This window comes from Anser cygnoides, chromosome 5 (assembly GCF_040182565.1).
Source record: "Anser cygnoides isolate HZ-2024a breed goose chromosome 5, Taihu_goose_T2T_genome, whole genome shotgun sequence".
In the NCBI taxonomy this organism is placed as follows: domain Eukaryota; kingdom Metazoa; phylum Chordata; class Aves; order Anseriformes; family Anatidae; genus Anser; species Anser cygnoides.
The window spans coordinates 43,347,637-43,473,818 of NC_089877.1; the positions used below are offsets into that span (position 1 = coordinate 43,347,637).

Here is a 126,182-nt window from a genome sequence, read left to right on the forward strand (position 1 = left end):
CACAGAACGTTACAGGAAAAGTGGCATTTCACTCTGAAATCCTCTGGCAGTCTCCATAAAGGTTATACCCAGTTCTCAGGACTTCAGATCCCACAGCAACCATCCCCAGGATGTATTTCCCTCCTTCCCGATCCTGCTGCCAAACAACAGCCCTTTGTGTGGATTGCTAAACGCGAACATTTCAAGATGCCCTTTAGCAGGTTCCTCAACAGCTGACACATTACTGTGTATGTGCTTCTTTTACTTGGCGTTCAAGTTACAAAACATCTTTATGCTAGAGCTTCCATAAATGCATTAATGACATGTGGGACATTAACATGACATGGGTGGAGAGGAAACATGGCTAGCAGTCCTGCCCATGCCATGGCTGGGCTCTGCAAGAGGGGGACAGAGTGGTGCTGGCAGCACGTGGGACAAGGAGGGGCTCCCTCATCTCCTGCATTTTGCAGAGACCCCTCTGACCGATGTTTTGCCATGCCGCGGGAGGGCTGAAACAGAGAACCAGGTCGTGAAGTCAAGGCAAAGCACCTGTACATTTGCCTGCGGTGCTCCTCCAGACTGTATAAGGATGAATTTTGGCTCTTCACAGGCAGAAACATCCTACAGGGGCCTCCTTTGAGAGGGACGGGGTTCCCACAGCACGCCCGGAGGTGGGCTGTTGGGTCCCCACCAGGAGAGCCCTTCCCTCACTGCCTCTCCATCCCTCGGCCTGGGCTACCGTAAGCCAGAAGCACCCCAGCTCCCCTCTCCGCCACCCACAGGACCCTACCTGGCGGCCCCACCCCGACTGCCGCGTCCTCCAAGCCCACCTCCATGAGGAGATCCATGAGGAGACGCCTCCCCCTCACCCGCGCGAACCCCCCCCCCCCCCGCCCGCCGAGGGCCCCGCCGGCTCCATCCCCGCCGCTAACGGCCGGGGCCGCCCCTGCCGGCGACCGTTAAACGGCCGCTGCCCAGCGCCGCCCCCCCGCCGGCGCCGCCCCCAGCGGCTCCATCGCCGCCCGTTATCGCCCGGCCCAGCCGGGCCCGGCCTTATCGCCCCCGGGCAGCGGCGGCAGCAGCCCGGCCGGCCCCGAGAGCTGCTGCCGGGGGCGGAGCGGGGCTGGGCGGAGCGGGGCCGGTCCCTGCCCGGCCCCGGCGGGGCGCGGCGGCTTTGTTACCCCGCATGCAGCGGCAGCACCGGCCGGGGGGGCGGCCGCTGTCTCCGCCCGCCCCGCGGCGCGCTCGGGAGGCGGCGCGGCGGGGGCGCCCCGGCGGCAGGCCCGGCCCCCTCCGCCCCCAGCCCCGCCGCGGCCCGATGCGAGCGGGCGGCCGGCAGCGGCTCCCGGCGCCGCCCCGCCGAGCCCCCGCGTTGTGATCCGCCCGGCGGCGAGGCAGCGCCGGGGGAGGTGCCGGCCCCGGCCCCCCGGCCGGGCCATGCGGGGCGCGGCCCCCGGCGGGCCGGCGGCGGGCGGCGGGCGCTGAGAGCGGGCGGCGGCGATGCCGATGCCGATGCCGGGGGGCGGCGGGGCCGCGGCCGCCGCCAGGCGCCCCCCGGCCGGCGAAGCGGCGGCGGCGGCGGCGCGGGAGGAGGAGCAGGAGGAGGAGGGCGAGGAGGATCTGCGCGACGGCGGCGTGCCGTTCTTCGTGAACCGCGGCGGGCTGCCGGTGGACGAGCCCACCTGGGAGCGGATGTGGCGGCATGTGGCCAGGATCCACCCCGAAGGCGAGCGGGTGGCGCAGAGGATCCGGGGCGCCGCCGACCTGCCCAAGGTGAGAGCCCGCGGGGACCCCCAGGCGGCGGCCGGCCCGGCCCGGGCCCCGCCGGGCGCACGAAGGGAGCAGAGGCTCGGGGCAGGGCCCCGGGGGGCTCCCGCGGGCGGTGACCGGGGCCCTGCGGGGCCGTGCCCTGCCCCACGGGGCTGTGTGCTAACGGAGCAGCCGCCTGTCGTGGGGCCTGGCCGTCAGGTAGCGCGGGGGGCCGGCTAGGTGATGAGGGAGTGAGGCTCGAGTCCAGATCCTCGAGGTGAGAAGGGAGGTGAGGCGTTGAACCAGATGAACCCGGGTTTGGGAGCCGTTTGCAGGCGGAATTCTTGCACAGAACCGTGTCTGTGGGAAAAGGGACCCTTCACGGCCAGGAGTTGTAAGAGGAGTTATCTAACACTCACAGAGCCTGTTGCTGGTGTAGGGCCAGATGTGGTTTCCGAGCGTATCCCTGGCCCTGCTGCGGAGAACTCTATGAAAAGAGGAACCGATGGTCGTTTCTCCCACCCTTGTGCCGGACTGAATCATTTGCATGTGAATGCTTACGATAGCTGCTGTCTGCTGTTGCACCTCAGCTGGAGCAAAAGCTCCCCTTTCCATTGGCATCCTGTGAACAAAAGGCACTGCAAACACTTGGTGTGTCACTCCATTGACCAGCTAGGGGAGTATCCCCATCATGCTATTAGAGGAAATTCAAATACAAAAGGATGAAGGATTTTCTGCTCAGGCTTTTTATTGCAAGGACTTAAATCCCTGGGATGGAAAACTGAAGTAAGCAAAACCATGCTGTTATACAGCGCACAGGCAATCAGTACCGCTTTCCACGAGGAACTCTGGAGAAGTGTGTGATCCGAGTTCCTTTGTGCTGTGCAGTTATGTGGCAGCACCCAGAACAAATCTTGAACCCTGATTATGGTCCCTCTTCTAACCCCACAAGACTTTTCTTTCCCTTTCAGATTTCCTTCTCCTCAGACTGTACTGAACCTGGGTGAAGGCTGAAAGCATGTTTCTGAGCAGTCAGAACATGCAGTACTTAATTTCCTGACCAAAAGGGCTGGTTTGGTAGGGGAAAGGGAAGAAAGAAGCTCACAAACAAGCGAATGGTGCATGAGGGGAGGGAAGTACTGTGTTCAGTCTCTGCTTTGGGTCTTAATGTGAAGTACTTCTGCTTTTGTTCTCACTTAGCTGTCTTATACAGTCTTAGTGCCAGATAGTTACGGTTAGGGGACGTAAGCAGTATGAGCTCCTCTGGAATAATATGACATTAGTCTGTCCATTTTTGTGTGTGTGTATCTGCTAGCACCTCTGGGATCTAGATCTATGAACTCTAGTCGGTGCTCTGCAATCTGAGATGCCATGCCCGAGCTCACCAGGCGTACAGATGAGAGGATGCTGGGATGCAGGAAACAGCTAGGATGAATGAGCTGTTATCCTAGCTCCTTTCCCCCTCTAGGGGTGTATTTTTATCTTTGAGGTTTGCTTATATCACTATGCATCTCTGTGCCATTAAGTTTCTTTGCATGGCTGATGCAACAGATGAGAATTAGAGCAGTGAGTGTACTCTGCAGGGCCAGCTCCTCTGAAAGGCTGAACACTCTCCACATGCTAGAAGGCAAATACGTCTTTAGGTGTTGGAGTCAGACTGTGGTTTGCCTAGTTCCAAATTTTTGCCTTGAAGAGTGGCCAGTATTGGCTGTTGGGGAAAATAACTCTTTAAAGAGTTGTCCATAAATTAAACTTAATGCCATAAAATGATGATGGCACGAGGCTGTGATCAGACATAGAAGTGTTCACAGATCAGCTGCAGGGGTCGTGTCTTCCACTGAGTTGTTGAGAGCTCAGAGATCTCCTCAGGGGTCCAAGGTATCCTTCTGGTAGGTTTGGGGTACCCACCAAGCAAGCTGAGCCAGGTTGACAGGATGTAGTCGACTGGCCATGCATGCACAGCTTGAGAGTGCCAGCCTCTTGTAGGTTGTTTCCTTTCTAGCTATAAGGTGTGGTATTGCTTTGCTTGGAGCTGCACAAGGGAAACACAAAATGATGTGCACTTGCCTCATTAAGAAGGGCTGGATTTTAAATGCGGCAGTTAGGAGGGCAAAGACAGGAAGTATTGCATCTAACGGGTATAGATGGAGAAGCAAAAAATCCAATTTCTTTAGTCAGGCTAACAACTGGGATTGCTATTGTTCCCATGTGGCTTACAAAAGGGAAATTAGGGAGGAGTTCAGATACATAAAAGCACCATAACAGAAGCTGTTGCTAAACTAGGCCGGCCAAAAACATACCTCTGTGATATGGATAAGGGTGGAGCTTCTTTCCTCTGTCCTATCTGTCTTGTCTCATGTACAGTATGTCCCATTTGGTACGTGAAAATCTCTTGTTCTCTGGATCCCCTTTCTGAAATTAGAGTCCCAGTCTTATGCATACAGCCAGCCCGGCCGCGTGCATGAATCTAGGAGTGGGGTGATGCAGCCCCTCCACACAAGTGATGAGGGACCAAAGACATGTTCAAGCAGTCTGTTAAGCCTGGCAGAGGTATGTGCTCTGGGAAATCTGGGCTCTCTTCCTAACTCTCTCTCCAGCTTTCAGTGCAACTAAAGGGAAAGCAAAATAGATGTGATTTTCCCTCATTTCTCTTCCAAATTAATTCTTCTTTGATTTCTGGAGGATTGTGAGGACTGCCTAGTATTTATAGCCCTTCTGAGATATGCAGTGGATAGTGCTGGGCAAGAATAATGTGTTAGCGTGTCCAATCCCATCGGTGTGGGTTTGAGGGATGGAGACTTTATTCCTCTCTTCTCTTGCCCCAGTAAAATGCTGTAGACCTGATGCAAAAGAAACTGTAGCCCAGTCTGGGCTGCAGGCCCAGATCTGGGAGAGAGAGAGTGAGCACGCTGTACTTTCATCAGTTTAATTACTTGAGGTGAAGGCGGCTCTTCGGCATTAACTAGTCCCCTGCTGAACTGGTTGCCATTGCGCTGTGTCAGTGTTACGTGGTCCTTTAAGGAACAGGGGATCTGGGGGGTTGCAGCAGTAAAAGGAGGAGTACCTGACCAGAGTCATTAGTTGTGCTGTCAACATGAACTTCATCAGTCTGCTTCCACTCAAAAAGCATGAAAGTCTCCACCGTGAAGAAATGAAACAAAGTTAAATAGTCAGGCTGTCCTGCTTGATACCTCTCTCATTGTTTCTGCCTGGAAATGATTTCCTATGACTCAGTGTATCAGCTCACAGCATCCAAACTGACTCAGCTCGCACAGTTCCAGAGATGGCTCCATCCCTGCTCTGCTCTCTGGAGCCTTCCCTGCTCCTGCTGTGGTTGAACAAACCCAGTTTCATATCTGCTCCTGCTCTTGTGCCATTTTCTGCTAGTGCCTCCCCTTGCTCCAGGCAGGGTACAGAAATAAGGCACTGGAAATAACAGGTAAAGTGCTGGGAAAATGGGTACCAGTGGCCAAATGATGCTATCTTGTTTCCCCCAAAAAAGAAAAGAAGGATTAAAAACATGGGGGAGAGAAGATTGATAAGAGACTGAGCACTCAATGTTTACTTGCTGATGGTGTTTGGAGATAGCTTGAAAAAACAATTACAGGTTACATTTTCCAGAGGCAGGGCCAGTCCCTGGCCCCTGTGCTGTGCTGGCACGAGAAGCAGCAGCGTGTGGCCATGTGGCAAAGCAGGTCAGCGAACAGCTCAGACTGAAACCTAGCCATGCTCGCTGGCTCGGCTTTCAGCTGGTTCAGGCGGCCTGGTTCGCTGGCCACCTCTGCCAACCCAGGGCGGGGGAAGACAGTATGGAAATGAGTGGCCGCAGAAATGCATGTGGAAGGTGATGAGTGGCTAAGCAGCGCTGCTGGCTACAAGTCTGCAGCCAACAGTGCACAGCGGAGTGGAAGGCCCCAAGGGAAGAGCTGGCTCTGACTCACTCTTTCTTAGGTGGGGGATAACCCATCTCTGGGGGAAGTCTGAGCAGGAACTGAAATGCTAAAAAGCAAAGTGCTGTGGAAAGCTGCAGTCTGGTATCAGATGGGTGTGTGAAAGGCAGGAGCTATCCTTCAGAGGGAAGATGCCGGCTTCTGTCTCCAAGCCCCTCAGTAGCACCAAATTTGTGCCTTTTCCATTATATTTGTTGAATGAATGTGTTGTCAGGGCTGTCTGCCATCCAAGCTTGCCTGTCCACTGTAACTGAGCAGACAGGACTTTTCTCCTTCCTTAGACACATTTTCTCAGCTGCCGACAAAGCTGCAGTTATCCCATGTGGAGCAAATGGAGAGGAAAATTGGACTGGGCCCATAAGGCTGAGGCCTCAGAATAGGACAGCAGTCTGAATGGTGAACTTTCGGAAGTCATTCTCTGACTACGTAATTCAAGACAACAGACACTGAAGGTGGGGAGTCGTTATGCTGTCAAGCCTGTGTCTTAGTCAGTGCCAACTCACCCGAGGTGCCAGGAGGCAGTAAGGGACTTGTAAGCCCTTGCTTACAAGCCTGTTCCATGCTCCAGTGGCTTTGGGGAAATTCATTCTCAACTTTTGCCTCCTTCTGTCTCCTTCTTGTTTTTGTTTTGTGCCTTCTGGTTTGCATACTCAAATGAGCTCAAGCTCTCTTGGTTGATGGCATTGTTGTCTCACATTTTGCCTTGTCACTTAATTTATCTAATTCTTCCCTGGTGATGCTGCCGAAGAGCCGGACCCTTTCACGTGGTTTCTCTGACAGCTCAGTGGTGTTGCCAATTTCTGAATCCATGCCCAGTTATCAGTATGGGAACAGAAACCTACCTGGTGTGGCCACTTCTGGCAGCAAAAAGGGGCTGGTTTTAGAGGAACATGCTCTGTGTAACTACATGACACTGAGTTCAGCGAGAAGCAGGAGAGGTTTGGAAGCGGTGATTTATGTTCTGCTCCCCATTTCAGATTCCCATACCGAGTGTGCCTGCGTTCCAGCCGTCCACCCCCATCCCTGAGCGCCTGGAAGCTGTACAGCGCTACATCAGGGAGCTTCAGTATCCTTTACTGTTACCTTATTACATATCTGAGACACTGAGAGCCGGGTCTCAGACGGACTGCAGCGTGTCACCTCACTGTTAGGTGAGCTGTGGTGGAGAGAAAACTGCCTCTCGGGTCATCCTACTCAAGCATTTGTCTCTGTAGCTGTCTTAAAGAAGAGTTGGCAACCCTGCTTTTGTGCATCTTTGGCATCCAGCCCCTCTGTATGGGCTGTCACCATGGACTTCTGGGAAACGGAGTGGAAACATGTATACAGTGAGGAGGGAGAGAAAAATAGACAAGAAAGAAATACGGGAGTAAGGAAGGACTATAAATGGGAGAAATGCAGGATAGAGAGGAAGGAACTTTCTTGCTTCGGTGTTGTATTTGTAGCATCCCAACTCTGCTGTGAGAATAGTAAGTAAATAAAGTTCTTCAGAGAGCTTTTCTTCAAACTCTCCTTTCCAAGCTGTCGAGCCCTTAACGTCTTGCCTCCAGGTACAATCACACTGGGACACAATTCTTTGAGATTAAGAAGAGCAGACCTCTGACTGGGTAAGTGCTGGCAGCCTCTGCCACATTTAATCCTTGCTTTAAAACATTAGGGCCCTGCTGTACCCACTGGCCAAGGTTAGATGACAGTCAGTGCTTTCAGTGCTGCAGCTCCATCCTGCTTTAGCTGACTTCATTGTCTGTTGCCTGGGGTATGGCTGGACAGAGCTGCGTCTGGCCTGTCTCAAGGACAAGGGTAGGTTTTGTTGTCGTGGATCAGTAAATCCAGTAAAATAACAGAATTGTATTTCAAAGATGTACAGATTCTGCCTGCTTTTAATTGTAAAATAACTACATGAACTTGATGGATTCTGAAGCTAGGTCCTGCCCTAAATGAGCCTTATAAAAGCCAAGCATCTTTACAGGGCTAACTTGGTAGTACTTGTGAGTGCCTTTGCAGTATCTAGGCTTGCAAAACTCCTGCAGTATAAACTGAAGAGTTTATACGTGGAAGGAGGAGGGGAATTCTGACTGCAGACTTCGGAGAACTGCACCTGATAAGCTCCTGGAGATAAGCACCAGATGTTCACTGGTTTTATCAGCCAGCATATTGAGACTCTCTCAAGACTGGCTTCTTACTCTTGGTCTACTCCATAGGTTTATGTGACCCCAGATGTCTTGTGCTGTAGGCAGTGCATTGTCTCCTCCGCAGTACTTCCTGAATGGAGAGCAGGGTTGTGTGATGCCAGAGAAGAGGCCTTCACTGCCCTTGAGCTTTGTGAGGCAAATGTTGTTGGTCCTTGGTCCTTTGAGCTGCTTGTGGTCACATAGGTGTCCATCCACAACTTACTAAGCTGAGAGCTGTTGTCTCCCTGAGAACAAGGTTGGCCACATAGGCAGCTTTGTTGCAACTCACTGAAGGAGCAACTTGTAAGCAGTGACAGTAAGCGGTGGAGAGCAGGTTTGGATTTCATAGCTTCCTAAGGAAGATACACACCTGTTCCCTGTCCTCGATGGGCCTTTGCCTCTCCTGGAAACCCACCTTGCATATATACTGCAAAAGGGCTGAACTGGCCATACTTGCATAGTGCAAGCCTCCTAACTCTCCTTGTCCTTCCCTTGTCCCTTTCCACAGGCTGATGGATCTGGCCAAAGAAATGACCAAAGAGGCCCTGCCAATCAAATGCCTGGAAGCTGTGATCCTGGGAATGTATCCTTTCCTCTTGGAAATGTGCATGCCTGCCCATCCCTGCATTTTCTCCTCTGCTCTCTTATGATGCTTCAAGACTGCTGATAATATTGTCACCTAGCCCCACACCCCTGTTTTCCCTTCCCAGTTCTCCCTAAAACCCCTGCCAATAAAATCCAAATCCAAGCAATCCCCTGAAATAGCCAAACTAGTTCTTCAGAGTTGTTCTTCCCTCCCTAAGAAGGGTGGTGCTGCTCTGGAAAACTCTGGAAGCAAGTAAAAGAGAAAGGACCGATCTAAGGAACACGTAAAGGGAGCAAAAATACTAGCTAGGGTTAGGTCAGGAGGTCCTTTGTGGATAACATTGTTCCCTTACTGCAGTGTTGCCTGCACGTGTTCTACACTAAGATAAATTAGGGATCCTCCCCAACATCTAATTATGGTGTATGTCACTTCAGTATTATGTCTAACATGCAGATTTCTTGCCTGTCAGCTTAGGCAATACCTTTATTAATTCTTGGCTTGTGCCTTCTTAAAGAATACGTCTTTCCCAGCTACCTTCCAGGCATTACCTACGTCACTTGGGCTATAGTTTGTTGGTGCACAGTGGCAAAACCACCTGGAGGGGCATAGATGGCGAGTGGTTCAGAAGAGTGGTCTGATGAGTACTTTGTCCTGGAGGTTCCTCAGTTTCTAGTTGAAATTAACAGCTAGTAAAACAGATTAAAACAAGCTGATGAATAATGCTACAGTATTGCAGCTAGGTAACTACGGAATATAGCACACTAAACGTGTTAGTATTGCAACTTCTGCGTCACAAAATTGCCTGGAAATTAACTCCCCATTGTTGACTGCCTGATTTCCCCATGAAAGTAGGACAGCTTGCAATGAGCTGGACTGTTGATTTGGAGAACAAACCCTGTCAATGTGATGCCTGAATCAGTGGTGAGTGTGCTGAGCAGGCTGGCAGGGTTTGGAGCAGGCAGGAAGTATCTTGCCACACAAGTGGTATCACTGGTTGTTTCCTGAATAGTGGCTGCTGTCAGTTACCTCACCAACAACATGACCACGCTGGACCGTTTCCCCATCAGCTTCAAAACCCACTTCTCAGGGAACTACTTCCGACACATTGTGCTGGGGGTGAACTTTGGGGGCCGCTATGGGGCACTGGGCATCAGCCGACGTGAGGAGCTCATGTACAAAGCACCCGTCTTCCGCACACTAAGCGAACTCATCTTTGACTTCGAAGAGGCGTATCGCCGCTGCTGGCACACACTCAAAAAGGTGAAGCTGGGCCACTGTGTGTCCCACGACCCACACAGCGTGGAGCAGATCGAGTGGAAGCACTCCATCCTGGATCTAGACAAACTAAGCCGGGAAGACTTCCGCAAAGACCTTGAGAGGCATGCCCGTGACATGAGGCTGAAGGTGAGCAGCGAGGGTGGAGTAGTAACTCGCTGCAGCATCCGCTGTCTTGCCTGGCCTGTGGCATGCTGGTGGAGTGAATGGCAGGGGGCAGTGGCAGGTGGTGGAGTGGAGGGTGAATTGGAGGCTCTTCTGCTTTGTTGTCAGGCTGGTTAACTAATGGGCACGCACACAGTACTGCTGTTGTGATACCTTGCACTGTACACGCTCCTTGGAGCCGTAGCTGTGATTGTAGCTTGTTTTCTATTTTCTGGCTTTTGTATTTTCGATTCACTTGCCTTGCTTTTTTTTATCATTTATTCCCATACAATTAATAGCTGTTAGGCTTTGGTTTTCCAGTTACTACTAGTATTGTTTCTCTGCTCATGGTACTCTTTTTTCTTTGGTAGATTGGCAAAGGAACAGGGCCACCATCTCCTACCAAGGACAGAAAGAAAGATGTCTCCTCCCCACAAAGAGGTCAGGCCAGTCCGCATCGGCGCAACAGCCGTGGGGACCGACGGTGAGTGGGGCTGCTGGTCTTAAGACTTATCCAGAGCATCTGCTTTTTGGTGGCTTTCTTTTTGTTCTGTTTTTTTTTTTTTTTTGACAGACTGCCTTGCTGGGTTTTCTTGTTTGGTTTGGTTTTTTGGGATCTTTCTGATGACTTACTGGGGTTCTTTTTAACAGGGAAGACTTCTCAGACCTGCATTAGCATTTCTTTTGTAGTCTCTGTCTTTCTGAGTTTATCACTGCTTGGGTGGCCATTGTTTTTTGTTGTTGTTGTTTATTTCTGTTTGTATGTGTGTTTGGTGGTTGTTGTTTTGTTTAGGTGGGGAGGAGAAAGGCTGCTTAAATAGACAGTGATTGTGGTACCTGGTATTTATCCTTGCCTAGGGGTCTGAGTTTGGATGTCTCACAGACCTGTGCCCCAAAAAGATCCCACAAATTAGACTGTTTTCTTGAAAATGGTCTGGGGTACTGGTGTGTTCCTCCTAACCTGTGTCTTCTTCCTGTGAAGATTGCTGGTAAAGTTACTGAAGGTTAAAGAATAATCTTGCCTTCAGTAGCATAGGATAAATCTGAAGCTTTCCTGTATGCTTCTCCTGTGCTATTTATTAATAGTTCTTAACCTCTTTGCTCACAGGCCGTCTGGTGAGAAGAAACCTACTGATTCCAAAGCCATGCCAGACCTCAACGGGTACCAAATCCGTGTGTGAAGAGAGCTGTGCCTTGTGTGCCTGGCTCCACAGACTTCTTGCTGGCCACAATTGGGACCTGCACCTGCAGCAATTCTGACAAAGGGGATAGGGGAGCAGGAATGGAACAGAGTGCTGGTCTTCCCAGGTACTTCCGAGTGGGCCAGTCCCAGAGCTGGATCCCATGGGTCCCATAGGGTTCACCTGCCTGTTTCTGGGAGAGGTGTCCATCTTAATTCACTGAAACAAGTATTTTTTTAAAAAAGAAATAAAAAGATCTGTACATTTGTGGGAGTGTGCTGCAGGGAGAATAGGAAGTGAGTGGGATCAGCGGACTTGTTATCAAATTTTTTGGGTTGACAGCACATAGATGAAGCATCTCGTCAACAGTACTTCTTCCCTGTCTGCACAGAAGTCTTGAGCCCATGCAAGGCCCACAGGGCTGAGGGAGGAGTGATGCTGGAATGGGATGGCCCCTGCGTCTTGTGCAAAAATTCCTGGTTTTGTCATTCTGCACGCTTTGTTTAGCATTGCTCTTGTGAGAAGGCAGAATTTGCTCAGCCTGATGTATTGATCATGCAAGGGCCTCTCATCTGGGGTAATCATATCTTGTATGTTTGATCCTGCTTATTTCGATGCATTTCATTGACTCTGAGATGGTAGATGGTGGGATGACAATCCTCTTCACCCATTGGGATGCTGAGGAGCTGTTGCAATATGTCCTTTTGTGGTAAAGTGGGTCAGGATATGCCCATGCCATTGCCATGTGAAAACAGGCACAGAGACATCAATCAGCAGTGGAGGCAGAGGGAGGCACGGGATGGTTGGTAGCCTGAACTTTGAGTCATCCCTTCATCGGTCTTCTATTAATTTCTAGTGATTGCTACTGTGAAAGCTCGTGGAAGACATTTCAGTCACCAAGGTATAAGTTTTAAGAGTGAATAGCTAAAAAGGATTTAATGATCTGAACAGGTTTTACAAGCATTTTTCCTTTCCGCAAGGGTCTTTCTCCTCTCTCGCTGATGGTAGTGCTAGAGTTACAGGCACCTGTTGGTGGGAAGCCCTGCTCAAGGAGATTGCCTTCCTACCACTTCAGCCTGGAGCCTCCTGAAAGTTATTCCCCCTCCCAGTCCCAGAGCTGTGCTTGTGTTCTGGCTCTTCCAATTGCTGCAGTATTTAACAGCACGACTTACACTAGCCTTCCCCAAATGGCTGGGCAGGGCCTCTCCGCCTGGTTACAGCCTTGATTCTGCCTATCCTTCTTTTCACAGGAGTGTTGTACTACTGATTAAGCTGTGTAATGCTTGTCAGAAATCTGGAGTGTTGTCAGGCCTCTCTTTTGAGGCCTAGGGCTTGGACATTGGGGTTGCCAAAATCAGAACAGCGTGGCCTCAAAGTGATCTGGACACATGGATCCAGGGGATGCAAAAATTGAGCCTGGGAGTTCATGTCCTGGAAGGAAACTGTCTTGTTTTATAACAACACTGACAAGGAGCTGAGCTTTCTGAAATACTAAGTATTTAATTTTGTTAGAACTGGGCTTATGCTTTCTTGTGGACTTGTTAGAAACAAGATGGAGCTTAGCTCCGTCAGTACTTTTTGTTGTGGTATAGCTGTGCCATACTCATATAAGCAGTGCTATTTTGGTGGTGGAGAATGGGCTCCTATCCCCACACAAATCATCTCTTCTGTTGAGTTAAAGCAGTATTAATCACTGAAGCACCACCCACAAGCAATTTAAATGAGGCCTTACAAGTTCCTAATTGTAAATCCTTAATAGTCATATCCATGGAGTTATATCCATGCCATGCAGTCTATCCTTTCAAGCTCTCTTAGTTGTCATTAGTTTTCAGCTATGCTGCATGACTAGGAGGACAATCCAAAGGGAGATCAACAGCAAGTTAGGCTACCTAAGACAAGGTAATTGCAAAAGAAGCAGCCTATTTCCACAGTGCAGTACAACACCTGTCCCCTCCCTTGCACTCCAGCTACATGCAATAATTTGAAATTAGATGTCAGTAGCAAGCCAAGCAGCCATTTGAATGCATCCTCTGATCAATTTTGTGGCTGTAAATGAACATATTTAGTGTCTGGATACTAACAATGATGTTAGCTGTAAAGGTACCGCAGTTAACTTTAACTAATAGAGGTGACTTGGAAGCCAAAAACTGCCTTTGTGTACTGTTTGCTATGCAGCAGACTGAAAGTCCAGGTGCCACTGTGAATCATATAATAAATGCAAGCAGCAAAGGAGACTGCATGTCAGGCTTTATTAAAGTGGATGAAATCTAGGGGGGAAAAAAATGTAGTAGTCACTTATTTGAAACTGGGATGCATCCTCACCATGACTTTGGTTAGTTAAATCAGAGCAATTGGAAAACTCTTGAGAATAATTAGTAGCTTCATACAGAGCACATTCAATAACTGGACAGACCTAAGCCTTTTTAGCTGCAGCGGAGAAGTGTGTTGGGTGAGAGAAGACTTCAGAAAAGATGGGGTAACTGAGGGGTCAGTTGCATGCTAATGATGCTTTTTTAAGAGCAGGGCAAAAGGGATGTTGAACAGTGTTGGATCAGCAGAGCAGAATGGCTTAAAACAAAATGCTTTGTTTGACCTGGTAATTAAGCACTTTCCTGCAGGATGTAACTGAGGCCAATAGTTTAGAAAACCAAAGGAAGTGGATGTTTAAGGAATGAATGACAGGTAGAGTTCAAGGTTTCTTAATCCACATCCTCAGCAGTCACCACCTGTAGCCAGACAAGAATATCCTCTTTTGAGATTTAGTTGCACAACTGTGTACATTAGGAGGCATTTAATTCTTCTTATGCAGCTGGTATTGACTTCTTAAGATGGACACAGGAGCAGAGCCCTCTGCTAGGGTTACTATTTCAAGCCTTCTTCTATTTCTCTGTGTGGAAGAAGTTCTGCCCCTTACTGTCTCAGTATCCCCAGTTTAATAGATGGTGCAAAGAAATGGAAAATGACCAATTTTCTCCCCCCAGCTCTATAACGAGATGAATAGCGTCAATACAAAGCTTAGCTTCACTGCTAACAAACAAGACTATTCCCCTGTGATACAGAATTAGTGCAATCCAGTTTTATGCCCTAAGAAACTTGTGGGTACAATGAAAAATGAACCCTGCTTTTGCACTTCAGCTCCCTCATCCAGCCAGCCTGGCTTCTGGTCTGTCTGCCTTTAACTGTAAGAGGAAAGGCTGAAGGCATGTCTTTCTCACTTTTGCAGTCCTGACAGCTACAGAGAAGAAATGAAAATAAGTAGGGGGTATCTTGTACTCCATAGTGCCAGCAGGACAAAAAAGATGGCTCTTGAGGAGTCTTATTAATTATTTAATGTTAAATATTAACATGATTGCTCACGTAGCTCTGGCCTGTAAACTTCCACTATTCAGTACGTCTCATCTGATGTCTTTTTTGCAGTACACGTCCCTCTGAACCCCTTGCAAGGGAATAGTGACCATACACTGAGAACGAATAGACACTGCCTATGTTGTATGTGAAGTCTAGGTCAGCTTTGAAAGACTCGACTTCAACAAATGCTGGCCTACTACTAGCAAAACTATTTTAAATGTAACATAAACCTTGAAATAAATAATTTCTCTTTATATTTTATGTAGACAAGTCCCTTGATAGCTGGCCAATTGCAATTTTTTTGAATGGATAAAAGCATCAGTGAGCAAAACCAAGAACTTTCTGCTATGGTGTCACACTGGCATCAATATATACTGAGAAGTAGGATCAAGACTCCATCAGCCTGTGACACACTAGTTTGTTTGTTTTTTTTTAATTCTAATGTGATGAGCTAAATGAGTCTTTAGGAAGTTAAGGTATGTTAGCAAGTGTTTTAGCTGGGAGTGGAGTGCTTTTATTCAGTTAACTATGACTATTTCACCTGTGTGCCACTGCATGGGTCAGTACAGAGTATGCTTGGATGCCTACCAGAATAAATGACTCCAGAACTGTGGTTGAAACATAGTTTGTGTTCATACAGTAGCTGTGTTGCTGTTGCCTGTTTAACATGATTTTTTTTAATTATTTTTAAGTATTTCAGGTGAAAGCCTTAACCAGGTGCCTGCCCCTTAAGGTGGGCTCACGTGTGGTGTTGTATAGACTGAAACATGACTGTCCTTAAAATTGCAGATTTTAAGAAACCATAATGAACAGAAGAATCCTATTGTTGCCAAAGGGCAAGAGTCTGGATTAGATGGGCTTTACCGTGCTCCAGTGGTTCTGGCTAATTACTTTAGGTGGCTGCTTTAACCACTTGCTCCTTCTAAGTCAAGTGTTTAAAGCAGCCCCAATGATCAGGTGCCAGATACGAGCAGGGCATGCCCTGTGTCCCATGTGTACTGTGTGTGTAAGTAGGTGAAATAACACCGTGTATTCTAGTGGTCTTACACTGTTGTCCTGTCAACATTAAGATCTTCATTATGGAGTTTATAACTTAACCTAAGAAAGCAAGTGCTATTCTAGCTTGGTTTTCGCTCTGCCAGAGCAAGGTGGAGATGGTCCCTCTGCAACCAAGCTGAACTCCTTAGGGAATTTACTATTTTTGTCTGTTTTCTGAGCAGGTGTTTACCTGTATCACAACCACTCTCCTTCAGTGATGCCCTGGCCCTGTCTGCTCAAAAGCAACTCAATTTAGGCCCAGAAGGCTACTGAATCCCCTGTGATCTCTGCAGAGCAGAGTTTCCCTCCAGGTCAGGGTTGAGATGGTGCTAGTGGGACCAGAGTGGTCCCCTTCCATGCACATCAGTATTATACTCTAGCACTGATAGGGTGCTCCAAACCATTGACATCTTTATCACTGGTACAGCTCAGAACTAACTAAGAAATGGAAGGTTTCTTTCTTTTAAAATTATATCATGTGTGTCTTTTTGTAATTAATCAGTGTGGTTCTGTGTCTTTATGTAGCCAGCACAGAACCCCTATTTAGAGTTAGTTCTTATTGCACTCCCCATAGCCCTCATGTTGATACTTCTTCCTGCTTCCTTTGACACTTAGACAATAAAATTCCCTCTGTACTGCTCTCAGCTTGTGCAGAGAAAACAAGATGTCTGTACTGTCTTTCTTTCTGATTTAAGCTTTCCCTTTGTCAGTCAGTTTAGAAGACAAAAGCACAGCCTTGAGTGATGGTATCAGACAGATTAAGTATAGAGGTCCTGTACTTTTGCAACATTATGGAAAAAGGACACAGAAGAACCCTCATTCTCCATCAAGCATGTGACCAGGTAAGCATGTCTGTATGCAAAAAGGCAGTTGCCAGAGAGTAAGAAGCATGTATGTGGCTGTGCAGCAAAGGTTAAAACTCATCTTTTCCTCCTCAACAGCCATCTGCCAGGCTGTACGGAAAAAAGCCAGTGGATGAAACAACATAAATGTCTGTCTTGAGTTGATACTCCTAAGGGTTAACACAAGCCTCTCCTTCCACTATTCTGCTCTTCAGCATATGATCCAGCCTCCTTTCCTGGCCAGAAAAGCAATTCTGCTTAAGCACTGTAGTGACCTTCCAGACTAATGACCTCACCAGGACTCCTCAGACAAATGCTGGGTTAATAAAGGACAGTCAGCTGCAAGGTTCAGTGTATTCCCCCAGCAAGGGGGATCCAACTTTATTCAGGCTATCATCTTTCAGGCATAGCATACCCCCTCCCTCGAGGGAAGTGAGTAATAGCTGGGACTGGGGCCAGGACGTAGGCAAGCTTACAGCATATGCAACTGTAGAGGAAAGGAATAAACATCCCCTACCCTGTCACTCCAAAGAGTATGGCACATGCAGTATTCCCTCTTAGCCAAGTTAATTATACAAGCAATTTCTGTCTTGAGGGAAAGTAATTGCACAGTACCTAGTAGGCGGTATGAAGGGACAAAGAAAGTAACCACATCATAAGACTTTGAGGTCTGTGCTCAGGCCCAGAAGATGATAATACAGCAGCAGAAGGTGGCTTCTTGCTCCATGTTCTCCTGTTATTGATCTTTAAGCATTTAATAAAATGCTTAAAGACTGAAGTGCTGCAATTTCTATAAACCTATTTCAAATGCTTATTTGAAAATACCCTCTGCCCCATGTCTTACAGATTTCACTAGAAATTGGGTAACTCTTGAAGTCTCTGTAGACATACGGGTCAGGTTGCTTGCTAGACAAAGAGTGAAAGAGGCAGAACTTGCTACAGCTGAGATTAAAAAAAACTTTCTGCTCACTCTTAGGTCAGACATTCCCAATGATACTGACAGTTTCTGCAATTCTAGGTTTTTAAGAAAATTAGAGATTACACTATTGGGACCTCACTGGAAAACCTTTGTTGGGGAAAAAATATACAACTCAGTTAAGCAGTAATTAAAAAAAAAAAGTCAGCTACTAGGCTGAGAAGCCCAAGACTGCAAAACTTAAAGATCTCACATTCATAGAAGCATAGAGAAATCCATTTGTGAGAAAATGGGACTAAGCCTTAAAAGCACTATCCATGCAAGGACTGCAGGAGTATGGAAAGCAAAGGAACATGACATGCTAGTGTCATGACGGTGGCTAGTCCATTAGAGACTTAAATAGTTGAGTTGGCTTTCCTGACTTATATTTTTATTTTGGCAAAGACTGATTTCTACCCTAACTCTAACCACTTTTTTTTTTTTTTTGGGGGGGGGGGGGGGGGGGGGGGGGGGGGGGGGGGGGGACGGCAGGGGAAGAGAATAGCTTTAGGATAACAACTGCATTCGACTCCCAGTGCAGGAGCAACACCCGAAAGTGGACAGTAACTGAATAAATAAGCTTAGGACTGATGTGGAAAGCTTTTCATCCATGAAAAGAAAAGTCATTGCAGACTAAAAAAAACAAACAAAGTAACATTGCTAAGGCTTGATGTCAAGTCTTTTCTGTGTATAAAAGGAAAGATTGCATGGAACAAATGCATCTTTTGTTGTAGCACATGCCAGCTTCTAGCCCAGTCTTTTACCCATTTGTCACCTCAGCACCTTGAAAGTTGCTCTGTGTGTCTAACCAAAGTTAAGAAAAGTTTTCCAGCTCCACTATACAGCATTCCTATTCCCTTAGAGCACAAGAATGCGCAGGCTAGATCTGAAGTAAATAAATAAAAGGGAAAAGAGCTTCAAGACTAGAATGAATTTTCAGTGGAAGCTGGCAGATAACTTGCCATAACAGAAGCCAAACTTGCACAACTGACAAAAGCAAGGAGCTTGAGGCATAACGGGCATCTGTGTTAGCATTATAGCAGGCAAGTTCGCTACAGAAACTCAGTATCACGCTTTGAAACATGATGCAGTACCTCCGATGGCAACGATCGGCCAGCTTGTGCACCTCAATGTGACAGAGATACAAAAAGCACTACAACCCAGGCAGCTACAGTCTGGCAGGGAAGAGGTCACAGACAGCAATTCAATTAACTTGCACAACGGGAAGCCTACTGAAAGGAGATGGTATCCCACAAAGGCTTGTACGCTCCTTTAGATGAGCCACAAAAAGGCTTCATCTGCATTTGGATGAACCCTAGATGTTTGCAAAGTCCTAACTGTACATTCAGCAAACATTCATTAGTAAGGTGGTAACAATGGGAGGAAAAATTGCACTCTAACAGAGCCCTGACCTGCAGACTGTTTGCTAAGATAATCACTCTCAAAAATCATTAGGGGCAGGACAAGTACCTTGATCTGCTCTTAAAAGAGTATCTCCGAGATGCAGTTTTTCCTCAGAGCATTTAACAGACTCTAGAGAAGAGGAACTACGGTCCTTTGATCTGTGCTTCACAAAGCAGGTGGCACAAAGGGCACTAACAGTAAATCTTGATTTTTTTTTGTTTTGTTTTTATTTAACAAGAGTTATTCCTATCTAAGTGTTGATTTCAGAGCTCCCATCCCTCCCACTTAACTCTTCAGAGATGAGGGGAGGGGAACTCACTATCTTATGGCTTGACACTGTTAAAATGTTGAGTTTATAATACGACTTACCCCTAAAGAATTCACCCATAGCTTCTAAATGAAGAAATAAACATCATTAACTTAGAAAGATAAATGGATCTGGCAGTCATGGGAAAACAGCTGCCAGAAAGATACCTCATAAGGAAAAGGCATAGAGAAAAAAGACCTCAAGCAGCAGCCAAGGTTCATTTATTGACAAAAGGACAGAAATTAGAGCAATTACACTGTTTACCACTCCCCCATCCCATATATTTTGGAGAATTGATTATAAAGGGCGTCCTCCTGAAGTGATGAGCTCACGACTCTGAGAAAGTTAAAGAAGTTGGACTTCCATCTAAACAGTGTAATTAATTACAGCCTAGCAGCTGTGGTGCAATTTAAGCTGTTGTCTAGCAAAGATACTTTGTCAAATCTGTGTTTGCCTCTACAGCTGCATGTCCCTGCAGCTTAGGAGACTGATTACAGGGTAGGTTTGCATGCTGCCAGTGGTCTCTGGCATCCCTTTCCCTAAGTACCAATCTCCCTGAGTTCTCTCTACAACACTACTGAGAATGTGAGGTAGATGACCCTACCTCTGTAACACCTCTTTCTGATTGTAGATATTCCTGTTCGTAATCGTTTACAGGCCTCTCTGTAATTTATCAGAAAGCTATGTTAATTGCAAATACTAAGATTTAGGTCAAGAAGCAGTGTTAAGAGTCTGGAATCTCTTAATTCTGCTTCCCACCTCAAGGTGGTTGCTCATTACCACAGTCTGTTATTATATCACTATGTGATATTCTCAAAGCATCAAAGATGCATTATTTTCCCCCTACAACTATGTAATAGTTGCCATGTTGGTGGCAGGGACTATTTCCATCCATCCCACCCACAGACTCCCCCTGTAGTCTCCAACAGCCAGAGGCACTCACAGGTCTCCCAACTCTGAATTGCTCTAGAGCAGCTATTCCTCTTTCCTGAAACAGGGCAAGTCTGTAGGGTCTACAGCAGAGCTACAGGGACAGTAATCGAAACAACCACAGCAATCAACTGTAGCGGTCCTGCATTTCTGCAAGTTTCACCCGTGAATGCCCAAGGAAACATATGCGAGCCAAGGCTTTGGGAGCTGCAAGGCTCTGAGCTTTCTAACCCTCAGCAAGAAGAAATGGAAGATTTGCAGGCATTGTCCTGGGGTTTTTAAGCATATGGCTCTATACCCACAGTGTTCAGCAGCTTAACCATTCCAAGTCCATACCATAAAGTTTCATGTATTGAAAGTGTTAGGCTGACCTGTGGAACAGATTCTCCAGCAAAATATATCTGGAACCTTAAAGCCTCCCTGACAGATGCCTTCGTGCAAGATACACAGAAGAAAAGTCAAGTCTTTGGTCTAAATGAAATGGAAGAAGCACTTGTGATGCTCGAGCACAGCTCCTATGCCTCAGGTACGTCACAAAACTGGCAGGGTGCTTGGGCAACCAGCTCATCTGACAGCGTACGGTGCACATGGGGCAGAGGGTCAGTAGGCCTAACACACACACACACACACACCACCCCCTTCATTAACTGACCATCAGACCAGGCCAGCAGTTACAACCAAAGCAAAGGGTCAACATTTTAAGTGACAGCACTATGTGTCACAGTGTTTTTTTGTTTTGCTTTTGATTGGTTGTTTTTAAACCTTCAGGGTCTTCCCAGTTTCCCTTTCCAATGTTACCAGCTGGTGGGAGTTATCTGCTACCAGGCTGCTTTCTGGCAACCTGCAAACAGCCTGGCAGAAAAATAAAGCTCCTAGTTGCACAGATTTCCCTTTCCTCCCCTCCTTTCACAAATAAAACCAATTATAAAATCCAAGTTAAAATACCTACACAAATTAGTGCAACTCTCAAAATAAACCATCCCCAGAAATACACAGCTCTGCATCCCTCCCCAGGTACAAGCACACCAGTGTCAGACCAGAGCTGTTACCTGTCAAATGTAGGCCAAACAAAGCTGCAAACATACTCACCCCCAGGTGTCTGTTCACTTATACAGATTCCTACACGTTATCCCAGCTGGTACAGCCAAAGCCATCCACACATCACCAGGCAAATGCCACACCATGTGGCAGGGGCAAGGATATGCAGCTCGTATACAGTCATATGGGGACAGAACACAGCCCCCACCCCTTGTTCCTGTGGTTCACAGAAATCAGCTGTAAAGGATCAGCAGCATTTGCTTTTTTTGGAAGAAAGGGAAGGGTTCTGGAATGCAACCCATTTTGCAAGATAACCCGAGGCCAAATAGACCCCATCTGGGATCTGAGGATGCGATAGGAGAACCGCTTCTTCCCTCTCCTCACCCTTTGTTACTACTATCTTGTGTAGCTAATTCATGTTCTCCTCTTTCATATCCCAGCCAGAAAAGCCTTGTTGAGCAAGTCCTCAAAGAGTTTAGCTACCAGTAGCACAAGCTGCTGCAGTTACTTTGTGTTTTTTTTTCTTAAATTAGAAACATTTTATTTTTCAATAAAGAAAGTAACATTTAAAATACGAAACTCCCCCAATGTGACACAAAAAGAGGAAATGATATTTCAAGTCTTTTTGTATGCTCTCACAAAAATCCGACTGAGGCAGGACAAGATTTCCCGGCCCCATTTGTGAGCAGAATGTTAGAAATGTTTCTGTCAATATTGCTCCCATCTCTTACAGCAAAACCGAGCACCAGAAGTCATGCTGAACTAGGGAATCTGCCCTAGGAACAGGTACAGTTCTGTCGTATTTGTGCTGTCCAGGTCACTGCTGAGAAAACTACACTAACCGGACCTCAAAGGTACACTGGGATCCGAGTGACTAAATCTGCCTCGAAGAACAGAGCCTTCCCCTCCCTCCCAACGTCTGTCAAGAGACAGGAGTCAGTCCTGTGGGTTCTACCTAAGCATGGCTAGCTCAGAAAGCTGGGAGCCTGGCCCAGCGGGATGCCGCAGGTTGGCTATTTGTCCTGAGAGGCCGAACAAAATAGGGAGGACACAGAAAGTGAAGGGCAAGTGAGAATCTCTTCAGCTCTTCCATTTGATGGCTCTGCTTCCTCTGATACACATTCCATTTTCACCTCTCTTTTCGGAGCTACAGACTCCTGGGGTCGTTACGCCTTACAAGACAGTTTTCTTCATCTGACGTTCACTGGGATGATCTTCGCCCTACAAGTTTCCTAGGAACCATTCCAAGACTGCCAGAAAGGAAGGGAGTCTTTCCCAAGGCCTCTAGGCTTTTGGTAGATCTAGAGCTCCTGTGGGTGGCTCTGTAGAACCCCTGGCTCCATTCCTAGCAATCCCCTTCCCTGGACCACTAGACACAGTAGGGAGCTTCCTGATGAAAGGGCTCAACTATACATTTTTTTCTGCCAGCAATGCAGCCCTTATAATTACTAAGTAAAAGCAATTTCTAAGCAGTTAGCAGAACCACTGCTCCCAAAGGCAACACCACTAGTTCCCAAGGGACCACGCTTCATAACCTATCACCCAGAAATTAAAAGAAACATTGTTTTGGTGTGAAAGAATATTGGTGTATACATGCCCTGCTGCTTGGTAGCAATGAACCGAACAGAAGTGGACAGCATTGCCTATTTCCCCAGTCCCTGAAGATCTTATCACAGGACAAATAAACATGGGAGTGAGGTTGGTTCCTGCGGCACTAACACATCTGCTAAACGAAGCTGTGGAACAAGGATCCCTTTAAGAGGTGACAATGCCTGAACATTACCAGAAACCCACTGGAAAGAGTTCAGGTTTGCAGAGACCCACAAAATACCAACACAGGAAGGGCTCCAACTCTTTCATCCCTGTTTTTTATGAGGGTGTTAACGGGAGAAAAGGACTCTTAGGGCATGACAAAAATAAGAGTTTTCTTGCAAGCAGGTTGTGCATCCAGAGTCTCAAACTGCTGCATTCAAAACAGCTTTTCTTTAAGGAAAGGGGACGATCACTAACCCTCTCTGAGGCTGGAGACCTCCAAGCCAAAGCTAGCCAGCAGGCAGAGATGATCAGATGAACAAAAAGGATTTGGTAAGCCATTTGCCATCAACAAGACATCTTCAGAGAGAAGGGAAAGGCGGCCAAGTAGCTTCAGGACTCCATCCCGGTACAGCCTGCGACCTGACAAAGTGGAAAGAAACATCAGCTGAAGGCTGGTGCTGTATGTTAACTCTACAGACTTTCAGAGGGATGCTTGTCAATGGTTTCTGATCCTTTTCCCAATGAAGGAAGACATCCTGCACAAACTTTGCATGCACCTTTGGGTCTAGATGTGAAAGCAGTGAGCATCCTGTAATACTGCAATTCAATGGTTTCATATGCTTGCAGGTGCAGGAATCAAGAATATGTTAAATTCACCAGGCAGCTGCTTACAGTGGAATGAAAGGAGCTTCCTATAAATCCTAGAAATAGCTTCAGATTTTCCCCCGAGGAGGAATTCATCCCTTCACTCCACCTCCTTCTCAAAGTTGACTAACATAATGCAAACCATGTCAGAGGCAGTTCCTGGATGCACTTACATGTAGTCTTTCATCAGCTTAACTGCTGTGTCAGGAAGTAGACAGGTACTATCGTTGTAACAAGAGTCACCTCCTTCTAAGGACAGTGTGCGGTCTCAGTCAGACTGGGAGTCCAAGCCTTGAACTTAGGACTCAGCACTGTTTGTTACCAGGAGCACAAGTAGACAGATAGACAAAGGAAGCAGAATGCGTTCTCTTCTGGCTTCCTTAGAAGTCTACATGAACCTCATCTGAGCAGCCTCAGTTTTTCCACACCAAAGACAAATACTGTCTTCTTGTGATACCTGAACAAATGTTGCTTCCCCTTTGTGCATCACTTCCAAGTCACACCTTGTAGACCTACCCCAGACCAATGAAATGCTCTGTCCAGCACAGAGCTGCATTGTTATACCTCACAGCCCTCTCCCAGCACCACAGGGATAATCCCTGTATTGCCACACTCACCCCCTCTGCTCCCATTTTCCACAGGCTCTGCTGAGTAGAAGATATAATCAACGGTAGCACCAAGTCCCATGGGCATGGTTGTGACCTCTGGGCGTCCCCTCTGTGGCAGGAAGTGGCTGTAGACAGAGGTCAGGTTGAGGCCATGCTGGATAACACCTGAAGACCTGCACATGAACAGCCAGAATTTACCAAGAAAGGAAAGAGGACGATGCAGTGTTCAGTGTTGCAGTCACAGCTGAAGTTGGATGTTCCTTTGCTGTTGGAACTCTCCAAACTATTTGTGTGTTTGAGAACACATACAGAAAGACAACCTTTCTGAATTATTCATTCCCCTTGCACTGAAGACAAAGCAGACTACAAACTTACCTTGTCTCCAATACCCTGTCCTGTCTATGCCCTTCATTCTTGGCCTCACCAACCCGATGCTGACAGCACAGTGCCCAGAAGCTGGGAAAACCCTGGGTGGAGGTGGATCTGGCTGTTCCAGACAGCCCTCCTTATTCTCTTCCACCCTTACGTTTATTTCTGTCTTTACTTTAGTCAGATTTTCAGCACTGAGGAAAACGAGACAGGGTTTGAAGAGCAGGACCACTGAAGGTGCATTCAGTTACCTTGGAATGAGTGGCTGGAGATCTGGGTCATTCACTACGGCAGCGTGCTTGGGCCAGTATGCAGGGCGGTCTGCAAGAGAGCAGAGATTCCAGACAAACCTACGTAAATACTGGAAAAGGCTGCTCATCCCAAGTCTGAGAAGCTTCTCCTGAGACCAAACAAATTCTTTTGCCCAAGAAGAGCAATAGCTTGTAGTCAAAGGCACCTTAAAGAAAATTATTCAAAGGAAAGCCCAGCTCTAAGACTAACAGGAACATCCTGATAGCAGATCACTGCAAACAACTGAGAAGTCATATTCTGTCCTATTAAGGACATGTCCCTAAAGCATTTAATACTTTCAAAGCCCAGAGTAGTTTAACCTTTAATCTCAAGGTCATTTGCCTTAGCCTACAGCTTACACAAAGGACAACTAAGAAAGGCTGAACAGAAATGGAGAGCAGAAACAGCCATGCTGCAAAGCCCAGGGATGAGGCAGTGCCTACTGGGTACCAGCATCCAGAGACATCCATGTTGCAGCCATTGCGACATGATGGTCTTTTCTACTGCAACAAAAACCTTGAGGTGGTGAAAAAAATGCCTTTGTCAGCAACAGCATCAAAAAGAGCCTGAATCTCCATGCATCTCAAGGAACACTGTCAATACTGCAAGACTCACTACTATGCAAGGACAGTAAGACTGTCCTCTGAGTTCTTGTGGAATCCATTAGTAATCACACAGCCACAAAATGCTACCCTTCTATCTTGACCTTTTCTCACCAGGCATCAGTTTTTCATCAAAATCCAGCTAGGAGAGTCATGAGCTGAAAAATAACCCATTAATACCTGGTTTAGCATCTGTCACACCTTCCAAGAGGACTAGTTGTGGTGGTCGTTCACAGGCAACATCGCAAAAATGGAACTGGAGCAGGAAGTCCCGGCTGTACTTACGTCTGCCTGCAAACAGAAACACAATTTAAGGGAATAAAATGTCTCCAGCAAAGTCACATCTACAGGGGACATCTACATACTATTTAGACCTCTTTCGCCTGAGAGAGATTTTCGAGCCCAAGCACCCTTATGCCACGAGAATAGGAAATAATCTAAGCACAGAACAGAGCAGATACATCAGTGTAGAAAAACAGAGCATTTGGCTAATACATCCATCATGGTCAGCACCTTGATTAGACAAATTAAGAATGTCTTCTCTGAAACTCTACTAGTTCAAAGGACTTTTAGGCAGACTGGCTAGCTTGTAATTTGAGAAAACTCAAGTCTGATTAAAAAGAAAGAACAGTTCTGCAGATCAGGATGGATGCAAGTTTTACATTCAAGCTTCCAACAAAAGCTATTTAGCATGGGCTCATTTTTTTGATCCTCTCTAGAAATAGTCAGGGATACATTGTTTTAAAGCGAGCTCTTGGTGATTACTTAATAACAGTATGCAAACACTGCCCAAAACTGCTCATACAAACACATGCAGCTAAAAGCTGTGGCTGCTGAAGATCATTCCCAAATGCAGAAAAGCTAAAATGTGGGAATATAAAAGAGGTACGGAGGGCTTTGGTTACTTGCAAGGGACCATTCAGCTGTTGACTAGAGAAAGATGCCAATTGGGCTGCAGCGATAGACTCCAGAAAAATTAAATTTAATTCACATACCAAGAAAAAAGGATAGAAGAAGAGAATCATTGCTGACTGCCTCATATAACACACGCCTCAGCTACTCAGAGAGTCAGCAAGGCCCATAGACTCCCCAGCCTTAGCAAACATGTTCCCAGTTCACACCGGAGCTCACCCAGTTTCTTTGGCTGGCACCGAGTAACATATTGGCAGTTGTCTGTTACACCCAGTGAACATGGCCACAGCGGGGCCACCAGTTTCCGTGAATGCAACTGCTGGGAAAAGTCTTCCTGACCGGACACCTGCAAGGAGGCAAGAAACAGGAGGAGAAATATCAGTAACACATAGCAGAACTTTTGCAAGTTGCAAGCTATAGACAATACATGTATACACACTCACCAAGAGCAAAACAGGAGAATGCCCTCATAGAAAGACATGAAATAAGCCATTTAGAAGGTAGTGCAGATATTATAAACCTTCAGCTCTGCAGGATGGATACAATTACCTAGAAGTCTCATGACCAGATATATTTGGCGGACATCCATTACTGAGCTGATGAGTTAGCTCGAAAGCCAGTAATGAAATTGAGCACGGATACACATTAACAAGTACCCACTGGAGCAGTCTAGCATAGGTGCCCATTTCACGAGCAAAACTGTTTTCACATCAAACATCTACGCATAATTTCAGTGTGTCTTGGTGGAGTTGTACTCCCCTACACTTCTAGTCACCTAGGCACAAAAATCCCATAGCAAGGGAGAACCAGGACCTGAAATTAAGTGTCTGTTATCACTGGTTTGCCTCAAGAGAAATGACAAAAGGTGAATTGGAAACAACATGCACACATCTGTCTGCTCCTTTCCTCAGCAGTGCTTGAGGCATTGAGGATGAGTCCTGAATAACTCAATTTAATATCGAGACTACTTCCTCATGAGGGATAAAAATACAGCCATGCATTTCCCCAGCAGCACGCAGCAAAAAGCTATGCAATCCTAGCTCTGGCTGGCACCTACCTTCCAGGCTGGCATCCCGTGATAGGAAAGCTGACCATTCCGGATGAATTTGTAAAGTGGAGAATCAGGTACAGAGTTCAGGTCTCCACATAAGATGACAGGATAGTAGCTGCCTTCAGGAGTTTTTGCAATCTTGTCAATCTCTGCTAGGAGCAAGGCCATCTGGGCAAGTTTGATATCTCCCCGCCGGGGATTGAACAACACGTGAGTGTTGGCCACGCACAGAGGACTGACTGCCTTCAGATCGAGACCCTCTGGGAGCAGAGGCTGTAGCAGCAACACCAAGCCCACGTTATCCCGATTGAGGACGTCCAGGCCAGGGCGGAAATACTCTATGGGGCTGACGCTGATCAGCTGGAACCTGCTGTCCTTAAAGCACACTGCACAGCCATCGGTCTTTCTCCCAGTCCTCCGTTTATAGAAGCATGCAAAGCCTGAAAAGAAACCATCATGCATTAAAAGCTGATCTGGCCACAACCTTAGGCTCTCCCTCCATCACTGGAGAGTTCAGTAAGTCTGTGCAGTCCAAGAGGCTCCCACTACAATTTTGGGAGAATGAAATTCAATCTGGGAAACCTGTCCAGAAGGATGATTTCTCCAACCCCTATGCAATCCTATCTTGCTAATTTTCACACTGTTTTCTACAACAGAACTTGGGTGTAACTACAGAAATCATCCATCACTGGCCAACAAAGCAACCCTACTTGTGACAAACTGGTTGCTTAGTTACATAACATTTTACATTCCCCGTCAGCATTCCTTAAGGTCTCAGTTCCCACTAGCTATAAGCAATGTTGGGGCACATAACAGGATTCATTGCTTGGGAGGCATGGACTCCAACCTCTACTCCTTTGGGTACAACATTTTGTACAATACAATTGCTCCTTTCATGATGCCCTGGGTACAGCATTATACCCAATTCTGTCCCAGTAATCACAGTTTATCATTCATAATCGTGAGTCTTTTCTCTCTCTTTGTCCTTCTAGGACTCACTCGATTTTGTTACTCTGATCTGTCAAGTAGGAGAAAGACCAGTCAGAAAAGAAAGGGTGAAGCTCTAGGCAGACAGCTCAGAAGTAGGGCCAGCAGCTGCTCAGAGAAAAAGGAAGAAGAGTTCTATGAAGACTGAGTGCTTTGAAGACATTAGGCAGGAAGAACTGCTTGGCCAGTCCCACGAGTCGTAGGTACAGACACACAAACGCAGGACGTACCCATTTTCTTGAATGTTGGTTCCAGCTGCTCCCAGTAATGGTTCTCTTGCACCTCCTGGAGACACAGAACCTGGAAGGAAGGCAGAGACCTCACTCGCTCCACCAGTATTTGCCAGTTACCTTGTTTTGGGGAAGGAAGGAAGGAAGTGCAAAAGTGCACTCATACTAACCCTGCAAACAGAAAGGCCATCACTGCAACTCTGTCCTGTACTCCCCAGCTCGAGAATGACAACTTTCTGGGTCACATTAGCTTATCATTCAGTTATCCAGTGATGAGGTAAAAGATCCTTCATCACGCCAATAGAGAAAGTCACGAAGTCCTCTCCTATGCAGGCTTCACCTCCTGTGCTGCCCTGCAAGCCTGTCCCTTCCCTCCCAAAAATGCATTACCTCTTCTTCCACTTCTGCTGTTTACAAAGTTAACCCCTGCTATCAAAGTATTACTAGTTGCTAGAGAAACACAGTCAAAACAAAACAGGCACCCAAAAAATATATACTCGAGGCCTCAATTAGTCTCAGAGGAATCAGCACTGAGTTATCAAGTAGCATCTTCCTAGGACTTCCCCCACCCCTATTAAACAAACAAACAAACATGCTGTTAGATCAAACAAGAAATTAAAATGCTGGTGATAGGGATGTGGAAGAGGCTCAGTCATACTCACATCAGGATCCCAGTGCTGGATCTCCTGTAAGAGGTTTGGAAGGCGGTAGTCCCAGTTCAGGATGTCTGGAGGACAGTGTAGGTAAAGATCATGGCCCTGTTCCACCAGGTCCTGGGCCAGGATGTTGTAAGACATGACTCGAAATTCAAAGAGAGGAGTATTTTTTGAAGCCTGCTCTAGGTCACAAGGCTGGACAGAAAGATCCTCCCAGTCTCTCCATAAAATTTCTACAGGCAAGAGACAAAAAAGCCAAATTACAGCCATGTTGGGTACCCTCCTGATACTTTTGTTTCCCTGAGACCCAGAATACAGCCAATCTCATTCTCTTGGCTTGAGCAAACCCTCACCCACTTCGGGTTTTGGATGCTTTCTTTGGATTCCTTTGGATACCTGTCAATGAGGATGGGTTAACAGAAGACCAGACTGAGCATACTGAAAAATTCAACCAACTTTTGGGTGCTTTCTGTATTTTCCAGGCACAGTTCCTGGGAAATTAACATATCAATATCCAGACACTCTAAAAGCAGAGATGACCAGCTGAAACCAGCCCTGCCTCAGCAAAAACTTACTTTGTAGCTTTCACTAGCCGATCTTGTCAATTCTATCCAAACTGATACAATCACTGTGTTACAGACAGGAAGCCCAGACCCATTCACCTTACCCAGACACAACAACCTAACCAGGTTCCCTACAAATACAAATTCCCAACTAAACATTAGATTCAGAGCTGTTGCCACTGACCGTGGTAGGGTACCTCCTCCAGGAGAGGACAAAATTGTACTGCATCCTGAACGGGCCAGGCAGGGGGCTCCGTTGGCACCATCTCTGCACCACCTGCTAAGCTCCATGCCAGCACGGCTGGGTCTTCATGCTGTCCTCCTACACCGACAGGGGCACAGCCTGCTATCTGGTGATCCGTCTGTGGCACCACAGCTGCCCAAGGAGCGCTGCCTACTACAGCCACTGTCTCCTCCTCCGGTAATTTTTCCAGTTTAGTCACTGCGTGATCTTGTGGTTCTGAAGAAGCCAAGGCACATAGCTCCGTAAGCTGCTGACCGGCACACCACGTGACTTCTGGAGCCGAATTCAGGTCGCTGAGGCTACTCATCAATAGCTCTGAACCTTCTAACCAGTCACTAGTGAGTGTAGCTGATACTTTCCCCACTGCTGGAGGACTCTCACTGGCTGGCAGATTCCCTGCTCCTTCCTCCAGCCACTGCTGGAGTAGAGCTTCTTGCTCTTCCTGGACCAACTTTCCTCTGGTTGCAGCAAAGATGCCTTCTATCTGGGTGGACGTGCTCTTCGCCAGAAGCACATTCTTTCGACAGGTAAAGAAAGCATCTGCCATTAAAAAAAAATAAAATTAAATTAACATAATACAAATGAAAAGCCTTTTCCACTCACTTTTTTTCCCAACGCATTTGCATTGTAGCTCAGTGCAATCCAACCATTCAGCATGACAACCCAAACAAGTGACTCCCCTGAAGTAGTTACGGTCTAAATAACTTACCCTGCCTCTTAATGCTAGGCCACAGTCCAATTCTAGTTATATTAGTCAAAGTCACTGAAACTGTACAGCACAACAATGGCTTTACCAGCTCCACAGAATGCAGTTCTAACTTGTGCAGCACCACAGCCGAGTTAAAAGGTGCTGTGGAAATTGTACCTGCTCTCAACAACACGTGTGAAGGCACAGCCTGTAGAAGTTAGCTGACGGGGTGCATGGGTTACGAAGCCAAGTGCTTGTAGATGACCACTTGGAGGAAGTTTCTTTCCAGGGATTCAGTAAAAATGGTAAGGTAAGAGGCCTTAAGGTAAGAGGCCTTAAGGTAGTTACATAAAATAAGAACGTGCTACAAAAGAAAAACTGTTCTGTAATTAAGAGATGAAAAATAAAGAAGTAGAGGGACAGACATCAACAATTAAAAGCCTTATTAGAGAGAATATATGCACAGAAGGAGTCCTGGTAAGGATTTTAAAACACCTGATGATTGATATATGTGATTAAAAAAAAGATAATCTGCTGTTCACATAACACTCTTGGATGTATTAATATCAGTGGTGTACAACAGAAAAAGGCAGGGACTCTTTCCACCTGTACTGACATCGGAGATGACGCACTGACCCCTTGCTAGGAATTGCACACAAACACCGGTCCCTGCTGTTGACAAGCAATTCCCTTTGTCTACACATCGCTTTTTCTGCTGAGGTACCCCTGCAACAGCCGCCCCGCGCAGTAGCGCACGGGGGTCAGCAACACCTCTGTGCTCTCGCCGCCACCCCCTGCCAGGACAGGCCCAGCCGGGGGGCGGCTGCACGCCACCCAGGCAGCGGGGCCGGGAAGGCCCCCGAGGAGGCCGCCCGCAGCCCCCCGACACCCGCCCCGCGCCCCAGGGGAAGGCCCCGACGCCTCGGGGCGGCCGCAGGCCCCTCTGCCCCTCTCCCGCACCGGGGAAGCGGCCGCAGGGGGAGGCCGCCGGGGCCCCGCCGCCGCCCCCCGCAGCCCGGCGGCAGGGGAAGGGGCGGAGGGGGGGAGCCGGGCCCCGCCGCTGCCGCCCGCCCGGGGCCGCGTTACCTCGCAGGGCCCGGAGGAGCCGCGCGGCCGGCAGCAGCACGTAGCACAGCACGGTGCCGATCATAGCGCCCGTGCGCGGCCCGGCCTCCTCCGCCGCCGGCCCGGCCCCAGCGAGGCGACGCCGCGGCACGGCCCCGCCTCAGCCCCGGCCTCGCGGCACGGCCCCGACCCCGCGCCGGCACTCACCGTGCCCGGGCCGTCCCCTCGGCCCGCCGCACCGGGACGCGACGGGGCCTGTCCCGGGCCAGGGGTGGTGGCACCGGGGCCGGGTGACGGCGGCCGGCTGACCCCGCCGCCCCGGGGGCGTGTTCCCGAGCCAAAGGTTTCGCCCTCTGTTCTGCAGCAGCCCGGGAAGTCAGTAATAACCCCCTGGGAGGCACCCAGTGAAGTCCCCTTTGCCCCTGCAGGGTTAGGTACTACGCTACCTTACAGGATTTGCAAACCTGTACTCGGGATAGTCGGGGTTTTGCAGAGGGCAGTGTCTGCGTGGACAAACCCCCCGGGAAGGGATTAAATCCACAGCGCAGGAGCGTGTTCTCCTGCAGCGTTTTGCTCACGGCTTATCACAGGTCTGCAAAACCACACGGCCTCGTCTGTGAGCAGACAGGGAGCACCTGCCAAAGCTGAGGCCTGCCACATGTTGAAACTGGGCAATTTCAGGTGAAAGGAGAAGTCCTACTTGAAGTCCACCTTTTTAATATTTTGCTTCGTTCCACATTTTAGTCCGCACAACATCCAAAGGCAATCAGATCAAACTGAGCACCATTTCAGCTCTTTACACCACACGCACATATTTAATGCATTATAGTAATATACAAAATTGTAAAAGCTAACTCAGCTAAACTGCAATAACCTTTAAAATCACACTTGTCATCTGCTAGGGAGCATTTCAATCCTATACCCATAATGCTTATACCTCTCACTTGTTAGAGGTTGATTTCTACTTCAGGTTAATGCTTCTAAAATTTTCAGACAAAACCTTTGTGCCGCCTCTGGTGTTTCCCCTTCTGCTTGGGAAAGACACACAGCACACCTCTGGAGGGTGATCTCACCAGAGATGATCTTCCAAACTCTCTTATCAATGGGCTTTTGCAATAAATTCAACAAGACTCACATCATCCCTGCCTGCTGTGCCGACCAGTGCTGCCAAACTGTGCCCTTGATGGTCACCTGCTTTGTCTCTCCGGTTATTCTCAGACAAACCCTTTCTGAGGGGCGACCTGTCTCTTACACTATTTGTGTATTCTGATCAGTACAAAGGGCGTCCACAGCTAGGACCTGAGCTGATGTAACTAAGTACATAAATAATAATCCAGCCAATGTCATTCTAAAATCTGCAGTTATAAAACCCCACAGATCGTTGTTAGCAAGAAGCACACCGACTACTGCAATGCAGTGCTCTGCTCTGTGGGGTATTCTCAAAGCGATAAGGCAATAAGGTCTTTTTCAAATTGGCAAAGCAATATTTCCAATACCTGCATCTAGAGTTTTACATGGATCACCGTGCAGCGGCATCAGAGCACTTTCTTATTTCTGCTTCGAGTTAGGACCGGATGTGTCATTGAGAGGGAAATTGAGGCACAGAAGCAGTGACCTGTCCCAAAACCCACAGATGTCTCTGGCAAAGCACAGCACTGGACTGCGGCCTCCCATATCCTGCTGTGGGAAGCAAACCTCTGGAAACAATCATTGGTGTCTGCCTAAAGCAGAGGATGTTCTCCAGAGGAAAGATATGCGGCAGCAAGGGCTAGTGACCAGAGAATTTAAACCAAGGCTGTTCTGTGAGAGGAAAGATCAAAGAAAGCATCTGAAGGCCCAGCCCAGTCCACATCAGCCTAATTGGACTGGAATGGGAGAAGAACACTGGCCAGAACCACAGACAAGCATCTCAACAGCCACTGTTGGTTGGCCTATGCTAGAGAAAAATATTTACAAACTTTGGCAATAAAATCAAAGCTGACAGCGGTTATCTGCTTTGGGGTCAAACCTTCCACTGGTTTATGCAGCATGTTTTGTTCTATATATAAAATAACCCTATCATAGCCTCTAATGAGTGGACTAGTTGGAAGGTTTATGTAGAACCTAGGGAAACAAAAACACTAAAAATAACCCATCCCTATGGAAATGGACTAAATGTATGTACCATGTGTGCTTAACCTTTATCAGAAAGCCTCTTGCATTACGATTTTGGTTCTAGCCAAAAAGGAAACATTACAGAGTCCTCAGTATAAGTAATACAAAATAGTAAGTGTTAAGCCAATTTTGGCACCAACATCAGCTGGTGGGATGAATGAATACTTGATTTGAGGCTCCCTTAAGTGCTGACATGTTTACTAGCCACACTGTTACAAATTATATAGGGAAATTGTCAGTAGAGAAGTCCGAATCCATTCAAGACAAAGAGGCTGATACACTCGTTTTGCCCTAAGCTCCTTTAAGACTGCATGTGCTCCGGTCTGACTTTCTCATGGGAAGCTATACAAACCGCGGTGCTAACCCAGAAGGAGGGAGATCTCTCACCAGAAGCCTGGCACCACGCTCCGATATGCCTGGGGGTCTCACAGCCAAAACCTCATCTGCTCTCTTCTCCGTTACCGGGTGCTGATGCGATCCAAGCCCAAGCAGCGCTGGTTTCCCGGAACACCCAGAACCTGCGGTCAGGATGCGGACGTGAGGTCACAGAAGGGCCGAGGGCACCCAAGGGAGACGGGGTTCTCTTAACACCCAGCCAGCCCCTGCCAACACAAAACGTGCTCGTGAGCAGTATAAATCGAGAACGTCAACCTTACAACTAGCACCATTGCTCTTGGAGGCTTGTCAGTTGTAGCCGAGCAGCTGTGCTTCCTGTGCATACCTTAGAGGAAATGGCAGGGTCCTAGGAGGTGGCTGCAAACCCCTCACTGACAGAAGAGAAAAAGCAAATAAACCCTCAGATCACTGCTGCTGGCAAGGAAACGTACCCATGGAGAATGAGTCTGAGAAGGACACAGGTGTGGTGCTTACTTACCAGCTAAGTCATTTCAGAAATAGTCCAAAGTAGCCAAAGGCAGATCAGTAGGATCCGAGGGGGGAAAGGCAGCAGGAAAGCACCACTGCAGAGAAATGGGGTGAGCAGGGACCGAGAGTGCCGATGCCCAAAGTTGACGGCTGCCATCTGGGAGCAGGCTGGTAACAGCCAGTCTGGCACCTTGCTTGGAGAACAAAATGCACCCTAAGCGAGCTGGCCAGTACCAGCTTCCCAGCAATTATGCCCAGCTGCCCTTAATTTCCCTTAATTTCCACAGATGTCAGAGCTCAGCACCATGTGAGATGAGTTCCTATTTCAACCCTCCTTTGCCTAGAAGTATGGGCAAGTTTTGAAGGTAGCAAGATAATTCTGTGAATGTGCTAACTGGAGTTAGGGTCTAGGTTTGTAGCATTTTGGCCTGATTTTCTAGCTTAACTATTCCTATACTGCTCCCTCATGAAGTTTTATACTTGGCTGATTTAGTCACAGCGTGAGGGGAACTGGTTTTTTGCCCTGATAACTTTCAAGGTATAGTTAATTAATTGAAGTAAAGCAAAGAAATACTGAAAAGCAATTGAGATCTTCTTAATATGCACCAAGAGTTACTAATTATGTTAGTGCTAAGCATTTTCTTTATTAATAAATACAAACACTTCATAGAAATACCAGGAATTGTGTTAATAATTCTTCTGTCTTCTTTAATTGCATAGGTGCATATTTCTCAAATTTCAAAGCAAAACTTCTCAGTACCAGTATATGTGGGAATGCTCATCCATGGTACATGCTGGTTTGAGTGTTCATTGATAGTGGGGGACTTTTTTTTTAAATGAATATTACACATTTATTTTTGGTAATTACTGTGCTGCCAATGCTACCAGCAAGTTCTTCTCAAAATTCAAAGCCTTTTTTGTGTTGTCACTTAGTCCCTATAAGTTAATTTCTTATTTTCCTTTATAATACAACTACTTTAAAATAATCAAATCTATGGGACAACTCTCTTTGGTTCTTGTTTCTGTGTATTTAAATAGAGCATAAAACAATTTTTCAAGTGTTACGTAGTAATATTCCTTGATGATTGCTCTAATAGATGAGATCCTTTCTCAGGATGTCTTCCATTGTTTCAGAATGGCATTTGACTAAGTATCTGTTCTTTTTCTGTAAAGATAGATCTGTTTTTTTTTTTTTTTTTGATCCAGCAATAATAATTTACTGTATATGTGGGATTAGGCCCTTTTAGATAGCTTTTCTGCAAACCAGGCTTCTGTTCTTGGCTGTAAACTCCTGACATTTTTACTCTGTAAATGGGGTCTGACATAATCAGTTACCTGCTATCAAGCCCAAGTAATTATATTAAAGTTAATATTTCTTCTGGTTTTTTTGGACAGTATTAATTTCAAAAATATTATTATTAGGAAATATCTGGTCAATTAATAGTTGCCTGCTGTTTTTCCTTACATACGGGATTTCGTAATTCTGGGTAAAATGCTGGCTGAATCTGACTGATAGAAGCAGTGAAGAGATTGGTATAACTATTAATCCTGCCATATTCTAGAGGCAAAATGTTGTCAGAATTTCTGGTTGTTTTGCTTTGCATCTTTTGGTGGTGGTGGCCTAAATCATTCACACTAGGAAAAAATAAATCTATATTTTCTCACAAGTATCTAACATTTGTTTATAATTTATCTAGAAATCTTCTGGTATCCACATTGGCATGACCTAAAATAGGAGATAAAAATTGATAACCTTGACTAGATGACCAAGTTAGGACACATGCAGTTTTTTCCAAGCCTCATTTCTCATTTTTTCAATAGCTGACAACTTTTAGAATATTGGCTCCTAAATACTTTGCTTAAAATTTGCTTACATACAAAATCACATGTATCTCGTAGCAGTTTCTTCATAGATTCCTTCAACACTTTATATTCCTAATTTAGTGTATAGCCATGTAGTTTGACACAGCACTGAATTAACTCATTCTTAACGAACGTAAAAAGTTGCTTAAATCTAAGCATTTATATTCATATCATTTTGTCTGCATGCTGCAAAATGCTATGCTCCATTTTTCATTGCTCCTGCTGAGTTACTATTCTGATGTATTTCTCTGCCTGACGTTCAACAAAGAGCTTTACTACCACAGTATAAGCTGCCCCTGGGATTTATCATATATTTGTACAACACAAGAGGGAACAAAATAAAATAATGTCCCCAGAGAATAGGCATTGTTAACCCAGCAAAACAAAAGGGGTTTTGCAGGCATCTGGATGCATCCCATATAAGCCTTGCATTAAACCATGGAGTGATGTCCCCACCTATCTCCTGATTCATGACTGGCCAAAGCTGTGCCTGAAGAAAGCTGACCGGAAAGATGTGTCTGCAACCCCAATGCCTCAGAAAAGGAGAGGGTGATAAAGAATCTCCAGACCTGTCAATTTTCACTGCGTTGATTTTCTCAATGATGATTGAGAGTCAATGCTTTTTGAATATCTGCCTGAATAACCCCCTAACAGCATAAATATCTGAATCAGTGTTAATTCCTACAGCTCCACAAGGATTCAGGGACCACTTCTGGATTTACCTTGCAAGGCTCATTGTGGGGTTGGCTGACACTGGACACAGGACAGCCCCATTATCAGATGATAAAGTCTGGATGGGCTTTGCATAGCGTACAAACAGGCTGTCTGTTCCCCAGAGTAGGAAGTTTGTGGATGGCCAGCATTGTAGGGTCTTTGAGGAAAGGGGATCTGTGGGTACTATCGTAGTATTCCAAATCTGGGTGAGTTCTTTACATGGGATTTAGACCTATTTTTTACCTTTTTTTGGCCTTTCTCATGCTAAAGTAAACCCATCACTAGAACAAAGAAAGTCTGAAAGAAGGAAAAGGCCTTAATGAAGGAGCTGCAGGGCTGGCTGAAATGCTGTGATGTGGGTGCCAGCTGGCCAGTTTTTTTCCCTCAAGCAGGTCTGAGTGAACAGCCAAACTGCAAGCTCCACGTCACACATCAGTGCTAACTGACACCCAGAAGGGCACAAAATGACAGGTCAACCACCTGGAGCTCTAAAGGGGAGTAAGGAGTAAGGGAAGAAGGTGGTAAAAGCAGTGACAGGAAATCAAGTAAAGATTAAGAGTAGGGGGGAAAAAAAAAAGTAGTTATTCACCAGGAATGATTTTGGCAAAACCACTCTTGATTCTGGTATGCATTTATTCCTCGTAAAGAGGAATTTTCCGAATTCTCCTTCTCTCTCACTGTAAAATAAATTACGACCTGTAGGCAAGAGAAGCTGTACCACTTCCAGTGGGTCTGGTTACACTCAGTCCCAATGTACAATAGCATTCAAACACTTCTGCCCTGCTTGAAGAGTCCAACAAAGCATTCTCAGCCTGATAGCGCAGGCAGCCAACGGTGTCCTGCCAGTGCCTGGGGAAGTGTGAGTCAGTTCAGGAGAGCTGAAAGGAGCTGGCATGGCTTTGGCTTGTAGGTCTGTGGGAAAGTGGGATGGAGAGGGGAAATTTGCTGTTGCCTGACAGACTTCAAAACTGCGGAAGGGGAGAAAGGCAGCTCAACGGGGAGTGAAGATGTGAGCCTGTCCCCACGCCAGAGCCAGCACCACATGGGTACACGGCACGGGGAGCGGTGGGCACAAAGCGGTGCTGGGGAAGGAGCACGTTTGCAGCTTGTTGAAGAGGGGTGCAGACTTCAGTGGGAGCTGTGGGAAGTTCTGTCACCTACTGGAAGTCACAAATGTGCTGGCACTGACAAAATGAATCTGCTTGGTTTCATGGCAGACCAGAATGAAGAGATGTCAGACACCAGTGAGTCTCCAGAGCCTCTGTCGCTGCCTGACGCCTCAGCAGAGAAGGCCACACAAGGCTCTGACACTGACCTAGAAGTTAAAGGTGATTATCTTCCATTCATCTGCCCTCACTAGCTTTTCCCCTCACAGTCAGTGCTGTACCTACCAATGGGTATGTATCAGAAGTGGAGAACAGACACAAACAACCCTGGCAGAGCCCTGACATCCACACCTCATCTGGCGGTTGAGAAAGGCAGGGGGGATGAACCTCCCTCTAGGAGCTCCCCCCTTGACATCAAGCATCTTCCTTCAACTCCTGTATATAGGCCACGGCTGTTCCTTTGTGCCTTCCTCCCTCCTCTAGTCCTCAATAACCAGCATTACCAGACCAGCTAGCTGAAGCCAGGGCTGGGCCTCAGGCCCTGTTTGTGTGCTCCTGATGAAACACTGCATACCAGCTGTGGTCTGCATGCCACAGATTTGCCACGATTGTCCTAGACGGTTCTGGTTGCTCTTATCTCCTGCCCAGTGAAGTCAGTCCTCTGGCTAAACAAGTCTTGCACTCATTTTTGTCACAGTAGGACTTGCCTATAATTTAGGAGGAGTGCTTTTTGATTTGTTATAAATGGAAGGAAAATTTTAAAAAGAAAAAAAGAAACATAAGAATGCAAGGAAAAAACTTTTGTGAGAGGCCTCAGTTTGAACTGGAAAAATGGTTTTGACGAGAAGAGAATTTGTCTTGAGGTCAGACCATTGGAAGCATATAACAGCATGGAGAAATATGAGCTCTAAGTGTGGGGTTTGATGAAGGAATTCCAAATGACAGGTTTTTGTGGAAATGCAGCCGCCAGCTGCATTGATATGTCTCACTGCAGCTGTGTCAACAACACCCAGTGGCCAAGTTGCGAATGCTGGGATTCTTTCTGCTGTTCGCAAGCCAAGATGTTCTGAGCTGCCCTAGCTCTGCTGGCAATATCAGCTGTATGCTTCAATTAAAATTTAAAAGAAAAAAAAATGATGAAAATGTTTTTGCCTGATGTCAGAAATTCTCAATTACACCAAGAAAGGTTTAGTCATATTGCAGACTGATGAGAAGCTACAGATGCCAAATGGAGAAGCAAGGAGAATACATTAACTCACGGAGGTGTGGGATAAAGGGATGGGGAGAACCAGAGGGAGGGTAACTTTTAAAGAGTGAAACCCTTCTGTTGTTGCATAGTGTTACTTAATTTGGCTCCACAACGTAAAACTTTACCTAGGACCTGAACTGACCTGAGGACCTGAGTCTGGCATAGCTTGTTGATAGTTTGGTTTAAGTCATGAATCAAGACCAAAAAAATGAGGTTCTCATGAAGGCCAAGAGTGAGAGCTCGGCTGAGGTGGCTGCTTAGTTCTCTGCAGACCGCTGGCAGGCTATCCCCATCTCCCATGTTGTCGTGGATGCTGAGGCAAGAACACCTCTGCTCCTCATCTCAACTTTCCAGCATCAGGATGTGTTACAGATATTGGGGCAAGGCCTATGCTTAGCACAGAAATGCCAAGAAACCTGTGTGAGAGCGATTGCTTTGGGGAATTATTACCTCATACTTATCAGCTATTCCTTGTGCATGGGACCCTCTGAACCCACAGGGAGTCAAGTGCTTGGGAGAAACAGGCTCAGAATATGAAGGGCAAACACTGAATGCGCCACTCATCAATATATATTTTTTCTCTGTAGATCCTGGGAAAGCCTTTGCAGGTGTTACGGGTGCAGAGCTGTATCTGGAAGCATGCAGGCTGATGGAGGTGGTGCCTGTCTCACACTTTACTCAGAACTTGGCCAAGCCTTGTATAAACCTGAGCCATCATGGTCTAGGACCCAGAGGTGTCAAAGCCATTGCTATTGCTCTGGTGGTGAGTAGCTAGTAAGATTGGGACCACTGCTGCCAATGACAATAGGCATTTTAGGCCTCTCTCAGCCTTGGAAGCCACCACTGAATATACAGTGCGGGAGAAAAAGTCCTATCTTCCACAAAGGAACCCCAAGCCTCCCTTATATTTCCCTGCACAGGAAAGCCTTGTGTAGCAACTGCCACCATGTGCTGGAGTTACCCCAAGTTTTGCTCTTGCAAACTGATGTTCTTCCACGGGACACAGGTCCCCAGTGCTCCTAACCCCTACAGGGCTACAGGTAGGTCTGGAGGTACTGGCATCCCCTACTCAAGAGTCCTACACAAAGATGTGCTTCACTCACCAATGGACAGGCCCAGGATGCCTGTCTGGGGAATTTAGATCTGAACCTGGCTCTCCAGGCTGTCAAAAAGCAATGGAAGGTCCTATCTACTCAAAACCTTTCCAAAAAAAGGTCCCTCTTTTGTATGCCATCTTCCACTGCTACAGCTATGCCATGTCTCCTGACCACTGTCCTGCTCAGGACCTGCAACACCCTGAGGGGTTTGGAAGAATTGTCCAGTGTCCGTTGAACTGAGGAAACTACCTGCTTCATTAACTTTTCATGTGTCTTTTATGTGTCTCTGTTTACCTTTGTGTCTTCCCAGTCCAATGCAACTGTCACCCGCCTAGAGCTGGAAGATAACTGCATTCTGGCAGAAGGAGCCATATGCATAGCAGAGATGCTACGAGAGAATTGCTCCCTTCAGGAACTGGTACCCAACCTGACGTAGTGAGCCAAATGTATTGCTCACACAAGTTCAATCATCTGAGGAATTTCATGAAAGAAAACCAATTCATTCCATTCCAAGTTTTAACCAAATAACAGTTGCTTCCACACACAAATATTCACATTCTGAAAATCAAGATATTTTATGCTCATCTAGTTTTTAAATGTGCAAGCTTCTGAAAAGCGGAAGCGTGCATTTGATGAGCCTGGTGAGGATCCCAGAGCCTGGGAGCCTGCAACTGTTCTTTTCACTAGCAGATGTGACAATAATTACCAGAACTAGGTCTTTCTAGGTCATACTTAGCCAATGGAAAAAATGTTTCGGTCAGGAACTTTTATTCCCCAGCATGATATGGGGAAAGTTTTGTAAATAGATTAAGGGAGTAATGCAAAACTTTCAGATATAGATCCTTAGGAATGTTCCTTCACTCTGAATCTGGGGTATGCAAAATGCATTTTACTAGGCCATGGGATCTGTGTTGCATCAGAAAAAAAAGATTCTTGGCCAAATGCCTCTTGGTTCACTGAAGACAATGATCCATGTGAAACTGATGGCTCTAGGACTTTGTTCCTGCTACGAAGGAACAGGGATTAAACATACCTGTAACTTTCATTAATTACTGCCTGGCTGGCATTTCTTTTTTTGCTGGTCTTGCATTATTCCCTTAATATCTTGGGCATTAAGGACACAATAAAGCTAATTCATTCTCTGGGCTCATCCTCCTTATCCTTCCTTGTTTCCTCCCAGAACATCTCCAATAACCACCTAGGCACAGAAGGAGCTGAAGCCATTGCCAGTTTGCTTTTGGACAACGCATCCTATCTCTATGCTCTTCAGCTCTCAGGTGGGCTGCATGCACCCAGTGATAGCAGTGGAAGTGAAATACTGTGTGTTTCATTTCAGTCTCTCATCCCAAGAACATTAGTCAGACTCTCGATTATGTCTCTGACATAATCTCTGGGTTGTGCTAAATCCAGAGTGACAGTGTGGAAATCTAGATTTTTGTGATGTGATCAAAATAAATATTTGGCCTGCTAAACCTCCAGCACCTCTGAAAACCAGTCCTGTATGAGAAACTTAGACAATTGCTGTGTCTCTCTTACATCTTGGGATAATTTTCCTCTGGGGATTGGAGTAATGACTAACTTATCAAAGCCTGATACGGGCCATGATTAACTGGATGCTCCACCTAAAAGCTCAACCTCCTGCAGACCCCAACACAATGCCAAAGGAAAGATCAACACATTGTTAACACACATTTTCCTCCCCAGGAAACAACTTCGGAGAGGAGGCTGTATCATGCCTTGCTGAGGCATTGATGGTGAGTTACCTGCAATCCAAGGTCATTTGCAGCCCTGGCTGTGCAGCAGACTCCTTGTCCTGAAGCTGCTGTTCACTTGGCATGATTTCACGTGGCAATGCCCGTATGATTTCCTGGCATAATTCTGCTAAGTGCCTCTTGTTTAATTCAGAAATGAGGGAGGCTGGGAGGACACAGAGAAGGATAGACTGAATTAACATTTCCTCAGGACAGCTGTGTGAGTCTGGCTGAGAAAAAAACCTTCAGGGCTGTGTGACAACAACAGAAGAACATCTGGGTGATACCAAATTTTCGAGACACATAAGTAGCCCAATTTCATAGCATTTTGCAATTCTTCAGCAAAAAGAAGAAGCTTGACTTCTCTTCTTAGTTCCTGTCTCAAAGTCTCTGCAGCATTGGCACCACCAGAAGCTGCCATGAAGCAAGGCTTTGGACTGATAACATAAAGTGCTCTTGGTTAGGATGCAATGGTGAGAGTGAAACTGGGGGCAGGAACAGCTGCAGGATGTGCTGCAGACCAGACATGAGCTGTTTAAGGGAAGTATGCACAACACAAAGCCCCACTGCTTTTGCTGACTTGGAAAGATAATTGCTGTGATGTTACATGCTTGACAAAGCTCTGTCTTGGGGTACACAGTGCTGCCATCTCCATGCTGATGAACCCCCATGTGCTGGAGATTTCAGTGTGTTTGATATCCTTCTGTTTCATCCTCATGTGGGGGCCTCAGCATGGCAGCTGGCTGCAGCTGGCTGGAAGATCTCATTCTCCCTGCACATTTGTCTTTTTTCAGGGCAATTACCAAGTGAAGAAGCTGGATCTCAGCCACAATGAGTTCTCTGAGAAGGGAGGACGGCTCCTGGGACAGATGCTCGGTAACTTAATCTATTAGTCCCCCGGAGCCAGGAGGGCAAGCACGCTTACTGGGGGACACGATGGGGTCAGCACAGTGAACATGTATTTCCTTCTCCAGCAAAAATGTCCCATGCCATGACCTGGTGGGTAGTACAAAAGACTGGACTTAGAGCTTCCTGGCTGGTCCACCTGCTCACCCTCATCAGCACAGGTGACTAGCAACTACGTTTGACTGCTGTATCAGAACAGAAACGAAGGATGAGAAACCACAGTAACAGAGCAGTCTGTGTCAGAGAAAGGGGAGCTGAAAGAGAAGTCCCTCGGGGAGTTTAAAGCAAACGATTACATTTTACCGAAATCCAATAGGATCAGAACTGTTGTTTGTTTAAACTTTTGATCACAAATTTCAGGAATGATTTATTTTTTTTTTAAATAGCCCAAACCCTAATGGTTTGAGTCATTGTACAGCAAGCAGCAAGGGAAACAGATTATAAAGAAATAAAATAAAGTTGCCTTATTTAGCTGTTCAGACAAAGTAAGTTTCAGAGCGTGTAGTAGCCCTGGAGAGGGAAAGCAAAAATAACAGTAAAAATCTTTCAGTAATCTCAGGTGCTGTTAGCGCACTGTGAAAGCCTTGTATGAATACCTGATGGCATTTCTTCCCTCGGCATTTCCAACACACCTGCTGTTGTAACAGCCACAAGCCCATGACCAGAGCATCCTGTGTGCCTTAACCATTCCAGTAACACAAAGCTTTCAGTTTAATTAGCACTTTCCTTCTCCTGGTTCAGTGTTTCCACTGATATGAACCTGCTTCTAATTGCAATCAATGTCTTTCAAAGATGGATCAATTAAAGCTGCAGTGAGGGACACAAGGCACTGTGCCCTCCCTTGGACAAGCCTGCAGGGAACCCAAGCATCAGTGCTAAACCTCGTGACCTTCCCAGCCCAGAAAAATGCATCTCCAAACTAAAAGGCCTTACACCCCTTCTTTCATCCCCTCCAGCTTACTTGAGGCAGGAGCTGCGGAGATTATTGCAGAATCTGTTACTTTTCTGCATTCTTTTTTCTTTTAGAGGAATATTTTTAAGCCAGCTAAATTCACCATCTGCCTCCGTCCATCCTCCCATCCATGGAAAATCTGGAGGAGAAATTCTGTCTGAGAATGAGAAGCGTTGGCAGCAAGTCCTACCCCTCCCAGTGTCACAGCAGGCCCAAATGAATTCGCACATACCCTGCTCTAAGTAGAATTTACACTGTGAGGTGTGCTCTGCATGTGAATTGGCACTGGCACATATACAGCTGGGCACAGCTACTATAGGAAGCTGAATTCCTCTCCTCTGCTAATCAAACACAGGCAGAGCAAGTCTTGATATTTTAGATGTGGCAAGGAGAATCCAGACGTTTTTCACAGTGAGAAACACAGACAGTGTCTACTGGTATAAGAAATCCTTCCACTGTCTTCCTCCCTCCCTACTTCATAATCCACTCTGTGATTAAGTCAGAAAAAGCTGTCTTCCCTCTCTGCTTGTGATCAGCAGCCTGTTCTCTGTTCTGTGGATGGAGTGGAAGGGAAGACTCTGTAGGTACAGGTTCCCCTTACAGCAATTAGTGAAGGCCACTGCTGAATCCCCAGCAAACTTTCTCTTAGCCCCTAACTGTGGTCAGCGTTTGTGCCCAGACCACTCTTCATGAGCTAACACCCCCATTTCTCTCTCTTAGCCAGCAACACGGCACTGGAGATTCTGGACCTGAGCTGGAACCACCTGAAGAGAAAGGGGACAGCAGCACTTGGCACAGGTCTCAGGGTAGGAACACTCCTCTTTTGTGACACCCTGGTTGAAACACTGATGGGGAACGCACATCCCTGAGGTCTGAGCAGGCTTCAGTAGCTCTAGCAAGGCTCATCCTACTGACAATAGGAGTCAGGGCCAGGAGAAGAACTAAAGCAGTGCGTAGGTCTGGTGACTCACATGGATGGAGAGACCCTGGTGACACTGCAGAGCTGTTGTGTTCACTGGGGCTGGGCTGGGTGTGACTTAAGAGATGCTTCTGCCTCATCCAGGCAAGAAAGGGTAGAGTGGTACACGTGGTGGGCATGCAGCAGCTGAGATCTTTCTTCTCTTCCTGGAGGGCAACGGTGCACTGAAAATCCTCAACCTTTCTTGGAACAGCATTGGGAATGAGGGAGCACAGGCCCTAGGAGAAGCTCTCAAAGTCAATAGCACGCTGGTTCACCTGGACATCAGCAACAACCAGATCAACAACGAGGGAGCCAAGAAGCTCTGCAGGGGCCTTGAAGTCAATGGAAAACTCGAAGTCCTGAAGGTAAAATAAAGCCCAGGCAGGGCTGGAGGAATAAATGGGGGGAGTAGAAAGATCTGAGTCAGGAGGCACAGAAGACAGAGGTGAGCTGTCTGAGAACTGGGAGAAATGAGTATTGTTCTGGTTTGGAGGTGATCAAAGCAGAAGGAAATTCTATCCTGTGAATTTCTGCCAGGGCAAATGAGTTGTACTGTTCCCTCAAAAAATCCCCTGAAGTCAGGCCTTGGCAGAACCCCACACGCAATATTACCCCAAAGTGGCTGATTTCTGTCATATCTAGTCTCAGTCAAGTGGGAGCCTAAGCATTCAGCAGGTCTGCATACATAGATAAAATATAGTTGCAAATGTAGATTTATACGTAATACATATTTCAGTGTAAGGCAAAGGTTCAAACTTGTGCCACAGCACTACCTTGAGGTACTAGTAGTATTATCCCCAAGGAGTATTATCAAGTCCTGGAAGAAGAAAGCCAAAATTGCCTCCTAGTAAGCTAGGGATCAATAATCCTGAAAGGGGGCAAAGCTGAATGAACAGTCAAACTAGCTTCAGAGGTTAACCTTGAAAGCTAATATGTCTTCTCAATCCAAAATCATTCTGTAGGAATTCAGCTCAGAAAAGTCAGCTCGCTTATGAGCTGGATTCTCAGCCAAATTTAACGTCACCACCCTTGCAAATTCCCCATTCAGATGAATTCTAATAGCAGGCGCATCTTCAAATGCAGTCCATTGCCTCAGCCTCTCCCATCACATGGCTGAGCACAACCCACATCAATACGCCCCTGCAACAGATGTAAGGGACCTGACATGTCAAACTTCACACGTGGAGGCAGACGGAGGCTGAGACAGCAACGCCACTGGAAGGCTGCAGTGCAGAGTTTTGGATGACAGAGACAAGAGGTCATGAAATAAAGAACAAACCCATCGCAAGGGACCACAGTTATTCTACAGACCTACTGAAGGACGGGAAGAAAGGGTCACTGCTAAGGTTACAGCATGCCTCCTGCATGAAATCCTCACTCTTACTATGTCTGTCTACATCTCTTCTCACAGATGGCCAATAATCCCCTGACCGTGGAGGGTGCCACTGCGCTAGTCCTATCTGTCAGAAAGAACCCCAGTTCCATGATGGCAGAGATCAACATCTCAGTAAGAGCTTATGTGCTAGAAAGCCTCCAAGTCCACACACTATACATTTTTAGGAGCTGCATAGACCCCAGAGCTGCCCCCTTCCAAAACTGTTTTGAGACTTGCTGCCTGCTTCAATTACGCACAGTCACTAATAAAAATGGCAGCCCTTCTAGGAGCCAGATGGAAATTCTAGGACTCCAGCCTAGCTCTGGAGAGAGGTGCCTGTAGGATCACCATGTTTCACTCCCTTCCATTTTGCAGTAGCAGAACAAGAACAAGGAATGAATTCACAGCGGAGGATGAATTCTCTTCGTCCCATGAGCTGTCTCCCTGCAGGGTAACCTGAGATGCTAGATACCGTAAAGTGCTTTGATACTCTGTCAGGATGCAGAGGAGCAGAAATATACGGATGCACTGAAAGCAAAGTGCTTTCATTAAAAATAAATAAATAAATGAGCGCTAATGTGGAATGAAAAAAAAAATCAGAGAGGCCAAATCTTAGTATGCATTTCCCTCTGTAGCTGGATGGTGGTGTGACATATTGTCGTAACCTCATGTGCTACTTCTAAAATGACAGGCACAGAAATGCTTCTAAGCTCCTGAGTGAGGGCATGGGCTGCACCCTACAATGGGGAGAGACCTGAGCACGAACTGGTCTGCTCCCATTCCTCCCATCCATGCGGTGGTGCTTTACGGGAGCGAAATCAGGCTTCCAGGCCTGCAAGGACTTACAGAAAGTGTCAGTGGCCTTAGGGTCCTCCAGCCACCTTTGCGAGTGCCGTGATTAAAGGAAGGAACATTTTCCAAAAAAAAAATAGATTTGAGACTTGAAAGATAAATAATACGTTCACACTTGAAACAAGCTAAAAATATTTCATGGGCAGTTTTAGAGACTTAGGTAACAGGTGGTATCTTTGTCCTGTGGTTACTGTATTAAAAAAAGAAATGAAAACAAGACAGAATAAATAATATTCATCTGTGGTCTTTCCTGAGAGTATTGAGGACTTGCAACAGAGATCATGTGAAGAGTGGGTATTCCTCTAGGGCAGACATTTTTTTTCTGCATAAATTAACATCAAAGAGAATTATTTGCCAAGTCTGCAAGGAGTCAGGCCTCATTTTACGTAAGAAAACTAAAACAGGCTGTGTGTGGATAAAAGACTTCATTATAGCATACATGGTTCTATTAGTTCAATTACTAATAATCTAAACAATTCATAAACTTGGAAAGAGTAATATATTTTGGTTAAATTCTGAGCAATCAAATTACTGAAATTCATTTATTCAAAAGGAGCCACGTGAGAAATTTTGAGGCAAGGAGTTAACTAACATTAAGAGTCTTAAATACAACCAAAATCTCACAATGTATTTATGATTGTCAGGGTTAAGTGATGCTCTCTTCTCCTTACCCCCCGAAAAGTCTAAATTACCTGGCATTTCTTAAGATAAATAGTCAATGGCATAAATTACAGTGACAATGTAATTACAGTGACATTACAGGATCCTGATCAAAGGTTTGTAGGTAAATGCCTCATCTCTCTGGCAGACTTCCTTCCACCTGTGACATAGGAAGTCTTGCATTTCAGTTCAGAATATTTGCAAATACACATTTCCAAAGATCTGCTGCTGTCTTAAACCTTTAAGAAGTTAGCAAAGGTTTTAACAGGAAACTTAAGGGAAGACATAAACAAAAGCCTTTTCTGCCCCTTTTCCCAGTGATAAACGTTTATCTTGATTTTCAAAGAATGAATAATTAGTGTGTCTGTAGGAAGAATTTCAAATAAGGATCATATCTAGAAACTTCTGCATGGGTTTGACAGCACTAGCAAAGGCGAAGCGATAGAAAGGCACGTTTTTAATGATGCAGTTTATTGTTTCTGACAACATTTCTAAGCACAACTGTTCCCCACATTCCTTCCATAATCTGCTCTTTATAGAGCTTCAACTTGCAGTTACTGGCTATCAAGTATTTTATGGGAGGCATGAATCAAAGCAGCTAACATTCCCGTCTTCACCATCATGGTACAAAAGAAAATGCCATTACTTAGCAGCTGCCCATGTGTTGTTTTTTCCGAGCTGTTGGCTGACTGTGTCAAAGACGCAGAAATACACCACCCGGCTCCCTCCAGGTGACCCCAGCAAGGTTTGCCAGGCCAGGCATGCTGCTGTGATGTGCAGCTTCTGAGGTCACACTGGCGGTCTGCTGGCTTTCTGCTGGGGACGAGGCCAGGCTGGCAAGCCTCGGAGAGAGCCGGCTGCAGGCAGAGCCAGCTCGGGCTCTCCTGTGCGGGGCTCCCAGGACTGAGACGCTCTGCTAGCCTGCATTCTGCAGGGAGCTCATCAATGAGCCACTCTGCACCCATAAAAGAGTTGATTCTGAATGAAAGCTAGTAAGCCCAGCCAGACCCAGACTAGTCCAAGACTGTCCTCAAGCAATTGCAATCAAGACCTCACTGCAATGTAGAAATCTTCAGCTAAAAAGAAGCTGTAAGAATTCATTAGGATACTTTATAGACGCACTTTAGGGAAAAAAAATACTATGCTTGATGCCATGGGAACTTCCCACAACGACATAAAAGAGAAGCTTTCATGACTTTCCTGATACTGAACTGCCTTGAAATTTCCCACAATTAAATACGTAGCTAACATAATATATGAACATATATTTCCCTACCATCACAGATATGAACAAAATCAAAGCTATGTTTTCAAAATATCAGTAAAGATGAAAGTAAATTTGTTGCAACTTAAATTTGTAAGAATCAATTATAGCGACAAGAATATTTTCATTGATAGTTTACTTTCTAACATCACAAAACCCTACAACAAGACACTGTGCTGCTGCCCGTTCTATAAGTACTAAAACAGAAAACTGTGTCTGAGGTCTTATAGGCCTTGGCTGATTTTTTTTTCCTTTTTTACAGAACTCTAAGACACATTTTGGCCATTAACTAACAGTTAATGCCTTGCAGTCTGCATCTTAGCTGAATGGAGAGGAGACCCATGCAGAACTGTCTCAGGGGTGAACAAGAATCACCCAACATAAGAGGTCTTCAGTGGAGATATTTATCTAATGTACATCTACCTTGCATCAAATTAATTTCTACGTAAATTAATAGATCCTTTTCTAACTCAAACATGAGAAAAGAGAAGGGAGAATAACACTCATTTAGGGTCAGGCTTCTGTGGGATTCCTCAAAGTGAAGAGTAGAGACGGGAAATGGCAGCACCCTTAGGAGAGAATGCTTACTGTTGACTGCAGATGGATTTGTTAATGAAAGCAAGTCTTTGTCATTCTCTGGGCATGCACGCTGACTGCAGTCTCCTTCCTCCTATGAACCAGAATGTGTTGGTGAATGAAAATTTCATCAAGTTGCTGGATTTTGTATGTCAAACACGTCCTGAACTAGATGTCATCTATGGTGAAGTTGAAGGCCGTATCTCCAAGATCCCCAAGCAGCATCCAAATCCTATGAAACTGATTCAGGTGAGCTACTGAACTTCGTCCACAGCTGCCCTGTACATGGTACACAAGCCCCAAGCACCTGGAGGGAGGGAGGTTGGAAGGGGTAAGCTTTCTTCCAAGTGGGAAATTCAGTCAAATTCCTTCAGAAAAGTATATTCATAATCACTACTGCGCATTCACTTCTCTTATTACATGCAGATTGACAAAGCAAATCCTTTGATTTTCAGAAGATGAATGCCTTGGGATCTGAGGGAACTGGTCTAAAAAAAAAGTGTTTTTTGATTTGCATAGTTGTGATTTAGTAATATTAATCGCATACCTTTGTATGACATCATTCATCCACATAGTTCCCTTTAAAATGCGCATCCAAATTATTTCTTGTACAGCTGAGAATACTGACAAAGAGAAGCTGTACAGTTTGACAGTTTTCAAAAAGCAGTGGCAGAGATGACAATATAAGCAAACCCTAAGTGCTGTAATCACTGAACAGTGTTGTCTGCCATTTCCATCTGAATAGATGTTTGCTAGCTGCGGAAAACAAACTGATGGATTTCAGGTTTGATCCAAAGGAGCGTACATCCTGCTCACCCAGCCCACCACAACAGCTGACTCTCACAGAGCCCTTTCCTGACAGTTGTGATTTAGCATCAGAATGAATGCGCTTCATAAAAACAGGCTACGGTAATACAAACAAAAACTGTTCTAAATAGAAATGACTTAGCTTTTTAAGGCCTGTAATTTTTACGGAGAGCAGCAGATGGTGCTGTCCTCCTTGCTGGAAGGCACTGGAGCACCGCAGAGTTAGGAACACTTCTGCTTTACCAGCTTCATTGTGCTTTTCTAGCTGCTGTGCAGATTTTTAACCAATTGGGTGAGATGTTGCTGTAGACATGGCTTCGGATGAAATTAAGTAAAAGTTTGGGCTGTTAGTTCACATCAAACAGTGCCTCTGTCATTCACAGCTAGCAACACACTAGTATGCTTTGCAGTTTTTAACAATAGTTATGGCACTCAGATGTGTTCTCCTTCGGGCAGACAGGAATTCAGAGAAGAGCACTAAAGTGATCAGGAAAGGACTGTCCGCAGGCTGGACAGCCTAGCCAAGCGGTGCTGGTGGGATGAGTACCAAATAAGTATGCACAATTATCAAAAGAAACAGCTTGGATATAGGTTTACTACTGTGACCTGTTTCGAGGGAGAGGGTATAACTGAGAAGAATGGGACTAGCCTGAGTAAAAGTATTTTCTTCTGACAGTGGCTGCATAAGGAGTTAAGGACTCACATATATCAGAGATGGGCTGAGTAAAGGCAGGGTGACAGCTGGAGGAATAAGGGGAGAGCTCGTGGCAGCCGTCGGCAGCTGTTTCAGCTCACGGTTGTGCCTGTGTTTTCTCTCTGCTTCTCTTAGAAATATTTGAATGAGCACAACCTGCGACTCTGGGACTTTTTTCAGAAAATTGACAAGGATGGAAACATGAAGATCCCTGTGACAGCCTTCCGGAGAGCCATGCTGCAGGTGTGCCCCAGAAACCATGGCCAGGAGGCTCTCCTGACAGGGTACTGCTCTGGGAAAACCCCTCTGCTGTACCATAGCCACCGTCAGCCCTGCTGGTGATGTTGTTGCAATTAGAAGGCTAAATTCACTCACTGCAAAAGTAGAGCCCTCAGCAAGACCCAACAGAAATCCTGTGACATCCAGTAAATACTGCAGAGGGCATCAGTGATTATGGATCAACTCTAGAATATCACAAAAGCCTTGTAAATTAGAGGCCAGTTGTTTGTATAGGATATGCCTACAGGATCTTGAAAGATAATTATGTCTTACTGCTATGGGAAAGTGAACAAGAGACACTTAAATCCTTGCCCCTACACACTGAGTAGACAATTCTCTTCCTGCCAAAACCACCATGGTGCTTGGATCAGTATTACTGGTCAGCTTTCCATGATGCTATTTTACACCCTTACCAAAAAAAAAAAAAAAAAAAAAGAGGTATTTTTATTGTCTCCAACATCACTCCGGATTTTTACATCCCATTTTTTTCTATGGAGGAATCTATCTCCTCACCTATTAAAAGATGACCAGGCCCCAGTCCGATATGGAGGATTTTTCTGCTTTAAAATACCCAGGTTTGCTAGCATTTCTCTTCTTCTCTTAGCAATCAAGCATCCCACTGGATCGAGTCCAAATTAGGGAACTAGTGCACAAGCTAGACCGGAATCGGACAGGGATTGTGGACTACAGGTGAGTGGGTGACTCCACTTACTGTCCTGTCCTATGTTTCCTTTTTAATTTGGCACAATGCCAAGTAAACACATCCTTATTCACTTTAGGAGGTGAAGGGACATGTGTTTTTGGCCAGTCCTGCAACATGACCACACATCACTTACCTAAGAGGAAGGCAGATCACACAATACCTTGTACGCTTAGAAGCCCTACTGAGTCAAACTAGAAGTCAGTATTACTTTTCTGTTTTATAAACCTGCTGTGCAAGCGCACGGATCTCAGAGCTGAATGGCATTTTCATTCACGCTCATAAGCCTGTGTGAGAATCATCAGTTCAACATTGTTCTCCCCCTGAAGCTAGAGTACGATTTGCAAAGACAGCATATCTGTGCCTTCAGACCTTTTCCTCCATCCTCAGGGACTCTAATTTTTTTCTTCTCTCTGATCCTTCTTCTTAGGAGACCTAGTTTTCCCTGGAAACCCACCTTCAAACTACAGAACTTTTCAATCTCTTGAAAGTGCATCTTTCTTAGTGCCTGGAGCAATCATGTCCAAGTTCTGAGAGTCTGAGCAGTCAGCAGCAAACTCCTTGGAGGTTGTCAGTCGCTGCAGGCTAAGCCATTTGTCATTGGACCACAAATTTCCCCCTAGATTTGCAGTCAGCTCTGACATGTGACTCATCATCTGAAAGCCCTGTTAACCATGGCCAAATTTTCCCATCCCTCACTACATACTGATGGGTTTAAATGTGTGCTGTAGTCTAGTTCTAAGGCTAGAAGCAATGGGTCAGCTTTGCAAATCTTTTCACCTCTTAGCCTCCTAACGTCTTCAAAGAAGAGCTGAGAAGTGAATGACTTTGTTAGATCCAGTCTTTATTCCTTTGCGTCTGCTGGTGCTGTGCTAAAAGCATCTGTTCTCAGGCACTACATGGGCCTTAGCCTGGTTAAACTTGAAACGGAGGTTACATGGGGTTCCCAGCTACTTTAGGCACAAATTCCAGAACTGTGGCTGAGCAGCAAGCAAACCAGGAACTGTTGAAACCCAGTAGACAACAAAGACTTCATTTGGTGTCATTAATGCTGCTGAGTTGATATGTAGGGGAAAAAAAATAGGTATCTACTCCTTATGTGCATTTTAGCACTGTAGCATGTGTGTTAGTGGTAATATTCACAGTGCAGACAAGAGTCAGAAGAGTTGTGACCTTTGCTGTCCTTACTGTGCCCACTTCAGACTGGTTCCTCAGGGTCCTATCAGCAGCTTAAAGACATCTGACAGGCAAGATTCACTTTACTAGATTAATACTTTTTCATCTCTTTCTTTTGAATTAGTCACCTAAAAGAGCAGAAGCCAGCACAGAAGCCTGTGGAAGGGGAAATGAAGGAAGAAGAGAAGGAAGATATGTAAAAATGAAGCAAGGAGGTATCAGACAGTGAAAGGTAGTAGGAGAAACGCTGGAAGAAAGCTAAGAGTGGCCCTGGGCTTGGGGAGGTCTGATGCTGGAGAGCTCTGATAGTGTAAGTTATTGAATGTGGAAATAAAGTTGATGTTCCAGCGCACAGCAGGTCTGGTCCTTTTGGGTAAGGGCAGAACAGACTGGCTGGTTAGCAAATCTATCTCATTCTGCATGCTGACAATGCTGAACTTATTTTCAGAAACAGAGCCCAAAAGCTGGAATGGGAAAACCTAGAAAATTCATATATTGTTATTATCCCCTTTAGAGGGAAAGCACGTGGACAAAGACTGGAGCAAGTGCCCTGCAGACAGTCCCTACCAGACGTAGCTGCTTTGATGCAGGGACCTTTGCAAGAAGAATTAAATTAACGTGAAACTACAGCTAATGCTGCTTTAAAAAGTTACGGGTAATAGGAATTTTATTAAATAGCTCCATGGGAAAAGATATGCTAGAAGGGTGGAATTCATTACTGATTTTAAATGGCTCAGATACTGAACTGCTTTTTTTAAATCAACATAAAAAACAAAGAAAGATTTCACCAATCCTTAAGAAGTAATGAAAGCCTTGCATATACGACATTTATAAATAAACGATAAAAAATATCATCAGAGAATCATGGAATGTCTTGGATTGGAAGGGACCTTAAAGTTCCTCTAACTCCAACCCCCCTGCCATAGTCAGGGATGCCACCCACCAGATCAGGTTAGCCAATATTTACATGTGCAGATGAGCAGATCCACAGGAAGTACATTTTGCCATGTGAGCAACTTCCAACATAGGCTATACCACAAAGAAACTAGGAGAATTGAGACATGTTGACCAGCGAGAGGAGTGGAGAGAAAAAAGAAGGATTCCTTTCACTACCCATTCATTACGGCCTTTTCACTCTCCATCCATTCACTAGATGATCTTTAAGGTCCCTTCCAACCATTCTATGATTCATTTTATCAATTCCCAACTGGAAAAAAATCTTCCAGTTAGAGTTCAGGTGGCTCCAGTGTCTCCTGAGAAGTCAGCCTGACTGTTGACGTGAGGGTGCTGCTATGGCTGCTCAGTAGTCATCTTCAATACACGACTGAGTGCTAGGCTTTAACTCATTACCCCAGCAAGTCTCTGTCCTCTGACGTCTGTGACAATCCCCTAGCTACTCACAAGTCTATGGACATTTCTTGTACACACACACACACACACACACATTTGTCTTTCTTCCAAGCTGAAGAATGCCACCCACTCTATCATTCCTCATAGGACAGACTCTGATGGTCCTTGTTTCCCTTCTCTGAACGACTCCCAGATGGAATATATGGGAATCAGAATCAGAAATGCAAAAAGCATTCAAGACACTGGGGAGTCTGCACGGACATAGCACTGTGGGGTTTGTTGTTATTGTTCTCTTTTCCTTTCCCAATCATTACTAGCATTTTATTAGCTTTCCTCAGCTGTTACTAGGCACTGAGGCGTGTTTTCACAGAACCATACCCCAGACCTGCAGGATCTTACTCCTGAATACCAAGGCCCACCGTGGAGCCCACCCTTTTCTACGTGAAAAGCACGGAGAGGGGCGGCACGCCTGCCATTTTACAATCGAGAGCACTTACTTATTCCTAAGGAAGAGCTGCGAGGACACCACTCCTGCGGCAGGCACGGCCACTCCTGCTGCAGGGCTTTGCGCCTGCCCGCGCTGGCCACCAGATGTCCCCTCAGCACCAGCGCTGGAGCGGGGAGCGCGGCCCGGGGCCTCCCCTCCCTGCAGGCACCGGGCCCCGACACCCAGCGGCCGTGCCCGGAGTCCATTTTCAGCCCCCCTCCTTAAAACCGCTCCCTGGCTTCTTTCCTAAAAAAAACAATGCTAAATATCATGCCCTGGCATCTCTTGGTGCCCACATTTGGGGCGTGCACGGGGAGGCGTCCCTGCTGCAGGACGGTTTGGGGCCCTCTCGGCCCCACTGAGGTGCTGCAGGTGTCCACAGGCCCGAGGGCACTTGCCCATCAATTCTGGAAGGGCTGCTCTTTAAAACTCACAGGTCATTTTTGAGCCCTTCTCCAGCGGCACCAAGCTTGTTCACCAGGTAGTCACAATTCACTGTCAGCGTGAAATATCTATGTCGTTCTTTCCCCCCCCAGCCCCAAGAACTCCCATTTTGAGTCTCTTTTTCAGCCTCAGACGCATGCATTGCAAACATCAAAATGTGCAGGCTGAGAATTAAGGCTGGGGGCTATCAGCATGTTTGGGACCAGCCACCGATTTTGTATTTGTACAAAAATTAGTGGTTTTCTGGTTTTGTTTTTGTTTTTCATGACCGGCAACCACTGTTACCTCACAGAGAAGATGATTTACAAGATCCCAGATCTTCTTCCAAAATGAACCTCTTAGCTTATCAGCACGCAGATGCTCTATGAGTCAGTTAAGCTGGATCAGAGGTGAGAAGTTTCTCACCGTTTCTAGACTTGTGTGGAAAAAAAAAAGACTAAGATTGGCTTTCTGGGTACCTGACAGCAGAGAGAGAGGGCAGTGCTCCACTGTCCAGAGAGCACTGTGTTTGTTCTGCAGCTCAAGGGTGCACTTCTGGGGGGGGGGGGGGGGGGGGGGGGGGGTAGCACGTATACACTGGGAAATATCTTCATCTTTTATTCCTACAGCATCTTGGGTTTGTCTTGCATATGTTACACATGAATCTTTATCTCATGCACAGTGCTGTTGTGTATTAGTCATGCATTACTATTCTGCTTAGGTTTGCACAGAACTGGCTGCCCAACTAAACTGATTTGTCCAATTATCACCCTTAAGATTCTAGATTAGCAACAGGCATCAAAAACACGCTCTTCTGTAAGAAAACAGCATAATCAAATATAGATGGGTACTGGCCTGCGGCAGATGTGACTTTTATTTATTCAAGTGTCCACTTAAACTCCAGATTCAACAGTGATGTGACAGCTAGGTTGTACCTTTACACCACAGAAAACCTACAGGGAGATTGGATGGCTTCTTTCATGCAGAGAGAGGTGAAGAATTTGTGCCGAAATTTCTAGCTCCAGAAGGGTTTGATAAGTTAAAATTATCTACTTCACCAAATGCACAAAATCAAAAGAGAGTGAATCTCTGTGGAGGATCTAGGTGAAACCTTATGTCCTTTTGTGTGGCTTGATGCAACTAAAATAGCAAAAAAATGGAAGTGCCAGTGAAAATTTTAATTCTCCAAATTCACATGCAAGCAAGCAGTGCAGGGGAGGGATGTGGTTGCAGTTCATATTGTTGCAGAGTCTCTCTGAACACTCTTGGATCAATAAAGCTTTTTTAAGCTTGGTGGAAGCATTTGTCCCCATGCTGGCATTTCAGGGATGAACTGAGGTAGGTGCTGAGCAGGGATGGTCCAAGAGTGGAACATGAATTGCTCGGTTGATCCCACACCTGTGAAATGGTGCAGAAGGAAATGTTTTGGCTGCCATAAATTAAGGCAGCTTTGAGACTCATCTAACATACTTCAGGAATTCAGCCTGCCAGCACAAAATTGGGCAGTGTGGAAAGCTGGCAAAACAAAATCTCTGCATATTACATGGGCTGAGAGAGTGACACAGCTGAGTAACATTTTCAGATCTCTTTGATATTAGAAAGCAAATAACTACCATTAAGTAACGTTTTGAAAACACAGCATGCACACCACAGTATTTAATGTGCTAGCTAGTTTAGATGAACCTCTGGATCTCACAGGGAAAATCATATTTCTGTTACAGATCTCACCTAGCAGAATGAGGCCCAATTTGGATTGATTTCCTAGTGCCGCTGAAACACCTATGACAACACAGCATTGCATTAAAAAAGACACTGCTAATAAGAATCTCTAGAAATCTCAGAGTAACTATAAAATCTAATGCTATATGCAGTTATCTCAGCTTGTTCATGTTGAAGATCTTTGATCTGTCTAGCTGAACTGGCCAAAAGGGTTTTGGCTTTACTTTCAAAGAAGAAATCTCACAGGCTGCAGAAGTGTGTACACTGATATCAGTCTTCATCTTTAAGCTTGCATCAATAGTTCTTTGTTCCAAAGGCCTCCCATCCATATAATATCAAAAGATGTTCTGCATTTATCAGTGGACATAAGCCTTGTGCAAAGGTGTGTCCTGCAGCTGTGCACAAAATCCAGCATCACAGGACTGGAAGTATGCAGTGTACACTGCAATGGGCAGTGTGGCTGAGATGCTTAAGTTCCCTGTCTACTCAAAGAGTAAATCCTCATCTGGATATATCAGCAACTTTACAAATCTGAAGAGATGATGGAGGTGGTTACATCAGGTACACATGTGCCGAGAAATACAAGCAGGGTACTGGGATCAGCTGTTTAACATCTTTGTCAGTGACACGGACAGTGGGATTGAGTGCACCCTCAGCAAGTTTGCCGATGACCCCAAGCTGTGTGGTGCAGTCGACACGCTGGAGGGAAGGGATGCCATCCAGATGGACCTGGACAGGCTTGAGAGGTGGGCCTGTGCGAACCTCCTGAGGTTCAACAAGACAAGTGCAAGGTCCTGCTCTGAGCTGGGGCAATTCCAAGCACAAATACAAGCTGGGCAGAGAATGGATTGGGAGCAGCCCTGAGGAGAAGGACCTGGGGCTGTTGGTTGCCGAGAAGCTCGACATTAGCCGGCAACGTGCACTTGCAGCCCAGAAAGTCAACAGTATCCTGGGCTGCATGAAAAGCATGGCCTGCTGGGCAAGGGAGGTGATTCTCCCCCTCTGCTCTGCTCTTGTGAGACACCACCTGGAGCACTGCCTTCAGCTCTGGGGCCCTCAGAATAAGAAAGACATGGACCTGTTAGAATGGGATCAGAGGAGGGCCATGAGGATGATCAAGGGGCTAGAGCACTTCTCCTATGAAGACAGGCTGAGAGAGCTGGAGTTGTTCAGCCTGGAGAAGCAAAGGCTTTGGGGGCACCTCATTGTGGCCTTCCAGAACGTAAAGGTGGCCTACAGGAAAGCTGTGGAGGGACTCTTTGTCAGGGAATGGAGCGATAGGACAAGGAGTGAGGGTTTTGAACTAAAAAAGGGTAGATTTAGATTGGATGTTAGGACGAAATTCTTCACTCAGGGGGTGGTGAGGCACTGGCACAGGCTGCCCACAGAAGCTGTGGATGTCCCATCCCTGGAGGTGCTCAAGGCCAGGCTGGATGGGGCCTTGGGCAACCTGGTCTGGTGGGAGGTGGCGGCTGGAACTGGATGATCTTTAAGGTCCCTTCCAACCCAGACCACTCCACGACTTTACGATCAGAGCCTTACCGCTGCTGTGCAGCACACGGTGTAGCCCCCAGGCCTCCCCAGGCCTCGGGGCTCGGCCCCGGCGGTGCCGATGCTGTGGCAGTGCAGGCGCAGGCTGCGGCCCCGCGCCGCGGGCACCTCGCCGGCTCTTCCCCCGCTTCCACCGAGCAGAGGGCGCTGCGCCCTCAGCAGTGGCTGCCCAGCACGTTCCCGGGATGGAGCCCAGCCGCTGGAAGGAAAAAAGTCCCGCACACACACCCTGAGACAAAAATAAATAAATAAATAAAACGACGAAAACAAACTGTGCGCTGAGGAAAGCTGCTCTGAACCCCTCGGAAATGCCGCCAGGCAGCAGGCTGCTGAGGGTGCCTCAGGCCCGGGGGCGGCGGCCAGGCATGGCGCAGGCTTCGAAGGCCGCTGTCCCGACAGGGACCCGGTCCCGACTGGGCCCCGGTCCCGACAGGGCCCCCGCCCCGCCGTGGGGCCGCTGCCCGCCGCAGGCCCCCGCCGCCCCCGGCCCCCGCAGCGCGGCCCCAGCGGGGCGCAGCGCGGTGGAAAAGCCACAAGGCGAGCTGCTCTCTGGGGGGGTGGAGACAGACACAGGCGGAGTCAGATCGCAAATTCTTGAACCTTTAACATCCTTTCTGTAATTTGAAACATACTTGTTCCCATTCCAGAACCCTTTTTTTTTTTTTTTTTTTTAAATTCCTTCCTTGAGGCTGTGGAAATACGTTCAGGAAAAAAAAAAAAGGAGAGAGAGAGGGAGGGTGAGGGAGGGAAAGAAAAGAAAGGAAAGGAAAGAAAAAAAAAAAGCAAGCCCACTACTTATCGGAGGCTCCAAAACAAAACAGAAACGTGAGAGCTCAGCCCTCCCCAGCACAACTGCTGGCGGGCTCAGGTTTCCGTGGCAGGGTCACGGCTGCGGCAGCTGGTCCTGCCCGAAACAGGGCGACCAAATCCTGTCTGCTCTGCAAATGGCAGCTACCTCCTCCTGCTTCAGCAGATCTCGGTGCTGTGAGGAGAAGGAGCCATGAACTGGTGCCTGCTCACCTTCAGGGGGTGATCGCCTCCCCTGGCTTTCCTGCCCAGGCCAGCCCCTTCCAGCCACCCCCTGGTTTGCCCCAGGGAGAGGGCTCAGCACCCCTCTGCTGTGGGCTTCAAGGCCCCCAGCTACTGCGGCAGGGAGACGGTTCCCATGTTTAGGGTGGGGTGTGCACATATGGGAGAGGAAAGCTGGGCTGACGCACGCTGTGAAAGACTTTGGATGTCACTAATCTCCCCAAATGGCACGGAGCAGCGTGCGGCGCTCTTCTTGCATCAGCCGGGCCGTGGGACCCACTCCTTTCCCCCTGGGTAAACCACAGCAGGTGATCGTGCTGGTGCAGCAGGGCTTTGTGTTTGCTTTGTGTAAGGAAGCAACGATTACCAGGGACACCAAACACCACCCCAGGTCAGAAGTGTCCTGAAGCTGCTGCTGGCACGCCAGCAGTTGCAGTGCAGCTGCCGTGCCAGCGCTGGGCCGGGCGGTGCTGGAGCAGGGCCGCTAGGTGGGCAGCAGCAGCGCCTACCCCGCTCCCGTCCCACAGAAGGACCTGCATCCCTCCCTTTCAAACTAGAAAAACAAAGCAGAGGGGAGAAGCTTTCATGTTTCTTTGCCATTATCATAGGTCTTGACTGTGTTAATGCGGTATCATGTTGTTTACATGTGTATGTATATGGATGGGTGTGAGCAACCCTTAAAGAAGGCGTGAGGTTTTCCAGGAGAGAGTCAAGCGGGCACATGTGCATCACCGGAGGCAGCTGGATGGCTGCCGAGCCGGGAGTCACCTCTGTGCGTGGGGGAGAAGTCATCCAGAGGGAAGGGCAGGGACCCAGCACAGGACACAGCCCCAACCTGCTGTACTCCTCCCTGTCACAGCCACTGCTCTGCACAGCCCAGACATTTCTGTTTCCTCAGGTGTACAGCTGGAGGAGAAGGACCAGGACTCAGTGGAAGGTGGGGATGGGGCAGATACTTTTATCTTTTTGGAAGGGACAGAGAGACACTTCAGGGTTTCCCCGTAGCCAAATTGGGCCTTTTAGCCACATGCCCCTTGTAGGACGGCTGTAGGTTATGCAAGGAAGTCGTCTCCTTAACCCAGCTCCTTGCAGTACAAGTCACTGATACTCTGCAGATTGGCAGGAGACACCACAAAGCCCATGTGTGCTTAAATATTTCACGTCACACAGCACATGTTATTCTGGCTGCCTGCAACACTGCAGCATTTGGACTCCCTCCCTCTGAGGAGATAAAGCATCTTGATAGCTTAGCTGTGTTTATCCAGACACCCTCAGGACAGTCTTTGTCTCTGAAGCTGGAGAGTTGGAGCTCACTGCATCATCCCGTTTTTTGAACGTTGTCCCCAGAAAGGAGCCATCCTGCTCAGGGCACCCCCATTGTCTCTGTGTCCATCCTTTGCCCTCAGCCTGGATTGCTGCTTTTTTTAGCCAATACAATGTAACATGGTGTCCCCTTTATCACATCTCTATCACTTTTTGGAATATAAGCCCTTGATACAAATACAAAGGCTCTGACTTTTTCCTAGACATCTTGGATACAAACGGGGTTATTAGTGCTCTGTTCTCAGGCACCTGTTGGCAATTGCCCCCTTCTCTTTACTGTCATGCAAGCCTAGTTGGAGTTGCTGTTAATGTGAAACAAAACTTCAGTTAAACATGTATTATGCTAAGTTAATTACTTTGGGGTGACATTCTAGAGATACAGCATGTGACTCACTGAACTAGATGACAGACTAAGTAACGAGTTCTTTTTCCTGGTCAAGTTTTTAACAGCAGGTTTCTCCTGCCCTCTTTACAGTGAACCCTGTCTCACAGGCGGCACACGAGCCAAATGAAATCTGTCCCTATAAGGATTGCTCTCTCCTGCTAGTTTTTGCTCTATCCCAGTCCCACACAGTTCATTCATGACCAAATAGCTGAAACAAAACTGTTCAGTCCCCCCAGCTGAAAGATTTTGGAGGACGACACCTGGACTTCTTGTGGACATTGTTAATGGACGAACTCTGTAGACAAGGCTCCTATCCCAAGCCAGATAGTGTGTTAAGAGGTGATGGCGAAATATCAGCACTTGTCAGCTCACCAGAAAAGAAAATGTCCCAGCCCATGCCCTTCCTCCCCTGCTGCTTCCCTGTACTCGTCACAACTCCTGGGCACCATCTGTGGACCTCTGCAGGGCTCATGATCTAAAGCACGCGGCATGCCAAAGGTATGTGGGCCAGAGCCAGCCTGCAGCTTGTCGCCTTCGCAATGATAGGCATCTCTAAAGGGATATTAAGTGCTTCACAAAGGTAGCTGAAAATTCCCCTTACATAGGGAAATCTCTGTAAGATGCTAAGCTAAGGGAGGCATCCTACCCATCTGGCCATGCTGCAGGGACAGGTGGCATTTGGGCCACAGGCCAAGAGCTCCTTAGCTGTTCAAACCAGGGACCTTCATGTCTTCAGGAGTAAAGGATAGTAAGAGAAGCTTTTACCCATCTTTACCCCTGTATCAGGCCCCAGTCTCAGGGGATGTGGCTGGGAATATCAGCAGGCAGACAGAAACCTTCTGTTTTATAAATACCAGCTTGAATCCAGTTGCCCATTCCCTATTGGGCTGGTTATTCATTGCTGAGGTGAGTCTGAGGATGGGACAAAGACAGCAAGAGAAAACAGCCCACACACAGGGGCAGCGAAGAAGAAAGAACTAACAGGACTTGGAAGAAGAGAGCTGTGGCTGTCTCTGTTGACAGAATTTTGTAGGGGCTGAGAGGAGACTCTTTAAAACAGGCTGAATGGAGTCATAGCAGTGCTGGGAGATGGAGGGGTGCAAACGTGCAAACATATGCTCTCCATGACTTCAGTCTCTGTGAAAAGCTGTATGAGCTGCTTCACATGAGGTGAGCACGGAGGACTGCTTTAGTAGCCTCATCTTCTCTGCTAACCTCTAGCAACTGGATCCTGTTGAAGAGATAAGAGCACATAAGCAGACCTGAAATGAGGATGAGACTCCTGAACTCAGTATGACTTCTAACTGCTTGTCCCAAACACAGCCTGTGACTCTGTTCCAAGCTCTGGAAAGCCCAAAAATGAAGATTCAGCTGTACAGGAGGTATCTTCCTGTATCCCTGCACAAAATGGAAGCAGGGTGGTCTCTGGATGACGGCAGGGTGCAGGGAGGCAGGGATTTCTGAACAGCAGCCTCCCTCTTGACACTGATTCGCAAGGAAACGTTTTGTCTAGCAAGTCTGTTTCTCCCTCTTATTCTTTCCTTGCCTTCAGAAAACGGTGCAAATAAAGCTGAGCTGCCTCGTAGCTTGCGAATGCCTGTACTATACTGTACAGCACTCCCAGGAGAGGAGTAAAAAAGGGTAAAGGACTAATATGCGTCTTTGCAAGGACTTGTGTCCATGCCAGAAAAGGGTGTGATGCAGAGTCCTGCTCCAGGTCCATTCCCCAGCCTGTTCCCATAAGCTGTGACTTTTGCTAATTCCAGTCCTGGGGCTAGAAGAAAGTAAGACCAACAGTTCAGTTCACTCTGACAGGCCTGAGCCCTGCTTAAAAATACGAGGAAACCTCCTGAGTCAGCAGCTCACTTGCTCCTACTCTTGGAATAGCTGAGATTCCCGGACACAGTAACTTGACTCTGCTCCTGGCTCAGGGCAGCCACTAGCTGAAAGGCAAAATAAAATCCCCTCCTGGCCCATTAACGAGGCCTATTCTGGGTTCAGGAGAAACCAGTCTGACTGATGAACTCCCCTGGCTCAGGGGCTCTGGCTGGGGCTGGGAGAGTTCTTCTTTCCTTATTCAGCAGACAGGAGGATGTTAATGGAGAGCATATGGGAGGGGAGGGAGCACTGTGGATATTGCTGGAGAGCAGCCAGGCTGAATCAAAGCCCCAAGCAGCCTATTCTCCATCCGGGCAATGCTAAAACAGGCCATGGAGAGACAAGAAGTCCAGCTGTGATATGGGGGAGTTGGGAAAAAAGCTCTCTGCCTTCCCCAGCCTTTTTACTCCCACTCCAAACGGGACAATGGCGTGGCATTGTCACAGTCCCGTAGGCACAGTATTCACAGTGGAAGCCTTTCTGGGGAAGAGCGTGCCTCAGCCAGGCACCCCATCCTGAGAGTCCTGCTATAGATTTCGGGGAAGCAAGAATTGCCTCTGTGTTTGCAAAGTGCCACCTAATTTATGGTGCTATAGAAATGATGAATTACAGCAGTGCTACGGGCTGGAGATGGAAAAGCCCTGTTAACTCCTCCAGTCCATCTCCCGGAGCTGATGCAGGACTGCTGCCTCTCACACATTTCCTCAGTTTCTGTCTGGACATGTTTTGAACAAGCAAGCAACTGAGGTTCCCAATTTTTCCACTTCTTAATTCTGCTTTAAAAATAACGCCCGATGTGATTAATGTAGTATGGATTACCCAGCTGCTTGGATATGTCAAGCAGGATGGAACAGAGAGCATCAAAGGCAGCCCACATCTGCCTTACCTTAAAGACAAAATGGAGGACTAGCCAGTGAGGACTTGATCGCAGCTTGAACTAAGAAGCCTCGCATTAAGTAGGAGGGCAGTTAGAATCAGCTCCTGTAAAATTAGGCGTGTCCTTTTTGACTCCCGCCGATCTGTTAACACAGCCCTGACTGAGGCAGATTTTGGGCATCCATGATGCTTGGCCTTGCATCATTCACCAGAGCTTAATTAACGAAGGAGCCTGGCTTGTTTAGCCTAGCAAAGGGGGATATAATTGCCATCTATAAATAAATACTTCAGGGGGTGAACACATGGGGAGGAGGAAAGAGCTATTTAAAGATAAAGGACAATGATGGCATAAGAACAAATGGGTGTAAACTAGCCATGCATACATTTAGGCTGAGGATTGTCAGGTTTCTAGTGCTCAGAGCACTGAAGCTCTGTGAAGGCCTCCCAATGGGTTTAGGGAGGCCAAAAACCATGCTGACTTTAAGAAATATACACATTTACTGCAATGATTGTATGATATGGCTGCCTGGGCAAGCAAGGAGCTGGACCAGAAGCCCAGAAGGAATGCCCTGAGGTTCTGCGGGCTGCTCCAAGTACGGGAGGAGTTTTGGCTAACCAGCTGCACGGCCTGGTAGGAGCAAGGTGGGGAAGAACTGGAAGACTAATAAACCTGAGAAATTTAAACTGAATCTTCATCGTATTTTGGGCAGATTATCAATCCAGGTCAAGCTGGAACCTGAAACTAACCCCTCTCCAATGGCCGTGCTGGCTGGCTTCGCTTAGGGAGGGTTGTGGGGGCAGGAGGAGAGAGAGTATCAACAACAGTCAGGAAAAGAGTCTGTGATTAGTTTGCGTGAAGACATACACAAGGGAAAAGAAGAAAATAATTGATGATTGGTTTTGCTGCAAGCAGGTTGAGGCTGGGAAGCCCACAGTTCTCTTCTGCCATTCTCAGAGGCAAAAAGATTTCATGAGCCAGGGAAAGCAGCCATGGGAATGCCTTGTCGCGTTCTCTGGTGGAATAACAGCTCAGTCTGACCTCAGGCTGAGACCAATATGTGGTGCCCTGCACACAGGAATCCTTCCCTATAGAGCCAGTGTCACACAGACAGTGGGTGTTTTCCCTGTGGCTGTCCTGCAAAACAGCCAGAATAGGAGACCCTGACCCTTGACTAAGGCATGCCAGAGAGGCGGATGTCCAAATCCTACCTGCCTTCTCCAACTGGAAGCTATAACAATAAATCACATACTCCAGTTTACACCAGCAGCATAAACAAGGTAATGGACCTTATACCAGAGAAAGATGTGTTGTAATATAGCGCTTTGTTTCATCCTATTCCTGCTGGGAGACGAGGGATGAGGGACAGCCTGCAGAGACGACAGCTATACAAGTGGCGCATATCTCCCTTGTACTGGGGGAGTTTTCCTGTGGGAATCTCCTGCCTGTTTGAGTTCTCTCTATGCTCCATAAGCACTGCAAAGCAAATTTAGCAGAGACCAGAGAATCTATCTCAAAATGCCTTAGGGGGGACAGAGAATAGGGTATAAATGGAACCGCAGCGATGTCTCTTCTAATTCTTGTAATCTGTCACCCAGCTACGACAGTGATAGGTGCTTTAGAAATCCACAGACAGACTGAATATGATTTGATCACATTAGTGATGGCCCATGCATCAAGAGATTCAGAGGTTTTATTCAGAAAAGCATTAAAATAAAGGTGGTTGTACTTCCAAATCTCTTTTGTCTGGGAAGAGGATATCTCCTAAGGCTGGCTTTACTCCTGACATTTCTCATTCTTTGCTTTCCCTCACATATCAGAAATACAACACGAAATGCCATGTCTTGCTGTTTTCATAATACTGCAGTCAGCCTCAGCAGGAATCCGAGACAAAGAGGGTGGGAAGTGATGAGCTGAGTCAGGCCTGAAATATGGTTCTTTGCACTGGACGGACGTAGTCGTGGCTTCTATTTAAGTCATTGGTTCAGGTCTTCGTGACACACCGTGGCTCTTGACATCAGCTGCAGGGTTTCCATCCAGCTGCTAGCTAACTCCGGGTAGTAGCCTAGGAAGCTGAGAACTGCATGAATGAAAGCAACAACACACGGGCTGGGGAGCAGCGCACATGGGAAGCCTGTCCTGCCGCTACTTGCATTTTCCTGGCTGTGTGAAGCTTAGGCATTTTTCATCCTCCAGGTCTCAACTTCTTGGCCTGGTAAACTTCATCAAGTGAATCAACTTTAAAAAACAGGAGAGAAGATGAGGGGAAAAATGATTTTCCTTTGAGGGGGGCTTTTATTCTTCCTTCCTTCCTTCCTTCCTTCCTTCCTTCCTTCCTTCCTTCCTTCCTTCCTTCCTTCCTTCCTTCCTTCCTTCCTTCCTTCCTTCCTTCCTTCCTTCCTTCCTTCCTTCCTTCCTTCCTTCCTTCCTTCCTTCCTTCCTTCCTTCCTTCCTATCTTTTCTTTCTTTCTTCCTTTTTTTCTTTGAGATATAAACCAACAGGTTTTTTCCTTCGACCTCCCAAAACCAAAGAGAATTTATGGGTCATTTTCACATTTTTAACTGACATTCTAATTTTCTTCACAAAAGCACTTCAAACATTGAGAACCTCAATAAATCTCAAAAGCACATGGCTAAAAGTGTTCACACAGGCTGTAAAATTGTAACTCTGGATTTGTACAATTCATGCTTATGGTCAGTCATGTCAAGCTTTAAAGAATCTACCACTTCAGCCATCTCAAAAAGGCAGTAAATCTAGATTATGTATTGAAAGTGCTTAGGGAGTCTGGGTATTTGTACCAATGAAATGCCAAAATATTTTACTGACATGCTCCATTTTTTATATTCTTTTACTAGCGGTTATTTTTTTTTTTATGTGTATATATATATATATTAATGCTGACAGTTAAATTTTGGCAATTTTTAGTTTTCAGCTGGCTAAGCCTCCTCCAGTCAAAACAAGAGGCTGACCAGTTTCACAGACATGGCACCCTGGGCAGAAGACAGTGGAAAACGCAGATCTGTGCATGCCCAATATAGTTCAGGATACATCTTTTGAAGCTCTGCAAATGTCACACAAAATTTCTGGCTTTTTCCACAGGAATGATTCACTGGGGGGCTGTTGCTAAAGAGTCTGTGCTAGTCCCCAGTGTCCCCACGCAGGGCTCGAGGTTGTGGCACTCTGGAAGTGAAAGGGGTGACTCAGAAGGGAATATTTCTTCTGTGTCAGAAGCACTTTAAAGCACCCTGGGGGGGTATGCAGCTAGGAGAGTAAACTGAAGCCTCTGAGGGATGTCCACCATATCGTGCAGTTAAGAGACATCTAAATCTGCCTTAGTACCCAAAGCAATATAGCTGCATCCATGTAGCTCTCTCACTGGACTACTTACGCTCTCTTTTAAACGCACGCATCTAGCATTGGTACTTTTCTTTCCTGACCCAAATCAGCTCTCCTGTCTAATTTGAATATCTCTGGATGATATTGCTTGGTGCTACCCAGGCATCACCAGTGGATCTCTCCACTGGAAGGGTGCCAGGAGTATGTTTTATGGATGGATGGCAATCACTTAGAAGAGGCTAAATTCCTTCTGGATTTACACAGAAGTTACACAAAGCTGGTGCATAAAAGATTTAAATGTAATTAACTAACTCAGACCAAACTCACTCAGCATAAAGGAAGAGTGGGAGCATTCTCAGTGAACCCAGCTCCAGTCCCAGGCACTTGACATCCCCACACCAGGCAAGGGATCCTGATGCAGTTATAAACGGCTCATGATGCTTTAGTCCAAACAGTCGGGGCCCTGATCCCTCACCTGGGGCTCCCCCCACCCTGCGCATGGCCCAGGACCCCATTTCGTCCCCCAGGGCCATCAGTCCCTGCCCCAGCAATGCCATAGGATGCTGGTCTCCAGCTCCCACGGCCTTGCCCTGCCTGCCCACCCTCAACTCGTCACCGTCCCTATCCCCGTGGAGGTGCCCAGTGCCTGGGGTTGGGCTGCTCTGGCTGACCCCAGCTGCCGTCCTCCTGGCGGGGGTGCTGGGATGGGCTCTGGCTCTTTCCTCCCCATTTGCTCACTTCAGTCCAAGTTGCTGAAATGAATCATCAGATCAAACAGTAGGTCACAACTGAGGTGCTTTCACCAAGCAAGGTTGGTCCATGGCCAAGACTGCTAACCAGAGGCTGCGCTGGGCTGCAGGGGGGCTTCAGATTTGCCCTGTAGATCCTCCCATCCCATGCTGGGCTGAGGAAGATGATTTTAGCTTTGCCAGCCACATCTAGAGGGACATGCTGCTCACCTAATGTTACATATCAAAGCAGTGACACAGACAGAAGACAGTCAACCATATTCAAGGCCTCCAGTATCACAGAAATGGTTGAACAGCATCATGTGCTAGTGACCCTGAGAAATCTGCTCCAGGAGCAGGAGGAGTCTGCTCCAGGTCTCTCAGGTGCTGCAGTAACATCAACAGCAACAGACTTGGCCCGTGTAGAGGCAGCCTTCTGTGCTTCTCATGGCACTTCTGGGTACCATTAAAAATAAATCCCCAGTGTAACAGTGGTACAGAATGTAGGGTGCTTGTAAGGGATCTGTTTTTACTTTCTGGCCACAGCCATACAATCTGGGTCAGTATGGATGGCACTTATAGCCATGTGGAAGATTTCATTCCTTCCAGCTGCTCCTCATTACCATTTGCTTTCAGTAATTTCAAGGAATACTGCAGCTACCCTGTCCAAGTCTCTGTCAGGCTTTCTTCCAGACAGAGGGATTCAGGTGGCTTTAGTTGTTCCATTTTTTTTTTTCAAAGAAATCTGAGTTCTTCTAACACAGTGTAATAAGGGCACTGTGTCCCCAGGAGGGACTAATTCTCATTTCCTGGCCCAGTGCTTGAAGTAGGTAAGTTACCAAAACAATTCTGCAATCCGTGGCTACCGTTGCACACTGGAAATGGCATTCTTAGGAGCAGCTAAGCAATGAACCTCTGTTTACAAAGGAAGTTCAGTGAAGTCAGGACTGGTCTGCCCCACGTGAAGTACAGCGGGGCTCCAGCAGTCCCACTAACACAGCAGGAGTGGTGCCACGGGCTGCTACAGGAACCAGCCGCGGACATCCAGAAAAAGTGAGAGAGGCACCGGTGGTGTTGGATGCCCGGGAAGGCCAGGTGCCATCTCCTCCTGCCGACCGCTCGGGCCGCCGGCTGGGAGCGGTGCCCGGCCAGCCATCTTGCTCCAAGTCAGGCTCAGAACGCTACGTTTGCCAAGCAAGAAGGAACAAAAATGTGTTGAGCAAAAGATTTAATTTCCCAGTGTCTACAGGGAAATCAACAGACAATGGGAAGCAACATAAAAAACATATACATGAAAGACTGTTATTTAAAACCAGTTGACATAGTCATTTTCAATGGAATCTGGCCGGCTCTAGCCAGTATTTAATTCAAAAATTCCTCAGGAATGAAGGTCTTTTGCAGGCCAGCTTTATTTGGCTGAGGTTGGGCTTTGCTTTTTCCCACATCCCGCCTGCTGAAGTTAGAGGTTGATGGCATGCAGCCTGATCCCTCTGCCTCTTCCTGCGACGGACGCAGGCAGCCAGTATCACCTCTTTTTTAAATTGTCTGCTGAAATGGCTGTATGCAACAGCTGGAATGGGGCAGAGAGGAACAGCATAATCTGCTCTGCTTTCCGAGAACAGAGCCAAAAATTACCTGACAGAAGATGCCGTAAGGAAGCAAATAAGCTAAAGTAACCAAGTACAGCCCAGAATGTGTTATGTACAGCCCCATGGCAGAAACAGCTCTCCTACACAATACCTCATAAGCCCGAAGTGCTGCAACGAGAGGCTTTAGTGCTTAGTGCGCAACAGCAGCAAGGCACTTGCTGCTAGCACTAGACATTGAAAAATAAAACAGTGACGTACGTAAAGAACCTCTTCAAAGCACTGACCAGAAAAGATGAGGTGATCGCTCTGTACCCTCTCAGATGTGCAGTTGAGCTAGGGGCACATAGAAACTCTGGCTTTACAAATGAGGGATAGAAAAATTCGTCATTCAAATGTTCGCCAACGTATATAGCAGGCAGAGAAGATAGCAGGCTGATGAGGTTTAGGTATTCCCATTGTAAAACCCTTCATATGACAGTAGTAGGGCAGCCCACAGGTAAACAGCACACCCCGCAGCACTGCTCCTCTCTCCCGTGCATCCCTCCTGTCTCCTGGCCCTCAGCCTGCTGAAGCCAAGGCAGTGCCTCTTGCTGGCTCCAGCAGGCTGGGGGGGCAGTCGGATACCGCAGCTCCAGATGTGCTCTGCCTATTCTTTGCGACTGTTCACCAGAAAAACAAAAACCCTGTGTCGCTATGGAGACCGTATCTCCAGCTCTGATGGGCCCAGCGGGCGGCAGCAGCCTCTGGCTGTCGCAGTGCCGAGGCCTGGGCCTGTGCCGGCTCCTCGCTGCCGCGCAGGCCCTGAACCACGGGGCTCAGCGGGGCCAGGACGTGCCAGGACGGCCAAGGAACAAGGCAGTGGTGGACCCAAGGGTCTGGGTTCAAGATTTGGTTCCTGGAAAGGTACGGTAAAGGCAGACTGAGGTGAATTTGGAGGCGCGCAAAAGCTGCACCAAACGCCGAGAGTCTGCGTGAAGGAAGCTGGTAGCTGCTGCTGAGGTGAAAACATTTTCAGAGGAGTTAATGACTGTGGTTACAGAGCTAATACTAGGAATAGTGGAGAAACTAAGCAAGACCTTTATGCAGAAGGAGAAGTTTTTTTCCAGGAAAGCAGCGGAAATGCCATCTTTTGAATCATTTAGAACTTCTAGCTTACTTTGTAAAGGAAACAATCCGCTGCCGGTCCCCAGGAGACACATGAAATGAGACCAATTAGGGCTTCTCCAGCTCTGAATACTAGGACTGTGCAAAGACATACTTTATCCTTATTATCTTTGAAAGTGAAAATGAATAGGGTGTGTCCCAGCTGAATAAAAATCAGGGCTTGCATTATGTAAAAGCTAGAGAAGATGATCTACTCTGTCCTTAAAATTTCGGAAAACATGACCACAGGGTTACCAGATGAAGGGGAAATACCTGTCCGTGAAGTCCAGCCTTAACGGTGCCCACCTGATGAAGCCTCAGAGGCCAGGAGAATCCCAGGTAACCCACCTGGCAGGGCACACTGCAGGAATTTTCTTGAACCAGGGGAGTGACCCTAAAGCATGAAACTCCTACCTGTTTTAACTGTGCTTTGTATTCACCATATCTGACCGTCACTACTTTCCCAGGTAAATAACATTAGTGATCAGGGATCATCCAGACCATTTCACAGCTCAGACTTAATTATCAGATCCAGTTTCAATCCTGGTATAAAATGGTACATCCTAATCAAAACCACAGAAATCACCAGAATTGTAATGTTACTTCTGACTCTTTGGCTCTGCAGCAAGCGGCAGGACAGGGATTCAAAAAGTGCACACAGTAACCCCACTAATAAAGGTTAGATTGTGGGGTTTCCAGAAGAGCCATATGCTGGGTTATCCCATGGAGCAGACGTAGATGCGCAACCTTCTCCAGAGCCCTGGGAAAGGTCTGGACGGTTGCCCACTCTCCTCTACATTTTTTTCCCCAAAGCAGTTTTGCTTCATTACTGCTCAAGAAACTGAGAACGGCTGTTGACAGGAAGAAGCCCTATTAGCAGAGACACCCTCCTGGAGGTGGTGAGGAACAGACATTAGGCTGCTGTCTAACTCATGCACCAGTCCAGCTGGCCGGGGCTTATTCCTCGTGACATCTGCTTTCAGAGGTACTGCCATCCATATTAGATTCCGTCAAAAGCCATTTTGCCACCAAGCTGCATCACTTCCTGGGACGTGTGTCGCTGCAGGGGGACAGACCACCATGCCCCATTCAACGTCCTGAAGAGACAACGTCCACCCCAACAACAGAGACAGGGCAGTTACAGAGCCTTTGTTCAGAAACATGAGAGGTCTCCCCCGCCATGGAGATATGCTGCATTTGGCTGGTTAAAATGAAACAAACTCATAATTTGCTGTTACTGGTGACATTTGCTCTGAAGCTGTCTAACTCCAGACAGTGTTCCCATCAGAGCTCAGACTCAGAGCTGTCTGATGGGTGGTACCTGCTCAGAGGACGGCAAGGTAAGGAGATGTTACAGGATGGAGTACTGAGAGTTCAGCAGGTGGTGGGGCATGATCCCACAAGCCAGGGCTGTGTTGGGCACGTGGCTTAGCTAGAAGACTCGTCTTGTTTTAAAAATGGAAATTCCCTGCCTGGTCCTGAAAGAACGCGTGGCCCTGCTGGAGAACCGTGGTGTTAATTTATACTCCAATTTGAGCAATTTCATTTTGCTTCCTAAATTTTCCATATCATACATGGCTGGATGCAGCATCCCGCTACTTCAAATGTTGCACAGCGTTGCTATGCTCTGTTAAATAACTTCCTCCTTCCTTGCCAGAAATAGCTACTTCTCAATAGCAAGTGAAGAGATACTAGTATTTATAGTTCCTAGAGCTTGATCGCTGGGATGTATCAACATAAATCAATGGTTTGATTTTGCTGTCTGGAGAAGAAGCAGTTAATAGGGAGTAGCACCCAGAACGGCCAGTTTAGCCAGTCCACCAGTACCTACCAGGAAAAGGAGATTTCTGCCCAACCACTGTCTCCTCTGCCCTTTCTGCAGGTCTTTGCATTCAGACAGCCTGCGAGACAGAATTTTGGAGGCTGAAGAAGACAGGGTACTTCTTTAACACCGTTGTAAGCCATGTTTTAGACCCTGTGCCTGAGCACTGAGTTGTTTCAGACTTTCAGCTGGCTGCTGATGTCTCCCTTCACCTGGAGTCAACCTTCTGGACCATGAGGGAGGCGAGGAGAACAGTCAGAGCTGCTGGCAGGGCTATCGGGAGGGAATCGCTGCTGGCAGGGTGTCTGGGGAGGTGGATGCACGTGGCAAGGCGGTGAGCGTGCTCACTCGCCCTGGGGCTGATTTAGCTCAGAGGTGGTACGGGAGGCCTTGGCCCCTCTCCAGCCCCAGCCTTCCCGAATTGCATCACGGGTTAAAAGCAGGAGGACTGAGGAAAGCACAGCCTTGCTCAGCCACACATGGAAATAAAGAAACATCTACAGTAATGAGGGGAATCAAGGGAAAGGAGGTGAAAGGAAGGAGGGAGATAGGAAAAGAGGGAGGGAAGGCGAGGATGGCAGGGGATCCTTTCCAGCCCTGCTTACAAGGTGCTGGATAATTCATGGCTCTTGTTTACACTGCTCCAGACCACATCACAGACATTCCCGGCTAATGGCTTCCATCTGGAGCAGCCATGTGCTGCCCAGCCTCCCCCTCGCTGCGCTGGGGTCCCTGCCAGCAGAGGAGTGTCTCCCTCCAGACCTTCCCACCCTCCCGCCTTGCCTGCTGCTATCACTGGGAGGATTGGTGCATGCGTCCTCTCTCCCAGAGACGCTGCTGTCAAGTCTCCGTGACCCAAGAGAAGGGGGCTGGGATAGACCTCGGGGAGCGGAAAGCCCCGTTAACGTGGGGCCCGTGGGATGCACGGGGAACACGATGCAGGGACGCCCAGCCGTTCTGCACGAGCCCAGCCCGAGTCCAGCAAGGATTATTAGCTCTGGCGCAGCATCAGCCCTGCTGGACCCGGGCTGCTTCCCAACAGGACCACTCGAGTGTCTCCACATCGCGCGTCCCAGCACTCTGGGTTTGGGGAGGTTTATTAGCTTGGGCGCCGTGCCAGACGTGAGCTGCCTTTTGTGCACCTCGATAGTGCTGGGGCTAAGAGAGCCTCACAGCACTCACAGCACAGGGGGAAGACACCTGCTTGGCTCCAAAGGAGCCCCACCAGGTCTGGCCACGTCGGTGCTAAGCTGGGCTTAATGGGCCCTGCTGGATCCAGCAGGATGTGTGCGAAAACTCTCAGGTGTCTTTGCACCATGGAAGTGGACTAGCCAGAGACAGTAGCAAGGAGGGGCTGCTGCAGAGCTGGATAAATCGCATCCAGAAGATCCAGCCCTCAGCTGGCCCAGAGGTCAGCAAACGAGGCCTGAAACCTGAATTCAGACTGTCATGACTGTGCAGAAAATTCAGTGAAGCTGGATTCAGAGCCAGGCTTCCGAGCCAGTTACAGCTAATTTATTATTGTGAGTGTCCCGCTAGGTGTTGGAGGTGTGGTCGTGGGTTACAGGGAGAGACACCGGGAGATCAGCCCCTCGCCCTGCTCTCTTTGTTTCTGCCTCTCCCTCTCAGCGAAGCAATGCATCCCCAGCATCTGTCGCGTCTGATCTGCTCAGAGCTCCAACGAGAGGCAGGCGAGGAGCTGAGACGGGAACGAAACAGATTCCCGGGCCGTGACGAGGAGCTGAGATTCCTCACTGCGCCCCGTGCGGGTTGCCCTGTCATAAATCATCGTTTGTCAAATTCAATAAGCATCTTTAACACAAAAAATGACGCTATCTCCTGGGAGCCCCAAGTGCCTGAAATTCTGCACAGATGTGGAGAAACCAAAATATGAGGGAAGCGGGGAGGACAGGGGGGGAGGAGGAAGGGGGACAGGCTTTGTATGGCAGGAAGGGAATTTTTCCCCGTGCCCTGCTCCCTCCCTGTCCCTGCACACACAGCCGTGCTGTGTGCGCTGCAACAGAGCTGGCTCCGTCTATGCACGTACAGGTTGCGCTGCACTGTATCGGTGCCTAACACGCTGTGTATAAATAGGGATATATGCAAATACCCACGACAGCCATTTTGTGTTCCCCTCGGGACCACAGTGCCGATCTCCAAAATGTAAGATACGAGCCTCCAAAGCTGCTTGAGATGAAGGAGCACACAGAGGATTGAGCCCAGTGTGCAGAGCAGGCACCCCAAGGAGACAGCTCGTGCCACGCCGTCACATTTGCAGCGCTCTGCGCCCCAGGCTCTGCTCTGCTTGGGGGAGCTCCACCAACAGGGCCGGCACCTGGGGTGGGCAGGGATGAAGAGGGATGGCCTCCTGAGGATGCACAGCCGGGCGCTGGGGCTTCAGCAGGCTCGGTCTGGGGATGGCACAGCGCTCTGGGACCAGCAGGGTCCTGTGCGGGCTGAGCCTTTCCTTCTGCTGGCTGCACAGCCACTCACACCCCTGTTAATCACGCAGGCCACTGCAGACACCTCTCTAGCCACCTAGCACTGTTTGTCCCTTCCGTGATATGTATGCTACAGAGCAGCCATTTTAGAAATAGTGAGAAGCTTCCCAAGGCCTCTTACAGAGGCTGTTTTGAATCCCTCTACTTGCCAAACCAGGCGGATACCCTGGTGCCACAAACCTAATTGCTCAAGCTGCAGAGGGGCGGTATGAAAATACATTAAAATTCCAAATCAGTATTTAAAAGATCTTCAGTAGATAAATATGCCTTGACTTTGAAGGTCAGAGTATTGATCCATGTGGAGGCTAGAAGCACGTACTTTGAGCTGCACTTGTGATCTCCCCTTTGCTGTTATTATCATTATTGGCATTATTGTTGCAGTAGCGACACCTCAAGGACCTATTCGCGATCCAGCTGCCATTATGCTGGGGACGCGGAATTCAAATGGGGAGACGTGTGCTGAACACCACCTAATGTGCAACAAAACCACCCCGAAATGTGACAAAACAGGCACAGCAAATCCTTGTGAGGTGAGCTCTGTGCTGCTGCAGCCGGGCTGCTTGCACGGCCTCCTGTCCCTGGGACTGCAGCTGCAGGCGAGCACGTTCCTGCGTGGCAGAAATGCAGGAGCCCTGCCGGTAACCTCGCTCACGGGTTTCTGCCAGATGGGTTTCTGCAGGGGCAGCGTGAATTCCTGGGAACTGGGTGGTTGTTCGGGCAGCTACCTATGGATCGCGTTTCTCTAGCAGCCCTGATTAACCTGAATTCACCCAGGGAAAGCGAGCTTGGGTGTGCCCCCGTGTTCTGCAAATGCACTCCACAAATCCAGCTCGGATAGCATGCCTGGAGAAAACTGGGGAAAGGCACACTGTGGTATTACACAGGTCACTTACTTCAGACATGGAAGTGATTACCAGAAACTGGGGTGGGGGCAAGTAATCTTAAAGAAATAAATCAGCCCTCTCCCTCGCCGTAATTCCTTGGCGATAGCTTTCCAGTGGGATAAAGCTGTCGGTTTTTTACTCCGCAGGGAGATACCAGAGTCTAACACTGCATTGATTCAGGTCTGATTCTTGCCTCACTGCAGTCTTAGGCCAGGTAAATTCTGCTTGGTGAGAGATATTAATATTCTTTTCCAGACTGCTCTCCCAAGGAACGAAAGCTGAGGCGATTCTGCTACCTACACACCTCTCCCTTGACACCTTTTTAACCCTGTGATGAGTTGCAGTCCAATTTGCAGCATTCATGAAATCTCAGGCAAAATCTCAGGTAATACATTTCATGAAAAGGAATGGCCGGATAAACTGGTGCAACCCAAATTAGTGCCTGCACGGAGGGGCAGGAGGGCAGACATCCGCAGTGTTACAGGCTGGTTGCAGGCAGCTGACCAGCCCGCCTGCACTGGTGCCCAGTCAGCACACAGGCAGCTCACATACGTGCAGTTTCCTACCCAAATGGGGTGTTACAGAGGTGTACAGGTAACAGGGCTCCTGTCCAGTTTTGGGAGAAGTCTCTGGGAAATCAAGCACCACTTGCTTATGGAAGATCCTTTTGTCAGTGGCACCTTCCTGACAATTACTGCAGGAAGGGGAAGGAAAAGCTGTATGTAAATGTTTTGAGCACATGGCTCTACAGTTAATGAACACGATAGCAATATAATACACGTACCCATGTGTCTGCTCATACCTCACATTTCTGCTAACCCTCTAGGGTACCGGCAGCAGAAGTTCACAAAAACAAAGCAAAGGTCATGATGCTGACAGGGTATCTTTATTGCTAGACAACTCCCCAACCCACCCGTGATAAATTAAGGCCCTTATTCCTGCTTAACCCATAACCTTTGTAGTAGACCCTGAAGGTCATCCATTTCAAGTTTTCCAACCTGGGGCTGGGGGCAGGTAAGAGATCCTCATTCAAAGGTCCCTTTCCTTCCTGCCTGACGTACAAAGCAGTTCAGATGGCCTCAGCGGTGCATCCGTACCCCCCACGGCACAGGCACGCAGAATACTTGCACAAACGCAGGGCGGCGGAGCTAAAGCTGGTAGTTTACATGCGACACATGCCCAGACGTGTTCCCTCCCGGTGGCTCCCCCTCCCCCTTGCGCTTTACACATTATAGAAGAATTTTATTCTGTAGTATGCTCTGAGGAAGGCGGCATTTTGCCAGATTTCAAAATGGCCTCATTTATCACCTAAATCCCCTATGAAAGCTAGGGAATAAGGTTTGTAAAACAGCCCAGATTAATGAGGCTGCATCTACATCTTAATAGCTTTTGTGTGTGCACAGTACTTGTACATGCATTCGTGCGCAATGTGTATTTCTGTGCTTCATGGGCTCCACTTACTCCTCTTACCCGGTGTATCTGCATGTGCTCGTGTTTCTCTCTCCTTCTGTTTTCTGTGCGCAGCACATAAAACCTCCTTCTGTGTCTGTAACTGCTCATGCCACACACAAGTGAAATCCTCCCTGTGAGTATCTCTGGTTTTGCAAATGCATCCTGTGTACGGCATCTATGTACGCCTGAGTTTTGGTATCAGGGTCGGCTGGTACGCTTGTCTGTGAGTTAAAGCCACCACTTTGGTGCTGGCTCCTCAGGCAATGGAGGCCCATATTTCAGCCCTGTGCTGGGGGAATTTCATTTTGCTGCTATATATAAGAATTCTGGTGAAGTAATTAACAGGAGCCTCCAGAGGCCCGGTTATGAAAACAAGGCTCCACGTGCCTGCTTCAGAGGAGCCTTGTACTCCTTGCAAACTCCTCCAGGCAAGGAAGATATTGCAGCTGCAAAGGGAAACAACGTAGGGCAGGGAATGGCAAGCACCGAGGTCGGTTTCTCAGTCCTTGAAAACAGCTTTAGCAGAAAGCTGGAAAACGCAGCAAATTAGAAAACGAGGTTCCAGATGGGATCGCAAAAGAAAAGGGCATTGGCTCCATCTACAGTGATTAATTTTTAAATTACATGCCAAAAAACCCTCAAAAAGCATTTGACCTATATCAGTCTAGTGGCCCTGATCATCTCTTATGTGGGACACGGGGAATACTTGGAAATTCCCCTCACAGAGTTTCCCCTATGGTTCTTTCTTTGCAGCTTCTCCCTGGATTTCTTTTTTCCTTTCCGTACCGATTTCTCCTTCCATCCCTCTGACGAGGAACTGCTGCTGCTGCTCCTTCCCTCCCCTCTCCCTCCCCCTTGTCTGCTGTCAGCCATTTCACTTGGCTTTTTCTGCTCTTGCATTCACCAGAGCTGAATTCAGTGACAGCCCCTTGGCAATTTCCCTTTGCTGGTGACTCAGGTAATTGGATCTGGTGCCTTGGGGAGCTGCCAGGCATGATGTCACAGCTCTGCAGAAAAAAATACCCTATGTAATTGCTTGATACACTAGCTAATGTCTCATCCCGGTGGAGGGAGGAACTCGGAGTTTGGGGGTTGCCAAGATTTCTGAGACTCAGGGCTCTGTGGTCGAGGTGAATAAAGAATTATCTTCGTTTCTTGCTTACACAGGCTCTTGCTTGTTTACTACGTGCTCATTAACTGCCCCCTGAGCAGGGAGTCCGAGGGTTCATAACAAATACCGCAGTCCCTTTATGAAAAGGGAAGGACTGCGAACCCTTCATTAAACAAAAGAAAATGGGAGTGGAACATCAATATAGCACAAGAACTAACAGCTCCACATGCGATGGTGTAACCCTGCATCGGGGACTATTCTGACCTTTTAAGACATTTCCCCGCTAGCATTTGAATGTACTCGGATACCTCAGTTCTTCCAGGCCGGCAGGAAGACCTCTCTCTTATCCTAGTTGCAAGGAGCGGATGTGGAGGACAGGCATGGGATCAGAAGGGGTCAGAGTTAGTCTCAGGGTAGACATCAGAGTGTGTCTGAAATCCATTAAGTGAAGCAGCAAGATGAGAATGAGCTAATGGATGATTCTTGCTAATACACTAATAAAATGGAACTTAAGATTTCTGGCTCATCCCTGCACTGCCCCATCTTGCTTGGAAAAGAAACTCTCTGGAGTTTAGTATTCAGATGAAATTGACTGTTCCAAGTTCTGCTTTTCAGATGTTTTATGTTGATCTTCCTTCTTTTGTAGACTGAAGGGAGTCCAGCCAGGAAGGATCTGGCAGGGTGAGATGTTTGGGCCTCAGCTCTCTTCCCACAGTTCATCTGCAAAGCAAAAGGCTGAACCCGTCGCTAGAGGTACTGATTGCTTTGCCAAGAGGAGGGGATGGGACTATGAGAATTCAGAGAGGAAACCTTTGATTGTCTTCATTGCATGAAACATTTTCCCCAAGCAAAATTGGGACCTGGATGCGACAAAGTACTTGCAAATGTTTCAAAAGACCTCACAAGAAAATGGAAGCTTAGTGGCAGATCTGACCTGTTCTGGAACTCCAAGGCAAACAGATGGGTTTGCTGCAATAGCGCTTTTGTCCTCTCCACTGCTGCAGCTGAAGTGATGTTGAGTAACCTGGAAAACTCAGCAAATCCTCAGGAATAATCAATCATTTTTAGGTAGGTCACATGCTCCCGCTAGAAGAGATCAGTCCCGACTTTCCACCGTGCTCTGTCCAACTCCGCAGATGATAATAACCATACCACTGAGCTGGTTCTCACACAAGCACAAATATCACATTTCTGAGCTCTCTGTTGAAGCTGTTTGTTTAGGCAGGTCACCAAAAGCTGGGTTAGCTCTCCTGCTGTATTCTCCAACACCCTTGTGTTTCTAATCCTGTCTGCCCAGGCCATCCCCTGGCCTCCTGTGGCCTCAGTGAGGGGACGAAGTTTCCAACTTTGCTGCTTTAGTCCAACCCTCGCAGAGCGACTGTTTTAGTTTTCCCTTTAGATATTAGACCCATGCAGTACATAGGCTGTTCTGGGTGGCTTGGAAATGATTCTGACTGAGCCTGGAATAAGGGCCAGGGGGGTCAGTTCCCATTTTTTCAGTCTCTTACCTCCTCACAGTCTGCCTCCCAGCATCACTGTGGTGTAAGGGAATCTAAACAGTATCACAGCTGCAGAAATCTCCCAGGATGATGGTATCATTCTGCTTCTAGAGAAAGTGTTAGGGGTCTTGCTGGGGAGAAGAGGCCAGCTATGTCGAGCCTCTCTTTAGGACCTCAGATAACCACAGTGTCTTTAGCTGGCTTGTCCCAGTGACTCCTCTGAGCCCCCAGCAGCATGGCTGGTGTCAGCAGGACGCAGGTCAGCTACCTACCGGGTTTGTTAGGTAAGAGCCTTTTCAACAGCTGAGGGACCAGCCTTAGAATGACTTTGAAAAGGAAACGGGGGAAAAAAGGCAAATAATCTCATTCTCACTCATTCTCATTGCAGTTACTATTTTCATGACTTCTGCTGTTAGGGAAACAAGGCATAAATGGAGAAGCGATGTGCTCAGGTTCTGGGGAATCTCTCTGTCCCTCATGTCTGCACAAGGAGCTCATGCCATTTCTGTCAACGTTTCCAGGACTGATATACAACTTTTCCTGGTTGTGCATCCAAACCTAATACACTGACATGTATGATTTATGACACAGTACACGAACCCATTGTTTTATCCTCTCAGATTTCTTACTTGGCTGTCCTGAGATGCTCAGGTTAGTCATTCATATTTTAAAAGATCTCTTGCTTCTGATTTCTCTTCTTTAAATCTCCAATCAACCAACAGAAGCTGTGTATGGATATAAGGCCTTCGCAGCTAAAGTGACCCATGAAAAATCCATTTATTTATCACTGTAAAAAACACTGCTGTGTCATGACAGGGCAGCAGCATAGCAGAGAAATTTGGATGCCCTGTTGTGGAGTACTGAGAAGAGTGGAGCACTCAAGGGAATACAAGCTAGTTCCTATGGAAGGAGCGGATCCAAAGGCAGCCTTGCCAACTGCCCTCAGAATCATCTTAGGAGTCTCCAGTCTGCCAGTCTGAAGGCAGGGTCAGCATACAGGTGGGGGCACAGAGATCAAACCACCAGATAGCCAAAAAAACAACCTGGCTACATACTTAGCCCTAGGGCAAAGAACAATTGCAGCAGCGACTGCCTCGGCAAGCCCAAAGATCAAAGAACAAAGCATTACTAATTACTGCCATTATAATCATTAGCAAAGTACCCAGTAGTCCTGGTCATGGACCAGTACCCCACCATCTTAGCCAGTGTGCAAACACAGATGAAAAGAATGGGCCCTGCCCAGGGAATGCGGAGCTTAAATATTAAACATGAGATGGCAACAATGGGAATGGAAGGAACAAAGAAGCAAGAGTGTCACAGGCAAAGGAATCCAGACCAATTGCTGTGTATCACCAGGGCAGCTACTGAATTATCTGGCAACAGCCAGGGTTGCCTAAATATCTTTACTGAGGTGGTTCATACAAGTGCTACATATCCGCGGGCTGTCTTTTGAAGCATACCAGCCAAAGACACATTTAAGTTATTCAAAGAGAGTTCTCCACCTGGAAAAAGGGCTAGTTAATGTCTGGACAGTGCAGGCACCCTGCAATGCCCTTGCCACAGCTCCCAGCAAGTTTCCTGCTCTAATGCTGCCCAGGCCAGCAGAGGCTACACACAATTCCTCCCCGCTGACTGGGGTGAAACACGTTATTTGCTCTCAGAGTAGCCCCCATCGTTCCCATGTTCCAAAAGTCACACCATACCTGGCACTACTTGCTCTCCAAGGAGCGACTGAAGACTGAATAAACTAGAAATCAGACATTTGAAATTAAAATAATTCAGTTGGAAGGGACCTCCAAAGATCATCCACTCCAGCTGCCTGACCACTTCAGGGCTGACCAGAAGTTAAAGCAGATTACTGAGGGCATTCTCCAAATGAACACTGACGGGTGTGGAGCATCAACCACCTCTAGGCAGCCTGTCCCGGTGTTTGAACACCCTCATGGTAAATAAATGTTTCCCGATGTCCAGTCTGAAGCTCCTCTGGCACAGCTGGGTGCTTTTCTGTTTGTTCTGTTGGTGGCCAGGGAGAACTCTACAGCCTCCAATGGCCCCAGAACTGGTCTGAGGCTGTATCACCAGTGGAGAGGGTGATGCCTCAAACACAGTGAGACTTACCCCAAGCCACACAGCCAGCAGTGGCACTGGAACTTGAAATCAAAAACAACACGACCCAACAATGTTGGGTCTTCTGGCACTGGGCAGAGTTCTCCTGCTCTCATGTGATTCCCTTCTAACCACATCTGTGCAGAAGTCCTGCTTAAAGCTTCCTTTTAATCCTTCTGATCTCTCAATATTCTTATCTTGTATGGCAAATTTATATTTTGCTCACTTTCCCAGTGCTCTAACAACCTCCTCCCTCAGACAGTGATTTCTTTCGTCTTTAAGAAGAGGCTCCAGCCACTTCTTGGAAATCTCTTTATCTTATATATCTCTGTATCAGGTCATTGGAGAAAGTCTATTCCTCAGTATCTGAACACCTCATAATCTTTAAAGTACTTATGATGACGATACTCTGTGAAGTAGGCAAATTTTACACTCCCCATTTTACAGCCAGAAAGTGGAAACACAGAGGGACTGACCATAACGTTGCCTTAGCTGAGCATTCATGCTCCAAAAGTTAAGGATTGAAATAATGAGACATTTTTAAACACTAACATTGCTGTCGGTTTTTTCAGTTGGATTTCTGAAATTGTTCGGGGGTCAGTTTTTTTCCCCAGCTTTTATCTGCTGTCATGAGGATATAAGTGTGTTCATTTAATGAATCCTGAAAGTCTCACGACTCCAGGATCAATGGCTTGAAGACCCGCACAAAAAAAGAGACTATACTGTGCCTTCCAACATGACCGCAAGGAGATATCCCAACAGCAGTGAGGAATGCTACCGTCTTGGTAGCTCCCTCCACACAGTGGCCCAAAAGGAACCAGATTTATTTAATAAGAGAAATGCTGATTTGCATGATACTGCTTTTTTTTTTTTTTTTAATCAAATGCTCATGTGCTCTCCCTAAATACAATCTCCACTTGGCACTGCTAGAAGCAGAATAATTAAGTTAGCTAGACCATTGGTCTGACCCAGTAGGACACTGCCTATACTCTTATATAGTTTGGGAAAACAGTAAAATCCCTTATATGTATTAAATCCATTGCTACTGGATTTGTTTAACACAGGGAACTTCAAATCCAGATGAAAGGATACGTCATTTTTGGTCATAACACAGGCACTGCATGGTGTGTAATGAATACAGACCACAAGTCTGCAGCCAGTCTCCATCTGAATGGTCCCAAATGAAGGGCCATATGATTTCCCTCTCTTAGTCAAAGGCTGCAGACTCTGTCCCTAAGTGATTAACTGTCATGCCTGGACACCAAACTACCTCAGCAGTAGTGTGTAGATCTCTGTATCTGAGTCAGTTTATGGGATAAAAATCAAAGCTGGATGCCTAGATAAAGAAGTATTTAGAGCCCACATGGTCATATGAGTTCAAATGATTGTGCATCTCTGGGAACAAGACTATTAAAAAAAGGAATGAGGAACTTTCTGAGGCTGGCAAACACCTCAGCTGACTAACATCAAAAGATGAAATAAACTGCTCACCTAAAGCACTTCAGAGTCAAAGAAACAGAATGGCACCCCTAAGGACATTTCATCCCAAGGCATTTCACCCCACCTATCTCAGAAAGTAGCTTAGAAACAGGCAAACTGCCCTCAGCACAGACTACAGAAGATGCCTAGGTGACAAATTTACATAAGGTCCTAGGGTTAGGAAAGCTGATGCCAGGTGAGGTGTATGCCACTCTGAATTTTTAATTTTGATTTCTGTTTAATAAACTTCAAAATACCACAAAAGTCCAGCACACAGGAGAAAATAACCCTGTGTGGGCGAATGTTTACAAGGCTAGATGGCGTGCTATGTGGCTGCTTAGCCTCACGTTAGTTCTGGGCAAACTGGGAATCAGTCAGTGAAGTATGAAAAGATGGTGGCACGATTGATACCAAACAACACGACATTGTGGAATGTCTCATCTAAGAACCTTAACATTGTTCTTGATGAGCTTACAGCTATGGTTGATAAAGTAACTGGTACTGATATTACATACTTTGGTCTCTGTAAGGTAGCTGACTTTGTCCTTTCTGGCATAAGATAAAAAATAGCACTACACAAATCAATGTTGCCCTACCAAACAAATTCCCACTCAACTGATATAACATTAAAAAAGTAATGGTTAATACAGAATCAACATCTTATGTAAGTTATCCGACTGAGCACCTAAGAAATCTGTTTTGGGCATAAAACTACTCAATATCTCTATCAATTAACTAAAAGAAAAACAGAGAATCAATGTGTGTGACAGAAGAATCGGCAGAGAAGTAAATAACAATGGGACATGGTAGCTCCATCTGGAGAGCTTGGTAAGGTGGGCTTCTCTGAGTGGGTGCCTGGCTACAGTCATGTGCAAAGTCATCTATCTAGCACAAGAACTTCCAGAATGGGACAGTCTCCAGGAATGCAGGGACCTGGAAAAATATTTAGAGATTACGAGAGGTAACCAAATACACACATTTCAGGAAGGATGTTGATCAGCTGGAAAGATTTCTGAAGCATAACACAGGAATGACGTGAGAGCTGTAAAACACATTCCTCTAGGACAGATTGGGATGGTTAATGTATTTATTTGGGGTAACTTGATTGCAGTCTCTAAGGGGGCATATAGGAAAGTTTTGATGGTACTTGACTATATCATTTGTAAGAAAAAGGCATAACAATATTTGGAGTTTTGAATCAGGCACTAGGCAGGTTTAGATAAAAACACAAAAAGACTTTTAACAACAGTGAGATCAATTTTCTTGTCTAGGCTGCAGCAGATTTTCTGCCATCCTTTAACTCGAGAGAACTTAAAAATAAGCTTTCCCTCAACCCTGGATTATCTGTTGCATGACTGACCCAAGAACGCCTGGTGAGGATCAATGGTTTGTGATACACACAGCACAAAATGTCCTCTGAAATCTTCATTTTCTTCAGCTGGCCAGTAGTGGGACAGTAGTTAGTGCTACAGGACTTGGGGAACCAAGTGTCCTCATGCTGCCAACTCACTAAACTAGGAGTAATGGTCAGAAAACAGACTGATTTCCCCTTCCCTTCTTGGGCTTCACCACACAGCCTCTGCCAAGCCTGATGAAGCACTACCTATCTTGAACCACAACCCCAACCCAGCTGCCACGGACGTGATGGGCGTACACAGCAGAGCAACACCCAGCCCATTCCCTTCCCTGCGCTGGCTGGTCGGAGCTGGCAGTTATGTGCATCAGGAAAGTCACTCAGACCAACTCCGTGTTCAGAAGAGAGAAAAAAAATTAAGAATGTTTCTGCGTCTTTCAACCAGAGTTTCTGGGGTAAGCAAATAATGACCCATATCTTAGGGCTGAGCATTACCCTTTCATAGCCATGCCCCACACCAAAGGCACCTTACATCTTTGTCCAGAGGTGCAGACGTGCTTTAGGATCCTTTAGATCACAGATATTGACCATAGTCATCTGAGATATGGCGTTCTCCTACTTTAATACATCAACAGCTACTTTGGTAGCAAGAGGCACAGCTCCCATCTACCTCAAGCACCCGTGCCAGAAGCAGGCCCCGCATGCCCCTCACTGCCCCGTTTGGCCAGGGAGCAGGGTGCCAAAAGTGCAAAGGCTTGGGGCTTTCTCACAGCCACGACTTGTGCCCTTCCCTTACTTGTTGGGATGATAACACAGTGACAGCTGCCCCATGGAGTCACAGAGAAGCTATTTAGGAGGGAAAATAATAAAACTGCTATATAGGAATGCATCGAGCACTTGAAAGTAACTCTGTATGTTTGTGTGTCTACTTGCTTTTAAGGGTGTTAGCATTTCTTTCCTTGTGTCCAGGGGAAAATATTTGCATATACTTGTGTATCTCTCTTTTCTCTCTGCATACCCAATGAGCACATGACATGAAGTGTGTGCGTGTGTGTGTATGCAGGGATTTCTTCTGCTCCTTTTATATTTTATAGAAGCTGACTGTGACAGCTGTGACTGCTGATTTGAAATGACCCCAAGTCAGGCACCGAGCAGCCCTTTGAAATAAATTCATCGTTGCATTATTCTGATTCTGGGATTTGATATGGGTTGCTTTTTTTTAAGTTGTTATTGCTGTCGATGTCGCAAGCTCCAGCACACACACTTCAGTTTAGTCTCCGCTGTCAGTGTGACACATGCCACTCAAAATGATAAGTTTGTGGCTACACGTTTTGCCAACAAGAACTGGAACACACACCAAGGCAAGAATCAATCTTTCATCCCTAAGACTGGCTGCAGCAGAAAACCTGATAGCTGCTGCTTCAAGAGTGCTTAATCCCTTTTCCCCTGAAAACTTTCTTGACCCATCTTCCCTTCAGTTGCGCAGACTCCTGTCTTATCTTTGTGTCTCCTGATATGCACAAAGGTCAGATTAAAAATCTGGTGCCACAGACAACAATATATTTCCTCCTCCAGAAATATTATATTTGCATATCAGTTCCTACATATAATGTATTAAACATTTTCTTGAACATCTTTCTTTCCACAGTGTTGGAAAGGCAAAGCTTGATGCACAAATCTCAGCACAGTAGCTGCACAAAAGTGGGCAGCTCAGGAATTTAGAAGCCCAAGCAGGGCTCTGTCCTGACCCCATCCACATGAAAGTAGGAGAAAGTCACCTCTGGTCAGTGGAGGAGAGGGGCTACATCGTCTTGAGAGACAAATCAACTGCCCCAGCTTAACCTGTTCATGTATACCTGCACTAAGATAGTAAGAAATGTTATGTAGAGCTATTGAAAAGAAAACAGCCTTACAGAACTGCTGCTTAATAAGAACATCAAGCAGAAAAATCTCATCTCGGTCAAATAGTTAAGTAAATAGAAGGTAAAGATTGTAGGGCTGGAAGGACTCTAAGAAATTGCTCTTGTTCTAAAGCAGTATATCTTAACAAATATAGAGCTCTGTCTGATCTATGCTGAAAAAAAAAGAAAGAAAGAAAAGGATGCTGCTTGCCTTTACTGACTCAGTTTTTGGCCATTTCTCTGTTAATCAGAACCTTCCAAATTCTCGTCTTTGAATAGGACCAGCACAGACCTGCATGGAGGCTCCTTTTGAAATGCTAGCCACCCATCCGACGGCAAACTGCTTACTGAGAACTCCTCCTTAAAAATGTATTTTCCACAAATTATGCTCCTATTTCATAATGATTTAATTTACATTGCTTTCCTGCCATATGCCTAGACGAAGGTCAGATGAGACATTGTTGAAATCCTACAGAAATCCAGACATAAACACCTATTATTTTGCCATTCACTGTTAGGCAGTTACATTGTCATAAAAGGATTTAAATTGCTTTGACATTATTTGTTCTTAACAAATGAACTCAGGCTGTCCTAGATTACCTTGATAACCTCTAGGTGCTCATGAATTGATTATTTGATAATTTATTCTGGTATTCTTTCAGATACTCAAGCTCTCTGACTTGCTTACAATGTCAAAGGCAGCTTTTGCCCCTTTTTAAGACGGGTGCTTCCCTGCCCTCTATTAATTCTCTTTAACCTCTTCACGCATGTATATACCGAGCAAGTGATTAAGCACTTTGCTCAGCAGTGATGCTGCGATCAACCAGTATCTCATACTCCACTCTGAGGCATCCCTTGTCAATTCACTCCTGACGTAGAGGCCTTTTGTGTATTACTGAGTGCCGTGAATTGCCATGCCTTCTGAAACAGCTTTTGCTCATTTATTTCAGAACAATAGTTAAGATTTAGTTTCTTATTTCACTTCTTCAGAGCATACAGCTTACAGACTCGATTTCACTACTTCAAAGTGCTCTCTAAGTGTAGTGCAATATAGCCTGTGAAACTAGATCTTGCTAACATGAAAATTCACCAAAGCATTTTTTCAGTCGAATCCCTGACGAGGAATGGGGACGCACCACGATTTTGCAAATCTTCATCAGACTTCATGTACGGAACAGGGGAAGAAGTTTGAGGTGGATTCTAACACGGTATAGCAAAAATAAAAACAGGTGGTCCTACCATAGGTGAAACAAAATCCACTAATAGTTTATGCGAAGAAAATTTAGAGAAGTATTTTGTCCATTGATAAGTCTAAAGTGCTGCAAACGGCACTGCCTGGCTGGCACTGTGTTGGAAGAAAGCTGGGCAAGAAGGCTGAGCAGTCACTGAGCTACTGTTTAATGGCCTGCACTGTAAAATGCTGGTTGCAATGTATGCTTTATTTAGATTTTTATGTCTTAATTTTAATCTACAGTGTTTTCTAGTATCATGAACCAATTAATGATTAACTACCCTTTTAGAAACCTTTATGACACTGACACTAAAGCAGTGCCATGACACTTCCAAGAATTACAATCCTATTACAATCCTATTAAGCCTCTTGGACAAAAGGTTTGTGGGGCTTCAAAAGGTTGTGCAAGGGAGCGGAGATATTGCTCTCCTTGCCAGACCCCCTGCTCTGCCATTAAATATAGGCTCGCAGTGGACGTGGGATCTGCCTGGGATCTGCAGATACCGGCACTGTTCTTGCTGGTACCCTGTGAGCTGTGAGCCCTTGGAATGAGAACACCACTGCAGTGCACCAGAGAAAACATCCTTTTAAAGTTGCCAGATGGAAACATGAGAAAGGCTAAAGATTACATGACATAAAAGTCTCGTGATTTGGGGTGTGATGCCACATGGATCACTGCTGCCATCAAGTCAAATGCTCTTTTGAATGCCATTAGAAAACAGCTGTGAACCCTGCAGCACAGGGCTTTATTTTGCTTATATATTGGGTGGGAAGCCTGCACAGAGCTAGACGGGCTGAAGCTGTATAAGCAGGGACGTTGCCTATATAAGCATCTCTGGTTGTACTGCACTGCTATTCCTTTTTCCGTGCGCTCATAAACTCTCCCAGCAGAGTATCTGAGAGCAGAGTGATGTATCGCAGCCTGATTTTATTTCCCATGTCTCAGGAAAGGTAAATTTTTTTCTTCATAACAACTGATTTAATTGTCATTTTCAAGCTGTTTCTTTCCTCACTCCCTCTCTCTCACTGCTTTAGCTCTTTTCACTCGTGCTTTCTTTTTATCTTTTTTTTTTTTTTTTCTTTTCACCTTCTTGGTTTTTCTTTGCTGTTTTCAGATCTGTCTTCAGAAAAGCCGGAGAAAGGAGATTTGTATCTTCAAGCAGAGTGATCTGTAAAGCCATGACCCTGCAGCGGAGAATGCCTTGTCTTTCATTATCCCAGGGTTCAGAGGAACAGTGCTATCAACATGCAAAGAAAGAGGCTTTTCTAAGATATTCTTGGACAGTTTCACAGAAGGCCTTGAAAATAAATGTCAAGACCTAGAATTGATGTAGACAGTACTGGGGGGAAGGCTGAAGCCTTTTGGGCCTCTTCAGATGACTTCTTTGAAGGCTGAGGAAGCAGCAATCCTTGACCGTTTCATGTGAACAAACATTTTACCAACAGAAAAGATCCATTTCAAAGGCTCTCTGAATATCACTGGTGTCTGAGCTAAGAAAGTTACGCTGAGGCGAGTTGTAGCAAACACTGTAGACAGATCCAGAAGGATGAATACAGAAGTCCTCTCCCTGTCTGCGGGTTTGGAGGAGGCCATGTGTCTGTGCTGCCAGCACCTCCATCCAACAACCACGCCTGAGATCTCAGTGATGGGTAGGTGCAGGAGAAGCGGTTCTTTGTGGGCCACTCTGCTACCTTGTTTGTGTACGGGAGGTTTGACAGCAAGTAGCAGCTTGGAAGGTCTGGTCGCTCCAGAGGTGGTATCGGTCGGACTGGCTGAACAACAGCACTGCTCAGAGCAGAGCAGAGCCTGACCTCTTCAAACACACTGCTAACATCTCTGGTCAGCTGCAGCCGCTACCAGCCGCTACCTTACCAGCCAGCCCAGCCATAGCACACGTGGGCCTGACTTACAGGTGCTTTACAACATGTCTAAGGAGTCCCGTGATACCAAAATGCCTTAAATTGGAGAGTGGGGGGATGCTGCACAGCATCTTTAGTTCAGGGTGTACTTTCTTCAGTTTTATCAATGTTGAACTTTTGCAAGAAATACCCAATGCATTTCCACACAATATGAAGAACGACACACTCTAGGGGCATAAAAATACTCTTGATTAACCAAAAAGCATGATTCAGATGTTGTAACTCAGTATTTTTAAGGACAGCATGCCTGTAGCTGAAAGTAATGGATGGAATCATCCATCACCATACACGGCTTTCACCATCCATGCAGGCACACTGTCAGAGCACTATAATGCCTTGCTGCAAGCCAAACACAGCTTCCAAGTCTGCATATGCAAGTAATTAGGAAACTTCATGTGTGCAGTGCTTTTTTCCCTCTGTTTTCTACAGTACCTAAAACATTATAAATTAAAGTTAGAAAAATTTTACTTGATCCCACTTAAATCTGTCCCTTTACAGCCAGTACAGAGTGGCTTCTTGCAGCGAAGCCTCCAAGCACTTCTCCAGTAGCACGTTCGTTGTGTCCTTCAAGCTTTGCTTACACGTGGTGTAATGGAGAATAACCCCATCCACTCTGGGCAATTTAAAATTTACTTATTTCTCCATTGGTGCACATGGGGTTTCTTATCAGCTTTCTCAAAACACTTAACATGTGTTTATCCATATCTGTATTTGACTATACATCCGTTTGTCTACGCCTACATCTGTCTACATGAACGGACTTCATATGCTGAGAGAATGTTTCTGTGCTCACTTGGACAGAATCGGATTTAAATCTGCTACTGACCTTACACTGCTTATGACTCTGGGGAAATGGTCTCTCCCTGGAAAAGGTCTTACTGAGTTGAAAACTTTTTTTTTTGAGGATGTCAGAGAATCCCTCCTTCCTGACCTGAATCTGCCCTAAAAATTCCATGAGGTTGCTTGTTTGTGAAGACCACCTTCTGCCACGCTGGCCAAAACCACTTCACTGCCTGCTGGGCCTCTATCTCTGCCCATTGCTTGCCTCTTCTCTTAGAGTTAGACCATGAGCACTTTGGGTCAGAAACCCTTTTTCAGTACCACGGTATTCTGTGCTCCTAGTCCCTGGTTAGGACTCTGAGGTGCTACTAGGAAACAAGTCATGGTGATGCTCAAGTGCTCTGAAACCTCATTTGGCAATTTGTAACTCCAAGTTTTGCATCCCAGCAGACACCAAAGAAAGAGGAGTAGGGACACTGGACTCTGGACTTACTGATTTCATTACAAAATGCTATTATGACTAGTTATTCCTTTAAACTAGTTATTCCATTAAACACAGAGATGTGTTTAATGTAGGAGAGAGAAGAAGACAGGTCCCATACCCTAAGGCTCTAACAACCTAGATCTGAGCAGAGAGATCTGAAAGCCTGAGTACATCTAGTTTGTTAAGTGTCAAACAAGGAGCAGGAAACAAGGGTAACTGCAGCATCTGTGGGAGGCGAGTACCTAAGGCAGATAAAAGGCAGGAGAATAAAAAGATTTAAGAGATAAAAATTGGGCGAAGGAAAACACAGGATGCACACGAAGCAGCAGTCCCTCCCTCTGCAGTCTGGCAGGCTGCAGAACAGTCTCAGACGTGACGGGGCCTAATTAGAAATGTCCTTAATTTCAGGTAATCCTGGGCCTCAGAAATGGAAATTGCTCGAGAGTGCTGTTTGAGCACATTTATTTACTGTTTGAAGGGCACGATCCAAGACTAGCCCTGCAAGGAATGCAACAGATAGATTTCAAGCATGCTCCGACTTCCTAAAGTCTCTCTGATCAGAAAAAAAATGGGATGAAATGTGCAAGCACAACCAGAAAACCTTGTATGCAACCACCAGCGGGGCTCGCTGTAAGCAACACCTCCATGAGTGGGTGACGGAGCAGCTTCCCGGCAGCGAGGTGGCTTTAGCCCTGCAAACGCAGAGACGCGGAGAGCAGCTCCTGCTGGAGCTCGTCCCATGGGACCGGGCGCTTCGGCCGCCCCGTGCGCGGCACAGCCGAACAGTCTGGCTGCTCGCGGCCAGCAGGCTGTGTTCTTGGTCTGAGCTGGACCAGCCGCTGTTCCCCGCTCCTTTGACGTGTGCGTGTGTGTTACATGACTATAGAAGGAGCAATCAGTCAGCTCCCAGGAATCTTAGCAACAGCCGCGTCCCCAGAAAAGGCTTGCAGCAGCTGGAGCGCTGATGACTCAGCAGCATGGGCTCTCTGGCCTCTCGCTGATCCCTGGCAAGGACGGCAGCCCCGAGCCCTGGCTCCCTTGTTTGGGTCAGTGCTTTCTCGCTGGCACCAGCAGATGAATTCCTGGATCCTGCTGGCCTTGGCGTTAGAAAGCAACCAAAAATGAGCTGAGAGCTGCAGCCAAAAAAAAAAAAAAGTTTTTGTTCTCTTTTTTTTCTCTAACGACAAATTTAAAAAAAAAAAGAAAAAGTACAAACCCCACAGAATCCTGCTAGTAAGTTATAACGGAGGAGGCAAATGGCAGAGCTTAGCTGTGTAGGGGAAGATGGCCACAAGCCAGGAGACCCGCAACCCTGCCGCCCCTCACAGAACAACACGGAGGGGTGGGCTTGGGGCTGGGCTACAGACTGCCCCGAGCATCACTAGAAGGCTTGTTTTTTTATGTAACGAGAGTTTGGGAATGCGAGGTTGAGTAACTCCGCTGACATTTCACCTAGTTTCAGCCACTAGTGCGACGAATCCATTTGGCCTCGAGTTGTTTTTGCCTCCGAGGAAAATAGGTTTGCACGGCGCAGCCTCCCCACCCTCCTGCCGTAACTCCCCGGGGCGGACATGGAGGGAGATGGGGATTAAAGAGTCGTGGGTCGGGAACACAGCGTGTCTGTGAGCGGCGGGAGGAACATGGCGAGGGGACGGCGAGGGGACAGTGAGGGGACAGCGAGGGGACTGTGAGGGGACGGCGAGGGGCTGGCGAGGGGCTGTGGGCCGCGGTGCCGGCGGGCATGAGGCCCCTGCCCGAGTTCTGGGGGGAGAGGGCGGGCAAGGAGGGGCGGCGGGAGCAGGGGCTGCATGTCTGGGTTTTTTTGGCAAAGGGCTGCCGGGAAGCTTGCTGGTCCGCTGCCAGGCTCCGGCGAGCTCTGCTGGTCCCTCCCTTTCACGAGCACTAAAAATTCGCCCTGAAACAAAAACATGCATGTGTGTGTAACAATCTGCCTTCTCAGCAGCACCGCCACCACCCCGGCATCGCTGGCCTCATTACTCGGAGCAGGAAATGAGTAAAACATAAATGGCTTGGAAGGAGCCAGGAGGGGCCGCTTCTCTCCCCCGCTCCCTGGCAATGGCCGCCTATCGTTACAGTTTAATCTTGGAAATGCCAGACAGCTGTTGGGGTTGCTAGGAGACTGGCACACATTATGCAGATGTCGGGGACCTCAAATGTCTGCCGGAAATTACAGCTCATGTTGTGCGAGAGGAGACGTGCGTTTCCCTGTCTGGGGAGCCCAGCGGGAGCCCTGGGCCCCCCCCGCGCTCCCCACCCCTGAGCTGGGGCTGGCAGCCCGAGGCTTGACAAAACCCAGCGAGGACACCGGCTCCAGAGGGGGAACACAGATCACAGGCGCAGGAAAATACCTCAGGAGGGGAAAGACGGCCAGCGGGAGGGGGGCCACGAGCGGGCCTGGACGCAGCACGGCTCCCCGCGCAGGCCCCCACAGCTGTCCGGGCAAGGCCCTCTCCTTGCAGCAAATTGCCCCGAGTGTTTTTAAAATAAATGCCACACGGCACATTTATTGCACCAGGTGGGGGGCGAGGGAGGGTCCCGCCAAGCACCCGTGGAGGCTTGGAGCTGTCGCAGCAGCCTGCTCGTGGTGGTGGTGCAAAGTCGGTGTGGTCAGGGCCTCCTGCCGCCTAAAAATCCATGCTCTTCTGAGCAGGGAGCCTCAGCAAAATGCTGGGAATGTGGGAAAGCGATCCGGGTGCCCAGCAAAACAGGTTACAGGAGGGTATTTTAAGTGTAGGAGAGTGTACGAGCGTTCAGATGCCCTGGGGAATGTCTGCCTGAATATCCGAGCAGCACCTAAACCGCCTCGCGCAGCAAGGAGCGCCGTGCCACATGGTGCGATTCCAGCATTACTCACCCCCAGGACTCAGCCGCTTCCCCACCCTGTTACATATGACCAGGAAATTATAGCCTGTGCGGCTCTGAGCCTGGCTGAACGGCTGCCATATCATATGATACACAACAGTGGTGTGACTGATGAAACAACAGAGCAATGTGTTTTTACTGAAACTCTGATGCTTCACAGAATAGACGGGCTTGGCTGGGTCAGACTGTCATTTGGTGTCTTAAATGCATGCTCCCTCTTGCACTTCTTGCCATTAATTAAAAATTCTGGATAAAAGTGAAATCTTAATCTTCCTTTATGCTCGTTTCTCACTGCCCTCCTTTTTCTTACAGCAGACTCCGTGGCCAGCCTGTGTGTGGCTCAGACACTACAGTTCCTCAGTCTTTCTTACTCCATCCATCCCACCTGTGGACAGGTTTTAATTTTTCTTCACACTCAGCAGTCACAAGATCTTTCTCCTACAGCCACCCTATCCATGGCCTCTGCATCTCTCATCTCTAGTACTGTAACATTCACTTCCCAGGTCTGCTGCACACCACTCCTCCCTGCCAGGACACACAGCGCATGCAGCCGCAAAGGTCATCGCTGCAGCATACCATATCGTCTCATTCCTCTCTTGAATTTATCCACTACTTCCTTCTTAACTTTGAGCTTAAGGAACTCGTTATTTCAAAGGTCACCTGTGCAAGACTGCTCATCCATCTTTTCCAGTATGTTTCTGCCTGTCTCCTCCGCTAACAAGATAAGTCCTTGCCTGCCCTGTCAGTCTCCTCACACTCTTTCATGCCACCTCCCCACTACATACCTCCTTTTGCTCCTCTTTTTGCAGCAACATCTCTACCAGGGTCAGCTCTCTGCAACTACGGTAGTCCGATTTCCTACAGGTTTGTGCTTCACTGAATCTAAGCACCCCTGAAAGCCTTTTCTTCCTGCTGGGTATTTTTAAGAGATGCAGCCCATGCAAATTCTCTGAAGTCTGAGAATATATGAGCTTCTCCTACTGCAACCTTCTCCTGAGCTGAAGAAAAGGGTTTTCTTTTCATTTGGCTTCATATTTTAACAAAATTATTTCTGAGACAGCTTGAATTTGCTTGAAGTTGAAAATTACACATGCATCAGACAGACATATGTTATCATACACACATGCTCCCCCATACACAAAGATCTTGTAATCACATAAGCCTTCTTTCTTTCCAAAACCAGACATAAATTGTAGCTGCAAAGCCCTGTGCTTCTCATTACACCCCTTGTGCTCTGTGTTGTGTTTCTTCCACTGTTCCTCCATGTTTGCCTTTTTAGACCTTCTACTCCTAAGGGCAGGGACTGGTCTCTCCTCTGTGCCTGGAAAGTGTTAAGTGCCTTACGGGCATTACAACAATTTAATTAGTTAATAAGTACTAACAATTTGCATTAGTATCATGCTTCCTGCCATGTCACATCAGACTACTGCTCCAGCCAGTCAAACATTTCCCCCTTTCTCTTGGTGCCCTGACTTAATTGTCACTGCAGGGAGGCCAAGGCCTGGTGTCTGGTAGTGGTCAGCCCCACCGTCCCAGTCTCATTTCGCACAATCTGTCTAAGATTTTCTCCTTCTAAATTCATCCTCTACAGTATCTGAGCTCTTACTGTACTGGCTAATGCAGCCCAGTAACACATGCGATGAAGTGAGACTCAGCAAGGGATGAGGGCTCTGCAATACTCCCAGCATCGCACTATTCTGGGACAGGCAAAATAGAAGGATGAAGCAAGAACCCGCACTGACCCCAGTCCTCACGGGCCTCACAGCACATCACACAGGAAACTTTCCTGCAGTGGTTACAATTCCTAGTACCTTTATCTTTCTTACAGAATCTGTTTCTTCTTCAAAATATAATAGTTTCTTCAATAATACTGTGCAGTAGCAAATTCCACAATTTATCCTGCAGCTTGCTGCTTCAAGGAGAGAGAATCTGTAGTGGATAACATCAAGTGATCTTTCACATCCTGTATCAATCATATTGAATTGCAAGGAAAACTAGGAGCCTCCTGGAAGGGTTTGACGGCTTTGCTGTGGAAAGAATCAGGAATGTGAGACTTGGGTGAAGAATTTCAATTAAAAGGAAGCCAGGAAGACCTTTGAGACAAGGTGGACACCTGCATTATATTTTAAGAGATATCTTTTATTTATGTATCTTATACCCCATATCCCTGCACAAACCCTTTATGTCTTATATTTCAGCAGAGAATCCTACACTGAGAAGCTGCAGATGGATGATTTGGTACAACAAATGAACCATTCAGGAGGGAAGAGATGGGCTTCTCCTTAAACGTTGTTCATATATCTACTGCCTGGTCTTGGAAGCTCGCCTGTCATCCTGCTGAGGAACAGGAAGGCAATTTCAGACAATGGAAGCAGCACGAGGAAAGAGATGGGACATGAATGCATCGGCATGTGGGAGGGTTGCTGGGAAAATGGAAAGCTCGCCATAGCTGGGCGAAGCCAGGAACCGCTCAGGATATGCAGCTGGAGGCCGTGGTGAACATACTGCAAAGGCCTTCTACCGGGAGGTGGCACCGGGCCCGCCCCGCTGCTCCTGTCACAGCAGCTGGCCCCCCTTGGGCACCGCGACCCCAATAGAAGTTATGAGGGACTGAAGACCCCAGAGAAAGTCCAGTCCACAGTACGTGCTGCCTCAGGCGCTGTGTGAAATTAACAGCTGGGAAATGATGTCAGGGCTGCCATCGGTTCTATATCACCGCTCTAGGGCAATATATAAGAAGAACGTGGGTCTTGCTACAGGCACGCTTAGGCCATAGGCAGGAGACCTGTCTTTTGGGACGACGGGTCCTGCTGGAGCACGGCCCGGTCAGTGCCCGAGCTATCTGTTGTTTACAGGCACCGGCTCCTCGCAAACAAATCAACTAAGTGAGCCGAGTGGGTGATAAAGCAGAGCGGAGAACTGCATTGTCCTCCTCAGAGTCATAAAAACTCATCTCTTTTACAACTGCTGAGTGCTTTGCCAATATCATGCCAAGGTGAGAGCGGCGGGGGGAAGGGAAAGATATTGAAAAGGAAAATAAATGGGCCAGGTAAACAGCGCTGCCGCCGCCGCTGCAGCCGGGTTGTCATGGCGACCGGGGTGAAGAAGAGGAGGAGGAGGAGGAGGGATGCGGGCTGATCGATAGGCCTGCGCTGGCTCATCTGGCTTCCATCCACGTGCAGCTACAGAGGGGGAGAAAATCAAAGAGCCACACACGGGGCAGACAGGGCCGCGGATTCGATACCCGGCAGCAGCCCGATCGATAGCTTGTTGGAAGGCGGGTAATTGACTCCCGTTCTGCCGGCAGAAAGCGACGCGGAGACAGAGGTGTGTTCGTTAGCTACTGACTCGCAGCTCTACTTTATTGGCCGGTTTGTTCATTTAGTTGATTTGTTTGTTTGCTCGAGATCCCCTCTTCAGTCGGATTTCTCACTGTACCTGTCAAAGGCAAGCACAGCTGGACCGGAGCCAGCACCGCCCTCCAGTTTCTCAGTCACTTTCCCTCTCCCGTCCTTCCTTTGGTCCTGTTGGTTTTCTAATTGCACGCTGACAGAGATTTTGACGGGGAAAGCTGGAAACAAGGACAATCTTTTCTTTCAGGATTTCTAGAGCTTCCTTTTCTGCCTGGGTCTGGGAGCACGTAAGTACAGCTCCTCCAGGGATGGTCTACCTGAGCTCTAGAAGCACAGTAGCCCCCAAAGAAATTAAATCGTTCTATTTCTGCACTTCGCAGACCAGGTGAAGCACAGGCAGAGATATGCTACTGTCAGTCTTGTAAGTCTGCCATTGTCCAGAGGAGTTAGCTGCTGAGGGTGACCAGGTGATGCTATCAAAGACGAAAAAAAAAAGCAAACAACATCGGAGAGAGGTGTATCGGAGGAAGGGGAGGGAAATCAGGGCATGTTGCGAGGAAAAAATAACAAAAATTAAAATAATTTTTAAGAAACACATACAAAAAAAACAAACAGGAGGATGCAGAAAAAGAGATCTCCGAGAGAAAAGCATGTACTCGTGAAGCACTGAGATAACGTAGGCTGATTCTCCCCTTCTATCTAGACCTGGGCATGGAGCCCTGGCACAAAGCACCCGCCTGACCTTCAGGCAGGCAGTGCTGCATTTATAAACAAGCCCGTACAATAAACCAAGCTCACCCTCATGCTGATTAAGCTTCTGCAGGCATTTCCCAGCAAAACATAGTGGAATTTGGGTGGTAAAAACAGGACTTGTGTTTTCTATCTTCTATCAAAACAAGCAGCCCAAGACTCCCTGTCACCTCCCCGGGGCACTAGGAACCTAATTGACTTAAGCAGGAACAAAGCGCTGCCCCTCTGTGTGGTGCGACGCCCGTCGGCACAGAGCGCTCCATCTCCACTCCGAGATGCTCTGGGTGGCAGGGACCATCTGTTTGTTCTATGCTCGTCTATTGTCCAGCTTGCTGGAGTCCCCGTCTACAATGAGCATTCAGGCACTATGGTAATAATAAGAGTAGTAGCAGACATTGCTGGATAATTGGTACTGCTTTGTGGAGCAATGAGCCCCTTAGGGTACTGCTAAGAAGAGGCACACCAGAAGTATCACTTCCTTCAGTTCTCTAGATTTTTCTTGGAGCTATCCCATCCAAATGCTCTGCAAATGCAATTTTATTTAGCTTCTGAATTAAAAATGAAAACTCATTTGCTTGGAATTCGGCATCTCTTAAGCTAGCTGGCAGCAGTCCAGCTCTCAGGGCTTGTGCTTTTCGGGTCTGATCCAAATCCCAGAAAAGTCACTGAAAATCTCTCCACCGATTTTAGTGAGTCAAACTACTGCATGAGGAGTAAACTGCCATCTCTCGATGCTTTTCTTTTTATTATTATTTCCTTTTCATGCTTTGAAGCACTAGCAGGTGTACCTCACAGAAGCTGGATGTAAATCACAGTGGGAAGAGAGGGGCTGCGTGCGCACAACTGCTCCCCATTGCATAACCTGCAAGATGCAGGCTATGTCAGGCGATGCTAACAGGGTAGGGACTGCAGCTCTTTTCATTCCCCAGTACGTCTGCCACTGGAAATATTTACAAACCACCCAAAGATGCCTCTGTGCCCTGTAGAATATTTTCCTTCAGTTCCTTTGTGAGTGGGAAGATAAGAGCTTCCTAACCTCTGGGCATAATTTATGGCAGAAATAAATAGCAAGATGATAGAACAGCTCTAAAGTACATTATTGAAAACGTTCACCTCCAGAGAGAGCAGGCAGGTGGGTGAGCCAGAATCAAGTCAGACTAAAAGCCTTAGAGGAATAGTAGTATCTTCTAGTCATAAAGGAACAAAAAGTGTTTGCTGCACCTGCAGACTGTTTCCTCTCAAGAAGGAAGCCGGAAGGTTGCACAAAATATTAAACAAGCAATGAAACAGCCTGTCGTCAAATTTGTGCTCAGGCAAAATAAATAAAAGGACATATATTATTCTACGTTGCTATCAAGCTAAATGCCTGGGCTACCTGCCAACAAGAACAACTATTTGCTGAACCCCTCTGCACAACACGGATGAGCAAAGAAAGGGGGAAGACACGGGAAGAGCAGGATGGGTCTTTTACGCGTCGGTACGATCCCAGAGAGTCAGCGCGGCGAGTCTGGCTGGCTAGAGAGCAAATTCAAGGGCCTGACCACTGAAACACAGTCTACGTTCTGGCAAGAATGAGGTAATCCAAACATGCTGGAAGCATATATTCGTAAGGGGAATGATGCAATGCACAAACAGCCCATGTCTTTCTTGAAAGGGACCTTGAAGGTCTCTCGGGCTAGGTGGGAGCTGTAGGAGGGCATCTCACCTGCGTCTGCGCTGGTGCACTTTCACAGCTGTATACACAGGCCTCAGAAACAGGGTCCCTTTAAATTTCTGGTCGCCTACCAAAATGCCACTTTCTAGGAATTTGCCCAGAAGCATTCCTGGCAGGGAACTGACGCCTTCGGAAAGCAAGAGCAGTAGGGTTAACTCAATCTCTATCAATAGTAAAGCACAAGATTTTGATAAAACAAGGGCTCCTGAATCCTAAAAAGCAAGAAAAACAACTGCAGTCCTACACTAGGAATGGCATCGATGCTTCAGTTCTGCGCTGCATACCGTAATGCTTACCTAAGGCCTCAAAACAGGGGTCATGAAGCAAATCTGGGAGTGTTTAACTGAGTTGTCTGACGGGCAATCTGTGGGCTGGGACCACACTGACAATTTCCTTTGAACACCATCTTTGCAACACAGGAGCTGAGGAAAGGTGATTCAGGAAGCCCTTGAAGGCCATTTGTTAGTGCATTTCTCTAGCCACAGGCTCTGCAATTGCTTTCGTGTCCAGTGAGGAGGTGGGAGGACAGACTGGAAGCTTGCTTCTGCCTGTGCCTGCTGGTCATCTCAGCATCCACAGGGCACGCCACCACTGTACCAACAGTAGGTCCTTTAGTACTGGAAAAACTGGATACCTTAATAACCTGAGAAACTTTTCTAGGGAAAACACAGAGAACAAAGAGCGCAGAAGAAGATCTGCTTCTGCAAGAGCAGCCAGTGGGCAGGCGAGACTGAGATTCTGGGCTTTGCAAAGACCTGCTAGAATTCATACAAATCAGGACAACGCTTGGGAGGGTCACTGCCACTCCCAAAATCAAAATCAAATCTAGGAATTGTGACAGTGGCTTAATTCAGCCCCAGGGGTGACCTGTGAGTACTCAGCACGCCCAGCAGAAGGTCTGTTCCAGTGCCAGAACACGCAGCCGCCTCATCCTGGGAGTCCTCCTTTACAACAAAACGCGCACACAGCCTCCAGTCACCGACTTGACCTTAGAGCACCTTCAACCTGAGAACCCAGGCCAATGCCTATCGGCAATATAATTTAAATCCTAAACTCTGGTGCTGCAATGATGCATTGTTTTATGATTAATGAATGCCATTAAACCAGAAAGCCTCTTCATCCAGCAGTGAAAACTCAGGAGAAATACCAGAGTCAGCCACAGTCAAGGGGGCTCAACCAAGAAGAGAAATAAATGCTTGTGGTTTAAGAAATCTGACTTTCAGTCTCCTTTCTAGATTGCTCCATCCTAAATTGTTAATCCACATTGATCTGCTTTCAGAAAGTTCGCAGGGCTGCCTCGTTCCCGTGCAGCTCCCCAAGCAGGAGGAGCCGAGCAGGGACAGGGCACCACTGGAGTCTCTGGTCCCCAGCACCGGTGCTAACCTGCCTCCTGTTCCTGGCAGGAAAGCAAAGCCTGGACATTTTGCTGACACTGCCTCAGGTTCATTTAGATACAACTGACCAAACAGACAGGTTAATATAAGGAAGGGGAAGGTAGCATGCAGCCAGCGGTAACTCCAGCTTAGCCACGTATTAGCGTACTTGCTCCACTGTCGATGTAATCCCACACATGCAAGGCTTTGTGCTGAGCTAAGCAAAGTTAGCTGCTTGTAATCAAAGTGCACTTCAGTTAGCTCACCTGCAGTGAATGCTGGTGATTATTTGGGGCTTTACAGCGCAGATAACCTCATCAGTGGTCACAGATGGTTGAGTCGAGACTATACTTGAATATAGACAGGAACTGCTATATAGGCTTTGGGGGAATAGCAGAGCAGAAAGTGAAAAATGTGCTGATTAAACAATTAGGTTTCCAGTCACTTGTGAATTTGGACCTTTTTTTTTCCAGGTTAGTGACAAGGATGATTTCTCATGCTGTGTGAGAGGCCAACTGCTCACACTAGCAACGTGGCAGGCAGAAGAGCCTGGGGAGAAGACAAAGAAAAGCAGCTCAAAGCTCGAGGAGGCTGGGGAAAAGCAGGAGCCAGGCAGCAGAAGCCTGTGGGGAGGGTACACCCCTAAGCAGTGAGGACTGCAGCTGCCTCAATGCCCGTGGTGCCACAGGGATGGCTTTAAAGCAGCTCCAGTTCCCATAGCAGCAGCACCTGGCAGAGCCGAGGGTCGGGATGCAGCTCCCGTGGAGGAGAGGAGCCAAGCTGGCTGCCTGCCCCAGCCTTGCCAGCGGCAGCACAAAGCCCCTGTCCCAGGGCAGCTGTGCAGCCCCCAGCCTGGGCTCCCTCCTTAAGCAGGAAGGCAGAGATCCCTTCACCTCAGCCCCCCCTATGAAAGACAGATCAGCTGAGAAGCAGCTCCTGCTTTGCAGCAGCGCCCCAGTCAATTTTTGGATTCCCAAGAGAAGAAGAGAGGCTGAGCTAAACCTCAGTGTCTGGCAGGACAGGTGAAAGGGCCAGCGAACATCCTCAGCAGAAGGGTGCAGAGGGATCCTCAGTCTGACATATTACCAAACAAGTGCTTTTCCTTCCCCTCGCACCTGCTTTCTGGCTCGTCTTTTTACCTACTACAGCTTCTCTGCTGCTGATTTTTGTTCTCACCCTCCTTTCTGTGCTCTAGCAAAATCTTCTGCTTTGTAGGCATGACGCCAGTTCAGGCTGATGTTTACCAGCTCTAGTAGGGTTCACTTTCTCACTTGCACAATTCACACCTTCTCCCAGAGAGAAAGAAGTGAGAGGCTGCCATTAGCAGGATTGAATGTCAGACACCTGAGAAAGCTGACACTGAAGAAGTGATGGAGGCAGTTCCTAGCAAACAGGTGGCTACATCATAAAACCTCTTACACTTGATGCTAACCAGCCCCAGCCTGGCAGCCTTGGTGGAAAGGCCAGGGGCCAAATGGGTCACAGAGAGTGAAGTCTCTGATGTCCCGAGGGGTTCTTCTACGGCTGGGCTGAAGCGTGCTGCAGTGGCTGAGTGCACGCTCTCACCTGTGCCTGCTTCTACTCCTTCTCTATCATCCTCTTATCGGGGCTGAGAATCTCACATCTTTCAGCAGAATTCATTTGACTTTGAATGCAAGGAAAAAAAAAATACAGGGAAATTGTTAGGCTCCGAGAAATAAACATTTTCAGGAACAATTTCATCTTACTGACTGTGGAAATGTGTGACAGATCTGAGCTCAGGCAAATCAAGCGGACCACTATCCATATTTCATTCCGATATTGTGAGAGAAAGCAGCAGCAGCCAGAGAAATGGAAAGATCGACAGTTAATTGGAAATGTTACATCTGCTGTTTATGCAAAAGGCATAAATATTTATATCCTGAAGGCTGACTTTTGGGTTCGCTCCTCAGCAGGAAGAGATTTACATTTTGAATAAAGACTTTTTCTTTCCCCTTCTCAGTAAACGTGAGCAGTTTATTACTCCTTTAAACAGGAATCTTTAGCCGAGTTCTCCAGTCCCGTTAGTTACATGCAGATTCTCTGGGCTTCGACAGAAATTACAGGTGTGTGCAGCCTGCAGCATCAGCCTCCCTGCTTTTAGACAGAAAGAGAGGGGTGAGGCTGAGACAAAAGGGCAGGAAAGGAGATCGCAAAATGAGAAGGCAGAAGATACGGTGACAATTCAAAGGCACCTGAGATGCTGAACTGTTTTTCTAAATCTGCTTTTAGTAAGAAAATAATGAAGGTCTGTACCTTGAAAGCATAGAAAAATTGGACAACGTTAGCTGTTGATACAGAGGAAAGAAATACTAGGACAATTTAATACATTGATATATTGGAGTAAGCAGCCCTCACAACAGTGTGATGAGTGAACGAGCTAACAAAGTCATTTACGCATGCAGTGATCCTCGAAAAGTCAGGGAAATGTGCTGAAATACGGCAATATTACAAACAATGACAAAAAGTATGTTGTTCTACAAAGCATCATGTACCTTATCTGGCCTTCAGACCTGCTGCTTCTCTGTGACCCTCCTTGCCCTGTACTTGGTGAGCCAGGCTTTGTACCCCTCCCCGTACCATCCCATGCTGCTGTGCCCTCGTCTCCCATTGTCTGCCACCCTGCTCCCATTTCTCCTCTCATTTCTGCCTGCTTCCATCCTTGTCCTCTGCTTCAGGCTTTGCCTGCTTCCCTGCCTGCCTTCTCACTGCTTTTCATTTTACCACACACGCTAGGCTCCAGCATCCACCCTCTTCCCTACCATTTCCCAATTTGAGGCTTCCGCTATTACTCCAACTATTCCCATCAGCTTCTGCCTCCATCTGCTCTCTTCTCTTCCCCCACTCCCAACCTCAAACTTCATGTTTGACTTCGTGCATTCTCAAGAGACCCCCAAATCTTTCCATCTCTGTGCAGATGCTGAAGCTATTTGCCTCCCTCCCTTCTACAGCATTGCTTCTTTCTCTATTTTAATTGTCCTCTCTGATTATCTGTAGAGTTAAAGCTAAGAAAAGAGTTACAGAAAACACTAACAAAACACCCAGATGAGATTCAGGATGCTGTGGGTTCCTCTCCTTGGCACATACTAAACAGACTGGCCCCTGCCTGCAGACCAGAGCGCCGGCAGCAATGCTGCCAGGCAGCCAGCAGTTGCTTGAGCTCCAGCCCTGGACATCTCAAACAGTGCCTCTTGTCCCCTGCTTAATAATAAAAACTGCACCTCTTGCAGGGACTGAGGAGTCTCCAAAGCTATAATCTCATTATCTGAAAGCACTTGTATGGGGAACGGGTGTGTGGAGCCTGCTGCGGACGAGAGGGCTACCTGACTCGAGTACTGATTTGTGCCTTCCTGGCACAGAGTTATCAGTGCAGAGCATTCCCGCAGGGCCAGCGGACCAAGCCAAAGGTATCGTGGAGTTTACTTTCGCCCCCTTTCTAGCCATCACTGGATTACTTCCAACTCCTTCTCCTTTGTCTCCCAAAAAAATGTAAGGAAGGAAAGCACCAGGACCGTGAGAGGCTGTTTGTATTCTCCCCCTGCTTTGCCCCTTGTTTCTGAAGCCCTAGAATTTCAAAGCAAGATTTGATTTCAGTTTAAGGGAATTTTTGTGTGTGTGTGTTAAAATGGTTTGTCCTCTGGGAGTATTTTTCCTGGCTCCCATCGTTTCTGTTGCCAAGGCAACTACAGCTGGCTCAGATGTGCTGCTGCCATGGCAACTGTCTGGTCCTCCTGTCAAAGGATGCAGCGAGACAGGAATGATATTTGCATCCCCAATGCTGCACAGAACAAATCTCTTTCACCACTCCTGGGGAAGACATAAGACAACTGTATATAATCAGCACAAAATCCAATCTAAATCCTCTCGGAGAGGGTTTTAGACAGCTGGTGATGTGAGAGAGCTGCAAAGAAATTGGGCTTGGGGGTGGACTGGCACTTGACTGGCATTTTCAGAGGCTGTTCTGGGCAAAGCAGTACGCTTGGAAATACCCCTTAGAAATCACCCGTGTGGGAAGAACACGAGATTTGCCAGGAACAGCTAATTCATGTAAAAACTAACACATTTTCTGTAAGATCTTTGGGGAAATTGTTATCTGTTAAGAAATGCACGGTAAGATACACCTTGGTATTTCATCCCGGAGAATAGATCAGAGCTTGCGCTACGCGTGGTTGTGTGCTGGGATATGGCCAGCACAAGTTGCCTGCATCCCTCTTAGACAAATACTGCTGCAGACTCACAGAAGGATCAATATTCCTTGTAACTGTTTGATCTTCCACGCTGTCTGTCTCCCACCACCCTGCCCACACACGTACCTACCCAGCTGAGGAGGACGAGGAGGAGAAGGAAGAGGAAGAGGAGGAGGAGGAGGTGCAGTGCCAGGCCTTGGCACAACAAAGCAGCTCAGCCACAAGCCTCAAGAAGCCCTGACTCAGCCCGCGTGTCACACAGCGTGGTACCAGAGGGGTATTCCTTTGCAGTGGCACCGGGCAGTCGTGTGATTTGTTTTGTGGGATGTCTAACGCCTTTATTCTTGAATTTAACGTCCTTGTGTCATCTACATGTGCCAGGCTGCGCTTTGTTCTTTGTCTTCTTGTTTGTTTCTCTTTCTTTGGTCTTGTTGCTACTGCTGGGACGGGTGGGAAAGGAAGACACAGAGAGGTTTCTGTGCGAGGCTAGCCCCATCCTCTGCAGTTGTCTTCAGCAGCTTCCCCAAGGACTGTGGCGTTCACAACAGATACCAAAAGACAACAACTGTGCAGCGGAGTACTGTGGAGAAATGAGAGTATTTCCTTGGGGAAACAAGGAGTCGTCCCCTGTATTTCACATCACCAGCAGCCAGCCCTGCCCTGTCCTGTTTTTTATCATTGTGCTGGGCTGGATGTGATCTGCTAGAGGGGTGCAGCAGAGCCTGGCTGTTTTGCCCTGCAGACGTGCGCCATCCCTGCTGCCTCCCTTTAAAACAGTCGCTACCTGAACCACTGAATTCCTGAACCACTGCATGGCTCTGAGGTGAGGCACCTTTGGTATCTTTCCCATCAGCAAAGACCAATTAAAAGCAGTGCTGTTAGTAGAGAGGAGTAGGAAGGAGCAGGAATAATTAAGAGCAAAGATCACCGCAGGCTCCAGGCAGCTACTGCTAATTATTTATCTGCAGTGTGTAGGCCTAGCCTCTCCTATGTCACAGGGCACGGACAGCGCACCTTATTTTTGAACCATTTTGCCCTATAGCGCTCCATCCACTTCCACTGCTGTCTCCAGGACTTATTTGGTCCCATTAGCAAAGAGAACATTGTAGACAGGCACGAATAAATCTATTCTACCACCTAATGTCACAGGAAGATCATTATCCTTACTGCGGAGAAGAGGCATGTGAAGGATAGGGAACTTGCCTAAATGCAAGTTGTCCACACAAACGCAAGCGCTGGAATTAGGAAGCCTTCTGCTTAGCCATCGCGTCCCTTCGCAGAAACCCTGGTGTCTCATCACTTCATCTTGTGCCCAGAGCTTTCAAGCAGTAAAACACCTCTGCCATCCAACTGCAGTGAAAGCCTCAATGTATAACTAACAGATCTTGAGAAATTTCTGGATAAGGTACTAAGTTCTGTGTGGCTAACCCTCAGATATTTTGGGGATATTCAACAAAACTAACCTTTCACTTCAGAATGATGAAATCAATATGCTTTGCCATCAGTTATGTTGGAAGGAGGACCATAATACAGCTCTCCTTCAATTACAGGAGATGGAATCAATACATTTCACCTCCATTTATGTGGTTAAGGTCTAAGTCAGCATGGCCCACCTTTTATTTATGGGGGCGGCCTCAATACAGTTCGCTTTCATTTAATGGGGAGGAACTAATATGTCTTGCTTTCACTTATGGGGGGTGGGAAGGAGAGAATCGATACAGCCACCATCGTTTATTGGGAGGAATCCACAGATCTCACCTTGATTTACTGGGGAGATCAATACCTCAGCCTTCATTAAAATGGGTGGTGTGTTGGACTGAATAAGGCTCACCTTCTGGAAGAGCTGACTGACTGAACCTGGCTCGCCATGTACATGGAGGTGATTCAGTGACGGCCTTCATGTGTATGAGGGTTGGACACCGTGTGGCTCGCCAGCTAATACAGGTTTGTACACAATTCTGCTCACTGTTAGGCCTGGAAAGTCAGGGGCAGGTTCGATACAGTGGGGACCCTGCGTGGCAGGCCTTCCTGCCCCAGAAGTCTGGCTGTGCTTTCCCATGCATGAGAGGGGCAGGATCAATACAATTTGACTCTATTAAAGCATGTGGGAGCCTGGATTCGGTGTAATATATCTTCCTTTACAGGAGACGGTCTCAAGATAGTTCTTCATTTACGCAGAGGTAGATTCAGTGATGTTCTTCATTTTCAAAAGCCGGATTCACTGTTCCTCATCTTCTTTTATAGGTAGCTAATATGAACTGTAAATTAATTGTAGGAGTAGAGAAATGGCCATGATGTATTCCAGGCCCACATTATGGCAGTCTAACTCAATGTCGGGGAAGGAAGTGCTTCTCTACAGCTCCTCAGAGCACAGTGAAGCAGAGGAATTGCGTATATAGGTATGAAGAAAGGGGAAGATGGCAAGAGGCTCCTAAGTAACTTTTACACAAAGACTGCTGCTGGCATGATTTGTCTTTGCAGCATCGCACGGTCTCTGTGGAAGTAGCTGATCTGACTGCATTTTAGAGCTGCTAATTCAGGCCTAAATCTTGCTGTCTTTCTCTCCAGAAGACACTAATCGCCATTTTTTCCTACCGTCCTCCCTCAAAAGAGCTCAAAGCCCAGCTGAAAAGAGCGTGGCCTGTTCTCCCATCACCTGCTACACACCCACCTCCCCAGGCCTGTCGGGAGTGCTGAGCAGGCCGCGGCGGGGAGCCTTTCTCATTTCGGCTCCTGATTTGTTTGCAGCTCAGATTATCAGTGACCAGAAGTAAATGCTACTTGATGCAGCCAGGGGGGTTGCATGATACGTGTTAGGGGGCACCGGTACGTTTCCTGGGGGAGATATGTCAGAACAACTTAGGGAAAAATGTCAGCCCAACTGCCCACCTTGCTGGGTTTCTCAGCAGGGAGCCCGTGGACTGAAAGGACCCCAGAGACTGAACCGCCCTGTCACTTCTCATCATGTGCAGCATCTGCACAGCACACAGCACCTGCAGCTCCCATTTCAAGGTGAAAAGACAAAAAGCAAATGGAGGACGCTTTAATAACACCACCGAATACACACTGTGTTGAAAATATGGCAGTCCCTGCTGCCCTCTCCTTTTTCCTGCACACCCAGGGGAAATGGGTAAGGGTGAGGTGAGGAACCAAAAGCAGACAGGTTTTGACTCAGACCCGCTGCTTCTTTTGGCTGATGAAAGCCTGCAGCAGATTTGTAGGAGGCAGAAGGTGGAATGTGCATTTTCCATCCCTGAAGTTGCAGGCACATTTATTTTCATCACTGCAGCGTATCTGCATCGCTGCTTCTCCACGCTGGCTGCTTGTAGCGCTGTACTTAGAACTGTGCGTGTCTCTGTGTCAAGTAGGGCTTTTCACAGGCTGTCCTTTTATATCGTACTGGGTCAGCTAGATAGATAGGCTGAATACGAGAATGCCTATTTGCACGCAGAGTATTTCTCTGACAAATAGGTTAATTCCACAAAGAGTTTCATTCTGTTCCAAGCCCTCTCATGTCTCTTACATTCTTGTCCTCAAATACCCTGCCTCTTCCCTCTTCTTTTTTTTTTTTTAATTCTAATTTTAACGTTAGGCTTTCTGAATCTCCCTTTCTTTATTCCCCAGTGCCCAGGCTTTGCCGCCTATCTCCTTTCTATCTCTCCCCAGATTCCTTCTTTACAATGCCCTTCCTTAGACCTCCAGGTAAGCTTCTGTCTTTTGTCCAAAAATCTGAACATCCTCCAAGCTCAGTCACCTCCACAGACCCATGTAATGCCGTATTATATCTCTTGCTAGTCTAATAGAGCAATAAATTAGAGAAAGAGTCATTCAGTAGGTCAGCCTTCTTCCTTAAAGCTTTCTGGGAAACCTTCAGCAGCTATGGGTGACTGCGTGAGTTGTGCTGCTACTGAATTCTTGAGGCCCACGGCACGGCCAGAATCTCCCATCGCCGCTTAGATGAACTCACGGACTGTGATTTGGACAAGCACCAAGCACATGGAGGAGATCCAACAGGCTACCTCGGAAATTATTGCAAATTCCATCCAGAAGTGGTCTAAAGCATGGGAAGGAATAAGAATGCCCTCCTTAGGGCAGAAGTGTGCCTTAATTACAGAATGCAAGAGACCACACGGTATGATGATGGGCTTCTTAGAGTAATCAGTATTAATATCCAGCTCTTACATGCTGCTTTTTGTTAGATTTCAAAATGCTTCACCAGTGGCACAAAAATGACGATGCTTGGCCAAAGCCAGCCAGTGGCAGGACCACAAATGGAAACCAGCTGTCCCCAGCGTCCCAGGAGAACACGCTAGTTTCTAGCCATGCTTCCTCCCATAAAAGGCATAAGAAATGAGTCCTGCTCCTCGCACCAACTGCACTGCGTAAAGGAGCGGGAGGGCAGGTACGAATTGTTGCAGGGCTCCCCCTCATTAAGTATATATATATATATATTTATCTGTTTTCTCTCGTTTTGGCAACCCTTCTCCCAGGCAGAGCTGCTCGGGGTACGATCTCCCCCTGCGGCCCGTGATTCTGCATCAGCCTACAGCAGCAGCCACCGCAGCCCGGGCAGGAGGAGAGGAGCCCAACCTGCGCAGGGAACAAAGCCAACTGCCACTCGCTCCTGACTTAAAGGAACGCCGGCTCCTCTCCTTTGTCTCTCCTTTGTGAGCAGAGGAGTGAATTTGGTGCAGTGATTGAAAGGTGCTACGTCGTGATCTGCAATGTATTTTAACACCTTTCCAACGTGAGGTGACCATGCAGGCTTTTTGCACTCTTTCCATATCTATTTGATTGTGCTTTCAGAAGCTGTAAACAGGGACACAATAACAGTCTTCCGTCTGCACAGAGCCTTGCTCTGCATTATTCATACATTTCCTTCCCGTTTCACACACTTATGTCAGTCCTCATTCAGGCAAAATTCATGTTAAATGATTCACGCTCTCTTTCTCTATATGTGTCTTTCTCTTTTTCTCTGTCTTTGAAATACGAATGAGAGAAAAATGCAAAAAAAGAACCTGTGATTAGACTCCTCTCTCTCTTTTTCCTTTCCCCTCCTCAGTCAGACCCCAATTCTCAACAAGATCTATATCTGCTCTCTTGACTTCACTGTCTGATGCAGAGGAAAATGAAGCAGAGGAGATGTCACTGTTAAAAAATCCCATCAGTATCATCCAGTTATGCTCTGATTAATCCTAATTTCTGAAATTAAAGAAAGAAAATCCCATCTATGTATCCTCTTTGCCCCTGTCAGAGATCTGTACTATCTCCTTTTTCCCTTGCCTTGCCTTGCCTTGCCTCGCCTCGCCTTGCCTTGCCTTGCCTTCCCTTCCCTTTCCTTCCCTTCCCTTCCCTTCCCTCAGGATTTTTGCCCTGAGAAGCCTCCCCACACATCCTAGGAGCATCCTAGAGATCTTAGTGGCAATTGCTCCGGGGCTTTTCACTTGCTGGGTGCTGTGAAGTTCTGCCTTGCCACTTTCATTACTTGATATTCATATGGGATTAATAGAAGGACAAGCAAGAAGGCATGGCTTGCGGCATTTGTTATACAGGGATGAATCCCAGCTTTGTGGTTTATCTTTTTTTGACTTGCATGATGCAGCTGAATGCCTTAACCCACAGTTGCCCGCCTGTGACTCTCCAGCACTGCATCAAGAGAAGACCGAGGTGCTGACGATGGGTTGAAGGGAGCGACCTGGGAGAATGGCAGGCCTGACAGAAGTCTCCCTGATGGCTGGGACCTGTTTTCACTGGCACATCAGTATGCACCACAGGGAAGCTGTCAAAGCCCAGGATGACTTCAGATTACCGTGGCATGACAGTGTCCAGGAATGCATTTTTCTATCTTAACATGGCTGAAAGGTTGCAACCATCCCTCTCAGAGCAGCAAGCTCTGCTGTCATCCGTGCATTGTGCCGTGCTCTGCTCACCCCAAAGCTCTGCACCAGGGGCCGTGCTCTGAGTGCACGAGGAAGCCGAAAGCAGTGCAGAATGCAGATGACTGCCAGTGAAAGAGACTTTCTCACTGGGAACCACCAGTGCCAGCCAAACTGCAGTGGGTGGCCACTGCTTTTCTTGGGGAACGCGAAATGCTCCTTTGGTTCGACAGAGCCCTGAGTGAGGCTTGTGAAACTGAGACACCCACCTCCCACCGAGACCATGCAGCACCAGCCCCGGCGGAGGCGTTGCCACCGCGCCTCCCTGCCCGAGCGAGGGGACACAGAGCTCCTGGCAGGGCATCCCCAGAAAATGAGCCCTAGTGTAGGGATTTGTTTTTCTCCTTCTGGTTCTGAAATAACATTTGTATTTTACTTTTCATCTGCTACCTTTCTCTGGAATTGGCTCCAGTTGGATGCTTACGGGGAAGGTGGACGCAGCACTGAAGACAGATGGGTTGAGTATGAGAGTGCTTTTTGTAATATAGCTTTCAAGTACAGAATTTTCCTTTGTAATGTTGCTGAGGAATTCTCCTTTGTAAGGATTTTCAGTGTGCGTACTTGTTATCCAGAAATGGAACAAGCGTGGCCTTTTGCATTGAGAAAAATGAAATAAAACAAGCAAAAAAAGACTGACATTAATATTTCTTCTGATTTTGATAGTAAATGTTCTTTCATCTTTCTCATATTTGTCCTGGTTAGACCCTCTGAAGCAATCTGAACACTTCCCTGTGGTGCTTATGGCTTAGACACCTCTAGGCGCATCACGGTGCCTTTCCCCATTAGCCAATTTTTCTAGCAGCACGAGCCAGAGGAAGCTGTCTGGTGCAAAGGAAGCTGTGTAATTGTGAAACTGTGCAGCAAGACAGGCCAGGAGGAATGGGAATCATTTTATCCCTCCCCAACTCTGCCCCTCTCTGTGCAACTTCATTTTCAGAGCGATGATTACCCTGACAGCTGGGTAACCTCACTGGGCTTGCCCTTGCTGGACTGTGTCAATTAGAGCCAACATCACTGCTCGTGACGCACGTTTCGGAGCGGCTTCTTGGCTCAGTTCAGGTGTGGGATCCACTTCCACAGGATTGCACCAGCTTCATGCCTCCAGCCTCCAGCACAGGGCAGGGCAGCTTCCTGGCCCTCCTTCTGTTCCTTTTTGGAGAGGGGGAATGCTGACATCCTCCACGCTTCGCCTTCTTTCCCCCTCTCCCTTTTTTTGCATCCGAAAGCCCTCGAGGGACTCAAATCCATCTTCCACACTCAGCAGCAGTGCTGGGGAAGGGAAGGAAGGGGGAGGGCGGGCAGCAGCCTCATTTCCAGGGGGACTGCACTGCTCATCAAAGGGACTGTATCCAGGCAACCCGCTTCCCCTGCCTGAGACGGGCACCCGCAGCTGGGGCTTCGGAAAGCTGAGAAGGAGCTACTGTAAAGAGCAGCTACGGGGAGGAGGTGGGGACGGCGCGGAGAGGGAGCCGTTTTATTTTGGGCAGGTTATTTCTGCCCTGGCTGAAAGCATCCAGGCTGCTACAGTAACCAACGGAGCCACCCAAATGCTCCTCTGCGGGTCCCCCCCTAGGGAAGGGAAGCGCGAGCAGGTTCCTCACCCCATGGAAGGGCAATGGGGAAAGGCTCGCCGTGCCTCGCACAGGAGCAGGTCGGTTCCCCAGCTGGGAAGGAGGAGGACGGTGAGGCGCAACCCCTCCTCCTGGGGGCACAGTGAGGATATGTTCTGTATAGCTTGGAAAGCTCAAATCCAGCACGTGAAACTGCCAAACCTACAAATGCACAAGCAGACGCACTGCCACGTGCAGGCAGAGATGACACGGGCCCTCGGGGTCCCCTGTACTCAGGCCCTCAGCAGCTGAGCACCTCAGCAGTTGTTACTCTACTTACTGCCTGAGTGATAGCCGCAGCGCTTTCTACCAGTGCGGGGTACGGGTGAGTTTTAGATCCTAAGCTCCTGTTTTGGCCATATTCCTAGGGTTTGGTCCCAGCTTAAGACCTCACCTGATTCTCTCCCAGGCAGGAGCCAGCACAGGTTGTGCACAGCTCCCCAGGAAAGCCTCTCCACGCTGGCTGCCTTGATTCTCTTTCTGCAACTGAGAGCTGCCTTTCTCCAAGAAGCATCCTCCTCCTTTCATGTGAATCACAGAATGGCTGGGGTTGGAAGGGGCCTCCAGAGATATCTAATCCAAGCCCCTGCTCAAGCAGGGTCACCTGGAGCGTGTTACACAGGGGAGCTCCCACCCCGGTGAGAAGGCAGTAGGTAGTTGTGGCCCTGCCCCTGGCAAGGAGGCATCCCCACGGGTGAGGAAGCCCACAGCCCTCTGGTGAGAGATGCCCAGATTCACAGTGTGAGGGAAGTACAAAACGCTCTCCGTTCCTCTTCCCTCTTTTTCTCAGCCATGCTCCAGCAGCGCACATCCTCCTTCACCTCACTTAGCTCCTTTGGTGTACCACAACATCTCTTCTTATCCTTTCTCCCCATCGCTTTTCCTGCTCTTCCTTTACCCTGTCCTCTTTCCTCCTGTGCCGCCTCCACGCGCTCTCCCAGCCCCGAGCCCCACCACCCAGCCGCACGGAGGGGCTCCTACCCCCGTCCCAGGCATTTCCTGACCTCTCAAGTGCCTCTCTCCTAGGAGTACCTGCGCTGGCTGCCCTTTGACTCTTTTTTCAGCGCTTTCTAACCTGTGGCTGAGTAGCTCACAAAGCGCCATTTGCTAGGCGGAGAGAAATAAGCTCCGGGGGGCTTCGAAAGAGCATTAAGGAGCTAAAAATAACCTTGGGTCAACTCTGAATGAGCCGGAGGCACTTCTGCCCCGGCCCCAGCTGGTGCGCAGCCGGAGAGGACGCACAGCCAGATGAATCCTCTCTGGCCTCTGCAGCCGCTCCTCTCCCTGCCCTCGGGGCATCGCCGCTGCCAGGACCGGGATTGCCACACTGCTATAGAAAGAGGAAAACAAAACAAATGAAAAGGAATCTGCCCCAGAATAACCCCTCCGCCTCCTGGCACCGCATCCGCCACAGAAAGTTTTGTGAATCAGAGACCTTAGGCAGGAAAAGGCCTATTAGTTCCCATGGCTGTCCAAGCAGGGGGATGGGAGAAGGAGAGGTTAGTGCCCGATTATCCCCTCCAGCCTGCTTCGGTCAAGCATCTTCAGACGGGGAATCCTCCTCGGGCCCCACAGACAGACCCAGCTCTCTCGGAACAGCTCTGACACAGCAGCAGGGCTCGGGCAGCCCCTCGGGGCTCCATCTGTGTCTGAGCACATGCAGGGATGAAGCGAGGAAGATCACAGAGCACCATGACATCACATCTGACGTTTGATAAGATCTAACTTTAGAAAGGAAAATAAAGACTCGATATACTTTGATTGCCCCAACCGCTCACTCGGGTGAGTAAGAGTTTCACCAGCTCGCGCTGGGCAACACAAAGCAGAGGCAGGTGTTGCTAACACGGCTGGGGAAACGACAGCAACATCGCTAATTCCAGCACCTCTTATAAACAGCATTTTAAAAACCTGCATTTAAGTATAAATATTGCAGAGGCCAGCACTCCAAACTAAAGATGTGAGGAATGCAGCAACACAATGCTTCACTCTCATTCCCCCCTCAGCCCCCTGCTACTCCGGTGCACTGAGCGGTGCTCAGTGAATGAGGACAGCATCGGCCTTTCTTTCAGCCTGACTTGAACCCAAACCCAGACTTCACCCCCTACCTTCCCTCTCCAGTCTTCCTTAGCCTAAGCTTATGGACAAGGGGTTTAGCACCATTAGAAGGCTCGATGTTTTTTCAGATGCTTGTACTGCTGAAGACAAACAGTGACGTACACCTTGCCAATGGATTTCACAGCTGTAAGCTGACAGCTGAGAAATGTCGGTATGCAGAAATAATTATTCTGATCCAGATTCCGTAGGAGAGTGCTTCTGTGACTGCATGTGCTTTTCCCAGCTTCATCAGTGTCCCTACAATCCTTTTGCTGTCAATCAGCCGCTTCCCCGTCCCTGCTGCCCCCTCTTCTTGCCTGTCCCTGCCATCCAGCTCCAGCTCCTCTCGTGCTCTGAAAGTTTGCAGCCAGGAACCCAGGTGGGGAGGATCGAAGCGAAAGCGATGAGTAGCACGATCAGCGATGCTGCTACACGCTGTGATTCATTTCAAGGTTTGGGGAGCTTTAGCTCTGTAACTATTTATATGATGAGGAGAAAATAGATTAGTAGATAGCAGCTCTGCAGTGGGCAGTGAGAAGGGGGTGAGATCCTCACAAGTTTTGTGTATTCCCATCCCCTCGACAGTAAAACGAGAAAGAATAAAAGTGCCTACAGAATCGATTACTTTCTGTGCGCTGGCTGCCTGCTGAGCACTGCGCCATCATGCAGGAAAACATCTGCACAGGGAGTCGGTACAAACTGAGGAGGCTGCCCAGCCCTCAGAGCGAGGACTTTGCCACTGTGGCCTTGCTAACGGCTGTGCATACCCACTAACATGATATAAAGCTGTGGCAAGCTGGACCAAGCCCACGCGGGGACCTGTGGACACCTTTCAGGTAGGGCTAGCTCATACAGAGCACAGAGGTGGGACACCATGGCCCAACATCGTGGCTGGGGGGGCGATAGCTGTTTTGATGAAGAGGAAGGGAAGGATGTGGAGTCTCTCATCAGAAAGCCTCAGGAACATTTCAGCTAGCATCTGCCGGGAATGCTGTCCTCTCTGGGAACAAGGGATGAACTGGATGATCTTCCAGTCCTGTCTTCACCCTAACTAAAGTCAGGCACCAGTTTAAAAGGTGATCTGCATGATACTCTTACAAGATGCTTGCTGAATTTACCTTTCGCTGTGTACAAAGGGAGCCTTCTAGCCTTCACAAAGTACTGTTTGACATGGCCGGGAAGCACAGGGCTGAAGCCAAGTCTGTGAGCAAAACCCTACTCAGCAGCAACAGGATTTTAAACTCCCAGCACCTGAGCCTGGAAGGCTGCCATTCTCCTCTAATCCCAGAGCACAAACCACGCCAGCCTTTTCCCACTGCAAACTGCATTAAGAACCCACCCTTTCCTTTTTTCTCCAAGGCGACCTGAACTGTCTCAATGAACAGCCTGGTGTCCAGCAGGGAAGTGTGACTCATGCTTTCTTTGTCACGGGCACAAAAGCCGCGATCGGACACGTTTCCCCTGATGGCAGGGGACAGGAGAGGATGACCCTGAAGGTCATCCTATATAAGCCTTTCTTCCAGCCCTGTGTTCCTTGTCCAGTGAAACAGAGAGGAGCACTGTTTCCAGTGTGGAGAGACAGGATCAAGAGACTTGAATTTGTCCCTAAGTTGCCACTGATTGTGTACAGTTGAATTTATCCCTTTTGTTACGTTACCTGTAACATGCAGACAGTAAAATGCATTAAACACAAAGAAACCGTAGGATTCGAAGAATGATAATTGTGTATCTCAGGAACAGAGCGTACATTTCTAATTAACTGAAAGGATCATTCTTTATTACCACCAGCCTTTGTAAAGTACTTTGCTCTGGAAGAAGCATGTGATACACAGTTAGCAGTACACGTTATTCAATTATTAATTCATCCTATTATTCTATATGCCAGCATATTTATAACGTGCCAGTTGCTTTGGTTTCTACGTGAGGAATGCACAGTATTGAACTCTAATTAATGAAATCAAATACTTTCCACTACATACTTCTAATTAGAAATGCTACAGATGATTTCCAAAAGGATATTGTTAACAAAACAACATATGGCTTGCCTTGCTCACAAGCTTTTCAATGCTGCAGTTGGTGATATAGTTTGGGATCCCCAAGACAAAAGATGTTACATAAATATCAATTCAAAAGTATTTCAACAGTTTCCTTTGCCAACAAAAGCCCCAAGGCTTGCTGCATACTGAGCATAGCTGTTTATTTATTACTTTTACTATTTTTATTGTCACTGTTTCTAAAAAGTCAAATAATACAACATATTAATTATGATTAAAGATTATTTGATAATTTCCATTAAAATTGGAAATGAATCCCAATGAATGCCTTCCAGTTTGGATAGCTAATTTCTACTTTCTTCAGTTTCCTGTCCAGTTTCAGCTGGATATAATCTGATTCCTCCCTTCCTTAAAAGACAGTGCAAGTGCTGCCCTGTGCTGTTAAACATTTGTCCTACTCAACTCTAAGAATGACTGGATTTCAGCAATGGGAGAAGCAATTTCTGTATTTTCTTCATAAACACTTGGCATATTTCAAATTAAAATGCTCACCCAAATATTTACTTTTCAAATATTTGCACTGAGTGATCCTTATCCCTTCTCTTTCCATTTCTTCCTAGCCCAGATCCCCCAGTCAAACTGGGGGTGGGGGGAGGCTGTGGAAGCCAAAAGTGGCTTTAAGCGTCTTTAACACTTCAGTGGTTCTGGGGCTCGGGTCAGTTCGGCTGCTGGGCGTCGTGCCAGGGTCACAGCCCACCCAGCACAGGGCACAGCGAGGAGATGGGACCTGCAGATCTGAGCCTGCACAGGCCAGAGGAAGAGAAATCATCCAGCAAACTAAGCCTGGGAAGCACACTTGTGGGATGAAAGGGCAGCAGTTGTAAGAAAGGAAGATTTCTGGAGGCAGTTTTTAACTGCTGGTTAGAGAATCAGTTGTGATTTCAACAGCCACATCTACCAAACTGGACTGAACCACCTCCAGCACAGAAAAAGCCTCAGGGAGGAGATGAAAAGTGTAATTAATTAATGCTTGTTAAAATGCTTTGAGACCCTCAGATGGAACACACTAGAGAAGTAGAAAGACTTAATTATTTTTACCATTGATATTAGGGGGGTTAACTGCTTCTCACTGAGATACTACAGTCCTTGCGTTCTTTTTGAGTTGGATCTGCTCTGCGTATGGCATCCGAGACCAAAAAACAGCTGGACAAAAATGGTGAAATGATAATCTCAAGAATTTGGATTGTAAAAACATATTTTTCAGGGACACGTTTGTTTGACGCGGTCAGACAACCTTATGTCAGACCTGACGTTAAAGAGCCGGGCTATGGAACGAGCACACCTTAAAAGAGACAGAGCTGTGCCTTTGGCTCCTGGCACGGCAGCTTTCTCCCCTTATTTCTCTTTACATGATTTTGCAACAGGAAATGTAGCTATTAGCTAAACAGCAGCAAAATATTCATACTGACATTATCAGAGCTAACCCCCCGACGAAGCACAAGGAGATATTGGCTAGCTTAGCAGGACAGGAAAACAGACTCCAGATCCTTTCACCTCCGTGTCACCAGGTCCAGCCCAGTCTAGATTGATAGTTACAAAAATGCCGTTTGACAGCTTTCTGGCACTCTGGACAAAATGAACTGGGCAAGGGAAGGATGGAAAATTCTCAGCCTGAGTCCCACTGGGACAAGTATCAACACTACGAATGGCACCGCTTGCCAGCTCCGAAACGAGGCCATTGCATTCCTCAGACACATTACTTCCAGGAGGGCAGGAGGAATAATGTCAGGGCTATGTTAAAGCAACTTGCCCTGTCCTGCATGTACCTTTTAGACTCCAAAATTAACTTAGTGCCTTCCATCAGAAAACTATTCACTTTGAAGAGCAGAGGAGAGAGAGTGGGTACCAGCCAGACAGGGAGAGTGTTATTTGTAGGCCATTTCCTGAAAGCAGCTGCCTTTAGGAGCATGCCTCAGGACAGCAATGTGAATTACTGCTAGTAAAAATCTGTCATAATTCAGCATTACTAAAATTATTCTGTACCCTGGCACTGTACCCATCCTTAGCTTGTTCCCTGCATGAAGCATAGCTCATTTGGAATAAAACACAGCCAGACAGAGGCAGCAGAACTCCCAAAGTTATAGTATCTTAGATACCCTTGTCCTCCTTATGACACCTGAGCACTGCCTGGTCTTTGATGTATTTTTCCTTATGATGTCCTGATGAGGCAACCCTTCAGTTGTTCTTTCAAATGCTGCACTAACTCTGGATCTTGCTGCAGTTACACATGTACCTCCTGTGAACATGTCTGGATGTTTTAAACAACTATGTTTGGCAGCGCTGTGCAAGATCTGTGTGGTTCTGGTACTCCAAAGTTGGGAAGAAAAAGCAGAGCAGTGGAAACTTTGTGTTCCCCTATAGCTTGGTGGCTGTGTTGGCTGGGGGTTCTGGCAACAGTCACAAGGCCCATGTGAAGTAGAGCATCTCAGAGAATCACAGTTATCATCAGGTATGTCATTTCTTCTGTTTCTGGTGGGAATGCAGGCACTGCTTAGCACAACGAGAAGCAGTATTGGTGGTATCACTCACGCTGAGACCTGGATGCTTCTCTCCCAGAAATGGAATTGGCCCTGGCAGCTAGATCCAAAGCACGATGCTGAGAAAAGGTAAGCAGATTTCCCACGAACCAGCACCCCAGAATGCAAATAGTGGCATGTCCTAGAAACACGCAGTCCCTCTCCTCCCGTACCATCCTGCCACCAGACAAGGCCATCCCTGAGATCTGTTGTTGAAAGACCAGAGGTAAGAGTTGCACAATGCTGTAACGAAAACTGAGGGCCTGAATTGGCAGTGAATCTGCCTTGAACTCCAGTGCCTGTCATGAAGCAATAACCAACCCACTTTTTGACATTCACCGGGAAGGTTAAATGAGAGAGAACTCAGCTGATCTTTGTCCATGGTTCCTCATGGCATCCATATCTGACAAATTACATGTGTAAACAAGGTTAGACAGCCCTGATTTTTTCTGCAAGGTGCAAGGCCACAGCAACAAGGCCTCTGTGTGACATTTCTTGGTACCGCAGAACTCCAGGCCCACGCAATTCGCTGTCCTTTCTGTGCGTCTGCAATGCTTCGAGGCCCAGATGAAGTGGATTTGCTTCCTGTGGGCTGGCAGGGTGGCGAAAGGCACAGGTTACGGTTTTGAAGCTCAGACCCAGCGGCAATGGTCAGGCACAGCCCAGTGGTGTGTGACGCCGCCGTGTCCGAGGCGCAGAAGGAAGGCCCGACCCCACAGCTCGGCGGGAGCACCGGGTGGCCACAGCTCCTCAGCGGCCACGTTCGTGCCTGGAGCCCGTGAGGGCCTACAGCAGAGCCCACCCTGACACAAACCACAGTTAGACCCTCTTGTGGGGGAAGAATTGAAGCACAGAGGAAGAGAGACCCAGATTCAGAAGCTATTCAGACACCTGACGATGCAGTGAGATGCCAGCTGGTATTTCCAGAAAGCTTGGTGTGGGACGACGATAACAGGAGGCAGGCTGAGGCCGCTCGCCTGCTAGCGAAGCGGGAATGACCCGTCTCAGGGTCAGCACAGCACACGGGAGTGTAAAGGGATATGGCTCTGCTCGACTGTGGATACAAAGGCTTACAAACCGAGCATTACGGTTCCTAGAAAGAAACCCAACGAACTCGGAAAATAAAACACTCTGACCGACTTTCACCTCCATTAACCCATCCTTAAAGGCTTAAGCAGGTACATCCACTTGTTGCTAGGCTCTCAGCAGCAGGATTTGCGGCCCCGGGATTCCAGCTGCACTCAGCACAGGAGCATGCTGTGGATATAAAGACTGCCTTGTATTTTATATACCCTTGTGAACAGGACTGAGAGCTGGGACGCTTCTGCTGCTCTCAGCTGAGCTCAGCTTTTGAGAGAGCCTCAGTGCAGACCAGCAGGTCTCCCAGCACCCAGAAAGATGCCCACCAAGCCCTCCTAAGTCAAAGCTGGGCCTTTCAGAGCTGGGAGCACAGCTGGACTTTCCCTAAACCACAGTGACCAGCCAACTGGGAATGAGGATGATGGTATGGCAGAGTTGGACTTTCCAGGGAGGGATATGTGCAGTGGATGAAGGGAAGGTTAAAAAAGCAGATGGACTTGACCTCTCCTCCAGGGCCTTCTGCATACTTTTAACTCACACCCTGTCTGAGAGCACTGGTGACCTGGTGTGGAAGATCGGAAAGGCAAGAGGAGATTCACAGGATTTTAACAACAAAGTGTGTTTGTAGTTCCAGTGGAGCTGAATCCAGGAAATGTCATTGTTCACAGCGTGGGCCGTGACCCCTGCAGCCTGCTTTGGAGGCAGTGACCTCTGCCAAGCGGTGACAGAATTCAGCTCTTAGGTTCAGCTTAATCCTGACCTGCAGCCCCACCTTTTAGCCCCTGGCTTCCCGAATCCCTTTGACAAGACACTGAACTCCTGACCTGCAGAATCCCCTTTTATTCCAGTGCTGATCCCCCTCTGTCTCCATCTATCGTTTCATCACTGAGCTCTGCCAAATCCGCTCACTCTAGATCTGTGACACCCTTCTTCTTCTAACACTGAATATGGGTATTAGCTATCCCATTCTCCCCAGTAAACTCCTCTACCTGACCGTTGCCAATATTACTTGGTTTTGCTGGCCAAGCAGGTCAGTTAAACTACACCCTTCCTAATCGAAAGCGCCTCTGCTGCTGCCATTCAGGGCCCACCCTTCCTCCAGCTGTGTTGATGCACCTCCCTCCTCAGAGGCTCTCGGCAGACTTTATTCATAACGGCTACAGCCTGCAAAGATGCTGAAACAGGAAGCCAAATGACTGCTGCGCGACCTTGGGAATGCAAATTCCATGTGTTTGCGAAGTCAAAGCAAGCCATTTCCTTCCCCAATCCCTCCTCCCTCCGCGGGCGTGCAAGCCACAGCTAATGGGAAAACACAGAGGCACACACAAAGCTTTGTCGATGCTAATTGCCAGGAGCTGAGGCCCAGTCATCCTGTTGACTAATTTGTCAGCCGCTGCTGACTCAGCAATCTGGGGGGACAGCTTCTCTCAAGCACTCAAGTACATTGCAAGTAAATGCCTCTTATTGTTCTTTCCTTCCCCTCGCTCTGGTGTGTGTATTTGTGGACAATTCCTGCCCCGGGCTTGACCTTGGCTTCAGCGGTGACTGGAGGGCTCTGATTGCCATGGTGGGCCTCTCATTAAACCCGCATGGAGGGAACAGGCTTGGCAGTGGTGGGAGGGAGAGGGGGGAACGCATGACCCGGGCTGGAAGCAGCCTCTGCACAAGCAGGCCAGGGCCGAGAGGAGAGGGCTGACCTGAGCTGTGTGTGTTATGTGGAAGAACGACAAGTGAGATCAACAAGCAGGCTCTGTCTGGAACAAACGTCCCTAAACCTGCCTGAAATATGCACAACTTCCTCGCTTAGCGCTGCCTCTGCCCTTAAAGAGCAGATCTGGGCGGGAGCCCAGGCAGACGTCCTCCGGCCAAAGGGAGAAAACACGGCTGGTGAACTGCTGCTGACATGGGGAGGAGACACACGCACGCCGGGCTGACGCTGCGTGCAGGAGCACGAGCACCTGCAGCCACTACGCGCGGCACCGCGTGTGTCTGCACGGCCGCACGGCGGGCCTGCCGCCTGCAATGCTGCAGGTACCCCAACGGGCAGCGCCGGGATCCGAAGCCGAAGGAGAAATTTTAGATGTCGAGGAGGCCTGAACTTGTGTTTGTGGAAAGCTTGCCTGAAAACAGGAGATGGACTAAAGAGAGAGCACAGACACAGCCCTTTGGAGTTGGCTTTGTCCCAGACGGCGAACCGTGCATCCCCACCGACGTATCCAGCTCTGCCTGCATCCCTGCCTCAGCCTGTCCCTGCCTGAGCCGTCATTATCAGTCCTTCGAAACTGACCCAGCTGACAGCAGCAGAGCCCGCTCCTTGCTCGGATACCGGCAAGCTGAGCGAGCTTCGGCACTGACTGCGGAGGGAGCGCTTGTATGCGCATGATGTGTGTTGGCAGAACGGCACAGCCAGGGATCCTGTCGGAGTGTTTGTCTGGAGCCGGTTAAATAATTCATTATCAATAATATTGTGAATTTTGGCAATATTTTGCCTGAATAAATATTCGCAAATACATTTCCATTATTTAGCCAGCTTTGGCCCTGTTCCATTCCATTTAACGTGCAGCTCTACCAGACTTTGCTTCCAGGTAGGAAAATAAGCTGCATCCTGTAAGACACGTGGAGCCCAGGAAGTTTTAGCCAAGTTCCCAATCAGCAGGTGGCATTTATGAAATTGTCTCTCTGTAAGAAAGAGCTTTGCTATGCAATGCCTTTCCTAACCAGTCTCGAAATCCTAAAGGCATTTATTGAGAGACCCAGGCATTTACCGAGGCAGTTACAGTACATACAGTTTCTGTTTGTGCATTTTCTTTAAATTCATTGTTTTGTAGCTTTGCAGAAAGAGTGATTTTGCGCTTTTTTCAGTTTGATCTTTATGTCCTGCTGGTTGTAAACAGGCTATTTTGAACAAATGACTCTTCTTTTGGAGAGCATCCTGCAAGTCAATAACATGCGTGGGTCCACTGAAGGTAGCAGGCATATTTCTTTCAGGGTCACGGGTTGGAGAAAGCCCTAGAAAACAAACCTTCCAGGCTTCTCCTGCTGACATAAAGCCTTTCAAATCAGATACGAAATAAAACTCTGCAGGATAGTCTTGTGCTTTCTTCTAAACATTCTCAGTACAGCCCGCTCTGCTCCTCACTTGCAGGAGTCTAGATAGTTGTCAGGCTGTTAAAGAACCTGCTTTTGTTCCAGGCTTTAGAAGTTTACCTTCTCCATCTCTTTCTGTCCATCTCACTTTTGTTCCAAATCTCTCTTCTCCTGGGAATTTCTCGTCTCTGCTAGAGAGTCTGCATCCTTTTATATGGCTCATAAAGAGCTCATGGAGTCCTGAGAGGTTCAGCAGTCCATAATGAATAACTCAAAAACTAATCACTCAGCCTCATAAAAATACGGAGAGGCTCTAATTTCTACTGAGGACAAATCATACAACTGTGGCCCTTCTAAGCCAAGCCCATTCTGAAATAGGATGTTCCAACAAATCACTGGAAGACTTTTTCAGAGATAAAAAACCTTCTCATTTTCCAGACATCTCCTTTATTAAATGTCTCATCCAGTTCATTGCAATCTCTCTGTATTAGGCACGATACCAAACACTAAAAAATATCAGATAGAGAGGAAGATGAGAGTGACGATGCTGGAATATGAATTGTCACAGAAAATTACTTTATAGTGTTAAATTGGACTCGTGGCCACAGTCCCATAAAAGTGGCTATTTATCACAGAGGGAGACAGACCCTTAATCTCGGCTATGTTCTGTGTACGTATTAAGTCCAAGGACAGAGGTGGCCTTAAAGCACCTTTGGTGTCACCAGTCATGGGGCACTGGGTTCTCTGATGTAAATTAGAGCTACCCAATGATCCTCACTAATGGGGCTAGATTATTTCTGGAGATGTTGTGAATCAGTGCCACACGGGGATACGGAATCGAGGCCCTTTACCTGTTTTCCTCTTTCTGGCAGACTAATGGGCATACATAGCCCGGCAGTAGACATATGCACAGCATTTCTCTCTGTGCTGGTGAGATCCTCCAGCGGTCAGCCCAGGGCCTAGGCTAGGGCCCCCCCATATATTCACAGCCACAGCATTGCGACCTGCACCTGCTCGACCAGCTTCAGAGAATGAAAGCAATAAGCTCCTTAGAGTAAATTGAGGGTTAAAGCAGATCAGACCCAGACCATAGGACAGAACAGAACAGAACAGAACAGAACAGCACAGCTCAGTTGGAAGGGACCTCCAAAATCATGTCCTCCAGCTGCCTGACCACTTCAGGGCTGACCAGAAGTTCAAGCAGATTACTGAGGGCATTCTCCAAATGCCTCTTGAACACTGACAGCTGTGGGGCATCAGCCACCTCTAGGCAGCCTGTCGCAGCGTTTGACCACTCTGCTGGTAAAGAAATGTTTCCTGATGTCCAGTCTGCGCCTCCCCTGGCACAGCTTGGTGCTGTTCCCACGCATCCTGCCATTGGCGACCAGGGAGAAGAAATCAGTGCCTCCCTTTCTGCTTCCCCTCCCCAGGAAGTGGTTTTATTCCCACTGCAAAGTGCCTTGCAGTTTTGTAAAGAAATGTTAGCTTTTGTTTCCTGAGAGCTGAGGATGTTTCTCTAATGCATGGAGAAGTCACAGAAAAGGAAAACCCTGCTTCTTTTATTTTCATGTGGATACTTTCATTTTACCTATGAAACAAAAGAGCTTCTTCAACTATCAGTTTCTCA

The 126,182-nt window shown here is 47.5% G+C and overlaps 3 protein-coding genes and 1 long non-coding RNA gene across 21 annotated transcripts; 3 read left to right on the forward strand and 1 right to left on the reverse strand.

The window, feature by feature from the left end:
* Window positions 1-1,377: 1,377 nt before the first annotated feature.
* Window positions 1,378-16,081, forward strand: VASH1 (vasohibin 1). Its single transcript, XM_048059755.2, has 7 exons — window positions 1,378-1,752; window positions 6,656-6,744; window positions 7,226-7,282; window positions 8,355-8,429; window positions 9,455-9,836; window positions 10,223-10,335; window positions 10,960-16,081. Exons 1-7 carry the CDS (start codon window positions 1,480-1,482, stop codon window positions 11,030-11,032), a joined length of 1,062 nt encoding a protein of 353 aa, XP_047915712.2. The 5' UTR covers window positions 1,378-1,479; the 3' UTR covers window positions 11,033-16,081.
* Window positions 16,082-19,129: 3,048 nt separating this feature from the next.
* On the reverse strand, window positions 19,130-34,232 carry ANGEL1 (angel homolog 1). 3 transcript variants are annotated; one of them, XM_013185586.3, is made up of 10 exons: window positions 34,102-34,232; window positions 29,748-30,347; window positions 29,007-29,233; window positions 28,345-28,414; window positions 27,134-27,567; window positions 26,296-26,422; window positions 25,345-25,455; window positions 24,523-24,592; window positions 23,912-24,075; window positions 19,130-23,069 (listed from the first exon to the last, which is right to left on the reverse strand). In XM_013185586.3, exons 2-10 carry the CDS (start codon window positions 30,112-30,114, stop codon window positions 22,900-22,902), a joined length of 1,740 nt encoding a protein of 579 aa, XP_013041040.1. In that variant the 5' UTR covers window positions 30,115-30,347; window positions 34,102-34,232; the 3' UTR covers window positions 19,130-22,899. The 3 variants fall into 3 exon arrangements, with proteins under 3 accessions (XP_013041040.1, XP_047915700.1, XP_066854237.1); XM_048059743.2 differs by lacking the exon at window positions 34,102-34,232 and adding an exon at window positions 31,768-31,919; XM_066998136.1 differs by lacking the exon at window positions 34,102-34,232 and adding an exon at window positions 31,582-31,736.
* Window positions 34,233-34,370: 138 nt separating this feature from the next.
* Window positions 34,371-53,912, forward strand: LRRC74A (leucine rich repeat containing 74A). 9 transcript variants are annotated; one of them, XM_048059748.2, is made up of 14 exons: window positions 34,371-34,571; window positions 38,373-38,483; window positions 40,098-40,273; window positions 40,918-41,025; window positions 41,788-41,884; window positions 42,312-42,361; window positions 43,153-43,234; window positions 44,937-45,022; window positions 45,348-45,542; window positions 46,589-46,684; window positions 50,010-50,153; window positions 51,541-51,689; window positions 52,289-52,374; window positions 53,685-53,912. In XM_048059748.2, the coding sequence occupies exons 1-13, from the start codon at window positions 34,544-34,546 to the stop codon at window positions 52,329-52,331; spliced, it is 1,365 nt and encodes a 454-aa protein (XP_047915705.2). In that variant the 5' UTR covers window positions 34,371-34,543; the 3' UTR covers window positions 52,332-52,374; window positions 53,685-53,912. The 9 variants fall into 9 exon arrangements, with proteins under 9 accessions (XP_047915705.2, XP_013041046.3, XP_047915703.2 ...); XM_013185592.3 differs by having other exon boundaries at window positions 51,541-51,648; XM_048059746.2 differs by having other exon boundaries at window positions 51,586-51,648.
* A 14,321-nt stretch (window positions 53,913-68,233) lies between these two features.
* LOC106038765 (uncharacterized) lies at window positions 68,234-104,518 on the forward strand. Of its 8 annotated transcripts, none has more exons than XR_007161775.2 (7): window positions 68,234-71,232; window positions 73,259-73,313; window positions 76,839-76,968; window positions 79,793-79,899; window positions 85,807-86,039; window positions 89,832-102,041; window positions 102,447-104,518. It is a non-coding gene; the product is annotated as an uncharacterized lncRNA (long non-coding RNA). The 8 variants fall into 8 exon arrangements; XR_010831882.1 differs by lacking the exon at window positions 79,793-79,899 and having other exon boundaries at window positions 89,832-96,888; window positions 96,982-102,041; XR_007161772.2 differs by lacking the exon at window positions 79,793-79,899.
* Window positions 104,519-126,182: the final 21,664 nt, after the last annotated feature.

Excerpts from the sequence above, each read along its gene's own strand:
- VASH1 (XM_048059755.2), top strand. The coding sequence starts at position 1,480 with ATGCCGATGCCGATGCCGGGGGGCGGCGGGGCCGCGGCCGCCGCCAGG. Across the intron at positions 6,745-7,225 it reads CGCTACATCAGGGAGCTTCA|GTACAATCACACTGGGACAC; the intron begins GTATCCTTTACT and ends TCTTGCCTCCAG. Across the intron at positions 8,430-9,454 it reads GAAGCTGTGATCCTGGGAAT|TTACCTCACCAACAACATGA; the intron begins GTATCCTTTCCT and ends GGCTGCTGTCAG.
- ANGEL1 (XM_066998136.1), bottom strand. The coding sequence starts at position 31,645 with ATGATCGGCACCGTGCTGTGCTACGTGCTGCTGCCGGCCGCGCGGCTC. Across the intron at positions 30,348-31,581 it reads GCTCCTCCGGGCCCTGCGAG|ATGCTTTCTTTACCTGTCGA; the intron begins GTAACGCGGCCC and ends TTTTAATGGCAG. Across the intron at positions 24,593-25,344 it reads TGTGACAGATGCTAAACCAG|ACCGCCCTGCATACTGGCCC; the intron begins GTATTAATGGGT and ends GCTCTCTTGCAG.
- LRRC74A (XM_013185592.3), top strand. The coding sequence starts at position 34,544 with ATGGAGAATGAGTCTGAGAAGGACACAG. Across the intron at positions 43,235-44,936 it reads GCTCCTGGGACAGATGCTCG|CCAGCAACACGGCACTGGAG; the intron begins GTAACTTAATCT and ends TCTCTCTCTTAG. Across the intron at positions 50,154-51,540 it reads ATCCTATGAAACTGATTCAG|AAATATTTGAATGAGCACAA; the intron begins GTGAGCTACTGA and ends TGCTTCTCTTAG.